At 43.7% G+C, this 144,179-nt stretch overlaps 1 protein-coding gene across 1 annotated transcript; it reads left to right on the top strand.

Annotated features, from left to right (window-relative positions):
- The first annotated feature begins 13,920 nt into the window (after positions 1 to 13,920).
- Positions 13,921 to 111,980, top strand: fat4 (FAT atypical cadherin 4). Its single transcript, XM_076105196.1, has 17 exons — positions 13,921 to 19,757; positions 65,014 to 65,145; positions 70,334 to 70,595; positions 71,300 to 71,650; positions 73,984 to 74,906; positions 76,779 to 76,953; positions 88,137 to 88,317; positions 90,993 to 91,243; positions 91,498 to 95,847; positions 97,356 to 97,460; positions 97,865 to 98,172; positions 101,713 to 101,798; positions 102,714 to 102,893; positions 103,383 to 103,507; positions 104,871 to 105,088; positions 107,838 to 108,099; positions 110,074 to 111,980. The coding sequence occupies exons 1-17, from the start codon at positions 14,655 to 14,657 to the stop codon at positions 111,978 to 111,980; spliced, it is 14,919 nt and encodes a 4,972-aa protein (XP_075961311.1). The 5' UTR covers positions 13,921 to 14,654.
- Positions 111,981 to 144,179: the final 32,199 nt, after the last annotated feature.

Here is a 144,179-nt window from a genome sequence, read left to right on the forward strand (position 1 = left end):
GTCGTTTTTTTCTGTAAATTGACTTCACTGAGCAGCTGCTTGGATTTCATGTTGACATTTTCATGGCCATCATTTTCCATCACGATTTGTAACGGATGAAGATATATTTTTTGGCTCTGGCACAGGAAGATGATGTTCCCGTTATTAATCCAACTCACAAAGCTCTTATTGGTCTTTGATTGATTGATTACTCCGTCTGGGCCAACAGCTGTCAAGGAACACAACACTAGACTTATTTGTCTCACTGAAAAAGTCAGAGATGTGGGCGGTGATTCATAAGACTGGAAACAACCAAATCTTGGAGAAGGAACTGCTGAGTCTTTGCTTATGTCCATTTGAGCTTCTAGTGTATTGCCGAGTACACAAACCATAATATAATTGACCAAGGTCTGCAAACAAATGTTTTTGAACCATCAAATTAAAAACACTCAGATAATTGAATAAAATCCTTTATCACGGCTACAAAAACAAATATCACAAATTTGCAAGAGGATTTACAATCTGCACAGCAAACGACACCCTCTCTTCTTACGACCCTTTGTTGGGATACGATCCAACATCTGGAATGAGGCACCGACAACCAGTAGCCTAAATGATTGGTTCAGACAGCCTGCTACACATTTATCAAAGGTGGGAACACACATCCATGAGCATGCCATGTGACCTGACAACACCACATTCATCAATGGGATTGGATTGCCACAGTATGATAATTGTTATGATGTTGAGGAATCCAGCTGCTATTAATAAACACCATGAACAATTCAGGTTATTTAAAGAGTAAATAAACGCCAGAGTTTTTGCTGAAGTGCCTCTACGCAGGAAGTTTAAAAAGAGCATCTAGAAGGTGAAGAAAATATCGACGGGGCTTAATATTAGCATTACAATCACAACACTGCTCACGCTTTTTCTTTCTTTTCTGGGGACTTGAAATTAGGACATTAGCACATTACTAAATCTGCTGAATCAGTGTTAATAATTGATTATCTACGGATAGCGATGTGCTTCTCTACTTGTGACAAGTGTGTGGAAAAAGCAGCAGGTTCAATTTGACTCATTTGGCAGCTGGCTGGTTTGCTAGCTAGCTTGCTAATTCCACCATGACCTCATGCTACAGTTAAGAACCACATGAACAGCTGGACTTGATCTATGTTACTTTAATATTCAGAAAAAAAAGAATACCTTGGCACTGAGCAAAAAGAGTAGCAGAGTAATGTTTGTGAAATATTCTTAAAATAATGCTATATTTTATAGCATACTTCTAAAAACACAAATACATAAAAGTCTAGAAACCTAAATTTCAAGAGAAAAATATCAAAGCAGGAGTAATAAACCTACCGATATTGCAGAATGTGCATGTCCATGGCTCTGAGACAGCCTCAGTCACAGATCATTTGCTGGGTTGACAACACAAACCCGAGTCCATCATAACAAGTGTGATAAACGGCCTGAGCTTGTGTACATATACAACCCAACATGCACATCGTGACACAGCAGGCATCAGGGCAGATATGATAAACATTGCATTTCCCTCAGAAGAGGTCAAAACTGCAATCTCAACAGCAACAGAGTGGAACCACAGTGCATTATCCAGTCTGATGAAAAGCTGAGATACCGTTTGAGCTTATGGGTACTTTGTATTCCACTTCCTTGCACACACTGTACAGTCATTTGTGCCGAAGGGGAGCGCATGTAAGACCCGAAATATGATCATGGAAAGGTTGTCAAAAGGACAATATCAGAACCAGGATCCATTTTTCACTCTGATGAAAATTAGGATACACTTCCATACTTTGAAGTGTATCCAAATTTTAAGGAAATGCAGGACAGGAATTCATGCTCAAGAAACACAACAGCTTAACATGGTTATTACCGCTTTATCAAACTGCTGACAGAAGAAGCATGGGGACAAATCTGCTGCTTTTTGTGTTGTCACAAAAGAGAGATGAAATATGAGATAAACGCTGAGCCCAAAACGACCCCTCAACCCTGATCACAAAGATACTGTATGAGCAATGCATGTGATGGAGGAGATATCATCGGTTTTGTGTTTGCACAGTGAAACCTAATACTGCTTTATAGAAAGGACGTTTATCCCCAGGAATGCAGGAGCGATAAAAGTGGATTTATGGCCATGTTATGTGTGTATATGCTGGGGGGGCACTGTAAGGCACACGTTGATGAAACTTAATTTACTTTCATTGTTAAAACATGTAACACAAGCACTGCCTTTCACACGTTGTTCAACATGTGTAGATTAGTGGACCGAATTATTCATAATCATCACGAGGGTGTTACAGTTAGTCTTGGGGATGAATTCCTCTGTTGGAAGAATAAAGAAGGGCCTTTTTTAATTCTTCAATAACTTTTTTAAATAGTAAAATGCAACAGTTGCGATGTCACGAATGGAAAATTATGTTTAAAGCAACAACAAGGATTTAGTGTTGATTTTGGCTATCCCTGTGGACAACAGTGGTAGTGTTTCCGAGCACCGGAGTCCCTTTAGAAAACCTCTAATATTACTGCAGCAGGGTCTGACAGTCTGCTCCGCTCAGTCCTGGTTCTGGTTCTCCCGTGCCTCCCTTCCCTCCAGCCGGCCCAGCAATACAGCCTGGGTCTCCAGCATCGCGGTGTTGGTGTTGACTCCCAGCGGGGACCAGAGGAGCGGCGAGACGAAGCTCTGCTCCTGGCCGGAGGAGGAGCATATGTGCTGCTGGGCGCGAAGCTCTCCACCTCCCGCCGGAGCAGGTCGAAGACGGCAGCAAAGCCGGATCTGTCCATGACTCGGTCACTGCTGGAGATTGAGCAAAAGGAGTTTTTGGTGAACCTGCGTGCCCCAAATCATCTTGTCAGCTTTTGCGGAGAATCTGACCCAATGCAAAACAAGCATTCAAAATAAATGATGGTGTTGTTTGCTTATGTCGGTCATATCGAGGCATCAGTATTCAGTTTAGACTGTTTCATGACCAATTAAAATGTCCTTTTAGTAACTTTAATCGAAGTCATTCGGAAACCAAATGCCTTTTGGCAAAAGTAAACAACCTTTGGCGAAAAAATAGACATACAGTGGATTCCCCCCACATCCCCCGATATTTCCACTTGTTGTTCTGCATTCTGAGTTGTATGAAGACGTCTGTTAGAGTGGTTGAGTTAAGATTGGACAAGATTGTTCAGCTGCATAAAAACGTCTGTGGCCTGGTTTGAGCAGAGATAGTTCTTGGCAGATGTAGAGATTAACTTTGCAAGCATCAGAGTTTCATGTACAGCGTGTCTGGGGGTTTGTCACTATGCCGACAAAACACAAACTAAAACAGCAGAAGCGAGCGCGACGGCAGAGAGAGGGGGAAGCTCACAAAGCAGGCTTTTTATTACCCAGAAACCCCACTGTCTCCCAGGGAGCACATATTTAATTACAGACATGACAAGGAAGACATGAGGGAGTTCAAATGCAACGAATCTGTCATCCCCCCCCCCCCCAAATCGCACTCTCACCACACAGCATGCTGTACAGATTAGCTCGGGGTCGGAAATTACAGAACATCTCCCAACCTCAGTGGAACTCTCTGCAGGAGCTTGCCAGCTCTCAGGACCGGCTTCCTGCAGCCTAATGAAGCTCTCGTTTCCCTTTCGAGCTGGCTAAATAGACCTTTCTGTCCGAGGGTTGTTTCTAGCTTATCATACAGGAGACGGATGTTTATTATGCTTCATACCGAGCACGGTAAATGTGATGTTATATATAGATTTTATACCTGATTCAACTATTTTTCTAGCTGTAGCTCAAGGCCTGAGTGTGACTGTACCTTTTTATTCAAACTTGAAGTATATCCCAAGGCCATTCATAGTCAGCAGTGCATTTGACACCGGTGTAACTCAAGATATGCTTACGATGTTGAACTTTGCTTAATGGGGTGCCTCAGGGATCCATCTGCACCTCAGCCCCCCCACACCGCGACACCATTCATGATATGCGATCGCTGAATCGAGGGACACAAATCAAGGGATCCCCCTCTCCCCTGTGGGAGGCACAGTGCACACTCGCCCACTGTCAGCACATTTTAACAGAGCTTTTCTTTGTCACGTTTTTTCACGGATGAGCGTTACACTTTCAGAGCTATTATTTTCCGCCTTAACAAACATGAAATCTATCCCCTGGTAATAATAGAAGTGCGGGGAGACATTCAAAGAGGTGGCTCAATGTACAGAAAAAGGATTTACGCACCTCTCCTCAGACAGCTTCGAGCTTTTATCTGTGCATGATACGCAGCTCTCACGTGGCCACAGAGGACGACATGCTCGACCGTGCAGAGCTGCATGCTTCACGTATGAGTGAATAAAGACAAGTTGATCTCTGCTGCGTGTAGCGTTCGTGTCACGATGTACAGCATGCTGTGGTGAAGAGGTGCTCAGATCTTAGCTGCACTAATCAATATTTCCATACCAACAATGGATCAAATAACTATGTGTAATGTGATAGCGGTCGCTTGTAGTGACAAATCCACAGAGAATTATCAACCAACTCTGCAGCTCGCTTCAGCATCGTAGCGTTTTAGCGTTTTGCTACTACGTCTGCCATATAAAAGCTGATAATGTGTCAATGTTGTGTTTACACATAGACTGAATATAAGAAGTGGACATAGTCACCGTGACATCACCCATTGGGTTTTGGACTGCTGTTTTGAAGCCTTGAGTTCAGCCATTTGGCCTTCGCCATCTTGCATTACAGCCGTCGCCGACTTGGCTTTTTGCAACCAGTGATGGAAGTGACCATATTTGGACTGCTGAGTAGAGACGTAGAGACGCCGTATAGCTCGGTAAACATTGTAAACATGAGTTTATGGTCTCAATCTCTAGTTTCAAGTCTTCTTCACCACAGCATGATGTTCATTCAGTAAATGATGGTCCATTTAGAGTAAGATAGACAGTAAAGCAGAGTATGCTTTAGGGCGGGGCTACCTTGTGATTGACAGGTTGCTACCACGGCGTTTCACAGTGGGTTTCCACTTCATGAAAGTTAATTGTAACACTTTTGTCGCCTGAAAATGTCTCACTCATCATTCGGTGTCACTTAGCTCCACCCTCTCATCTCACTTCTGGTTGCCAGAAAAACAAGATGGCAACAGCCAAATGGCCGAACTCGAGGCTTCAAAACATCAGTCCACAAACCGAAGCGTGACGTCACTGCGACTACGTCCACTTTAACAATGTGCAGTCTTTGGTGAACAGTTTTGTTTCTGCTGCCCACAACTGGCAAAGTAATACAGTAAACTCCCACAATGTAAAAGCTCCACCAAGCAATATTATTATTCAAACAAACGCTCAAAAGTGTTTTATGAAATATGTCACTTGTTTATGTTTTTTTGAATTTTATGCTCATTAATTGAAATTTCATGGTTGTTTCATCAGGCAGCTGTTTAGAGTGAAATAAAATCTGTAAAAATATATTATAGCGTAATGTCAGTGTTATGCTGCCCCAAGGGACCATATAAATCAATTAATGCTGCTTTGAGTAAGATTATGTAAAAGCAATATGCAGACATAATGGCTCATGTCGGTTTCATAATGTTATACTGGATAGTTATTAGTGATGCATTCAAGTGTACTCAGCATTTTAATTCTGTATAATTATGTTCAAAGTGTAGCAGGTTTTAATTATCGGATAGAGACTGATAGTTTAATGGGCTTTACAACAACACATCTTATTTCATACGCGTATTATAGTTGTTTATCTTAACGTGCAAAACAATAGCTGTCAATCAATCAATCAATGAAGTGCAGGACAAAAGAGTCAAATATTTCCGTCTGACATGAAATGAAGAATACTACCAGTGTGTATAAGTACATCAGAACTGTATTCAAGCACTGTTCTTCAGTAAATGTAATCTGTTACTTTCCACCGCTGCGTGTGCAACAATTAGGCAGTGTTTCTTGATGCAACAGTAGGAGGAGGTTACTCAGCCGTACCCACACTCTTTCCCATAAGCCTCCACAATGAAACCATTGTCGTCAAGTCTAGTGTAAAAATCTAATTGCAGAACATACTTCTGTGCCTTTTAGTGAAGATTATTTCATCATTAAAGCACATTTGCGTGTGAAAAGCTCAGCCCTGGAGGAAAACGCTGTATTATCTGAAATCAAGACGGCGTTCATTGATTCTTCACTCCACACGAGGCGGTGCAATAGTCCTGAGGATAATTAAAATACCAACTCATCTGAAAGGGCTGTCGGGCCCGGTTCAAGTGAAATACCTGAGCAATTTGAAAGGGTTCCAACTAGTACTTAACCCGAGTCGCCATCTGACAACGAATCCAAAGTGCAGTTCAGATCCACTATTAGCCTGTGTCATTAAACCGACATCATAAACCCCCTTAAGTACACTTTCCTGCAGCTGGAATGTGTTCATGGATTTAGAAAATGGTGCCCCTGCTGATATGGGACATAATACCTTCATTTCAGTTTTTGCCAAGTCACTACCTTTATTTGTGATGAGGGAGCTGTTTGTGAAATGGGGTACACCTTTAACGTCTTAGAAAGGTAAGGACCTCACAGCGTAAGTTTAAGTTTATAAATTCATATCTGCGTTTCTTCACACAGAAGAAGTGACATGAAAGATTCAACAAAGATTCAAGATTGACTCAGTCAACATTGTGCAGAGACTGAAAATTGGAGAAACTGTTGGAGTTCAAATAAAAATGAAGATACTGTTTGCAGTGAACTCAGTTAGCATTAGCTTGCTAACCCAGTTAGCTTGTCTTGTTTAAAGGTACGGTGTGTAGGATTTAGGGGGATGTATTGGCAGAAATGGAATATAATATTATTTCAACCAGATGAGAAAAGTAAATGAAGAAAAGACAACTGTTTATTTTAAACAGATGATGTGTGATGAGTCTGCAGCAGGAAGATAAATCCCCTCTGTGGAGTCCAGACACTGGCAGTGGTGGCTGATGATTTGAGGATTTAACAGCAGCATGAACGTACCGAAGGCAAAAAGAAACAGCAACAAGATGATTTAGGCGAACACTGTGTGTTAATGTCCTGTTGGATAGAAGAGACCTGCTGATGAGAACAGCTGATATCACTTGCGCAAGTGCATCATTAATTCTGTTTTATTTACTGGATAATCACTTGAAGATAAGAATTAGCAGTTTATATCTACATTTATATATATATATATTCACATTTTTCTTTTTTCTTGTCGACCACCATGGTTCTACTACTCACTATTTTTACGATGTCCTGTTGTGTGACGAGGTATCTGCCAGCCAATCAGAGATCTTCACATAGTTGATGCTACAGTAATGCTCTTAATATTTTAAAGAAAGCCTTTAAGTGTCGACTTTCTATTCCAGACACAAACGGGCCGCTCATTCTCAGATTTCAGTCTAAATTCGTGTTTCTATAGTCGAGACGAGTGAAGCATACGTACGACTCTCAAACTCCCAATGTTGCGTGACGAGGAAATCTCCACCCAATAAAAAAGGGGGGCTGCTGATTTCACATTTCTCTTGTGTAAATCCTCTGCAGCTCAGGGTGTTTGAAGAGACTCAGGCAAACTCTGAAACCTCGGGACTGTGTTTTGAAAGAGCATCCCCCCCAAAAAAGGGGGGGGGGGGGGGTGTTCTGTGAGAGTGTGAAATTGGATAAAGGGGTCTAATGAACGGCTCCACACTCCCCTCTCTGCAACTTGTCACTGTCCTCCTCACTCCTCAGTGTACAGTTTCATATTAGTTTCAAAGGACTCAAAGAGCACCGTCTTATTCATGTTATTATCTTGAATGAGGATCAACTGCATGAGCAAAGCAACTTGCTACTGCATGATCCCCGTCTGCATCTATGCAGGTCACGTTGTTATTGAAATGACTTCAGTTACTTCTGACTTTCCTCTGTGTGACCTGCGTCAGAGGATGAGTAATATGAAAGCAGCTTCGTCTACTGTTTTCATCTGACATCAGAAAGATATTTAGATTCATTTTTTCATTAAATCAGGCAGATATTAGCCATTTAAAACCTAATTTATATGCTATTTTTTTCAGCGGTTTGTGTTGGTGTAAACCTTCAAATCAACATCTTATTAGGTTTCATAACGTCTTCAGTTTTAATTATGTATTTTTCTGGAACATTCCCGTTTAAATATTTGGCTATATGCCACTGTCCAATTATGCCCAGTTAGTCAAAGGCACAGCAGTGACCGCTTCATCATCACAAAATGTTGTGAAAATAAACAAAACGCGTAATTTGCTAATTAACTGGGCTAATTATTTTCATGACACATGCCATAACATTGTTGACTCACTGAAAAAATAAATAATAACCAGATAATGATATCTCTGTGCCTGTGGCGTAACATCTTGGCATCACTATTTTGGAGGACTTTGTGAGATGAAGAGGCAGAGAGCCGGTCATTCCCCTCTGGACTCCCAGACAAATATTTTGTTTTTTTTTCCAGATTGTCATCAGCATGGTTCTGCTGTAAACAGGCCAGTGTCCTGAGGAATAAACAGTTTTAGGGGGAAAAATGAATTAAAAGAAATAAACATTCTGCTTTGCTCTGCTACTGTGGAGAGTTGATCAACGATGAGTGTTTTAATGATACAACAGTGACTCCTGTGGGTCAGCTGGAGTACTGCATGTAGAGTAACAATGTTTCACCGCATGTATCATTGTTTTTATTTTATCTGCAAATTCGGATTTTTCCATGTCCAGTGTGATGGATGTGCCGTGTGTCACTAGAGGGCTGTCTTCACACTCCTCTACTGAAGGGGGTAAGTTCCTGTTTACCTTAAATATGAGTTTGCGACGTGTACGTACAAGCATAATTTTGTGACATCCAGGCTGGATTGGAAGACGAGAATGGAGATGTTACAGTGAAGTGGATGTCCAGCAGTTGATCTCTATTTGATTAAAAATATCAGATTATTCATAGATTCTGGCTTTTATTAAATGAGGAAGTGAGAGTGAATGTAATTCAAAGATTTTTCTTAACTAAACATGTTAGACACAAATTATTATTTAAATAGTGTATTAAAACAGGGATTTTCAATGAATCCAGGAAATCAAAGGAATAAAGTGTCTGATGTAAAGTGAGTCATTGTTACCTTTACTGAGTCTATTTATAATCATTTTAAGTGTCTTTGTATTCATGTTGTTTTGCTCCTTTCCACAGTCATTGTGAGTCTCTTTGTGTCTCTTTGCAGCTGAATTTCATCTCTCTGTAAATGTTTTGGTCTCTTTGCAGTGTTTTTGTTTTTCTTTGCAGTGTTTTTTATGTATATTTGTGGTCATTTTGAATCTCTTCCTGGTTGGTAAGTCTCTCCGAGTGGCATTTTGTATGTTAAGGCGAGAGGGGCCCCTGACACTTTGGGCTCCTTGGCCTGTGCCCGGTAGGCCTGTTCAGTAATCCATCCATAGCCGCGTCCTAGCAGTGGGTGCCACTAGTATTACGAGGGTTAGAAATGTCTTGTTGTTTACCAATGCTAGAAACACAGTTAGGCAGTTGTGTCCTGGAATAGTTCCTACAACTATTTATTTTTTAGAATAGTTATTAGTGAGGTAGGCCACTAAGTCCTGGCTAATTATCCGCATTTTCAGTTCATCCCAAGGTGTTAGACAGGGTTGAAGTCAGGAGGTTTTACCACACCAAACTGGGAAAACCAGACAATATAACATGTATTTATTTGCCTCAACTGTCACAAAGTGCTGAAAGCTGCGTTAGATCATACGGTACTGGCAGCTTCATCGGTGAGTTAGCTGTGGCTCTGAAGTGCCGGGATCCATCTCATGTCATCACCCCACCCTGTTCCCTTCTGACTCACTCCAGTGAGAAAGTAAACTCAAATACCTCCCGTGCGTTTTATCAAAATATTTGTATTCTGTAAATCTACATTTCAACATGGCTGCAATGTTTGGCCCTCCACCCCGAAATGAATGACTGTTTGGTTTGTTTGGCAAATGCCGGCGCAGGCGATATGTCATGCAACGCCCGTGTAACGTACCCAACGATGGAGTTCGCTGATTGATATTTATTTCCTCTGTGCCGAGATTTTCTCAGCGTGAGCAGACGAGGGAGATGGAAACTGGGAGACGGTCGGGCGCGCTAGGAAACAGCAGGCCCTCACATTAGACTCGGCTACAAGGGGTCGCTGGGAAAACTGCAGCAGAAAAGTAGGACGACAATTTAAAAATCCAGAAGCATGTTAAACAAATACAGACATGCAATAGATCCACTGTCAGCGTTAAGGCTTGGCTTTTCACACACTCGTTATGAGAAAGGAGTGTTGTTTTGCTGGCTCTCACTTGCCCGAGCCATACAATAACCTTTTTGTAGCTCGCTTTTTAAAAGCCTATTCAGCTAAACTCCTGTTGCCTGAGACTGAAACCAACGACCTGCTTGTAAAAAAAAAAGAAAAGTACCAATTTACCCTCCTCGACAGTGTTTCTCCACGACTCCTGGGGGACGAGACGGGACTGACCCTGAGAGCTGCTCTCAAGAGTTTCAGAATGAACAGACGACGGTTAGCGTCTCGTTATCGGCCCTCGTTTTTAATTTGACTCAAGTTCAAGTTCAACCCTGATTGTGCTTCTATGCGTCACTTCATTCAGGTCAGATCTCATTTCCTCCCACTTCACAAAAGACGAGTACGGTGCACGAATGGCTGCTTTGGATTACTGCAGCCCTTCATCTTCTCATTGACTCCTGCATTTGATCTTTATGGCCGAGCTTTGACTTTACAATATGTTGATGGGTTTTATGAGAGTAGGCACTGTATCGAGCGCTGAGGAAACAGCCTTTGATGGTCTGAACTAAACTTATTTCACATTTCTATCTGACATCTGTCTGCCTGGCCCGCGTTTGGTTATCAACAGAGCCAAAGATCATTTAAACTCACTTTCATTTTAACATCCTCATAAACTTGTTTTGCATGCAGCTCTCTGCATGGCCTCGGGGAAAGTCATTTTCCAGACAAAAAATGACTCACAACAAAACCACTCAGATGGTGCATGAGTGATTTACAAGACAGTGTCCTGGTGTTTCATGCAGCACTGACTCTAAACTGAAAGCACCCCTATTTAAAAGTAAACATTCAACCATTTTATCAGTTGGAATCACAAGATTTTGCCTGTACTACATGTATTTGGGAGTGACAGGACGAGATTCATGAGTGGGCAGCTGCTGCTCAGGTATTTGAGGAAGTCGACCATTTATTGGTGAATTTATAGTTCGATCCCTGCTCGTCCTGTCCTGTACACATGTTGAACTGTTCTTGAGCAAGACACTGCTCAAGACACTCTAAAATTGCTCCTCATGTGTTAATGCAGAAAAGAGATTTCATCTCAATAAGAATAAATCAATCGGAAATGTAAAACATTTACTTTGAAGCTGGGAAGATATGAGATAGGAGATATTGTGTTGACATGTCAGCCAGATGTTGGCATAAAGGGAAAATCATATAAATGAAATATGAGTAGAACGGACAGTCAAAACTACATAGCAGGATGGTCAGAGCGGCGGCCATTTTTATTTGTGACTCACCAAAGTAAACGGACTCACTGAGGTGAGGTTTTGAGGACACGACTGACCCACTGATTCACTGACAGACTGACTTTGTCAGTGAATTCTGTGAGAGAAAATAAGGCTTAGCTATTACAGCAGGGTAAAAAAAATGTATATACAGACTTTGATTTTCGTTTTGCTGCTGTATTTGCATGTGTTTTTAATGTCGGTGCAGCCCATCGGATCAACATCTCCATGTAAAAATGAATGCTCGGTTCGGCAACAACACAACTTGATATTTCTATCAAAAGCATCCTGAGAGCTCCTGGCTTAGCCGGTGTAATCAGGTTAGCGGAACGTCTCCTGGCGGGGAAGTAATCTACTTTGATGCTCTGTCTGCAACCAAAACATTGAATGTGTGTCATGCTACCGACCAGTCCAGCCCACTCTGTAATTCAATTACACCAGTTGACTCATGTGCTACTTAACGTCCAGGCAGCGGACGGCCTGATTACGGAAGCCACAAATTGTCAAATACCAAACCCTGAGTAAACATTTACGTCCCTCTAAACTACGAGGGTTGTAATTATCCTCCGTAATGTTATTTCACAGGACAGATGAAGTGGAGCGCAGGAGTTCTCTTCCCAGATCCTCTACGTAGGATTCAAACAGCTCCTCCCACTGCAATTAGACTTTTCAATGAACTCATTTCAACTGGGCCTGTTTGTTGAAATATGTTTCTGGAAATGATTAATGCCTTGAATTCCACATGATGTCTTTACCCACATTGTAATTAGTGAAGGTAGTGCAATTAATGACCACGTGCAAGCACTTCATTCGGACGTCTTTTGTGGTAAAGTGATTTAAGATAGTACTACAGTAGTATTATTAGTATCTGCCTTATTTCTACTAACTGTCTTTACTCCATAGAACTGCGATGTGAACACTGCTGGAAAAGTCATGCAGACTGAATATGAAGCCATATTGCTAAAATGGCAATATTCTAACTGAATGAAATAATATGCAGATGTGAAAATGATCTGCTCATCTAGCAGAAATGGGAAATATTTATGCAACTTAATTTGAGGTAAGTTTCAAGGTTTGCATGACTAGACTCATTTTAGGAAGTTACAGTGTTCGTCACTTTAGAGAGCTTTGTAGAGCTAGAATAGCAGACGTACACAACAGAAAACTAAATCTGAGAATAGCATTTAGAATTGTCCAAATACAGGGTTTTTTTACCAATACATACAATTTTATATATATATATTAACCCTGTATCTATTTTCTTTGAAATAACAGTGTTGTGTATTTAAATTTCACTTTACACTTTCATATATATATATATATATATATTTACATTTAATCTGTGGTTTTCATAGAACAGTAAAAAACAGATACGATGTTTTATTCAACAGCATTTCATGTTGATTCACCAAGTTGAGGATTTGATGCTCCTACAGAGGAAACAGCGATACTCCCCTGAACATAAAGGGAGATCCGGTTGTATCAGTATTTTCTAATTTGCAGGGCGAGGATCTGTTCTACTTAGTGTCAGTTGTAGTTTAGGAACTTTAGAAACAACTACATTCATGTGCCGATACGTTTGTAGTAAAATAATGATCGGATCAGATTGTTGCTACGGCTCAGCTCACCTTTCATCACATGCAGGACGAACTAATACTTTTGCATGAGTATAATTTTACATCCAAAAACTTCTACCAGAAAGATCTACTCTTAATCGTTACATGGCTAGTATTTTCTAATAACTTTGTGTTTCCATACGTTTTAACATGTTGTTCAAACGTGACTAAAGACAAAAAAACCTGCTGAACACAACACCAAAGTTATCAAATGTTTAAATGTTTGCCTCCTGCTCTTCAGAAAGTTTTACTGAAATCTATTTTGGCTGGAAGTACCATCATTTGGCCGGTAGATGGAGCTACTTACCCATAAAATGAAGCTTCCTGCACCTTCGATTATATGCAAATATCTCAATGGCAATTATGAGTTCTGGAAATTACACTTAACATTGAGCTTTATTAGACACCTACCTTAATTGAGAAATATATATACATATTTTAATAACATTTGTCTCCAAAATAACTGAAGAGACCACATTCCATAAATCCATAAATTTCAGTGTACAATCTACAATGCAAATAATTTAAATTACCCAACACAATTAGACCATTATATTGAAATACTGGGTTGCTGTTACAGAAAATTGTAATAAACATAATTATGTTTATTGAATCATATGATCATATTTCAATGGTTTCATTATAGTACTACTAATGACACTCCAAACATGACTTTTTGCTCCTCACATTTGATTTTAAAGCAACTATACACATTTAATGTCTTTAGATCACCTCCTATTATTCCAAGTATTTAAAAATATATGTTAATTGCGAGCATGGTTTCTGTCATAGGATGTGTGTTTCTGTTTTCGTATCCTGAGCCCATTAATCGTTTGAACACACATTAAGTTAATCTGTTAGTGGAGTAATTAAGAGCGCTCTGGGCATCGTTACCTGTCTCTTTTGATTGACATCCTCTCTAGCACAATATAGAGAAGGGGGGGGGCAGTGTGAGGGCGGGCAGGAGCACCGGCATCCAATGGGATCAGTGATGGGAGGGAGTTTGTGGAACTCCAGCTTTGTCCTAACTTACAGGGACTCCTGCGCACAATATGACTGAAGCACCGTTATTCCACGGGACGGTGCGCATAGGCTCAGCCGCCTGCTCGCTCTCAACGTCGCTCACTCGCGCGCTAACTTTGGATAAACTTTTTTTTATTTTTATTTTGTTCACGCATCTTCCAGGAGTGAGGACGTTTTGTTTTATCTTTCAAAGGATTGCCAGTTTCCTGCCTGTTTTTTTGCTTTTTGCGGAGTTGAATTGAAACTTTCCAGATCTGCAGGACTCATTCTCTCCATTCAAGGAGGATTTTGTTGCATCGAAACGCTGCGCAGGATACAGAATAACACTTGTGGAGTACTTTGGGACAGTATATCTGTGGAAAGGGTCGCTGCTGGGTTTTACCATTGAGTTGTTTTTTTTATTCCCTGCACATCTGCTGGAATACAATGCTTTAGTGAGTGAAGTGGATGCATCATAGGCATGGACTCTGTCTGAGAAAGGGGGGACCGGCTGACTGACCATGGCGCTCACAGGTAGGGGCTTGGGCCGGTTTCATTTGATTTTACTGGCGCTGTGGACTCTGTCGCGGTACTCAGCATCCAGCCAAGTCCGTCAAGAGTTCCAGGTCCTGGAGGAGCAGCCCGTCGGCTCCTACGTGGGCACGATAGAGACCAAGCCCAGCTTCGCGTACCGCTTCAGCGAGAGCCACAAACTTTTTGCAATTAACGGCACCACCGGAGTCATTTACACCTCCTCGGTGATTGACAGGGAGCTCTTGCAGAGTGATGTCATCAACGTCGTGGTGCTGTCCAGCCAGCCCACGTACCCCACCGAGGTCCGGATAGTGGTTTTGGATATTAACGATAACTCTCCGGTGTTTCCAGACACGTCGATTGTCGTTTCCTTCAAGGAGGACGCCAGCAGCGGCCGGCAAGTGATTCTGGACACCGCCACGGACTCTGACATTGGAAGTAACGGAGTTGATCACACCACGTACAGAATAGTGAAAGGCAACGAGCAGAGGAAATTCCGCCTGGATATTACAGTCAATCCTAGTGGAGAGGGGGCATTCTTGCACCTCGTCTCGACTGGAGGCTTGGACAGGGAAGTCACTCCCTTCTACCAGCTCCTGGTGGAAGTGGAGGACAAAGGAGACCCGAAAAAGTTTGGTTACCTGCAAGTGAACGTCACTATTCAAGACATAAATGACAACCCCCCTATTTTTGATCAAGACCAATATCAAAACAGTGTTTGTGAGGACGCAGCAGTGGGCTCTAGTATTCTGCAGATTACAGCATCAGATCAGGATGAGGGAGCCAATGCTGAGATCAGGTATTTTTTAGATGAGGGAACACCTTTCCAAATTGACCCCAAAGCCGGTACTATTATTATAAAAGAGGGTTTGAATTATGAGAGTAAGAAAGAGTACTCCCTGACTATTCATGCAGTAGACAACGGGGTGCCCTCCCTGTCAGGCAGAACAGAAGCCACGGTCAAACTTTTAGATGTGAATGATAACGACCCGGTAGTGAAGTTCAGGTATTTCCCCACGACCTCTAAATTTGCCTCCGTCGATGAAAACGCACAGATTGGCACAGTCGTGGCTTTGCTGACTGTTTCAGATTCGGACTCCCCCACAGCTAACGGCAACATATCAGTTTCAATCTTAGGGGGCAACGAGCAGAGGCACTTTGAAGTGCACACGTCCCCCGTGCCCAATTTAAGTCTGATTAAAGTGGCTAGTGTGTTGGACAGAGAGAGAATTTCCTCATACAACCTGACTGTGTCGGTGTCGGACAACGGCACGCCTGTTGCGAGGTCCTCCTTCGCCAGTCTGGTTATTTTTGTGAATGATATCAACGATCACCCACCCATATTCCAGCAGACACTGTACAGGGTAGATATCAGTGAAGACATACCAAAAGGCAGCTACATTAAAGGGGTTTCTGCTACAGACGGTGACTCTGGGCAGAATGCCAACCTGCGCTACTCCCTGGTGTCTGGAAACGCTTTGGGCTGGTTCTCCATCAGTGAAAACAGTGGTCTGGTGACCAGCGCCGCTTCGCTGGATAGGGAGATAGCGTCTGAAATTGTGCTTAACATTAGTGCCAAAGACCAGGGGCTGCAGCCCAAGATGTCTTACACTAAACTAATAGTTAACATCACTGATGTGAACGACCAAGTGCCCACATTTACGCAGAGCACGTATCATGTTTCGCTGGTGGAGCATGCTCCTGCCGGCACTGAGCTGCTGGTGCTGTCGGCCTCAGACGACGACGTCGGGGCCAATGGAACTGTCCGGTTCTCATTTGATGCCGAGACTCCAACCAGTGTCCAGGAGCTGTTTCGCCTGGATGCCTCGTCAGGGCGATTAAGCACGGCCGCGGAGCTAGACAGGGAGAACCAGGCCTCCTACTTACTTCACATCCAGGCAGCAGACGCGGGCAGCCCCCCTTTGCACTCTGTAGGGAAAGTCAACATCACCCTGAGGGATATTAATGACAATAGGCCGGTTTTCTACCCAGTGCAGTATTTTGCCAACGTGAAAGAGAACGAGCCCTCAGGCTCTTATGTAACCACCGTTTCAGCCACAGACCCCGATTTAGGCCGAAATGGCACGCTCAAATATATAATTACAGCTGGGGATGCTTCCAAATTCCGCATTAATAGCAACACAGGGAAAATTACCACGCTTGTGCCCCTAGATAGAGAGGAGAAGACTGCTTACCAGCTGCAGGTGACAGCGGCAGATGGTGGCGGCCTGCGCTCACACACCCAGGCCATAGTGACTGTAACTGTCATTGACACACAGGATAACCCCCCAGTCTTCAGCCAGGAAGTGTACAGTTTTGTCATGTTTGAAAACGTGGGCATCGGGACAGTTATAGGGACCGTGTCAGCCACTACTGTAGATCTGAACACAAACATTTCATATCTGATCACCTCAGGCGACCAGAGGGGGCTTTTTTTGGTGAACAGCGCAGGTCAGATCACAGCATCGAGCCAGATAGACAGAGAGGAGCAGGGCTTCTATCAGCTGAAGGTTGTAGCGAGAGCTGGGGAGATCACAGGAGAGGCCTCGGTTAACATCACGGTGAAGGATTTAAATGACAATGCCCCTCGTTTTTTTCACGCTGTGGAGCATGTGAGTGCAGTGGAAAACTGGAGCACAGGTCACGTTATATTCCAGGCCAAAGCATCTGATCCTGATGAAGGCACAAACGGCGCGGTAGTTTACAATCTCAAACAGAACCCCAAAGGCATGTTTCACATTCATGAGAAGCACGGACTCATCACGCTGACCGGGCCGCTGGAGGTCACCACGAGCTCTTACGAGGTCGAGGTCATCGCATCAGACATGGGGGTCCCCCAGCACACCTCCAGCCTCATCCTCATCGTCAGCGTTTACGACGTCAACGACAACTCGCCAGTGTTTGACCAGCTTTCGTATGAGGTCATCATCCTGGAGTCTGAGCCTGTCAACAGCCGCTTTTTCAAAGTGGAGGCCACCGACAAAGACTCTGGTCTCAATGGGGAGATTATGTATGACATCGCCGGTGGCAACACAGGCGATCTGTTTGGTATTTTTCCAGATGGGCAGCTGTACATCAAAGCAGAGCTGGACCGGGAGATACAAGACAGATATAACTTAGTGGTTGTGGCCAAAGACCGGGCTGTGGAGCCGCTAAGTGCCACCGTCAATGTCAGCGTGATTCTAGATGACGTAAACGACAACCGTCCCCTCTTTAACAGCACCAATTATGTGTTTCATTTTGAGGAAGAGCAGAAGAGGGGGTCGCTGGCTGGCCATGTTTTTGCCGAGGATAAGGACTTTGGCCCAAACAGCGAGGTGAGATACACATTTGAGACTCCGCAGCCCAACTTTGAGCTGAACGCCATCACGGGGGAGTTGACCAGCACGCTGCAGTTTGATCGCGAGACGCTCATGAGACAAAGAGGCGCCGCCGTGTTCAGCTTCGTGGTCGTCTCGTCGGACCAGGGTCTCCCCAAGCCCCTCAGAGACCAGGCCAAAGTACAAGTATACATTCAAGACATCAACGACAACCCTCCTAAATTCACTAAAGACATTTACCAGGCCTCCATCTCAGAGTCGGCTCAAAACCTGACTCAACTGCTGCGGGTCTCCGCCTCCGATGTGGATGAGAACAAAAACGGACTGGTTCATTATCACATCTCCGAGGGCAACGAGGAAGGACAGTTCACTATTGATAGCAGCTCTGGACAAATTACTTTAGTAGGAAAACTGGACTATGAATCTACATCCTCCTATTCATTAAAAATCATAGCTGTTGATGCTGGAGCTGTGCCCCTGTCCTCCTCCTGTATGCTTAGCATCAGCATCCTGGATGAGAATGACAACTCCCCCTCCTTCCCTAAATCCTCACTGTCTGTGGACGTCCTGGAGAACATGAGGATAGGGGAGCTGGTGGCCTCGGTGACCGCCACTGATGCAGATTCTGGTCAGAACGCCGACATAACATACAGCATCACAGCCACAAACAACCACGGCACTTTCAGCATCAGCCCTAACACCGGCAGCATCTTTTTGGTTAAAAATCTGGACTTTGAAACTCAGTCACTTTACAAACTCAACATCACCGCAAAGGACAACGGCAGACCACCCCGCTCCTTATCCGTTCCTGTGGTCATTCATGTCAGGGATTTTAACGACAACCCTCCCATATTTACCCCTGGTGACATTTTCAAATCCATCTCTGAAAATCTTCCCCTCTCAGCTTCAGTCATGACCATTACAGCTCACGACACAGATGCAGACATAAACGGGGAGCTGGAGTACGCCATTGTTCAACAGATTCCCCGGGGAGGCCACTTCAGCATTGATTCAAGCACCGGGCTCATATACACCAGCAAGGAAATCGACAGGGAGTTTTCAAATCTGTTCGAGCTGACAGTCAAAGCCACTGACCAGGCAGTTCCAGTTGAATTCCGCCGCTTTGCACTGAAAAATGTCACAATTTGGATCACAGACTTAAATGATAATGTCCCCACTTTCATGACCCAGAATGCCCTCGTGGCTGAGCCCAACATAGTCATGGGCTCCATCCTGACAACAGTGTTGGCCTTTGACCCCGATGAGGGGGCAAACGGAGAAGTGGAGTACGAGCTTGTGGAAGGAGACTCTGACACTTTCATCATGGACAGATACAGCGGAGATATTCGTCTGGCCTCCCAGCTGGTACAGTCCCGACTCATGTACACGCTCACCGTGTCAGCCACCGACCACGGTGGCAGCCGCAAGACCTCCAGAACTGAGCTCATCATTATCCTCCAAGGGTTGGATGGGCCCGTTTTCTCCCAGCCGAAGTACATCACTATCCTCAAAGAGGGCCAGCCGCCGGGCACCAACGTCATCTCTCTGGATGCCTCAAGCCCGCGGGGCTCAGCCACCAAAGTGGAGTATTACATCGTGGCTGTTCGCAGTGGCGGAAAAGCCGTGGGACGCCTTTTCACCATCGGCCGGCACACTGGAGTGATACAGACGGCTGCAGAGCTGGACCGAGAACAAGGCTCCGACCTCTACCTGGTGGATGTGTACGCCATCGAGACGGACGCCAGCCAGCCCAGAACACAGCGTGCTGAGGTGAGTACAGTGCTGACTTTTCTATTCTCTAAAGGTACTCGAAAGCCACATTGTATTTAGCTATATTGGTCTATTTGATCTGTTTGGCAGGGAGAGGGCATGAACTCACCCACTGGCATTTATAAGAGACATTTGGATGGAATAAGTATAATGAGATCAAGGTTTGGACTGGGGGGAAGAAAAAGGGGAGTGAGGCTGTCCAAGTCACACATAAAACAGAGACACCTATTGCATTTATCTGTGTATTAATTAAATTCCTTTTTTTACGCATGGTTCTGCCTTATATTAAATCACAGTTTTCTTAGACATGAGTAAGAAGGCCTTTGTTGGCAAGATAACTTTATTGTTCCCGTTTCCAAAAACACACTAGCCATACAATTCATCTTGAATGTGCCTCCTCTAATATTTGAGCAGTCTTGGAAAGGGAAATGAGTGTTGCATGTCGTCTGCACAAGCTCCTCTCCTGCTGCTATTGTAAACTGAAATATTCTTATCAGCGGATATGAACCGCACAAATCAAAAAAAAGGACCACATTTTAATTTCCCCACTGTAGACGTAAATCATTCAGGGCTGCTGTTTCAGGTTCAAGGCCCCTTGATGGTTTCCCCAGTTTCTCAAGTTGGAGAGTAATTCATAAGGTCTTCCTGTGCAGGTATGCATCATCAGTGCCAGTATTACTTTGAGCCCTTGAGCCTGAGGCTGTTTTGACACTGGGGTGGTCTTGGGGTCCCTTTTTGTACCACAGGGAACTGCTCCACAGGCAATAAGTGACCATTCAAATTGGGTGACCTCTTAAGACTCTGTGAAAAGACGCCGAGGGCAGAGTCAGTGAAACTTAAGCTGTCCACTGAGTTTGAATTATGCGATGCACCTTTTTTCAGGCTTTCCCTACAGAAAGAGGGAGTTATATTCTCTGAAGTGTAATGCAGGAACCCTAAACCCACATTCGGGTGGCTAAGGCCGCCAGTCAAATGAAAAACAAATGTGAGTCTATATATATGTTTTGTAAATTTTAACCAGGACTTGAAATGCCATATTATTACTTGCTGGTCGCACACACGCTGCATATAAAATAGACTTCCCAGAGCAAAAACAAAAAGGTGTAAGCGTCTTCTTCTCTTGAGAAATGTGTTTTGTGTTACCGCATTTCCAAAATGCCTGATGTGAAATGATTTAAGCGGAATGTCTTTGACAGTCGTTATTGATGCCTTCTCGACCACTGCGAGTGTTGAAACTGAAATATAATACAGCAATCAGTTATTTGGAGACATACTCAACACGTTATTGAAATCAAGGATTACTTGGCAAAATCGTGTTAGCTAAGTTAACTTAAAGTTTTGCACGGGCCAAATGGGAATATCAAATGCTCTCTCACTTTGCCTGCAACGAAGATGACAATCTGCTTCCCTGCAGACTCTACTGTCGGGCTAATGAGAGAATATAGCGCTTCAGTGCTCGCTTTCCCAAACATTAAACTCTAGATTGGTTTCATGCTAGGCTTGAACTTTCTCACCCCGTGGAGAAATGACTTTACCATACCACCTGGCTGAGGAGTCAGTCTCTCCAGTTTGAGAAGCGTGAGATCTAATAACTTGGAGGAATTCAAATGACCTTCCACATTTGGAAATGTGGGCCGGTTTTGTGCTGAAATGCGACAGTCTTTACAGCCGTAGTTTTATTAGCAAAATGCACAGGTCATATTCATACTATTTGTATCTCCTCAGTCAACAGGATCTCAAAGGACCGTGTGGTACAATAGTGTAAACCTTCAGACTTAGACTAATGTTTTTCCAGTGCAGTGTTTATACACCAGATACCCGGTAGCAACTGGGGGATTATTTCCAACCCTGGGGTTGTGACCCTTTCACATTCTCCATTTCCCATTCTCCCCATTGATTGCATGCATGAGGGAAAGCTGGCATTTTTTCCCTCTCCTATGTACCATGTGTGCTGTTTTGGAAATACTTAAACAAAGAGAATTTGGCTGGACATGTGTTATCGACGGTCGTGATCTTAAACAACTCAGGGCCGTGAAGTGGAAAGAGGTTGTTTCTTTTTCTGACCTTCTTGGCATCTTAGAAAGTTTCATTGTCAGTGATTGTTGATTAGATCTGTCGTTGCATGACCGATGGGACTTTAGTCTCACATCTGGGTCACGTATGATGTGCACTGGGCATTTCTTTTAGTCAGCCAGTTTTTGTGAAATGCTTAACAGAAATTTTAATGATCATATTTAGTTGTTTTACTTCAGCAGCTTCTAAGTGTCTTGGAATGTCATGGAAATGACTTCATCATCCAGAAATCTTTGTGTTTCTTCCTCTTAAAGCTGGTACAATTAACAGTTATGAGAGAAAATCTCTTGGCAGCCGAATCATCCATTGTTGGTGAATCCAGATTCCATTCGGAGTTCAGGAGGATGTTTTTTTAAATTTCACTCCAAGTTTTGATTCATCACATCCTGCAATGTCCTTGTTTGGAGTTGGAAACCTTTCCCCCCATAACTCAAGGATCTATTCCACTTTTGGCCTCAACGTAATCAGTGATGTGACAGCCGGCGTTTCCCATCAGCTGTTGAAGACAAAACACCTGCATATCGCTGATTGGGCTTTTTAAAATGTTTATATGTTTGTTTCCAAGAAGAATGATCTTTGCTGATGTTACTAGAAAGACAAGACACCAGAAGGCACTTAGAGAAGAAGTATGTTCATTGAGTAAATTATTGTCCATTTAGAGTCAGATAGACCATAAAGCAGGGTATGCATTAGGGCGGGGCTACCTTGTGATTGACAGGTTGCTATCACGGCGTTGTCCGGTCTGAGAGTTGTCCACGTTTTCATCTGACATCTTAAACCCTTTTTCAGTGTATTTTCAGTTCGTGAAAGGTAATTTTAACATTTTGGCCGCCTAAAATCCGCGTTCGGTAGAACTTAGCTCCATCCTCTCGTGTCACTTCTGGTTGTAAAACACCAAACTCGAGGCTTCAAAACGGTAGTCCACAAACAATGACTTCGAGGTGGCTATGTCCCCTTCAGTCTATGCTGAAAACGTGGTGGTGTACTCCTTTAAAGAAAGAAATGTAATCATTGGAAAAAAATCACATAGAATAAATACTCTTTCCCTTCATCTGCCACCTCACATTCAACCCCTCCAGCCCCTCCAGACCAGACTGCTACAACTGTTTTCTTAGACTCACTGTGAATCAAAATGAAGTGTTGTTTTTTCGGAGAGGCCCGCAAGTGCCACATCAGTCCTTGCCTCCTCCTCTTAAAGGCATTGTTCTCCCCAGAAAGTAAACACAGTCGGAGTGTTCAACAGGCCTTCCTTTGTTTTGCCATCGCAGATAAAGTGTTGCACTGCCCCGGCCGCGGATCGGGAGGCTTTTGTTATTTTTTTGGTCTGTGCCAGCGTCTTGCCTTGGCAGATTTAGGAGTGTGTATGGATGCCCCTGTCAGCCAGCTTTCCTCCCCTCCCATCACCAGTGAGAGACGTACGGTAGAGCTGCTTGTGAGTATGAAGAAAGAAAAGGGTTTGGGAGGGTTCTGGACATGTCAGACGGTGTTATTGGGAGTTGTGGGAATGAAGGAAAAGGAGGGGCGGAGGGAGACAGTTTTAGGAGGGTCCTGCAAGGGTCAGACACAGCCGGCGTTGCAAGGAATCCTGGGAAGGAAGAAGCAAGGGCCAGGGCTCTTGATCATGTCCCGAGGCAGGTGGGAGCGCTGTATCTGCCTGTCGTGTGCTTTTTGGACATCACAGTCAGGGAACGCATGATGACTGAGGCCGATATAGAAATAAGCGTTGCTATGCATGGCTTCAGCTCTGTTACATACACTCCCCTCTTAGTTAAGTTGTATATCTCTCTGTCTTTGCATCTCTTTTGTGTCTGCCTGCCTGCTTTGTGTCTGTGGGAATCTGTTTGTGTCTCTCTCTCTGTGTTGTGGATCAGTCTGATTCATAAATCTTGTTGGCGACGAACTTCAAAGTCTGCTTTTCTTTCTGCCTCTCTTTCATTCCCTCTTTTGCTCTCCCCGTGTTTGTGTGATGCTGAACCTCATCCAACATGAAGGGAAATGTGATTCGGACATCAGAGGCGGTATCGGAGCTTTAGAGAAGATGGAGGGCAGGGCGAGATAAAACGCCAGCCAGGTCAACGAGGCAGGGAGGAGAAGGTCATGCGCGGCCGGACAATACGATACGGATGCTGGTTTCTGTGTTGTGTGTGTGTGTGTGTGAGAGACAGTATTAATACAAATTGAAATATTGATGAGTACAGTTCCCAGAGAAAGGTCGAACAGTGATACTGATAGCCCTCTAAGTGCAGCATTTACTGTTCTTTGTCGAATCAAACTGAACACAAAAGAAACGCTTTGATTCATACACAAGCTTAGTATTAAAATGTAATGTTCCTCCGAAGGGACATTATACAACAACTGGAAGAGGAACGATGCAGAACAAACGGCCTCCTCGTGTATTGTAATTCATGGTCTAATTGTGATTTTTTTTTTTTTTGTGCGTGTGTCTCAGTAAGTGTGCTCATGTGCTTGAGAAAGGATGGTAACAATCCAGTCCGACCGTGACCAGGGTAATAATTCACCCAGTAATCCGTCTGGACACGCCTTTTGGAAATGGTCATCGAGGAGGTGAGCATCTGCTCGGCCCTCCTGGTAGGTGGTCGATCCGGGTGAACCTGCAGGTGAGCGCAGGTTGTCCCAGAGCGGCCGTCCGTTTTTACGAGACAATCGCCATAAAAGTTGGATAAACATTCGCTCATGCATAGATGCGTGCAAGCAAATGCTGCCAAATACACACACACACACACACACACACACACACTGACTACAAGTTCAAACTTCCTCTCAAGTGCAGGAAGACTGTAAATGGTATTCACAGTCAAAATAATTCAGTTTCATTTAGATTATTATGATTATGTTACTGTCAAATATGATCATTGGGATACTTTGTGACTGCTTTTCTGCAGATTCAAACTGAGCCTTAATGACTTTTTTTTTTGCACAATACCGTTTGTTAGTGTTTGTCTTGTTCCATTTATTTTGTGGAACAGTGTAACTCTCTTTGGAAACGTTACGGCTGCTCTCCAGCTCATTTGCCCACTTCAGATGAACATTAAAGTTGCGCTTCTTTCGGTTTTTTCTGTCGAGCTCTTGTAGCTTTAAGTCTCTAAAGTTTTAACCGTAGTTGTTTCACATTTCACCATGTTTGCTTTTGTTTTTCTCATCAGAAAGCAGCGACTGGCACAGCTCACAGTACACATTTGTCAAACTCTGGGGGCTGAAAGGTCGGGAGCAGGGTCGTATTGTTCCGCCGTGCCATGTTCTTTAAAGTTAAGCCAAGTGTCACGCTAGAAGTGAAAGAGCAAAACTAACTTTTTTTTGGCCACAAGCCACAATGGCTGTTCAGTCAGTTTTGGTATTTCACAAACCAGGCCGAGCTTCAGAAGAGATTAAGATCTTTGTACATGGCTGGTTACCTGCTCAAGTGACTGAGGAGTCACATTCATTGTCCATGACATTGGATCACGGCTCAGGCTGGGTATATACAATGAATGAATTTCGATACTGATACTAAAATGTATATTTCTCATATTTGTTGATATATAAATTATATTTAGTTGGATACCTTCATTTGTGGTGGCTAACCTTTTTTTGGCTTTTGACTATTTATTATAAACGTATCTAGGTTGACTAAATAATACCTGCGGTCGCCTGGGTGAGAGTCCTGTGTTTGTTTGACCCGTCCACCACCTCTCCCACCTGCCCTTATCTTGCTTGATATACTCGTTATTGAACTACGTAACTTTCATTAACGGTCACTCGATATACTGAGTCACATGCTCTGACCGAATCCAAAAACATCCACATTTTGGTTTGCAGAAACGTACAATGGCAACTTTTTTTTTTCTTCTGCCAACTGGGCTGGCAAGTGGCAAAATAAATAAATAACAAAGATTACACTTGATGCAAAGAGAAACTTGGGGGTCCCGGGAATGTTTTTTTTAACTCTTGTATAACTCTTGTATGTTAGTCATCTAGTGACACTAGTCGTGACCTCTCGTGGGGATCACAACCCCCTGATTGGAAGTTCTCTATCAACAAGCAGTGACAAAGACTTTTCTTTCTTTCCCATGTTCAACACACCAGATCTGGAATCAGTAAAAATCCAGATATTGTTAGATCTAGTAAAAGTAAACTAAAGTAAAAGCGCACAAAATTACCTTTTGAGATATAACTCTTATTGTCTCGACTTTGTAGCACTCATTGTATTGTCTTCTGTGGCAAAGTGAATTGTCTTGGTATGGTAACTCCACCCTGCTGCTACTCTAAACAGGTTGAAACAGAAATTATTTACACACTATTTTTAAACTCGGTTTACCGCTAAATTATGTTTATAAAGGGAATGTGCATGTATATTAAAAGAAAAGTCTTTCAGCTCCGCGGTTAACTGTCCGCAGTCTTTCTTTCTTTCATTTTTTTGCCCCCCTTCTGCCTCATGCAAAGTCAATGCAAGACCATGGGTTAGAATAATAAATGAATGCGGCCAGAGCTGTGCATGCTCCGCAGAGTTTTGCATCATCGGGTTTATTTTCACATCAGAGATACATTTCTCTTGTTCTGTGACTTTGATTGTCATGCCTCATTTGGGAGGGGTCATTCCTCCGACTTAAACGCACATGCTCGGACCAAATGTGCGACTGAAATAGTATTAATCTCCGCCGGGAATGCCTTTTCTCCTTTGGTACCGCAGATCAAAATGGCGTGATCAAAATGGAGCCGTTTTACCGTGTTGTACCGGCAGGGAGGGATTTCTTCAAGTGCAATTAGACCGGTCCATCAGAAGCTGTGATCTAAAGTTTCCAAGCTTTATAGTCTCTCAACCGCAGCAAGGTTGATTGGGAGCAGTTGAAGTGGGAATGATCAGGTATAGCTATGATTTGGGTCGTACATTTTCCCCGAGCAAGAGCTACGCAGGGAAATAAATCCTGAGTATGACTACATCCCAGAGATTTCTTCATCACTTTTCTCTGCGCTGCTCTGACTGTGAAGGGACCATAAAATATGCCCAAGTCTGTCCAGCTTTGAGAAGAGAAAAAAAGAAAAGAAAATGTTCCACTACTTTCACTTGTAAAACGAAGGGAGGTAGAGAGAAAGGAGGGAGAGTGGAGGGTTGATTTTGGCACATGCTCTCGGCGGTAATAATGGATCCCAGCTACAGAATGATTTGTTCTTCCACGTGACTTACCGAGCTCTCTAGCATCAACAAACACTCCAACACATCCACATGCAGGAATACACACAGCCCATTTCCATTGTTTTCAGAGCTCGGGCTTCGCCGTGCTGCCTCGTTGACCTGTCTCTCTCCTCTGTCTATCTGCTTTCTGTCTTTTAAAAAAAGAACAAAAGGAACTCCTGCTCTTTTGCACATCTCACTTCCCGCTGGCCGTCCATCAACGGGCACCGTCAAGGTGACATTTAGTGCGGTCGCCTCCTTCGCAGATCCTCCCTCCTACAGGGACATCCAACAAGAAGGGGAGAGAGAGAGGGTGTGCAGTTTCTGCATCGTGTGCAGAGTTCTCATGTGCATGCACGCACACACACACACACACAGAAACGCGCACACACACCTCATCTGGTAAGACGAGCGACCCCGTGACAGGAAGGGGTATCTCCCACAGCCCTGACGGACAATTTAGGAGCTAGATGGGAGATGGAGGGAGGAAAAAGAAGGAGGGAAGGAAAAGGGGGGAGGGCTGGAGCAGGGCTTTAGTGTCAGAGGCAGGAGACAAGCAAAGATAGACTGGCACCAGCGAGCGAGAGCCCGTGTTATTGTTATCTCCCCTCTTATTTTATGAGTTTTCCATCAGGGGATCCACTGCAGCTCCCGCTCTGTGCGCAGCACACGCTCTCACTTTATTAAGAGGTTAACCATATTGTGATTCAGCATTTGTACCGAGCTTATTTTTTCTTTAATTGTTCTAGTTGTGTTGTTGTGATTGTTGCTTTTCAAGCTTTCAAAATCTTTTCCTCGCTTGCTCCGCTGTGAAGGTCCTAACTCAGAAAAATAGAATGAGCCAAGTCACAGTCGGTTCGCAGCTGCTTTCAATTTTGGAATTGAAATATTTCTGCTTTCAAAATGTCCCAGCGTGACTTTTCCGGCACTCGATTTCTGTGCAAGTTGTTGGATTTTTAAAATCATGCGAGAGTGTTGGTCATAATTATGTTCATGCTCTTTGTTTGGCAGCTTGTTGGCCTTTTCTCGGACCGTGACAATCCACTGACCTAATAGAGTTTTCCCCTGATTATATCTGTTTTTTATTTATTCAAAGCGTGATTCTTATAAGCTTGAGCTTCTTATTGTCTTAATGCTTTGTTCCCTTTGTTTTCAAATCCTTTATAGCTTTCTTTTATAAAGAGGTAATTGTGTTGTGTTATTTACCTCTAAATCCCCATCGACCCAGCAGTGTGCAATTAGTTCTGAAGCCTTGCTGTGCAGCCAAACATTGTTTAAACCCACAGAACTTTATTACAAATTCTAGTGGAGATCCCGAAGTTTCCAAAAAATGGCAAAAAAGTGTATAAATGATGTGCTAATCATCTAAAACATCCCCACGTATTATTGCAATAATGCATCTGCAAAAAATGTCTTGGGTTTCGATACTTCACTCTGTGTAAACATCATCTTGCTTCATTGAAGAGCTGGAACAACAGAACGTATGTGATAGTGTCTGAAAGCTACATAAGGAGGGATAAGGGTCAGTTCACCTGAATACAAATAACACATTCTCTCATTCACCTCTATGAATGCAGGTAGTTTGATTGTTATTTGTCCAGATTCTGATACATCTGTCTCTGAGATTTCTCCATCCAAAACTGGCCAAATGATGCCAAAATCTTCATTTTAACATGTTATTAGAGGTAAGTGAGATTACGTGTTTTTTTCTCATTTGGGTGAACTGACCCTTTGAGCTTTTCTTGAACTGACAGGTGCTTCTCATCAGGTGTTTCTGTGCTGCGTTGTTGACTTACAGAACCTCCCCAGCACACAGGCTTCCCTCCTCGTTAAGTTGCGTGTGCACATCGTCCTCCCACGGGTCGTTTTGCAGAAAGGCTGCGGTTGTTTGAGCACGTAGCCGAGTGGAACGTCTCGGGGAAAATAGCTTGTGGTGACCGAGACAATAACTGCAGAGCATGAGCCTCACTTTGGAGGATTATTATCTCATTCAAGGGGATTCTTGGATCAGAGTGCTGGCGCGGCTGCTCTGTATTTCCAAAGCAATAATCTTGTTTTTTTTGTTTCAGTGAAATATCATAGAGCACCCTGGATGCAAGCTTTGGGTTCAAACATCCCCATCTTGCCCGGTGAACTGTGTGGCTTTGCATGGCGGCCGGCGGGGGGTGGCATCGCTGGCAAAAACAAAACACTGTGTTTGCACGAATTTCTAACGACCGATCTGTCAGAAACGGAGAGCGGAAAGAACTCCTGGCTCCGAAACAGCTAGCCGTTTTGGTGAAAGCGACCTTCCTCTCTCCCCTCTCCAGTTGGGCTTGTTTAATTGAAACCAGCCGGTGAGGGTTCTGGGCAGCGATGTGCGGGTCCAGTCAACGTGACTCAGGCTCTCCCAAACAATCGGGGGGGGGGTAGGCTACCTGAGCCGCGCTCCCTCGTCTCTGTTGTCAGACATGTTTTTTATTAAAGCTGGTGATATCTCAAAGAAAGTGTGACCGTTTCTGAGCTCTGAGCTGTGGCTCTGGTCTCCATTACATTCGTTGACAATGTGTTATTTTTACTCTTTTCATGTCTTCTTTCCTTTCTTTTTCTTTTTTGCCCACTCTGTGATTTTCCTATGCAAATGCATGGAGTGGCCTACTTGCAGCAGGCTCTATTGTGTGTGTGTGGATGTCCAAGTGTCTTCTGAAAGTTGACTTTATGGTCTCTTCTTTCAAACACTGGGCTACTCTGACTTTGTATGCGTTGCTTGTGTTTGTGTGTCTGCTTGCTCACGTGCATATGTCATGATAACATGACATGCCTTCAGCCTTAAACAGCACTGTTCTTGCATACCTTTTTGTCTACCAAATCTTGGCGCCCTCTGCTCATTTTCCTGCAGTTATCATGCCTGGTGTCTCTCAGTTGTGTTTGAGGGCATAGTTATTACGTCTTCAGAAAATAACCCTATAGTGATGTCATTGGGGTTATCACGGCTCGGGCTTGGGAGACTTCAACATTTTTAATAGAAAGATGGCAGAAAGAGAGAGAGGCATTAGCAGAGGAGACATCCCAGACGTGTGTGTGTGTGTGTGTGTGTGTGTGTGTGTGTGTGTGTGTGTGTGTGTGTGTGTGTGTGTGTGTGTGTGTGTGTGTGTGTGTGTGTGTGTGTGTGTGTGTGTGTGTGTGTGTGTGAGGGAGAACATAAGCCATGTGTTTCTGAGTGTGTTTGCATCTTCCCCCTCAAAACCGCTGCAGTCATCCAGCGCGCCAGCTGCCTCGTCGCTAATCCCTCCTCTTGCGGATTTGCACATGATCTCGCGGCGGCTCCGTGCCACTTGATGCCGTTATTCGATAATGAGCGAGTGATCCAACGGAAAGCGACACTCTCAGGACCTTCCCAGTGAATCGCGTGACCTTTGACCCGACTTGGCAGAACTTGAGCGGAAGCGCTGCCTCTCGTCTTGGCAGCTGAACAACCCGCTATGTGTGTCTCTTTAGGTGTGTATTGGTGTGAATATACTCTTTTGGGAAGTGCGATGGTGTTTCATCAAGCCGACGAGCGTTTGTGTGTATGTATGTGCGGGCACATGCGTGACCGGGTCCGACGGCGTGGTAGACTGGCAGCCCGAGTGTGAACTCTGCATGCTTCTTTTATTCCTCTTGACGTCTGACAAGGCTGAGGCGCAGTTGGTAATGATGTGGTTATTACTTCCCATCATGCCTCGCTGCAGGCCGGGCCATAAAACAGTGCGGTATGTTCTCTTTGTCCCTCATGCGCGGCCTGTGGAGACCAGCACTTTGCTGCTCTTTTCGTGAAACGTTCTGCCTCTGTTGAGAAACGTACCGACACACTCATGGGGCCTCATTCACAAAACTCTTCTCCATCTTGATGTGTGACTTTGTGATATTTATCCTGTCAGAGATGGGAAATATAGCTCTGATTACCTCTTTCATGTCTTGGGACGGCGGTATTGTTTTTAGCAAAAATTGTCCTCATTGTAGCTTTGATGTAGGAGATCAAGTGTGCGCTTTGTGGGAATTTTTACTCTCTTCATGGGAATCAATCAGTAATAGGGCATGGGCATCGGATTTCGAATCGTCTTTGAAACTCAAGATTTATTCTCGGGCTTTATACGCGAACCCCCTGCTATTGAGTTTGCACGGGCCCTCTGCTCGGACTGTCAGGTTGCCCCAGGCCTGGAGTAATGCCAGCTGTGGTCATATGGAACCAGTTTGATCCGCGGACCGTCAAAATGCCCTGTCTGCCCCCGGTGTTCGACTCCATATGAAGGCTGCGTGGAGTGGACATGGTGCTGTTTGGTATTAACACAAAAAAAATGACGCCAGCCTCTCACAAGAGCTGGGATTGTATATCTACCTCCTCGTTCCCCGCGGGGGGGTTAGATGACTACGGGGGCAAATGTTCGAGCATGAAGTGGATTTGACACTGACGCCAAGTATATATTCAAATTTAAATGTACTGTAGATGGCTGGTGGCGGCGTTCTCATAGTCATAAGATAGAATTTTAATACATGTACATTTTTATTGATATGATTTAAAAGCATTTTAAACCAATCTGTCTGCTGTCTGTCTGCTAGCTAGTAGCTTAATGTCAGTTTAGTAGTATAGCTTATTGCAAAAACGTTTTTCTTCCCCAAATAGGCATCATTTGGATAAACTGATCACATATCGGGAATCTAAATGATTACTTTCTCTTCTAAAAAAATATAAATAATAACATTTTTTAAGCTTAAAAACATTTTTTGGGATCAGTAAAGGATGTTAAAGCTGGTGACGCGAAGCAAAGTATCAGCTCTTCTATTCTAAATCGGAAGTAAGACGAGGAAGCGCCTCGTTCAGGAAAAAGAATGAAGTTAATTTACTACAAATAAATAATTAGACACAGTAGCTAATCATTTTGTAAACCATTCCAGGCCATTGGTTTCCAATCATACACAAATCTATTCGTAGCCTTGAACCTGAGTTGTGTAATTCAACACAGACAACCTCAAGTCTGCATACATTACCCCACTTGATAGAGATTAATGTGTCTGTTAAAGTTCATAGCGTACAGAAATGGAAGTCAAACAATGGCCACATAGAATGGAAGGAAACACATCCAAACAACTTAAACCTTACAGCAACAATATGAAAACGGTTCGCAAACATATGTACTGTATGTAAAGCATACATATAGTACATGTGTAGTTAAATAGTTAAATTGTGCATACACGCAGTCAAAACTGTGATATTGGTTGTCAGATTTTCTTTTCTTGAGCACATTATTCAGGATCTATGCTTAGAAGAAGAAAAGAATAGCAACACACCGTTTGAAAACCTCTCATCTTCAAAAAAGAAAATGTTTTTCTTTCCCTCATTAAATCTGCTCAGATCATAAAATCAAATTCATATCATTATGACACAAATTAACCCCCCGCATTCATTACCCCATTGTTGGGGTTGTTTATTTTGTTGTTTTTCCGCTGCTCTGCATACATCAATTCGCTCTCGCGTTAATTAGTCCGTGCACTGATATTAACTTGGGAGAACTCCCGGGATGATTCATTTAGGGTGTATATGATTAGGACCAGCCTGGAAGATCAGAGGCTCTTTTTCATCTGTAGCACCGATGCTAATTCATCTACCAACCCCCAAACTCCCCTCCTTCTCTCAAGCCCTCCCTGTCTTGTTGCACTTTTATTCTTTCCCCTCCACGCTGTTGGTGTCGAATGGAAATGAGGTCTACCCATTTCTTTATGGATGGGATGTATAGATCAATGGATGGATGGATGGAGGGGATAGAGACCCCGGTGCGGAGGCTCTCTCTCTCTCTCCAGGTCTCCATTGAGCGGAGATTACATCGTCGGTCGGTGGCTGTAAAATGCAGCTCTCCGCTGGCAGACACCAAACAGGACTCACAGGAGTCTTTTCAAACCTCCCCATTGTTGGCGAGGGATTATTCTTTGGGTTGTTATCCCATTACGCTGTAATGATCGCAATTTTCTGCTTAGGAATTTGTCTTTTTCTTGGGGGAAATGCATGTCAGAAAGTTTTTGAATCAAGCATTTATCATCTGTAATTTGTAAAAGAGTGTTAGGTTACATTTCTACGGCTCGTGACTTTTTAGATGAGTGTCAATCATCGTCTGGATCCAAAAATACTTTCATTTAATTGAGGCACTGATATCCTGTATTTAAATGTAAAAGCATATCTTGCTTTATGTGGGCAAAAAATATGCAACTTCATAATAAAATTACAAAACGAGACAAGACGCAGGTATTAAGGGGTCGTTATAATAACTCTAGTCTGATACCAGAATTCCTCAGCATTCCTTAAGTCAAATTCTTGGAATATTTTGGGTATTCATTTTTCTCCTGACATGAGCAATGCTCCTTTCTTTATCATGGAATGGGACATCAACACGGCTTTTCAACGTAATGCTCTTAACAGGTCATTAAGCTTTTTTTTTTTTTTTTTTTAGTTTTTCTGTAAGTTTGCCCAAACACTAAAACCTTGTGTCTTTCACGTCTGATTAGTGACACTTTAATAAAGTCGTTTAAAGTTCAGCGGACTGAATTTTCCACCTTTTCTAGTGTTTCTATGGTCACGGGGAAACGACCCGCATTCAGGCCTGTACGCAATCTTTTAAATGCAAATCCTTTAAAAGTAACTGTGTAATTCTGTCTATGGGGACTCTCCCGACTTGGCTGCGAGAGAAAGTGTTTTTTATATAAGGCAACCACGGCTGTTTTCCTTTCTGTCTTCTTGATCTGACAGCAATTGACTAAGCCAGTCCTTAAAGCGTGACAAAAGCTTGGCAAAATCTTTACATTTCTTTTCCTCCTTCCTCCCCACCCTCCCTTGGCTAACTTTTCTTGGATGGGCCAAGGTGGACAAAGCCTGTCTTCTCTTCCACTTGATTGGGTCAGAAGGCTGAAGTTAAATGTTTGGTTCAAAATTGTCTTAGCATTCCCAGCATCATGTTTTCTCTTTCTTATTTTTATGGCGCTCGGGGAAGCTCGGAAAACTATGTCGAATCGGCCACAATCAAATCATTTACGGTGAGCTCACAGCGAAGGAATTAATGCATTTTATATGAGGATGCCGAGTCCGGAGCAAAGTCCCCTCAGCAACATGTGAGAAAGCTCTCTCTCTCTCTCTCTCTCGCTCTCTCTCTCTCTTTCTCTCTCCATTACTCTCTTCTTGCTCTCTCTCTCTTTCTCCCTCTGTTTTACTTATTGAAATTATAGCTGTCACCCACTTCACAAGGAGGAGAGCCAGGGGAAGCAGGTCATTGACTTGATTTTCATGGGAAGGCTGATTCGGCCATTCAGGGTCTGATAGGTCCAGTATTGACAGCCCTTTGCATGAGGGGAGGGGAGCATGCCGCCTTCATTGTACCCACGGTTTGCTGAGGAAAAACAAGAGAGCGCCCGGGAGACAAAGACCTCAATGGGAACAGTAGCCCCTGTGTCCCCTTGCCTCTGACTGCTGCTGCTGGGAGGCTTGTGTCTTCCATTCTGGCCTCAAGTGCTACTCCCACCCTCTCTCAAACACCCCGCCACCCCTCGTCTCCCGCTCTTTTTTCATCCTGTCAAGTGGCTGCAGAGGTGTTGCCGTTTCATTCTCTGACCCCCCGACACCCTCCCTCTGAGGCCCATCGCCTCTGAGTGCAGAGGTTGTTTGTCATCTTCATTTGCAGGAGAGTGCTCTTCCCTTGTATCCGTCGTGGGCCATACGGGAAGCCTCGGCGCTGTTCTCAAGTAGCGGTTAGACTCGCCCGATATTGTCCTGTCAATGTCATTTCCTTACCACCAACTGATTCCACTTGTCTCCTCCGATACAGATACCTAAGCTCAGTATGGGGTGGTACCAACTACAATTCCTCAAGCTTTGTGGTACTTGCACGTCTCCATTTAAGCTACTTTATACGTCTACCTGACTATGATCACATAGAAAGTAGTCTGACTCATCGGATGTAGACTGTTGGCTGCCAGTCTGGGCACCATGGCTGCATCCTGTGTTTTGTGATCCATTGCAACCCTATGTAATTGTGTTATTTGAAACACTAGGTGAATAAAATATAGTCCAAATTCTAAATAATAGCTGAAAATATTAGCATATTACCAGCTGATATTTCAAAAAACATTTGTTTAATCAACGTTTTTGTACTGTAAGTCCTGCTTTGAAGTACTTGCTCTTGTTTTTACATGCTCATGAGTGTGTAGTACACCAGTCTAGGTTGAAGGTTATCTGGTCACTCTTATCAAGGCCTCTCTTTGAACTAAGCCCTGTCTCTGTTTCCCTCCTGATAAATACTGTATGTGGGCTTAGTCTGGGCAGACGTCCAGGATATGTGAAGGATGGAATCATTTCTGGTATCGTATTTTCCAACGTGTTCCAAAACATCAACTAATGCATCGCCAAGGATTGCCAAAAATAGTTTAAAACCTGATTTGATGCTGCGCTGTTCGTTGCAAACTCGGTCCAGGCTTTGACCTCAGAGCGTCATCGTGTTGCTGTTTCTGCATACCAAAAAGATACCGAATTTTAATTTGTCATCAGCCTGACATAATCATGGGGTCTGACATTCATCGTCAGGCTCATTTATATTATCCCACAGATTAAAAGAACAAGCTAAACCGAAGGATTTAGAGATGATGTGGGATGAAAAGCGATCCCGCTAGTTTATGCTGTTAGTGTTTTTAACAGAAAAGGGGGGTTGACCCTGTGAGTCTATGGGCAGGCAAAAGAAATACAAATGCAGAGGCTGATCTCTAACCCCTCCTGACTTGGCTTCCAACCTTTCTGAGCACTTCTTGACCTCTAACCTTCGAGCTCTTTGGCTAACCCAGGAAACTACCCCCCCGCCCCTCCCCCAACCTTTGACAGCCAGTCAACACTGCCTTCAGGACCATCTTTCCGACGTTTGGTGAAAGAGCCATAACGAGAACACAATCGAGACTCCAACACTCGGAAATCCTGGTGGTGTTGACAGTAGGAGATCACAGTCCATGAATTTTAGTTTCGGGACATCAAAATGATGATAAGCCAACTGGTAACCATTAGGCTGTTTGAAACTCGGGCCTGTATCCTCAAAGAATTTCGTGAGCACACACATTAACATCTTGGTTCCCTTCAGATTCTTTTTCTTTTTTCTTTCCTTTCTCTTGGTGACCACAGTGGCTTGGCATGGCAGACTTTGTCGAGGGACTCTATCCTCTTTACATCCCACACACCCAATCCCTCCCCCCTCAATCTAATTCTGCCTCCTTTTGAAGTGTGGATTTTCTGGAGAAGTGCTTCTACGCCACCCCACACCCAAATCTGTTCTATTGATGTATCAGGGCCCCTGCTTTCATACGGGGATATGGTCCCTCGATTTCTTTGGTCGTGAGCTCTTTATCGTACTTTACTGTATCAGGGAGTGCTTCTCTCCTGGTATGTGGGGATTGAAAGGAACGGTCATGTGCTGAACTGATTAAGAAGTTGGTGGTGACCCGAGGTTAAACCCTTGGAGAGGAGGGGCGGGGGTAAGAATACAAAAGCAGTCGGAGCGAGCGCAGTGGACTCGTAGAGGTGGTAAAATGGGTCACACAAAGAAAAGGTGGAGAAAAAAACCCCATCTTGTCCCACTTGAGAAGAAGTGAAACTTTGCAGACACTGGGGTCAAAGATTCATCTCACCCACCACTGCCAAGGCCTCCACCCGAAAAGAAGCCCATTAAAACAAACCTTTCAATTGTCATCTTGACTTGTTTTGGTAAAGACACTTTTTCCTTATCATATTCCATTAACTTGAGATTACCTCACTCCCGGCTCTCCCCTCTCTGTCCCCTCACTCCTTCTCATGATTCAAGGCACCACCAGACTGTTTTCGTAGCTGGCTTGTCTCTTCGGAGGACTGGTGCAAACTGAATGGTGACAGCTTTGCCTGCCAGGCGAGTTGTGTGGCGCAGTGTCTGTATTGAGTCTAGCCTTGAGTTTTTTTTTTTTTTTTTTCTTAGCCTCCCCACTTCCCCCCACCCACCCCCTCTGTGTTAGATGAGAATCAGACAGGTTTAGCCGAGGTTTGTGCAAGCGCAGAGGCCGGCCGGCTCTCTGCGCACCGCTGCTGCCGTGCTAATAGTGGCACAGCCTGGCCGAGACGTCACAAGCCCGGGGGCTTTTGTTGCCTTCAAAGGGACGCCTGGTCCGTCTGTTCCACCATTAGTTATCACACTGACTCAGATGAAACAATACAGGGGCAGAATTAGGGGAAAAGTAGTCATGAACTGTGACACATCAGCTCAGCCAAAATGTTCCTTCTTCCTTTTTCCATCCCAATTTACAGCCTATTGACAGGAACGTCCTAGAAAGTCTTATTGCAGGATTTCCGCTCTCCTTTTTCACAATTAATTGAGCGCCGCTGTCCTTCCTGGCAACACCAGTTACATTAAAAAGCGCTGAACCGTTTTGATGGTTAACTTAACCCAGCTGAGCAAAGCCCACTCCAGCAATCAGATGTAACGGCATATTGCTTTTAATTTGGAAAAAGTGTGTTAAGGATTCTTTTCTTTGAGCCTTAGTTGTCATGAGGGGAGGCGGATCGGAAACTTTCTCCCGGGCCAAATTGGCGCTCAATGTGGCCGTTTCTCTGCTCCAGCAGCGTGACAGTAGTCTTATCAAACTTTTTAACGATTTTCGCCACAGAAGTGAAGATGTCTCAATGTTGTCTTTGTAGGAAACTCTGTCACTCAGCGCTCATTGTAAACCGTGCAAAATTGAGCTAAGTGGAATTAATGAGCGAATTTTGCCCTCGAGACCTGAGCCGCCTCTGTCTTTGTTTGTTAAAGTGAGTGTTTTCACTGCGGCAATTTTGCCCTGGCATGGGGCTTGCAGAGATCTCTTGGGTCCAACAGGTAATTCCCAGGCATTTCCTCTTGTTTGGCTAAGGGGAAAAAAGTAGCGTCTACCCATTCTACCCATCCGTGTATGCTAAAGTCATCAGCCGGTTGGAAAAAAAAAAAAAACACTTAAAAAAAATTGAGGTTGATGTGTGCAAGAGCGTCCTTAATGTTCATTACTTCATTCAGAAAAGATGTGTCTCGTCCTGGGAAATGTTTAAAACTCAGACATAGAGACAAGAGGCTTGTCATCTAAATGGTACATTTAATTATTTTTTCAGTCACGATACATTTAGCCCCCGGTAATGGGAATCAAGTTTATTCAAGGAGGAGACGTGTATGTATTAATTGCAAGCATTCCCATTTGGTTTTGTGTACATCTGTAGAATAAACATAACTTTTGATTTTGCTCAGATCTGTTTCAGCTAAAAGATGACCTCTCTTAAAATAAAATAGTGCCATCAATTTTCTCTGTCTTCTCCAGAGACGTATCGGAGTATTTGTTTGTATGACGCTTTTGCGGTTTGGCTTGTTGGAAAGTTCTGGATGTCCGTGACAATTTTGTTTCCAACTAAACATTCCTATCCCATTGCAGATTCGAAGAAAAGACAGGTTGTATATTCTGCATAGAAGAGAATAGTACACACAGTATGTACTTTATACTGATTTTGAGTTTTTTCTTGCATCTTTAAGTGTACTTGATTTTGTCCCCCTTCATTCCATAGGACTGCAAATTAAGAATAGTTTTTGTTTTATCTGCCAATTATTTTCTCAATTAATTAATTAATTGTTTTGTCAAACAAATGTAAGAAAATAGTGGAAAAAAAAACATCACTGTTTCCCAAAATATTTCCAGTTGACCCTCACATAAGACAAATTAGAGGATTAAATACTTTCTTTTCTGATTTAGCTTGATGTCAAAAACGATGTCAGCAATTAATCGATTTTCAAAATAGTTGCTGATCAGTTTCTTGACAATTGATATGTCAATTAATCAACCTATACTTTTAGCTCTAAAAGCACACTATTCAAAAAACACACTTTACTCACTATAGACTCAAAACCTTTGTATAAATAATATGAAGCTTGGACACAGCTAGAGAAAATAATTCCATGTTATAGCAACCGTCATATCTCATGTGGATTCTCATGTGCGCTGTGCATTTTTGTGCATGTGTGTGTGTGTGCGGTTGGTGTGCCGCTTTGTGGGTCTTAGTGGGGATCCTCCCGGGCCCCAGTGGGACGACGATAAAAGCCTTGTGTGACACTGAATCACTGGCCTTTAGAGGATTTCCACGGCCCTGAAAGGCAACTGTGATAATTCAGGGACAATCCTTCCCCGGTGGTCTCCCCATTGGCATCCCTTAATAACTGTATTAGCAATTAAGAGACGAGGCCGAGCCGCTATCGGAGCCTGCGGCCGCCTCTTGCAAAATTGCGCCGTCTCTCCTCATCTTGCGCGCTTGCGGCCGGGCTTAATGGGCTGTGAGAAGACATCATCCATGTACGCTTTTACCCTCATTCATTACGGTCTCACCATCATAGATAACAGACTTAAGATAATGTCACTTGACAATATAACACCATGCGCAGTGTTTATTTTCAGTCGTCGTCCCTCGACGGTTGTGCAAGATAATAAATGAGCGGATCGGAACAACTGAGGCCGACTGAAATTCAGAGGTTGAGGTTACCGACACGGGAATCTAACCCCCGGTTTCAACACCTTCAGGCACGGTGAGTGATGTGGGGCCCAGGCAGGATCTCTTAAAGGATTCTGGGTAACATTCTTTCAAATAGGCATTAACGCGGTTTAGTTTTGAATAATTCCCCAAGAGGATAACTCAGCAGTGATTCCGTAATCGTAGTTACACGCCTCCCCTCGCGGGCATGTTGTCGGACGAAACCCACACGTGCATCTTATTACTGGGCGCTATCATTGCACTCTGGATATTCAGTTCTTATTTAGAGTTTTAAAATGTCGACTTGATTGCATCACGTCTTGTATCTTACAGTTGTGTTTCCTTCATAACCTGCAGACTTTGTCATTTCAGTTATTTTTTAGTTCCAGCTCCCAACGCTTCCCTTGTCAGTACAACTTAAGGTGGCAACATGTAGTTCATATTTCTGAAAACCTTTATGTGTGTATTTAATATTTAGAAAGAACAAAGAACTGTAAGAACATGAATCCATGCACCCATCCACCAACATGAATGTTACTTCTAACGTTTTATCTCTATTCACTTTAAAGACATTTATCAATGTTTTACTAATATATGTTTGGCATCATTTTAAAGGGTTCGTTCTTGTTTTTCATTCAAGCCCCGTTGTGAATCTATCTGTCAAAAAAATAAAAAAGGTCACTTGATCTCTTATAAACATCAGTTGCATACTTTATTCATTATTTACGTGCAAGCTTTTCGATTTTAATTTATAACTTTGGCACTCAGAAACATCTTTGCCCCAATTTTCAGCTTCATCTTTAAGCACTTGAATACAGAATATGGCATGCAGGATTATTGATTTGCATTGTGACACTAGAAGAGAGATCACACACAAGACAGAACGGTTTTCTTTCCTATTCTGTAAATCATTGTGTGTCTCCTCAAAGGCTCCAGACCTTCAGGCTTGGGAAGGCTCAGCCTCATGCATCTCAGTGAAAATATCAACAACCTTAGAGTAACAGAAGTTTCGTTTTGTAATCAATATTGTGTGTTTTTTTCGAAACAGATGAAAGCATTTGGGACATAATCAGCTCCATCGGTGAGGAACTGTCTCAATGAACTCATGCTGGTGGATTTTTGACAGACTGTAAATTTCTTTTGGACAGAGCTTTGGTTGTTTCTTTGCTCTTGGAAGAGAAAACACTGTGAATCATTTAGCCAACAAACATAACAGAAAGCACCACAAATGTTTGGATGATTTGGTTCGCCACCTGGACTCTCACAGCGTCTCACAAACCCTGTGGTCAGCGAGCGTTAATTCGTAGTTATGGATGAGCATACTGATTCCTCCGACGAGCGAACCCCCCCCCCCCCCTTCCCTTATTCTGTCCTAATAGCAAACAGGGGAGATTCATCCTCCAATCCACCGTCCACCCCCGGAGGCCCGTGATTGGGGATGTGTATGGTGGGGAGAAACCAGGGATGACAAATAATGGCTGAACTCTTGAATGGCAAGGTTCTGCTTCCCGTGGCTCTGTTTGCAGCGTGGACCCCGGAGGCCATAGCCCCTCCGCCCGGGGGGTTGTCAGTTACTGATGGCACTGTTGTTGGTTCCAGTGTGAAGGGGGCCGAAGAAGCCCCACCACAATCCTGCTTGTTAAATAGCATGAATTAATGAAGTGGCGGAGCTGGGAACTTCCTACCCCTGAGCGACTTGGGGGGAGAAAAAAAAGAGGGCCACTTCCTTAGCATTTCTATGGGCCCCCAACTTCTTTTCATCCTGTCGGCTCCCTCTAAACCCCCCCCCCCCCCTACACCCTCAAAAACGTCTCTTTTTTTAAGTCCTTTAATCCTCTGGATTTATTCCGGGTTGGGAACAGCAACTGATAAGCGGCCCCAATAAGCAAAAAATACGATGGCTTTTGCAGAGTCGTAAATGTAAATGCAAATGTGAACAGTGGTCATGGCTAACGGCACGGAAAGTTAAGATGAAAGGAAGTTGAAGATGTGAATATTTGTGTTTCGGCTTCTTATATTTTGTAGTTTCTGCTCACATTCTGCAGACTACTTTTTTATCTGGTTGCTCATTTTTTACAGTTTTGTCTCCAACTTTGTCTCTTCTCAAACCAACTACACCACAAACCTCGATGCTTTTGAGTCTGACTGAAAACTTGAAATACACTTCTCATAAGACTCTACAACGGATACAAAGCTGCCTCAGCAGCAGGACACAATTCCCATGGTGCATCAGTCTCCAATTTTTATTGCCACCTTGCGTTATTTATGAAACTCCTTCAGATTTAGTTGCTGCTTTATTGGTCTTATTTTACGTGTGATGTCAGTCTTCCACACACCTGATTTACAGATAGGCAAAGACTCAGCAACACTTTAATAGAACTGTAAAGCGCTCCGGAGATGCTGATGGATGGCAGCAGCACGACAGTACCTCTAGTGTTGCACATGAGGGGTCGATTCAAAATCCCCTTTAGTAGCAAACCCAGGACAATATTTATCAACCTTTAAGTGAAACAGCTCAAAGACAAATGCCACCAGAGGGAAATTCAGTCTCTTCTTAGGTATGTGTCTTGCTGTTTCATGAGAATGTCGCTCTCCTAATGGTCCATGAGGCTCATACTTGTTGATTTAATGCACACTTAAAACGCAAAGTTCACACATAGCAAGTTTAGAATTAGTCTGAGAGGAGATACACATGGATCCAAGCATGCTGACACCACTTGTTCTTTAATTTTCGGCCGAGCAAGTCAATTTTATGGAGACAGATTGGCCTTTAGACCGCTTCACCTAGACCTGGCTCATCTCAAAGTCCACCGCAGCGGTCCCTGTAGTGAATCACTCGGACGCAGACCGAGGCCGCTTTGCAGATAACACAGATCCCTTTGAGGTAAGGGCTGGTTGGCCGCCAGTTCCCTAATGGGAGCGTGTTTATACTTTGCGTTTTTATCTGCTGCGAAGGGCCCTCCACCGTACAAAGGCTGGAATTCCTCTCGTAAAAGCTTGATGCTGCAGCGTAAAATCAGGTAAATAAATAAATGAAAGGAACAATCGGTCGAGGTGGGTGGAAAGGTAGCAATACGCCCGTCGCATGCAACAGAAAGGTTCTTCGATGGTATCTCCTCCGGGGACCAGACGTGCATGCAGGGTCTACTTTGGCCGTGGAAGGGGGGAGTGTAAACACGGCCCCAGAGCCCCGGCTGGCTTGCTCATTTTAGGCTCAAAACACTTTAAATACTCTGATCCCGAGCTTTGATAGCGAGGTTTCCATAATGCCTTTCTTTTCCAAAAGAGCAGCATTTACATGGCGACTCCTGCGGCCAGTGTAACTGATGCAGACGCTTCGATGTCTGACTGCACCACTTTCAAGGGCGGCCGTTTAATCCAATTATTATTGGCTGTTTTTTGGGTAATGCACAACTATGGTTCATTCATTGAATGTTATTTCAAGCGTATCAAATCTATTTTCAGCCTCATATAGAGGAAACAACTTCCCGGCAAATAAACCGCCCTTGTATGGAAATAATGTAGTTGTGCCAAAATTTAAATCGGTCACTTTAGACACCAAGTGAATCAGACAGAATAGACATTGTCTGTGACGACAGTGGCGTATGAACACATATAATGTGAAATTTAGCAAACCGGCTACCACACTTGCAATGAGTTTGCCACGAAACTGAGTACACCTCTCAAGGCACCACATCTGATTTGCTCAATTCCCCAACCAGCTTGTTAGCCATGATACCACGGCAGCACCCCAGAAGGAAATAATGAGCAGGTCATAGACTCTTCCCATGGACAAAACACTGGGAAGTGACCAGCTTCCAGCCGGGCGCGGAGCTCCCTCCCAGTCTGGCCCGAGCGACTTGCCCATTATCTCCCTGCAGTATTTCCCTGTGAAGGAACCCCCGCGGTCGCCGTCTGACTCTCATCCCCCTCTGCAACAAAGGCCGGAGTCGCTGCAGGTAGCGATGCTACACTGGGTCCTGGGTTTTTTTCAGTAAAAGGGAGGAGAGGGCCTCAGTGAGCGCTCCTTTGAAAAGTTTATGAAATTAACCAATTAGGACCTGCAGGGTAGTGAGATAGAGACAAGAAAGGGAAAGAAAGAGTCTTCTCTCTCCATTTCTCTCTCCCTCTCTCTCTTTCTTTCACACACACACACACACACATTGCACACTGTCCCAAAGCCCAGCATGGATTAATCACTCTGTCTGGGCGAATGAATGGCCGTTCACATCGCTGAGGCCTGTTATTTACAATTAAGTAGTTAGACAATAAAACTCACGCCGTGGAGTCTGCTCAGTCCTGCTCGGCCTGCTCTCAGCGCACTACTTTTATTTTTTTTTCTTCCTCTTTCTTTTTGTCTTTTCTCAGTTAAAAAAAAAATCGTTGTCACTTTTCTTAATCCTTTACGTCGTTACGTTATCTCGCTCTATTCTGTTTCTTTTCTCCCGCTTTTCTTGACCTTTTACACGCTGTCTTTTCTCTCCTTCTTTCTTTTGCTATTTCTTTATTTGTTCTCCTGCTTTCTCTCTTCTCTCTCTACAGTTCTCCACGTCCCTCCATACCACTTCCAACTTTTTCCTTTGTGATCCTTCACTTATTTTACTCTGTGTCTCTGTCTCTCTTACTCCCTCGTTCTCATTTTAAAAAGTATTTTTTCCTCCCTCTCTCTCTCTCTCTCTCTCTCTCTCTCTCTCTCTCTCATTTTGCTGAGAAGGAGCAGAAGCAGATAATGAGGCGAGGAAAAGGCCCCGGCCCATTAGCTTCCGATGGAGGAGAGCGGCAGACTTGTATGACTCTTTTAATGCTGTTAGGTCAAATCACTCACTGGTAAAGGCATTGAAATACTGACTCACCACAGCACTGTTGGTTCCAGTGTGGATCTGCATAGATTGCATTAAAGGTTGCAGCCTGTTTTGCTTCCGTTGATACACCACCAGCTACTCTGCGGCGCACGCTATAGGTGTTTACTTTGTGAAACCGTTTCTTCACATTGTTAAATGTTTTCTGTAAACACTCTAATACAGAGGTGTGAATGAGGAAGTGTAATGAAACTGAAGGTGCACATTCTGTGTGTCTCCTACTGCGCTGTCTGTGCGACAACAGAGACAAGAAAGAAAAGAGCTTATTGGCATCACATAGAAGAGCGCTGGCGTTGACTTAAGCCACACCCACACTACGACAACTTCCGTCAACACGAGCGTTTCAGCACCGTTTTCAAAATAATTTCCGTCCAACCCCTGAAAACGCATATCACGTGACCATTGAGGTACACTGGGCGTGCGCATGCCGGTGTAAACGAGAAGAAGATTTTACGCACTCTGCAGTCAGTTGTTTAGTGGCAGAAAATACTGCGAAGGAACAACAGCAATGCCGCAAAGATGGACCAGAGGTTCACGTGCTTGGACCGACGACAAGGTGGAACTGTTACCGCTATGTGCCGTTTTGCAGCACGCCATCCATGTGCCGTTCTGCGTCTGTGTACACCAACTGGAGTCTGGAGCGAGAGATTGAGAAACAAATTCAGTAACATGATCAAATCACTCCAAAGTCAGTATTACTGCGTGTAAGTTGACCTTAATTGCTCAGAGACAATGAACTAAGTGCGGACACAAACACAGTTAACTCACATTCGTGCGGCCACACTCACTCGCACACTAAGCCATGCAGACAACGGCGGTCAGAAGGACAGACCGCGACTTGTGTCCGGCAGCGCGGTCAGTCATGTCCCCCCTGAGACTCAGCATTTACTACAAAACAAATAACAGGAAGCCGTGCTGGCTGCGCTGTGAGAATTCCAACAATCGCCACCCTTGTGTTGCGTTCCTTCCCTTCTTCTGCTGACTTAACTTTACGACCTCCTTCAGCCCCGCGTCGCCTTGGTCTGGCCTGAAGTGGTTTGACACGGGGTATTGTTTCCATCGCATTGTGACTCAGGGATTGTTTTGGGTTTTTGTTGCCCTTATTTAGAAGCAAAGAAGGACAAGTGTTGGAGGGGGTCAGTTTACGCATGTGCAAAAGGCAATAAAGTGGAGAGAAAACATATCTGTGCTCTGGGTGGCTGTGGGGTCAGTGGTTTATTCAGCCGTGTTTCAGCCTCAGCTGCTCTTTGTCAGGTTTTTCCTTTTTCTTTTCTGCTCTATTCCAAATTGCAGAAGAGTTTGGAAACTCTTGGTGCCATCTCAGATCTTCCCTACTCGAGTCTTTTTTTCCACGCAGAGCTCTTCCAAGTAATTTGGAGTAGAGTGGTCTGCTAAAAGCTTTTCTTCCTTTGAGGCATCTTGTTCTGAAATGGAGAAAAAAACTGTCACATCTCCTCTGGATCTAAATTGCTCTCGACATCACAGTAAACGGATGACTTAGTGGGTTATTCTGTCCATTATAAACAGTCCTCTGATTGATAATCAAGCCAGCTGTTGTCTCCAAACCTGCCATGGATTTCAAATAATATTTTCTTAAAAAACCAACTGTGGAATTGTAGCGTTAAACTTTTTATCCTCCGCCGTTAATCTTCACACGTATAGAATGTCTTATATGAGCATATCGCGTCCAGCGGTGTGTCGCATTGGTCAGGTTGTAAATCCCACATTCGGGCTGTAAAGTTGATTTACAGACATGACGGCCACAGTCGATTACAGTTTGAGCTAAATCTGGCTCAGCTCTGTTTATCTTCTAAATCTGGACGCTGGAGAACGTTTAATTAGTGTCAATAGTGGTTTAATTATCCCATTCGTTTTCATGTCATAGGTTATGGGCAGCCTGCTGCGCAGCATAAATACACTTGTTACACTTGTGGAATGCGTGGAAAATTACCAAAATGTAGAATTTGACATTGAATAGATCTTAATCATGTCGGGAGAGAACGTTGAGTTTAATACTTTGTGTGTTTAATTTGAACAAAAAGCAGACCTGTACTGACAGTTTTTAACCATAATACAGCAGCATGGCTTTGGAAGTCCTGATGAACCAACTTTGGACAATGTCATCAAGATAAAAATAAAGCCTGGCCGAGAGAAAGGCGGGAGAGGTTTTTTGGAAAACTGATTACAGGCCTTTCAATTTCCAGCCCACACTTGACCAAAGAATCAACATATTTACTGTGTAGCATTTCAGGAATAGATGAGAGAAGAGCGACCAAACAAAAAAAAAAGAGAGAAGAGAGTGTTTGACAGAAAATAGCATCACTTTTTCCGATTGCCAGCTGCAGGGCCAATAACAACATCGAGGGGAGTCGGTTGCAGAGAGGAGTGCACTCCTTTCTGGATGGATTACATTTACAATCTCTGTTGAACTCCGCCCAAGAATAAGAAGAAGAAGAAAAAAAAGATGTCTGTCCCTCTCTTGGAAGCCATGACGTCTCATCTCTTTGTTTCTCCCTAAAGCAGACGTTTAGGGTATTATTGGCCGTAAAGGTTTTTATCATCTGTGCATACACCGTTCCCTGCCCTCGGTTTGACTCATCGAGGATAAATGGCATCTGTGAGCTGCGTTTGTTTTCATACGCGTGTGTGAGTGTAGGTGAGATAATGCAGAATGCTTCAGCCAGGACTTAGATTAGCCTCAGACCATGTTGAGTGATTCACTTCTGGGTTATCTTAATTCTTTAAGATAAGGCAGACAGTTCTCAGACTCCCTCACTGTTTCACCATCGTCACCGACTTGGATCCTACCTGAAGCCTGAATGTGAATTTAATGTCGGCGATGGGAATCTTTTTTATTTTTTACTATACTATATTTATATATTATATTTATATATTATACTATATTTATCCCGTTAAGGGGGAAATTTGTCTCTGCATTTGACCCATCCCTGTATCAGGGAGCAGTGGGCTGCCCATGACAGGCGCCCGGGGAATTTGGTATCGACGCAGATAATCGGGGTGTTGCAAGTGGCCACACACACACACACACAGCGACGTGACCCATTCAGTGACTTGAATCCTCCAATGCGGAGCCTGAACGCACACAAAAGTGCACGGCATTCACAGGGCCAACTTTACGTCCCCATTTGGGGTTTGATTGCCTCGCATGCGCCACAACGGCCCTAAATAGCTCACAGTCAAGGCTCCAGCCAATGATCTCCAAAGACAAATGGCAGCACTGTAATAGCACTTATTTTCTTAACCCTGGCCAAAGTATAATGAACATCTGCAAAAATTACACGTCTTAATAAGATTTTCCAAGAACGGCTCTCCACAGTTTGTTTGACGTCACTTCAGCCTTTCTTTTTTTTTTCTTTTGCCCCAAAATTCACATCGTGCCCTGAAAAACTTTCCCCCGGCTCCCACCCAGTCGTCCCCACTCACAGTGACAGACTCCATTCATTAGTGGGCTGTATTTGTCCGTGCTGTTCAGCCTTCTCTAAACAAAGGAGATGAAGCAAACACCCAGGAGTGTCTAATGGTCTCCCCAGCTGCTGATGCACTAATTGCAGAGGCCTCCGAGCGCTGCGTATCTGTCACTTTAGGCCGTGATGGATCCCTGAGTGCAGTCGCACATGAGAACCGTCGCAGATGAGACGTCACACGCAGAGTCGGGGGTGAGCATATATCACTCCTGTTTTTCTTTTTGTGATGAATAGTTTCCTTTTCCAAACACAGCTGCCTGGTCAAATTTGCGTCCTTTACTTTTCCCCCTCCTCTCTCTCCGCCGCTGCCCCAAGGAAAAATGAAGACATTGTGGATAAATGTTAAGAGTCAAGTCCCACCTGAAATCACTCAATGGTGTATGGAGGAGTGCTGCACGCACGCATTATCCATGTCCACCTCTGGAACACCGTTTCACCGTCCTCAGCTGTGATGTATTATCAAGCAGTGGTCCCATCTGTGTTTTAAAGCCTTGAAGTTATTTTCTGAGAGAGATGTGAAAACATGAAGTGATCTGTCCGCTGAACACGTAACTTTGTTTATAATTTAAGACCTAATTGTATCGTGTTATGCACAAAACATATAAGATAAAAATACTACCTCTCTATATCATTACGTTAATGTGAGTTTACCTCCACATACTTTACACTCTGTGGTCATTACTGCATACCAGAGTGGGCCAACTAGCAACACAATTAAAGTGCAGCACTTTAATGCCATTTGTCATCGCTCAAGAGAATAATGCAAAGCACCTCAAAGCGCCCACGGGCCGTTTATAAACCTGGCAGTGTGCATGCTGTACCCCAATAACTGCACTACAACGGACCACAGCGATTCAGAATGACACAATAAGGCAGCAAACCAACGTTTTTTTATTAATAACATCAACTTGAATTGATCCTTAATCAGTTATCAACCATCCTTTTTTGTCAAACTATTATTTCACAGATCAAGAATGAACTGAAGCGAAGTTTATTTGTATATTTAAATATCAAATGCACACCGTATCACGTGCCCTTATCGAGCAATCATTAATAATGTAGTCGTATCCAGATTTAGGTGTTTATTTATGTATTTGTCAACAGCTAAAACTCCTCCTGTGGGCTTCAATTACAGGTTGCTGACATGGAGACAGATAATCATTGACAATGTATTTAGAGAAAACATTTTTGAATATAAAATATCTCTTTGTAGGAAAAGTTATAATTGTTAACAAATAATGTACTTTAATAAATACTTTAAAATGTCCTTGTAGCTGCGTACAATTACAGTGTATTAGTTAGTGTATAAGCTGTATGCTGTATTAATCCATTCACTTTTTTATACTTTCACACACTTTATCGGTATTCAGTGAACGCTGTGTGAGCCAATGTCCCGCTGTTGCATTGATGTGGTGAACATAAATGACATAATCTTGCAATTTTCTCGGAGAAAAGGATTTGTCACCAGAGCAACGGAGAACTATTTAAGAATGTCTGCCTATCAACGCTGCGTTCATTAATATATGTCATCGGCCCGGTCATTCCCCCTCGGTGGGAGAAGATAAGGAGCGAGACGGTGAAATGCAGACAGAGTTGTGTTTGTGAGAGAAAGCACTGAGTGAGAAAGTGTGTTTGCCTTTAATGCAAAAGATAAGAGAGTGAAACCAATGCCAAACTCATCTGCTAACGCTACCAAACAGCTCTCCGTCTGCTCGGAGATCTAACAGCGCTCTTGTAAGAATTGCAATTCACGGATTAGTCCTGCCACACATTTCCCACACTGATCTCTTCCTGATTTGGATCCTTAGTTTAGCAGAAACAAGCAGTCATTGGAGTGAGATTATGTCAAAATCTTCTCACGGCGTGACAAAACCCCTCCAGCCCGCGTGGTGTTTGTTTCTCGTGAGCATGTTTGGCTTTCTTGTAATGAGCCCGATCCTTAAAGGTGCCCAGCAGGCCGGGGAGCGCTTTTGACAATTCCATTCCCCGTCTGGCTGACCTTAATCTGGATTAGTTGATTTTCTTTCCTTGGATTAACAGTTTGTGGTTCAATTAAACCTCACGCAGCCCAACGAGTTTGAATCGCCGTATTACAGAACGCCGCATGGAGCTTCAGGGGGCGAAACTGAAAAAGCTCTGCTGCCCGGCCAAACCATCTGGCCTGGAGAGATTTTTTTGGCCTACCGAGTCTTAAAGGCTACCGTGCTATGAAAAGGCATTCCTAGACAATGTGGAGACATGCAGAGAGGCGGTAGCTACAGAGTTAGAGAGGCTCTCTCTGAAATACACTTAACTATCAAAACATTCCTCAAAAGTAGATCTTTTTTTTTTTCCTTGACTTAAAGCTTCATGGATTGAAACAAAGAACCATTTTTACACTGGATAAGTATGTAAGACGAAAGCACTCTGCAGTGGAGAGCTAGCACTCTTAGCAAGTTTAGCTCGCTCAATGAAAGTTCAAACAAGCCATCAGCTCACAGCTGTCAAGGTAAAGTGGGTACCTAAACCGTCAATCCAAATTACAAAATACCTTGATGTTCACTTTCTTTTTGACTAGAGTTCCCAGTTAGCTACTTGCACTTGGAGAACTGTGGTTCTTTAGCTTTACACAAACTACAACCAGAGAGTCCACAGTTTGTTTAATTTCTGGATAACTTGAATGAGAAACACCTCCTCAATAAATAACATGTAGGTGCCCTTGAGGAAGCCACTTAGCGTCTCGTAGCCAACAGTAGAGGGCTGTGCATGCACCGAGCAGCTCCCCATGGTGTGAATCTGCGTAACTGTTTGAATGAGAAGCAGACTTCTTGAATGTCTGCTCAGCGAAACCCTTCTTCCCTGGGCCGAAAGATGAGAATCCAACGGTCCACTGACGATCCGAGCTTCGAGTCAGATGGGAATCGCCGTGATGGAAGATAAACCTCTCGCTGTGTGACAGTCTGGTGTGCTATATACTTCACATAATGGAGATATAGAGAAGCATTTATTGTGTTAGAAGCATCTCATTATTTTTCTTAACTCTTGGGCTATTGTTTAAACAGGTAGGAATAGACAGCGGTGGCCCAGAGCTGGATTTACTGGGAATCTGAGCTACATGTCAAATGAAAGAGGAGCTCTGGCGTGCAGTGGAAAAATAGAAACAGGAATTAAGACCCACAGAGGGAGAGACTAGAGGGATGTGCATGTGAGCGGAGGGAATGGAAGGACTTTAGCTTGACTCACAGTGGTTATTATTGGCTGATATTGCAGATAATAGCAGATTTCTTTCTTTATTATCACGCCTTTATTTAGGGATCCTCAAGAATTCAAGTGTCGCCAAGCATAGAAATAGAATGGACAATTAAACTGTTTTCTGTGGTCATTTAACTGGTACAAAAGAAAATGGGGATTTCTGTCTTATGGTGAAAACACAAGTCTTTGGGGCCGAACGCCTGCCGGGAAGAGAGCGGGCGCAGCTGGCTGGCTAGTTTGCTAGTTAGGTTGTCCTTCTCCAGAGCGTTGGGGAGTGAGTGGATGAAGCATTAAGTTATTAATTTTTTACTCATTCACTGCTGCTCTCTGTGCACATCATGGGGGACCATGAGCTCATCAGGAAGAGAGCGCTCACAGCTCTGGAGACACATAGCTTGCTATTTAGCTAGGTAACTTGTGAGACGAAGGGACCCAGTGCTGCCGCTGTAGTAACCAGTGTAGCATTAAAGCATGGTGGAATTAGCATTTACCATCTATGACCCGAACACATCTGTCAATAGCAAAAAGAGTGTCTGGATGAAGCATTCAGTTGTTAGGTTCTACTCATTTACTGTGTCTCTCTGTGCTTTGTAACTTTACTTTATGGTTTTAGTCGTTATTGAAATACCTCACCTCAGTGAATCCGCAAAAACCAGCAGCACAGCTGAGAGAGGAACTCAAATAAGAGAGGGGGTGGGTGGGGGTGGGGGGGAGGGGGTGTAAGAGGAGGGGAGAGTGAGGACAGAAAAGGAGCAGAGGGGAGAGACAAGAGGCCCAATTGACTTTAAGGCCTCACTTGTCTTTCTCTGGTCTCTCAATTGCTGCCCTCATTCCCCTTTTCCACTCTCTCACCCCCCCCCCCCCTCCCCATCCCCTCTTCTCTTTCTCTGTCCCGTCTCGCCAAGTGGCTGGTTTTCGTCCATGCATACCGGGCCGTGGCGGTGAAGGGGGGAGGGGGTGGGGCGTTGGACGGGTGGAGGTGGAGGTGGTGACTGTTCCTGTCGGTGACTAGATCACATGTGACACTGTAAGCCCTTTTTACCCCGGCGCAGCCCTACTTAAATCCTCCTCTCTGCACTGACTGACACCAGCCAGACGTTCTCCAGCTTAGACCTTTAGAAGCGCTTGTTTCCCCTCCCTGCCCCGGATGACGTGCAACCGTCAAACCAATGTCTTGATTTTTTGACACATAACGCGATACTGGCTCGGTTCGTGGTCACATGGAGTTTTTTCTGACAGTTTTGTCGGTAAATATTGTTAAATCTGTGCCCCAAACACTGACAGGAAAATTAAAGCAGATCTAGTATCAGCTCCACGTTTTTGCCCTCTTGCTCGTTTGTTCTCTGTGGGAACATGTGTGTATTTGTGTTATCCGAAGCGGTTCAGTCCAAACACATCTCATGAAGATTTTGGTTCCGAACACATTCTGCCTTTTCCTGGATTTCCTGCATTGTTTAAAATGTTGTGTAAATGTTGAATTAATATGTCACTTGTCAGTGCTCTGTTTGTGTGTTTGCCTGGGTGTGGAGTGAGTTTGGGATACACTGTTTATCTTGTGTTTCATCCCCACATTGTTTGCCACAGATATTGATAATGACTTCTTTTTGTTGTGTTGCTAGACTAAACAATTTCCTCGCTTATGAACACCAACTTTGTCAGACTTTGGTGTTCACCGTTTTAAGAAGCCCCTTGTTTGAGTGATTGCTGGTTTCACTTCCCAACTCAGGACAGCATTGCTCCTTTGTTGTCTGAGTATTTCTTTCTGTCAAATTCCCAAATGCCCACAAGTCTTGTTGTCTGGGCTGCCTGTCCTTTTTTTGGGGAGGTGAAAGTCTGGAGAATTTATTCAAACAACAAGTGATAGAAATGAAGAACAGAAGTTGTCCCCTCTTCTGCTTTTCTTCCCCTGATCCGCAAAATACATGTCAGAGCTGCAGGAAGAGGTCAACTAACAAATGACACCCTTGTGCTAAACTGGGGGTTTTGACCCCAGAGTATCCAAGGGCTCCCACAATGCAACTACTGCGAGGAATTAATCATCACCTTCTGACCCCACACGCTGACCCTCTAAACCCTGGAGAGAACCTAAAGGTGTTATGGATGATAGTAGAGGCCGAGAGAACGGAGGTGGGGAGTGAGAGAAAAAAAAGTCTTCCTCTCACGGGGCGTCTATGGGGCCTTTATGAGTTGACAATTAATAGTCTCTGTAGGTTTCCTGAATGGGGAATTGAGACGAATTGTCTCTTGGCTATTCAGCTGCGTTCAAGCGTGCCGCCAGACAAAAAAGAAAATAAGAAAAGAAAAAAAAAAGCGATGGCTGTGAAGGCGAATTACCCATAAGGCTGTTTTTGAAACATTTCCTTTTTTGTTTTGCAGACACAGGCCCAATGGTAAGACCCCCATGCACTCACACACCACCAAGTGAAGTGACCATTTTGGAAAGCCAGAAAATCTGCCTAAAGCAGAGCCACTTTAAAAATAGTGATCCTTCAACAGCTCTTCTTACTGCGAGCCGTTTAGCCGGGGGACCGGTGAGGGAAAACAGATCACACTGAGGCTGACATTTTTGTTTGTTCGCGTTTGACGGCTGAAGGCAGAGATTGTATTCACTCATTTCGGTAGCCGCAGAACGACATGCTTATGCGTCGGTCGCTGCGGCTTTACAGACAGTGAGGCATTGATGTTAGGGCCGGGCCGTAAATCACGAAGAGAGTGCCTCAAATTATGTGGAACTCTAAAGGAATGGGGAGAACGTTCTGGATTGCATCCGTTAAATGCAAAGGATGAGGCTGGGAATTGCCATGAACAGTGGGAGATAATGAAATGTGCAGGCAACATGGGAAGGTCATTGAATTTGTTTTCCTTAATCCGCTAATGATGTCTTAGAGCCCGAGAGTTCGTCTTTGGCCACGGGATTTCTTCCCATGCTATTTCGTCTTGGAGGCTGAAGTGCATACTAATGGCTTGTTAATTAAGATGGATGGTACTTCTAAAAGGCCCATCTTCATGATAATAAGAGAGAGTTAAACATGTGAAGCCTTGTAAGACCTCCTTGTAGTGGCGAAGTGCATGTGAAGGTATGTGTGACGGGGGGTGGGGGGGTAGGGTTGGTCTTACCATCACACATGTATGAATGAGCATGTCATAGCCCACCGTGTGATTGGTGCACAGTTTAGCATTTTCATCCATTTGTATCTGTGTGTGTGTGAGAAAGAGAAAAGAGGGCCAGAGCTATCTCAGGGCCCTCCAGTCTGTTTCCATGAATGGCCCTCAGCGGGGGGAAACTGTCCCTCATTGTCAAGTCATTTGGCAGAAGTCTTTTTTACGCCACCTCATGTTAAATTCATCAACATTGCTCCATTTTCTTCGTTTGCATTTGCCCTTCAGAATGTCTTCAGATCGGGTTTTCTTGCCAAGCTGGTTCCTGCTGAGGCCTAAATGACCGCGGCAGATGTATGGTGCGCCAAAAAGAGCAAATTCTTTCATGACGATAAAGCAAAATTAAAAAAAAGAAAAGGTGATTTCTTGGCTCAGGGATAACCAAGTTGACTTGTGATGTCAAGCAGTATTTCTAAGAGCGTGACTCGGCTGCATTAATCAATTTGGCCTCTAGGGACAGAAGAGCTCAGCAGCAGGCTGACAGAATGGCTTCTATAAAGTTGTTACGGCTGTCGAATTAGGTACCGAGCCTACTGACACATTATTATTCATGTGAAGTTGTGTTTTTCTTGATGAAAGTGCAGTATTCACTCTCCTCTTAGCTCTGGTTTGGTCTGCTCCATCTCCTGAGAACGATATCCGACTCTTTACCTTGTTAACACGTTAGCTGACTTTGCTTGTCTGCCGTTTGGCACTAGGAAGAAGGCGCTCAGTAGTTTTTATCAGAAGTTTATTTGCAGAAAACAGCTGCAGTAGATGGATGTGTAAACTGTTGCAGCACATAACCCCAAATTGTTGTTTTCACATTTTTGTTTGTCTTTCCAGTTGTAAGGTAAATTAAGCTAACCACTTCCCTGCTCTTGCTCCGTACCTGCTATTTTATCGAACTCTTAGTAAAAACACAAAGAAGCATATTTGTCAAAATGCCAAACTAGTACAGGATAGAGTGCTGCAGGGATGACGTATTTTTGTAGGGCAGTCTGGAATTTAACATCGCATTAGTTCCCTCGACAAAAAGCCAATGGGATTTTTTGGGGATTATTGCAGAAAAAAAGCTCCGTGGCAAATAAAAGTTTATGACACTTACACGTTCAGCAAGATAATCTCCACAAATGAACACGACTTTTCGGATTTTTTAAGCGTGCATGCAATCGCCAGAAGTAAAAAGCTAAAGGTAGATTAATGTTCGACGTGATGCCGTTTTGTTAGTGTCATTTGGCTACTTGTTAGCATCTGCCTTTTTTATGAGACGTAAAATTTTTGAGGTATTTACTGACAAATTGTAGAACAAAACGTTTACATCTCTTCCGCTTATGTTAACCACGGACCTTATTTTAACCAAAAAAACCTGAAAACACATTGACCTGCAGCACTCTACTTCCTATTCTGATGTTTGCAGTTTTTATTCCATTCGAAATATATAACATCATCAAAGTGCAACGAACTGCATCCAAACTTCTCTCCATTGTTCCATGTTTTCTCTTAAGCTACTATTTTACTTGTAGTCTGATCAGCAGGAGCTTTTAGTGGCAGTTGGGCTTCCTTTTGGAGCACAGGTCAGCCACAATATCAACTACTGCATGACCCCCCCCCCCCCCACCCGTTCACACACTCAAACACCATCCCCACCCCCACCCTGTTGCTCCTCCCACCATTAATGTTTGCAGGGGTTTTTCACATAAACATGGGCTGCTCGGGGTTTCACACAACAATCCGAGGCCTGTTTTGGATTAAAGCTGGTTTCTACACCACCCAAACACACAAGCACTTACATTCCTGACTCGCTGTCCTCCGCTCATGCTTGTTTAAATTAAGTAAACAGCAGTTAAGTATCATCTTTTTAGAATTCTCACCTCAGCATTTTTATTCACAAAGAGCGCCGCCAGCCATTGATGTGTTCAGTTCAACTTCAGTTCAATAGATAAATGGAAAACTGAACTTTATGACATTCGTGCAGGGCGTTGACAAAACAATTTTTTGTGTTTTGACTTGATAGAACTAAAGGAGACAAATATAATGGATCGAACCCTGAACCTCAGTCACCAAGTAAACAAGTAGACGAGGAAAGGTCTGGGAACAACATCTCCTTTGAAGCTCTCTGAACTCCCAACCCGATCCATGATGGAAACCAGATCTAAGGAATTGATAATTAAATCAGCCACAAACAACGTTACAGTCGGCTAATTATTTAACCTTCGTTAATTTCTAGGTTACGGAATTATCTTACTGCGATGGGGGAGAGATGTCATCTCCGATGTGACTTGATAATAATTAGGTCAAATCCAGACTGAGATGCTTTGCTAATGCGTCTCTTCATACAGCACCAGCTCCTGGAAATCTCATGCATTTATCACTGGTTGACAGAAACTATGAGATGGTTGCCATAATAGACTTTAAAGCCTCTCGCAGATCTCCCAGAAGTCTTGGAAAGCAACCTTGGCTTTAGATGAAGATTCCTGATATTAGCATTTATCTGTTAAAATCCCCCTGAGCGCTCATGCTGGGCCCTTTGGAACAATCTCCCCATTATTTACATATATTTATGATGGCTTCAGACAAATCACTTTAAAATTTGCATCAAAAGAAGACAATACTTTCTTGGACATCACCAGTGGTTGAAGACTCAAATCTCTTTTTTAAGTACATAGCTGTAGCCCAGTGGAAAAACAGATCCAATAGTGAAATACACTCACTCCCTTTCAATGCGTTAAATTACTGATGTATTATCCTGTTAGCTATATATTTTTTATGTTGTAAGTGGTCCAGGTGGCGCTGAGTCTGACTACTTCATTATACTTCTGGAGAGTTTAAGCCGTAGCAATGTGTTATATCGCAGCTGTCGGATGAAAGACGAAGCTTGTGTCTCCAATTTGGGGGATTTTCCCTCCTTCCGTATCAGTTGAAGGATTACATGCTTCTCTACGGGCTGGAAAAGGTTCTCTTACCTCTTATCCTTTGTAAAGATGCGTCGCCATCAAGGTTTGAAGAGCTGACATTGTTATCTGAAAACTGCAAATGAGCTTATTTCATGTTGAATGTAAAATGTTTTTCAGCAAAGTAAGCCATCAGAAGTAGGAACAGAAGTAAGATATTTTGATCTGAAATGCAGACAAGCAACTGTAAGAAGTGTCCCAAAATGGTAATACGCATTGAATCTGTAGGTTTTCACTACCAGACATTGTTAAAAAATCAGAGAATTGTTGTGTTTTTGATCTATTTTTAGGTTATTAGGGTCTTGGTCGCTCCCCTTTCCATGGTCTGCATGATTTGAATGCCGTAATTGGAGGTAATTGTGGAGAGAGCGCAGTGATAAGGCCGTAGACTCACGCAGAGTCAGTGGCACCAACACCGATAGACGGCTGACTCCAGTTATGGTCTCCTTCCATTCTTTAAGAAGTCCCCAAATAAGACAGATAACTGATAAAAAGAAAATACATTTCCCTTCTTGCATCTTCAAAGCATACTTTTCACAAATAGGCTAATTATTTTAGTTTTTTACCTTTCATCTCACAAGGAGAAAAATGCTTGTTTTGATGTTCTTCTAACCTCTTAATCCAGGGATACAGAACACGATGCATTTAATAGGCTATGGTAATTTCGGTGATGGCTTTGAATTGTGCTCGGGCTTCAAGGAGAGCTAAATCTTGTCTCGCCTCCATTAATACTACTGTGATCTTGCACAAGGTCTAATTAAACTTTCCATCTAACTCTCTCAGGTAGGAATAAGAGGGAAAGAGTTATGGCTGTTTATAGTGAAGAAGAACCCCAGTTTGCACCGCTCATGGCCCCGGATGCTGGCGCCATTAAAATTGGCAATCTATCATGATTTGTTTCCACTCCCGTGTGTGAGGTGATGTCTGCGGGCCCAGAACCTCTATGAAACAATACGCTGGTCCAGATGACCCGTTGGGATTATTCGTTCTGTTGGATTATGTGTCCAACATGAAGTGCTCAGAGGGAACCTCGCTTGGCAAAGGGTTTGCAGGGGGCTTGAAGGGGCCTGCTGTAGACAAACAATCTTTTAACAGTTGGTGAAGTGGTCCACCGAGAGGACAGTGATCCCCTTTATTGAAACCACTTGCTCGACATTGTCTCTCCTCTCTCCCCCCTTGTTGGTAACATACAACCGAGGTGCTTTGTGATCGTTTGCAGGCTCTCCTGTTTTGTTTTGTCTGTCTCTTTCTCTTAATCACTCTTGTTTTTTTTCTTTCCATGGAACTGCAGATGGTTTTTTTTGGGGGAGGACTCCAGGGGTGGGGGGGGGGGGGGGGTTGGGTTATGATCGTATCCTGACTTCTCTCTTGCACAGTGCGCTGAGGTTTGGCCGACGTCCAGCTTTGTCTGCTTTTTTCCCGGGCACATTCCCATCCCCGGCACGCTCAGATTCCTGTCTCCGGAGCGCGCATGCACTCCGCCGAGCCCGATGACTGCGGTCGGAAGATGAATTGCTCTGCAGCCAGTTGTTTGACAGATCGAGCCACTCGCAATTGTACACGTGTTAAAGAAACCGTACAGAAGAGATCTGTTTGACCTCGTCTCAATTATTCAGTTGCGTTTCCTTTTGTTGTGAAAAGACAGAGCCGAGATGGCACTTTTACCAGCGTCCTTGACCCCTCAGAACTCCCCATAAAGAGTCAACGACGTTCTGTCTAAACAGTTGAAACAGCCACAAGTAGAGGTAGGGAAGGAAGTGAAGATGTAGTGAAATAATAATGGTCTTTGTCCGCACATCTCTGGAGATTGCGGGGAATTAATTTTGTTGAATGTGGTGTTTTATCACCCACTTTACATTTCTCTCCTTATACAGCAGAACATTCATCAGATGTGTGTGGATCACGCCACACGGTTTTCAGATTAAGCAATGTAAACACAGACACAAGAGTCTGGGCTTTTTCTAGACGGTCGGTAATCCATCTTCAACGTTTAGAGGAGGACATTTACCAACACAGTGGCTGTTAAATAGAGCAGGAACTTAGTATGATTTTCCAATGTGCAGGGAGTTACTGTAGTTAATTAATACTTTGCCGAAGCAGTTGTGGGAATCATTTGGGACATCCTTACCGACCTGCTTGGGTGCGGCTTTTCGAAAGTTATGCAGGCGGCGGTTGGAAGTAGGTTGGATGTCACCGCTCCGTCTGCATGTGCGAAGGCCCAGCGATGACTCTCCTGCTCCTTTGGAGACACACAGCAGTTGGAGCCTTTTTTCTATTTTTCTGCTTCTGTTGGAATACTCTGCTAACCAGCCCAAGCTGTACCAGCCTGCGACTCGGTCACGGGCCTCACGTTACACAAGGCCCCAGCTGAGCCATCAGACCGACGTAACCTTAGATTACCATTGTGTCATTTTAAACAAACAGTGCATCACACCTCAGATTGGATTATGGATATTTGGTTATTTACTTATTATACGTCGTGGAATCTGTACAATCTTTCTCTTTTATGGCATTGCAAAAATTCCTTTGTGCCATTTAGCTGTTCATACTGCGCCAAAGCCTGACTAATTCCTCCTAACAGCAAATGATTCTGGCTCTGTGATGAAGTGTTATATTTGGAATAGCTTCGTGATCTCAGATTCTTTGCCACATTGGGTGCAACTCCGCCTCACGTGCACATGATGCAAAGTGGAATCGTTCAATCTCGAAGGCCAAGTATAACGAGAGCTGGAAGTCGCCCCAACCCTTGACCCCGAGTCGTCAACAGCATCTAATGAGACATTTAATCATTTTGAAATGATCGTTTCCTGCAGGAGGCGCACCCTGCTCCAGTTTTTATGATCAGATGAGCTCAACATTTACAGGCCAACTGTTGCATCAGTTGCACTCAGTTCACTTTTTTTCTCCTGCTTTTGGACGAAATGTCTGTGCTACTAATATGAATTTCAATCTTTTTACTCAAATGTTCGTGGTGTTCAGTGGAGCACTGGAGCCGGCACTGTATTACTCATCTGTAATGCGAACCATTCCTCTCTTAATTAATCAGACCCTCGACCGGCTATTAGAAATAACTGAGTGGGTAACTGACAAAATATGTGTTCATGGGATTGTGCTCAAATGATAGATCTCTCGCTCTGTGTCTGCAGAGGTCTTGGCAGAACTGAGACGTTTTTTTTAAAATGGGAACATGAAAACTTTTGCTACTTCCTCTTTTTCAGATGTAGGGAGAATAGCAACGGTTGTTTGCGCTCTGGGACGCAGGTGATGCTTTTACCTTCAGCTGTAACCAGAACTTTTTCTCCTCACGTCAGACATTACAGTGTGTTGGTGTGATGGAGAAGTTATTTTTGGTATAGTCCGTTACTCTTGAGGTGAAGTGTCTGTACTTTGATGTCTGCTTCACTTCCACTTTCCCTTTAACAGCATGTGAACGAATGATACAGCGATACTTTTATACTTTTTTTTTAAAGGTCAGTTTACCCAAATTACAAAAACAGTATTTTCTCAGCCACACAGATGCTTTTGGTATTGTGTGCCTATTCTCCTCCATCCTGATACAGTTGAGGTTAATGGAATTGCATTTGCACTCCTCAAAGCATCACAAATTACACTTAACCACAGCATTTCTTTCCAGAATCAATGTTTTGGTTACTCTTTGGTCATAATCCACAGACCTCTCCCTCAACAGTTTTCATACGGACTATTTCTTTGCTTGGAAGTTCCTGTGAGCTCAGTGCAATATTCAAAATAACCAGGTCATTTTTTTACTGGAAAAACAAGTTGCTGTAGAATTTTTCCCATGACAAAAAATGTATTCTCCCTTTTTAAATTGGGGTCACTGCAGAAATTCCAGATATCTCAAAATGTCGGCAGTTGGCACATAAAAAACAAGCTGCGTGGCTCGATACTACTGGAGGTGAGTGGAAAAATACGCCTTTTTGAAAATATGGCTGAACTGAGGTTTTAAATGTGAATTCTACGAGTGGGAAACGAGACTAGATGACATAACATAAACTCAGACAACTAAATTATCCCACCTGTCAGTACTGCGTTCATCATCCAAGCTCTGCTGAATTCTGTGACAAGATTAATTTATCGCCGCTGAGTACGAGCTCTAGTCTCCGACCTCTTGGACAAATACCTTCCATCACTTAAGGTCTCATAATCGACAGCGCTCAGGAACCACTTGACGCGTGAATCATTCATACCTCCCCATAAATAATAAAACTCTGGCAGCCAGTTGGCAGCCCCTGCAACTTGAAACAGTAGTTCGTGAAACACAATCTTTTACCTTGTAAACTAATGTGTTTCACCTGCCTCGGCCGGGGCGTCTGGGTCCGCAGGTAGAGGGAACAAAACCTCTCTTCCCCCTTCTCTCATCCCTCCCCCCCTCATGACCTTGCTTCTTCTTCCTCCGATGAATTTTTCACCAAAGCCCTTTGATATCTTCCCGTCCCGTGGGAGTCTGGGTAATGCAAACGGGATGCGTGAAGCGTAATTATTTCTCAAAACTGCACTTCTACCCTAATTAGTTCACTCCCCTGAAGTGGGCCTTGCATTATTTACACATCAAGGGGGACACACAGGGCGGGAGATAAATATTCATTGTTTGTTGACTTTGCCCCGGTCCCTGGGCTCGGGCGCGAGTTGAGTCGAGAGCCGCTGTCATTGTGGCTCGTTTGTGTGCGACTTTTGCATCGCTGGTGCCCGGGACATAATCTGTCTTGTTCTCCTGTAATTATCTCCACTCATGCAGACACCGAGTCAGAGTCGGTTTAATAAGTGGACAACATCCTCGTCCTGGCACAAGCAGATCGGATGAATTAAGTGTTCGGTGACGGGTTTTAATTGTGACCTTACGCGTGCAGATCTGCCCGGCTGCAGTCGGTGTCATCGTGGCAGTAAACAGCAAGGAGCATATTTTATTCAGCAAGACTCTGACACCATTTCAGCTCCCTCAAGCTTTTTGTTCTGGGTCATCTTTAATGAACTGAGCTTTTTTTTCCTTTTTACAAAAGGAGTCTGTGGCAACTATTACGAAGAGTTTCCTGCAACTGTTCGGCTGCAATCCACATTTGTGGGACATGTGGAGTCTGCTTTTCCTGTCAATAGCCGGGTTTGAATAGGCTGCTGTATCTGCCCCCCCCCCACACCTCGGTGGTCATACGGCCTTCAGGCCTATTGTCTGCTCTATAAATGCCCGCTGGGAAACTCTTGTTGCCTCAAAAAGCTGCACCCATTGTAGACTTTTGACAACTGTTCTTTTTCTATTTCCTATTTCATCTCACTGACACGTAGCTTCATCTGAGTGTGTGTTTCAGAGGGGGAGGGGGGATTGCGAAAAAGAGACGTTGGGGCATCTTGTGACGCCTGGCACAAGAATTACCATAATCACTGTCAACATTAATGGAGATCCTATCACTGGAGAATTTAAACATGGCTTTTCCATATTTATAGAGTCAATAAACAGAGAACGCGTAGCAAAATGTCTGTTATGATTCAAAAAGCGAGCCATGTTTACCGGCTTTGAAATGCATATTTGGGTTAGTGGATGAGGCGGAGGGGATCGCAGTTTTAAGTTGTGGGATATGGGTAGAAATGTAATATCGTCACACTAGACACAGAGCATCTGAAACAGTACATGTCTCACTCTCACTGTCTCCGGGGTTTCCACTTTCCCTCAGACATTTGCACAGCTGAGCTTAACTGCCTCTCCGACCCGCTATAGGTGGCTGGTTCAAGTAGGTTGGTTTGCTTCCAATTGGAACTGTAGCAGTAAATGAGATTGGACATACAAAGCATTGCTCTTACAGTATATTGCTCTTGTAGTACGTAGGGTGGGATTATAGGGATCTGTGCAGGCCAGTCAAGTTCCTACCAACTGGGAAAGTAATTTCCCTAAGGACCTGGCTTTGTTGCATTTGGGGCATTGTCATGTTAAAACCGGAAAGGGCCACAAAGTTGGAAGCACACTATTGTTTAGAATATTTCATGCTGGAGCAATAACATTTCCCTTTATCTAAACTAAGGGGCCTTTCCAAAACCATGAACAAGAAAAGCACAAACAAAGGGATGTGGAAAGGGTTGTCCACATACTTTTGGACTTGTAGTGTATTTACCGCAAACCAGGATGGCGACGAAGGGTTCTCCAAGTGCGGTGAAAGAACCGTTGGGGATCCTTAAGTTGGCTCACAAGATCTTTTTTTGTAAAATGAGGAAAAGTTAAATGCCACTTTGATTTACTTAAAAATCATATCATTGATATAAACAATCGATCTAATCATAGGTTTCACTCTTACCACTGCTGTGTCTGTAATACATTTAGGTTATCAGCACAAGTCTCACTATATGGGACAAAGTTTATCCTCATGGGGGGTCTGCGGTCGACAGTAATGTGTGTTTATTTTGGTTTCTAAGACATGAAAGTGAAAATCCCAGAGCTGCAGTTAGTTTGCTCTACTGTTACACTCACTGTAAGTCTCTCTGGAAATAAGCCTCAAGTCAATTTGTAAATTGTACAATTTCCATGATCTCCAATGACAGTAGGGTATATGAGTTCTACCCACAATACAGTTATCTTGATATGTTAGTTCATGGGAGTTGATGTGGGCTATTGTATCTGGAGCAGTACTAATACTACGGTAGCCTATCAACACACACATGTTCTTGTTTTTTCTTCAGCTTTCTTCTGTAATGAGTAAGTTTAATACATTCATCTTTAATTTAAAATGTTTAGATATGTGATTTATAAATATTTTACCACCTCAAATCACATGAATTTAATAGTGTTTAGGCAGAGATTTAAGTGACTGCTACTCAGCTAAGCTAGGCTAGGCTAGGCTAGTTTTGGTTTGTCTTTATCCTCCATATGATTACATTTAGTTACAGATTGGTTTATATGGTTAAAACAAACGTAATTACTAAGGTGTTGGAGCATCAAATCGATTATTCATTATTTAATTACAGGAAACAAGTTGGTCACCAGCTAGCCTTAACTAGCCGATGTGCGTTCAGATGCTACAATGATAACAATTAGCTTTGCTGCTACTATGCTAAGCTAGGATAGTTACCCTTATGGTAGAACTCGTTTTTCTGGTACGTTTAGTTACTGCTTTGTTTATATGGTTTAATAAACATAATAACTAAGGTGATGGACCATAACAATTGATAATTCAGTGACTAACAGGTATGAAGTGGGTAAAATAGCTTTAGCTAATGCTATCTCACCAGCTAGCCTTAACTAGCCGGTGTGCAATGATTACAAAACATTGCTGCAATTCTGCTAAACTAGGCCAGTTAACTTTAGCTACCTATATTATCTATATATATTTTTTCACCATAATAATTACATTTACAGTAGCTAGTGCTTTAGTATATGTTGTATAACTAACTCAACCAAGGTTTTGGTATTTCAAAGGTATAATTGTTATGCAGTAAAACCAGTGTCAAAAGATTGTGGTCTTAAAGAGCAGACTATTCTACTATTAAATCTAAATAAATAATCTTTAGGAAAAATAATAATTCCGTCTCCTTAGTTTTGACCTTTCAAGTCAATATACCACACTTCATCATTTCAAAGCTTTTCCTCTCCAGCCTCCCTTCTTCCACAGCTTCTTCATCATCTGAAATCCAAGAAGATGGACACTTTTTTCTCTCCCTCTCTCTCTTTGCAGCGATCTTAACAGCTGTAGCAGGCCGAGTGAGGCCGAGTGAGGCCGAGTGAGGCCGAGTGAGGCCGAGTGAGGCCGAGTGAGGCCGAGTGAGGCAGAGCTTTAACGGTGGTGTTTATTTTTCCTCTGCAGGTGGAGATCACGCTGCAGGACGTCAACGACAACCCGCCTGTTTTCCCTAATGATATTCTCGATGTGACCATTGAGGAGAACGTCGGAGATGGCTTCAAGATAATGCAGCTAACAGCCACGGATGCAGACAAGGTAATGGCTCCCCCAGTTTCTATTCTGTCTGACAGTGTTTTTGCACTTTTCTCTGCCCGTTTTCCACTCCACTGCTTTCCGAATAGATATCCTGGGAGTGATTTAAATTGAAAATAAGCTCTCCCTTTTTTTCTCCTACAGTGTAGAAAACCACGATAGATTCAAATGGGATTTTGAGGCCAACGCAGCTGTCAATAATGGAATAAAGTCGACATTTAGTATCTTTAAGTTGGATGGTTTTCATGCCAAAAGGAAAAACTGCAGACATTCAGGACAGAAAAGCCATAGAAACAACATTAAGATCGTGACAGGAACTATGTGCACATTTAGAAGTTGTTCAATGTGGGTAGAGAAGGGAGGAGTTTTAGAGGTTATAGTTATTAGGTGGACAAAAAACAGGGTGTAAAACACATAGAATTAGACCAGGGGTGAAATAATTAATTCATTAATTCATCAACAACTCTTTCCATTATTCGTCGCAGCAAAAAAAAGGAAAAGAAAAGAAATTGTGAAAAGAAATGTCAGGCAACATACAGACGAAACATTAAATTGATTAATCGAAAAACAACAACATTACATTACATTACATTAGCAAATTAGTATACAGTACAATTAACTGGCACAGTGACACAGGGTGGCCAAGACAGATTGTGCTCCTTTCACCCTCACACAGCAACACAAACACATAGAACGCCACTTTGAATCAATCTGTCTTCATACATTTTTCTCCTCTAGACACACACACACACACAGAATTGTCTCTGTCCGTCTCATGTTGACGTTATCTGAGACGCGTCGAGGCCAACGGTGTCACAGAGCCTGGAGGAGAACGGCCAGCGATTGATTTTTTTTGGGCCTGCCGCTCTGATAGTCCCTCCGCGGCCACCATAGTTCACGTTACATCACTCTCAATTAGTTAGAGGCTCCATCTCTTGCTGCTTTAGGCAGGATGTTGACATCAAATCCTGCTGTGAGCGAGACGCGGGGCTCTGCCGCCATCTCCAAGGTCTGCGGTCCCTCACCCAGAGCCAAAGGACACAACGGAAAAAGTCGGGTCATAGAGGGGAGAGAGATTAGAAAAGAGAGAATCAAATTTAATGTTAACTTATGAGGCCACACGTCTTTTATTGCACAGCTGTCGCCTCGCCCCCAATTCTCTTCACTCCGAATGTGAGAAAAGTCGTCGTAGAAAGTCTCACTTCTGGACATTTTCCTTTTTTGTCAGAATACTCTACTGACTGTAAATCTCGGCCCTGGAAGCAGGTCAGTCTTCTCAGTCGGGGGATTTTAAGGACATCATTTGATTATTTTTCTTTTTTTAGCGCCAAAGCATTCACAGCTTTGATCTTGAACGCATATGGTATTGAAATCAAACCGTGCAGTCGTTCACTTTTCCCTCATATCTTAGTGTCAGCCTGAGCCGACACTTTTTTTGAAAATCAAGCATTCATTTTTGCATGCACAGGTATGAATATAAGTCTTCCTCGATCGATTTAAAGAACTCGTAGAGGAGCAACATTTTGCTTCCTGGATTCAAATGCAAAAGGAAAGCATCCAGACACTTAAAGAGAATGTAGAGTAGCCTTTTTTGGTTTTTTTAGGAATTACGGATTCTAGAGATGTTTACTCCAAACTTCAGGTCTGCCATGAATAGGTTGCTAAATAGAAGCCTGTACTTCATTCCAGCTCTCGCTCGGAGCCAGATACGAGGCCAGCCAAGTCTTTGCCCACATCCTTACGCAGGAAACTTAAGTTGCGCTGACACTGAGCGTACGGAACGCTCGTTGAGAAAGCCACATGTGTGAGCCAGCGCAGAGTAGCCAAGAGTGCAAGCTGTTGGCCAGCTGACGGGGCTGAATTCAGACATCGTAATGATCCCTTCCAATTTAACAGTGCTACATGTGGGATTCATGTGTGAGGGTATTAAAATGCTGTTTCTAGGCATCCGGTTTTCACTATAGGTCCATTTCCAGCCCCAAAAGAGATGGAAGAGGTTGAAAGAAAACCAATATAAAAGTTAAAGCTCTTTTGTCTCATGCAGGCGAGGCCTCTCTGAAAAAATGTTTCTCACCTCATTTGACAGAAAAAACTGTGAAGGTTTTATTAGAATACTGACCGTATGTGGAAAATATGGCACAGGTAAAAAAAAAAACTTACTTAATGAAGAAAAGTGCAACAATGGCTGTTTTAGGAGCGGCCTCTGAAAGTAAGTGAGCGGTAATGTGTTCCAGAGGCTCACACGCCCACTCAAAGTATATTTCAAGACACTTTGTTTTGCAGTTGTGAATGCGTCGTGCAGCCGGTTGGTCCACCTCTTCCTTTTTTAAGGCTTTTTATGTTCAAGCTGTCAGTGGCAACACGTTGCTTGTTTTTCAGGAGTCTGTGTTATGATTGGCCTGCACACGCGCTCGCTGCTGTTGCATACAGGAAGCCTCACTATCCCCGCCGGCGCTGTCTGCTTCGCACCACTCACTTCTCATACGAGCTGCTCGCTCCCAAAAACCACTCATCTGCTAAATGAGTCTCCTTCTGCCCCCCCCCCCCCCCCAAACAACCAAAGCTGTAAAGTAGTCAAACTCTTAAGTGGAGGTCAAGAGGGCAACTACTGTGTACGTAAGTGTGTGAGTGTGTGTAGGATCTTAATTACTTATGTTAGTTTAGCAAAGAGAGAGGGAGGAATTAGTGCGTTAACACACAGATATTTGTGTGTGTGTGTGTGTATTAATGCATGCCTGTGTTCATAATTTGTGTGAGTGCGTGTGTGTGTGCGTGTTGGACTGTGGTCTAGATGGATCCCCTGCTCGGCCTCTCCCCACCCTCCTTGCTCTGCCTTTGAACCCTATCAGAAAATTAATTGGCAAAACCGCGGGTGTTGGGTTCCGGCCTGCAGCCCAGGTGGCTGATGGGATTGCCAGATCTGGAGCCACTGATTGATGACAGCAGGGTAGTTAGATGAGCGGGGCCTCGCTCCGTTCCTCCTGGTCCCCCCCTCTCCTTCTTTTTTTTTTTACTGGGCCTGGATCTCTGACCGGGTCTCTGGTAATGCAATGAGAGACAGGGTCAAGGAGACGGAGGTTTTACCCATCGTAAAACCGGCCACGGGAAAGAGATAAGAGCGAGTCATGAACTTGGCCTTACGATATTGACTCCCCTCTAAAGCTTTTGGCGAACGACTGCCGTGTCTAGACCTGTTGGTTTTATGCACAAAGTCTGTTAAACATAGAAGGGAAAGTCATTTAATTTGACTCTGTGACGGACAGAATTTATTCCTTTTCTGGTCCGTTCCAGAAGTTATATGAACCTGCGATACCTGTATCCATAAATTATACTTTTGCCATTTCACACACTGTGGTCCCTTTAAAAAGAACGCCTTGGTGTAAATCTATCTAGGCTCAATCAGAAACTTTATGCAAACGTCCTGGAATAGCACTTGTGTTCCCACGGAAGACTGCTGAGTTCAGGAGGCGGCTCAGCAAATACATGCCTGAGAGCTACAGATTAAGTGAGATGCAAGAGACAACATGACTGCATGCATACAGTTTATGTAAAACGCCGTTCGTTGTGAGAGCACCATTGTCCAGCAAGGCAGTAAATGTGTCGACATGCAGAGACAGAAAGGAGCTTAATGCAACGCCTCTCTGTTTAAGCCCTTCCATTGTCCAGGCAGGATCAGAAAGCACCACACAAACATCAGGCATAGCTGAAAGAGTCCCTTTTAGCTTAGCTCTTAACTGGCTGTAACCGGAACCTTATCCCGCTGAATAGCAGTAGCTTTTTGATGTTGCTTCTTTCTTTTTTTATCAGAAGACACAGAGTGAGACAGTTGTCTGATCTCTGATTGTTCCCCGGCACAAATATAAATGTCAAGCTCTGTCGTCGGGCCCATTCAGTTGTCGTATCGCGTTCGGTCCGCCTCTCCTATTCCAAAGCCTCTCGCTATAGCGATCACATGTGTCACATCGCTTATACTCATCCAAGGTAACAGGGGATGTATTAGTTGCATTTATAGAGGAACACTATAGCCCCCAAAAGTTCAAAGACTGAGAGCGAGACTCACCAGAACGTCGGCATTCAGCTTCTGCTCCTTTTTTCTCTGCGTATGACCTGTCCTCTTCTTTTTAAGCTTCATGAATGAGACATTTTATATTACATGATGTGATTTAAGATGTAAAAGTAGTGTGTTTTTGACATATACTAAGTGTTTAGAGTTGCTGCAGTGTTAAAATATCCTTTATATCAAGTATTTATTGTCTCCCTGACTGCTAAAAACAAGCGAAGAAATCTACCATTTTTGTTTAATCTCAACCTCTGTCCCAAACAAACACAGTTTTTTGGATCCCAATTTTGTAATGTCAGGAAAAAAGTCTATATTTTGAGAGAGTAACTTATTACTTTTATGATACTTGACCTTGTGAGTCTTTTTTAAATGATTTATAATGTGTTGTAATTATTGTTACAAATAATGTTCTAACTTTAATTATAAATATATAAATAGATTATAAAGCATTAAAAGTATAGAGTTTATAATGCATTATAGACATGGGCGCCATAGAACCTGTTGCCAAAATAATCTTACTGCACTTTAACTTTATTTAATGAAAAAAAAACTACTTTTAGTGTTTAATAATTCACATGAATGACTTGATAAGATGAGTGTGTTTCCTTTTTATGTTAGAGTTTGTGTTTCACCTCATTCTCTTGTTAGCATGTTTGTGCAGGACTTCAAGTTATTCATGGAGTTTGTAGTTTGCCTCTTGTTTGTGCAGGTCAGCTGGGTTTGATCCCTTCACATGCGTTTCCTCCGTCTTTATTTGTGATCTGTTGCACGGCCTCTTTGACACCTCAAGCCTCTCCTTCACGGAGTGTCTCTGTGCAGAAGGGTTTCATTCATGCTAGACACGTCGGCTGTTTGATCTGCAGACGTGACACGCTAACATGTGCTGTAAACTCATTTCCTACCCGGTTAGAGTTGCTTTGATACTCGTAATCACGATGCGCTTCCTCTTTGTGGCACGAGTTCAGCAAAGTGCATCTAACTTACTCGCCCCTTTCTTTACTCTGAACACTGATAAAATGTTTTAGAAAATGTAGAGTAGCCAGCAAATATTGAATTAAAGTGGTTTGTCTATTTGAAACAATGAACATGAAAACACAAATGATAATATCACGTTTCCTGCCTTCACCTCAGGGTCCCAATGCTCTCGTGACGTACACCATCATCAGCGGGGCAGACGACAGCTTTCGGATCGACCCCGAGTCCGGTGATCTGATCGCCACCAAGAAGCTGGATCGGGAGCGCCGTTCGAAGTATTCCCTTCTGGTGCGGGCGGACGACGGGAAGCAGTCGTCCGACATGAGGCTGAACATCACCGTCAAAGACGTCAACGACCACACGCCCAAGTTCTCCCGGGCCACGTATTCCTTCGATATCCCCGAAGACATGGCGCCGGGTGAGGTCTTAGTGTCAGTCAGTGAAGCGTCCGATTGCAAACTAAAACCCACTGACAATGCATAGACGTTGTGGATTCAGACAGGCAGCTCTCAGACCGCTCTGTTAAGCTCATCAAGAACTCAAATTATTGGGAGCAGCGTGTTTAGCAATTTATAAGAGTATCTTTTATAAGAAAACTTTTTAGTTTTCAAAGAGCATTTTAATAAGAGCGTTGTAGCTCTCCCAAATCCTCTGTACCTTCCTGAAGGGGCAAATTAAAAGAGTTTAAGAGGTCAAAGGAACAGTAAGTGATATTTGATTTATATGGAAATCTATCAGCGACCGGCAGGATTTACAATAACACTGACAGCTGTCTGGCCCAGCTCCTCTGTTCCTCTCACCGCTACAATCACAGCAGGAATGAGAGAGAAAGTTTGGAAAATGACAGAAGAATGTAATCAAGATATGATTATGTAAATACTAATGAAGACACCTAATCTTTAGCTGTTATAGCATTATTTTCATCCGTACATTATCAGTTTAATACCAGGGATAGGCTTTGGCCAAGTGAGTTAAAAAAGCGAAGCTGGCAGAGTGATCACGGAGTCACTGGTATTAATAAACATCCCTAATACCCTGTAGATATATTAAAGTCATTCCGTTCTATGGGGCAGTAAAGTCTAACTCCTCGCCTCTGTGTTACAACCCGTCTGTCTCTCGCAGGCTCCATCGTGGCGGCGATCTTGGCCAGCGACTCTGACTCGGGGGTGAACGGAGAGGTCACCTACTCGCTGGAGGAGGACGACGAGGACGAGGCGTTCCTGCTGAACCCGGTGACGGGCGTCTTCAACGTGACGCGTCCGCTGGACTATGAGACGCAGCAGTACTACATTCTGACGGCGAAGGCCCGGGACGGCGGGGGGCAGGCCAGCACGGTCAGAGTGTATTTCAACGTCCTGGACGTGAACGACAACCCGCCCGTCTTCAACACCACCGTGTACAGCACGTCGGTCTCTGAGAGTCTGCCGCCTGGATCCAGCATCGTCACTGTCGGGGCCAGTGATGCCGATGATGGTACGACGAATGGGAAATTATGAGGGAGATGGAATTTAAAGAACACAAAACAAATATTTCTGTTATTTGGCAGGATTTTTAACGGCTGAACAATAAGTTTAGAAATTACTTTAGCCATATTTATCAGGCTCTAATAGATCTATCGTCAATAAATAGGAGATGCATTATTCCACTATTGAATCACTCTTGGCTTATTGCCCTGCTTTTATCATTTGTGCATCGATTTTAACATTTTATCGGAAAAGTAGCTGCTTAATCTATTTGCATCTTGAGGCTTTAATATTATTATTATTAATATATTTTTATTAAATCGTAAGGTTAGTTGGCAATTTGACAATCGTTAAACATCACAATTGTCAGAAAATACTTTCCTTCATGATTTTACCAATAAAATCTCAAGAGGCCAAAAATAAATGGGTTTTTTTTAACTATATTTAGAAACATTCGGCAATTTGAATTGCCGAATTCGGATAAATTGAATTAGTGCAAGAATTATATGTCAGAAGAGGAATATTTAAATTGTGGTTAAATGAAGTTAGACTCTGATCAGGTATCCCAGAGATGTCCTTATATTTAAAAGTTCTCTGAGAATGTTTTAATGTGCTCTCCTCCTGAATAAATCAAGTGTGAGTTCGCCAAAGCAGATTAATTTAATGCAGGCCTGTCATTTCGTTATGACAGTTGGTTACACAGAAGCTCTCGAACCTACATTTTATTTTTCATTTTTATTCTGCGCGTCGCGCATGAATGACCCGATGAAACACAGCCACACCGTGTGATTAAGTGGCTTGAGTTATTTCTGCGTTTCAGGTGGCGGGTTTCATGTATGTGAAGTGCCGTGCGGTATTTGAACGGTCACCGCTACTCTCCTCCGCTGTAATTACCGCTTCACCCAGACCTAATGTGGTTATTGTGACCTACATTCCTGGGAAATATGCTGCCTGGTTCTCAACCAGAGTCTGGAATCTTTCTCCACCGTCCACATAATCCGACCGCGTCGTCCTCTGCAGATACATAGCGGCCGCTCTTCACTGTCAAAATGAAAACGCCGCCATTGTTAGCACTTCCTAAGCCCTGACCCCCGACCCCCAGACTTTGTCTCTAGACAGCGCAGCCTAAACCCGGATGGAAGTAGCACTCAAGCTTTTGATAAGGGATTACTTGTGTACTGTAAATACACGCCTGAGTGTGGGAAGGTGCCGATGCTTTCCACATGAATACCCCGTTGTGTTGAATTACAGACGCTCAATTTAAGCTCATTTCAACCCCCAGTTCCAGGGCAGTGCTGCGGATTAGGCCGTGATTTCAAGGATAGATAGTTCATAACATCCATCAACTCGGTCACACCGTCTTTAAATAAATGTTTCAATCGTGAGGGATTTTCCAAAGTGTCACAACCTCCACTGTCAGTTTAGGAAGTGTTTTGTCTTTTGATAGCGATCAGTCGAGCTACAGCACATGAATGCAGCTCCAGCTGCTGCACATGCACAATTTGTGGAAATGGATGGAGATAACGCATATGATTGAGACGCATACAGGATATTTAACAATCACATCTGGAACAATAGACGCTAGTCAAAAATATCAACATTCAACCTCCACCACTGTTTGTTATCTGGCTATTCTTTTAATTCAAGGTCATATTAAATAGTTCCTGGTAGATTTATTTCTTTTTGGCACCGTGAGTGCCACTAGACAGGTTTTTTAGTTAAAAATACACCCAAACTCTCCGCCTGATATGTACAGGAAAAGGAGATATAATAAGAAAGAGCCTCCTACTTAACCACAGAGTCCTCCTGTTTGGCCAACTTTAATTTTGGTTCCAGGTTTTGTCAGTTCTCCACTCGAGGGAAGTCACACATTTAACCGTGGGAGCAAAATACAAACGGAGTCTGTCTCGTTGATGTTAAGTATCTTTTGGCAGGAAGCACTTTAGGCTGACCGCACCGGGGATGCTCTCAGTTTACTGGAGTTGCAAAGACTACTTTTTTAATCAAATCGTTTCAGTAACATTTTTAAGCAGCAATGCCAAATCTTTGCCGTATTTAAGCTTCTCTAATGTGATGATTTTATGCTTTTCTTTGTCATACATGATAGTAAATAAAAAATGTCATGGTTTGGACCTTGGGTTGTGGGATATTCTAGCATTTTTCTGATAATTTATTGACAAAACAATTAAAGGTTTTATTAAGAACATGATTTCGTCCTCAATGAAACAATCATTGTGCTGGTGCTGAAGATGGAGCTGACCAACATGCCGTTATCCAAACCCTTTGAAATAATTCAGGTATCATTATCATTGTCTTCTGATTCCCTCTTTTTATGTCTTCCAGGCCTGAATGCCCAGCTCCTCTACAGAATTGCGTCTGGAGATTCCCAGGGCCACTTTGTCATCAGCAAGGACGGAGTCCTCCAAACCAAGAAGGCCTTGGACAGAGAAATCCAATCCTTCTACAACCTGGTGATCACGGTCAACGACCTGGCTCCTCCTCCCATGGCCCGCTTCACCAGCACCGCCCAGGTGTCCGTCATCCTTCTGGATGTCAACGACTGCCCGCCAACCTTCACCTCTCAGAGGATGACCTACATCCAGGAGAACACGCCAGTGGACACGGTCGTGTTCACTGCCCAGGCCGCAGACCCCGACAGTGGACCCAACAGCTACGTCGAGTACTCCCTCAAAGGACCTTTCGGTAACAAGTTCAGCATCGGTACGATCGACGGAGACGTCAGGTTGGTTGGGGAACTGGACCGCGAGGAGCTTTCCAACTACACCCTCACGGTCGTAGCTACCGATAAAGGCGAACCCCCTCTGTCCTCAACAATGGATGTGACTATGATGGTTCTGGACGTCAACGACAACACGCCGAGCTTCTCGCAGAACATCTACGACATCGAGATCGAGGAGAACACCTTGACCGGGACCGATGTTATCCAGGTGTTCGCCAGCGATGCAGACGAGGGAACCAACGGGCAGATCCGATTTTCCATCTCAGGAGGCAACACCAACTCTGATTTCAGAATAGATTCGGTTACAGGGGTGATTTCGGTGGCCAAGCAGCTGGACCGCGAGGCGCGTTCGTCCTATTCACTGGTGGTCCAAGCCGCCGACCGAGGCAGCAGCCCCAGGGTGGACCGTGCTACGGTCAACATTGTGCTGTTGGACGTGAATGACTGCTCACCTGAGTTTGAGCTCTCTCCTTACACTGTCAATGTTCAGGAGAACTTTGAGGATCTCCCAAAAAACATCCTGCAGGTCAGTATGTTTGTTCTCTCTTTTTGTCAAGACACTCATTAACATTTTAAGCAGTTGGGACGTCATTAACATTCACAGACAGGACTTCCTGAGTGAAAAGAAGGCAGTGTTTTGAATGACAGTTCTAAGCCCTTAAATAAGCAAATGCCTTAACCAGATCTGTAGTAATACTAACTTAATAAGTGCAGGTATGTGCATCATAACGGTGCACTGAACCACTTAGCATGGTGGTCTTATTTTGCAAAATGCCATGACAAATACGTGGCTAAAATGATATAGAAATGATATATGACTGCTATTTGCTTCGCACAATTACGTCTTTATAGGATTCCACCGAAATATGAAACGGGGTTAAATTGCATGAGAGGGCAATTAACGTCCCAACCCAGCCTGATGACTAAATGAGCCATGTATAAAAAATGGAAGCAAAGGACTGATTTCCAGTGACGGCGCAATTCCATTTTTTTCCCACTTTGTGTACCTTGTGAGGAAATGAGGGCACCAGTTATGTGGTGGGGAAGGGGTCCAGACGCGGTGGGCTTCTGCCACACAAGAACACACATCTGTGTGCTAACCTGGCCGTCTGCGGCATGCACGGCAGGGAGGGCTGGAGAGCCCCACAATGCATTTAGGCTCACCAGTGAAATGTGGTAGTCTAATGCTGCAGCACGAGGGTGAAAAGTCAAGACTGAATAATAGCTTCGTACTCAGTGTTGTTTTGTGGATTCCCTGGGACAAAGTGATTAGACAAAGTGAATAAAGTAATGATCTTCCTTCCCTCAACAATTACCTTCATGCACCGTGATGGTGATTAACCCTCAGCTGCTTCAAGGTGGTCATACTGGGTTACTGACAGCTGTACTTGGCTTTATGAACGCATTTATCAAAATAAAACACATCTGGAGGGAAAAAACAAAAAGGAAAACTGCTAGAAAACTGCAAAAATTTGATCTTTTGATTTGGTGAATATGGTGCTTAAGCTATTGTTACTACTCATTCCAAAGATCACTTGTCAACTAACCCACTGAAATGTCAGGTCAACTCGTACAGCCCAGAAGCACAAGTTGATCTCTAGTGATGGAAAGTAACTAAATAGTTACTCAGTAAGACCTGTACTTTTTAACCGGTCATCTTGTGCACCTATTTCATTAATTCATTTCTTTGCATTTTATATGAAAATCCAATCAGCTTTCTATCCTATATAATATAATGACTTCCGTACGTCAATCAATCTGCAACTTTTAGCGACAAGTGAGGTTTGTGTGGAGGGTCCAATCAAATGCAATGGATTTTATCTTTTAACTGTACATCCTTCAAATATTCAAATATTCTGTTTCACTGTGGAATACGTCACAGTACAGAAGTTAAAAACATCATTTTCAGGTTCTTTACTTCAAGCAAAACTATGGAACTTTTGCTGATATTTGCTTTTATCCCATAAATGTAGCAGAAGAAGAATCACACAGTCACAATACAAGCTAACATTAACAAACACACTGTTGAAACGATCGGTCAAACCAGACCACGTAATGCTGTCGTGACAAAACACCTGAGTGTGTTCAGCAAGAGAGTGTTTTGTTGCTAATATATTAAACTTTTAATATGTACGGAGAAGAGTTGTGACTCACAGGTTACATCGTCTTTCTCTTAGTATTTGATCCTATTTTGCACTTAAAACACAGAAGCTAAAGTGTACTTAAGTCTCGTACATTACTTTCCACCACTGCCTCCATGCTATTAAAGCTCCCTCTTAATTGTTTATTCCAGACCTGCAGTTTGCACTTTGGCTGCTGGAAATGAAAAACACATTTTTTCACAACAAGAAGTCCGATACCCAGAATCCCTGAAGAGGCTTGTTTTTGTGTTTTCCAGGTTGTTGCCAGAGACGACGACCAAGGTGCCAACGGGCAGCTAAGCTACATGCTCAGCGGCGGGAACGACGAGGGCGCGTTCAGCCTGTCGTCCAGCGGTCAGCTGAGCGTGTCCCAGACTCTGGACCGAGAGGCTCAGGGAAAATACGTCCTGCTGATCACAGCCACCGACTCAGGTAAGACCACGGCGGAGGTTTTGAGCTGCGAGGGCGGCTGATTCCATCTCAACACGTCTGACTTATCTTTTTAAGTACAAGATGTTTTTATGCTGGCCTTGCAGTGTTACGTTTCAGTTTATAGTGTTGTTTACGTCTGAACTCGCACCACATTCAACTTCTTCAACTTATCATGACTGTCTGGTGAGGACTGAGCTCCGTGTAATGTGTCCTTACATGGTCATGTTGATCTTTTGCAAAGCTAGAAACACATTTTGTAATCAGCCAGCAAAAGCCAGTTGAAAAAGAAAATGTTCATAAACCAACAGCAGTGTCAACAAACATCATTTTGAGTTCACAGTGTGCACAGTGCTCTTTTTCGTGTGGCACAATAAAGTAAACATTCGGGAGTTTTTAGCTTGGGTGTTTTTTGACCTATTCCCCAGAAGTCCTTTCAGCGGGTTCAATTGAACAGCATCCTCTGTTTATTTGGATACGGCGGTAGAGCTTGTTATAGCCAGATAAAAGGTTAACTTGTTATTGCATAGAGGCCAGTTAATGTGCAGTTTAAAGGAGTACATGCGTATCCCCGTCGCAGCCAAATCACATGGTAGCCCAGTTAAGTATATGTTTCCCCCGAGCTGCTCTGGCACGGCCGCCATGGTCTGAGGGTGGTTCTGTTTCATTCCTGGGACTGACCATGTGACCGATCATAACGCGGTGTATTTTTGACTGTGCACAGGATTTGGTGAGAATTGAGACAATGTTGCATGGAGTGTTCTATCTATTACATGGTCAGTGAAATATTTGCATATTTGTTGGGGAGATTATGTCCTTTTTCATTATATGAGTATGTAAATCAAAAACTGTGCAGCAGCATACGATTTTCAGATGTCTTACATTACAAAAAAAGGGTTCTTGTTCCTCGTGCTTCGTCAAGGTTTTCTTGCTTCACGTGCTCTTCAGAGGTTTGTGCCACATGGACAAAGTTGCCCAACAAAGCGAACATACTAATTAGGATTCGATCCCTTTTTTCTGCGCTTCACAAGGAGTCCATATTTAGAACCCTGACAACAATTCCAAAATATTTTGACAGGATGTTTCATTGCGATGTTGGTGAGAGGCAGAAAAAAAAAGAAAAAAGAAGAAGAGGGATTTGGGGTAGAATATCAAAATATCAAAAAACCCATAATCATAGTACAGGCCAAATTACCCAGCAGCATTTTCTCACATTTTTGAGGCCTCGGCTGAGACGGCGGGGGGAAATGGTTCTCCCAGGCGCTATCTGGCAGGAAATGTCGAAGGTGGATGGTGCAGACGTGTCTCCAATTCTGCTGTCTACCGTGACCCATTTGCAACCACAGACATTCATCTTTACAAGTTAACGTTTGCCTTTATCTTCCTGCACTGCTACTAGTGCTACTAGACTCCAAAACACGGTACGACAGAGCGAGAAGAAAAAATGACACTGCCCAAAAATTCAGTCTGTACAAGTATTATTCTGTCAGACGTGGACATACGTTGTCTGTTTGTTAAAAAATATGTTGTATTGTCATATTTGGTATTTGCATGACACAAACTCTTCATCATGAGCAGAGGAGATAACTTATTGTTTTTTAACACAAATGCTAAATGACTTATGATCAGAAATATGTGCTCTAAGTCCCTAGCTGTCGTAGACTTCTTCTGTGAATGAATCATAGACTGACTTCCACGTAATCGGGCGTTGCTGCGTGATTGTGTGCTGCGTGATTGTGTGCTGTGCGATGGTGTCCCGTCTTCCCCGGGTCATTGCGGTGACGGTAAACCGATTAATCGCAGCCTGAGCGGCGCTTCGGGACGCTCTGTGCCTGCTGCGATGACTGAAATCTGTCAAGAAGTGGATGGAAACAAAAGAGCTCACTGGGTGCCGATTCCCATAATGGGTTCTGGCTCGGCAGAGCAGCAGAATTTGGCAAACGTCTGCCATTATTTTAAAATCTGTGCGCAGCAACTCCAAAATGTGGCATCCACACAAGCCGCTTAAAGGTGTTTTACAAGGCGTCTTGTTGAGAGGAAACTTGAAGATCAGACCTGGGACGTGTCTGTTCTCTCACTCTCCTTCTCTCTCTCTCTCTCTCTCTCTCTCTCTCTCTCTCTGTCTCTTGTTTATGGAAAGTTGTTTGCAACATTTCTGAGTCAACAAGTAGTGCAGATAGCTGGAGACTTTGGTGGCTGCGGGGTCCGAGGCTGATCTCAACGCCGGGGACAACATCTGGAATCAGCTGCAGGCGAATCAGATTTGTAAGCCTGTGCTCAGCAACGCACAAGTTATGCCCCCGTGGAAGAATCTGAAACAATATGATTTCCAACAGAGCCACACAGTAACATACTTTCGCCACTTAGTGTTTATGGAATAGCTTTAAGTGATTGAAGAAAACATATTCGTATGTCTCTGGCAGCTGGTCGGGTGTGTTTTGGCAGAACCAACCAGTCTGATAGCATTCTTTCCATTCTCTAAACAATTCACTTCTTTTCAGTGCTCATAAATGTAAGGATCATAAGAAGTGAATACTTCAGTGTGAACTGTTTTCTCAATAAGTGAAATAAAGTTGCCAGAAGCTTTTTTTATATATATATATATCGGTGGCTATGATGGAGCAGCCTTGGAGCAAGAGGGACTTTTAGGGTTCAGGGTTTCTCTATTAATGAGTCATCACCAGGGAAAGCTTCTCGAGTCAATTAGACATTTTGTTATTGTTGTGTTTTTGTTTATTGATATGGATAATCATCTCTTCTATTCTATTCATGGGTTAGTTTGTACTGATGTTGTTTGGGTTTTGAGGATTTTATTATTTCATTTCACATCATGTTTTGTGCGTCTCTTGTTTATCTCTTGTTGGAAATAAGTGGTCTCCTTGTGAAATTGTGTTAAAATTAAAGAGATGAACTAGTTGCTGTGACAGTGTATGTAAGGTTGTATCATCTGTATGTCTGCACAGTCATGCACGTGCATGTTTTCTCTGCTTTGCTTGTGCGTTTAGATATTTAGACATCTGTGTGAGTTTGTGCGTTTGTGTCTTGTGTTTGTTGCCTCGAGTTCGTGTGAGTCTGCATGTGGTGCTGAGAGTGTCCTCGGGACGCATTGACATGCACCGTGTTCGGTCACGTTTATTAAAGGGAAGGCACAGTAAATCCCTCGGCCCAGGCCTATTATGGCGGAATATGGCCGCATAGAACATCCCATGTCTGTCACATCCCTCCAGCACATCGCTCCGTAGTGCCACGCTGTTTGTATTTGGCCTTTTGACTGGTGGGTGAGGGGGAGTTTTTGGGGGGGCTAATCGGCCGCTGAGCAGATAAATAATTTGAATGACCATCCCTACTTTAAAGCAGTGTCTTTTATTCTCCTAAATGGCTCCCATGAATCTGGTGCATAAACCCGCCAGTGTTCTCGAGCTTTTTCCTCTTGACTTAATTAATTGAATAAGGATCCGTCAATCTCGAACAAAAACAACAAAAACAACAAAGAGCAACAAAGAGCGTGTATCTATTCATCTCTGGCATATTAAACAAATAGAAATTTAGAGCAAATGAAGTCCTGTACGCACACCGATAACGCGGAGTCAAAGCGTGGCCGGGGCACTGCTAGATCACTGTCCAACACTTGCCATAATAAATCTTTAATAGGGTCCATTTCTGAAGGCTTCAGCCAGTCTGCAGTCTAGTGGCAACACAGGACTTAGCCAAATAAAATATCAGGTTCCTCAAGTGAACTTTAACAGAGCAGTAACATTCGGGATTAGCTCTTTAAAAAAAACTGTGCTGCAACAATGTGCAGCTTGCAGAGTTTTTTCCTCTCGCCTGTTTTCTCTTTTCCACTCCCTGGTACGCTTTAACAATAGCTCCATCTGAGTGTTTGTGTAAATAGCTTTGGTAAGTAAAGCTGGTGTGGGTTGGAAGACTGGCTTGGCAAAATCCACTTTTTTTAATTATGTTTATTTGCAGTTTTTCTCTGACTCTGGTTAGCACTTCAAGTTCTCTCAAAGCTCGTTGTAGCTGTTCACGACTTGCTTTTCTATTTAAACAACTTACAGTACGTTATACTGTGTGTGAATATTTTTCTCTCCTTAGCACTTTCCCAATGTCATATTTCAGATTTATGTGGCCGCATGAACATTATAGAGTTGTGTTACGAGCGGGTGACACTGCCAGTGTGTGTCCTTGACTCTCACACTGGTTATGATCTGCTGGTGTTGCTCTGTTGACGGAGAAAAGTACAGAATGTTCCACAGATGCACTGCTTAATAGGGATTTCCACAAATTCAACAATACAGCAAATAAAAGCACCATTGTAAAAAAAGAAACACAAAAGGCACATCACTTCATAAAATTTCACCACAGGCCCTAAAATATGAGGAAAAAGCAGCACTTGTAGTCTGTCGATATGCTTCCCTCGCCTGCCTTCAAACCGCCAAACCCCATCCGTGACATATGGGGAAGAAATTATGCAAAAAGCAGTCAGACGCGGCACTCCATAAATAACTGGAAAGCGGTATAGCATTAGATTTAATTTGACGAATGCCTCTGAGAGTGCCGTATTATTAGAAGATATTCTTTCCCCTTTATACCGGCCGCTTTGAGTGTTCTACTCAGATATCCCTTTCACTCTCTTGCTTGTTAAGTGTGAGAAAACCTCTGTTTACTCTGTTATGTTTGGCAAACTGTGCGCTGGGACAGCTTCGCACCCTGCACTCAGCTCCGCCGAGGCCATTCATGGGTGCCGAACGGGGTCGCATTAAAAGAAGCTTTGTTGCAAAGCAACAGGTTCTCAGAGGCAGAAAAATGTCAATTTTGCCTTGATGGAGGCCAATTCTACCCCCCCCCCCCCCCCCCTCTGAGTAATGATGTGTTTTATTTACGCTGTCCCTTAAGAGCACAATCCAGCCGCAGTCCATAAACCGTAATTAACCGTTTAGCCTTAAGCTTTAGGCTACAGATGGGCTGTCTCATAAATCTGCACATTCATCCGTCTTCCCTAAGTCAACCTGTCCTGGACTGGAATGAATCCGGTTGTTTGGACATCCCAGCTCCACCGTTGTTTGTCGAAGTTTGATAAAACATCCGTCAATCATATGCTGTAGGAAGAGATTATCTCTTGTGCCAGCAGAGACACTCAAACCTGCTTCTTAGCACGGCTTAGACTGAGCAACTCAGGGCGACCCGCAGCCTTTCCCAGGAGGTGGGTGCTGCTGTTTCCTTCAAATCAACCCCCCCTGCGAGGCTCTCGCAGCAGTGTGCGCCCCCATAGCAGCTGCAGCGGTCAAAAAACAGATCGCTTAATCGTCACTAACACATGTATTTGTACCCCCTCCGGTTCAGAGAGTATGGCCACGCCACCTTCTTGGAGGTTAATGTGATTTGTCCAGTGGTAATGGACACTAATAAGGTGCTTAGACTCTGCCATATGTTTATGCTAGACAATACTTTCTGGGTTGAGAGGCTTACAGAGAAAACTGTCTGTGGATCTGTAGGATGGAAGAGGAGGCAGCAGATGGTCAGCTGGTCTCGTTTAGTCTCAGGGTCCTGAAAGCTTGTTATTTATCTTTGGGGTTATTCTGGGTTCTCCAAACGTGATCCACGCCGAAACAAACCGCTCAGATTCAGCGATGAAATATTAGCACGCTGGATTGAATGTCGTTCCCGCCGCCAGTTCGACAAGCACTTTTAAGTTCTTTCGGGGTTATTGTGAAAAATCAAACGGAGGGCTCTGTTTGGGTTGTCACTGCCCCATCTCTGTCATTTTCCAGATCTGAAGGGAATGTGCTGCGTTTAATTAAATGGTAATGGTGTTTTTCGAGATTCAATTAAAGCTGGGAGGAATCCTCATGTGGCTCGAGCTTCCCGACGGATTCAGTTGCTTTGTGTGAAAGGAGGCGCGCTGGCGCCAGCGTCCCCCTACTTCATCCCATAGTGTAATGGCTGCTCATAGGATTTAAAGAAAAACAGTTATCTGAATACCATCAGTCTGATGTGCTCCCATGGAGAATACCCTCAGTCTTGGAGACAGTTATCAACCGGATTTAGCTCGGATTTATCCTTTTGTGGTATCCATGCTGCTTCAGAGCTCAGTCACTCCAGTACAGCAATCTAGGGCAAAACCACCTCATGGAACCGCGGTGCCCCGAGGTCCACTATTTTCTTTACTGATTGAGAGAGCATGCTTCTCTGGATCCATACCCCATTTCCTCGTGTGCAATAATAACCAAGATCAATTTGGATCAAATATACACACACGTACTCGTCTGGACTGTGAGCGATGAGTGGCATTTGCTTCCAAAACAACTTTCTTTCTTAGCCAAATTGCGCGCGTAAAAGCACACAGTTTACTTTTCGAGCGATGGTGTTGATAACTCTTCGGCGCGCGTTAAATACAGATGAAGTGAGGCTGTAATCACCAGGAGAGAAGTGTCAGGTTGCGGCAGTTTGCTTTCCTAAGTAACCAAAGATTAACCCCTGAAATAAGATTATGCTCATGGCGCAAACTCCAGACAGCGGTGAGGTAGTGCATCGATTGCCTTATCTGTTTGGCCAACAGGTGATCTACAAATCACAGGTCTCTAAGCATGATGGTCATGCAAACAATAGTACTCTGCTGTCGAACATGCACAAGCAGCGTCACCGGATATGGTTTTGAATCTCAGTCGATCATTTTAATCTTTTGTTGAACGTTGAGCTGCGTGGCTTTGTTTCATGACGAGTCGAATGACGTCACAGGCAGATGAAACAGGTTCCGTTTGTGAAAAAATGGATTTACAAAACTGCTGGACAAAGAAAAAGAACCGAGGGTCGGTCTGGGGACGGGATTGGCCAATGGAAAAAAATACTTTTGTAACCACAGTGCATGGCAGCCACCGGTAGGCAGCTGACGCTGCGCTGCAAGTTTCCACCGGCTCTCTTTCCATGGCAAAATGATGTCATTTGTCATATAGCAGCGAGCCTGATTACGCACTGCCAAATTTAAGCATATCCCCCCCCTCCCCTTACTCTGTTTGAGCCACGGCGTACGCGGTGAAGCCCGCCTCGACTCCAGTCGTCTCAATCATTGAGCCTGACACTCTTCCCTCAGCTTTTCCAGATTCCAGCAAAGACTGTTTGGAGGAGATGCTGGCATTGTCTCAGCACTCTTGCAGAGCATTCCTCTCCTGTTGAGTCACTCCTTCTCCCAAAAACAGAGGAAGGGCATGGAGATTGTTTTCTACATCATAAAAAGTCTTCAGTTTTTCCTACTATTACAGGTACGGTGGAAAAAATGTAAGAATCGGAAACAGACGACATGCTCAGCTGCGATGTGGACCCCGTTATTTAGCAGCAGCCGCCGTCGTATGACTCTTAAGAATGTCTCACCCTCGCCACAACTATTTGAAACAACTGTCATTTACATACATTTGCATACCTGCCAGGATATAGTGTTCCTTGATGACTAAATCTGTCAGCCCACGCGATGTAACAAGATAGATCTGAACTACCACTAGGGGTGGGACAGCTGCCAGGGGTTATGCGATACGAGTGAGCCCCAGGAGGCTAAGAAGGCACGTCCTGAGGCTGCACGGAGGCGCACGATGCTGTGAGAAGTGATACACCAAGAAAAGACGTGAAAAATGCCCCGTTTGAAGCAACGGCTGTCGACGACGACGGCGGGGTCAGCACAGGTTCAGAGTCACGCAGAGGAGCGTCGGGGGGCTTTAGGTGGTGTTTGAGGCTTCACCGAGGGGGGTGGGTGGGTGAGTGTGTCTGTGCTCCATGCTTACTGAGGATTAGCTCGGGCAACAGTGTCCTGTGCCTCGGAGGCCCTGTAGCGCTTGGTGGCAGACGCAATGCAGGTCAAAAAAGGTCACGTGGTGGAGGTTGTTCATTCTCCTCGAGGCAGTAAACAGGTTGTGACATCACATCCTGTGCACAAGTGAAATGCCTGGAAGGAGGGCAGTGTGCTGCACACACACACACACACACACACACTGGGCTAGCCTCGTAGCTTGGCCTGCTTCCGCTCTTGGTGGGGAAACAATGCTTTTGACTGCACAACTGAAGGCAGTTTGAGTTCAGAAAAACACAGCAGCTGGCTCGATGCTCAAAAACCAAATATTTTCTTCATTCCCTCCGTCTCTTGGTGGGAGCTAATGGCGTTTGTACACAAAGCCACTTAGCTCCCAGAGCCACTGGAGTATCAGCCTGCTCAGAACTGCTTTGATCAACAACAGTCTTAGTGAGCCGCTGACTGTCAAACACACTTTGCCCGGCAGCAGCAGCTACGCGCCGGTTAACTTAAAGTGATACAGACACCTTGCTGACTTGGGATCGCATCCCAATCAAGAGGATCAGCGACGAAGGAGGCGGAGCTTCTCTAATCTGTTCCCATGACAACCTCACCGAATGATGACTCATGTCAATCCGATCAGGTTGCGCACTTGAACGCGTGACGCCGCGGGCTCAAGCGCAGGCGGATTAGACAGCTGCAATCAAGTACGAGGCTGACTACGTGATCCCGCTGACTGCATTTGTTCGGGACACTTAGCCACGACGTTTGATCACAGCCCCGTGATGATGCAGTCTGGACCGGATGCTACCAGACTCTCATACCACAATTTACATTTCCCGCTTGGATTGTGTTTCGGCTGCCGCTAATTCTTTTGCATTCGACACCAAATGCTTGTCCCCTGTATACATCGCCGGTGATTTTGGAGTAATTTGTTTATAAGCAGAGTTCTCCTCATCACAAATATTTGTAAAGGTGGAAATACATAATCACCTGGAAATGTAATATTGCCTGTATTTGGTTATAAACAGGATTCTCCAAAAAAGTCTTAGCTGCAGAGCACATGACTCATTTTGGTCATGAGTCACGAAAGATTAGTGTCTTATGGTTTCTGTTCCTCCTTTGGGATGAAACATTTGTTTACTGTTACCTCTGTTTGTGCCATTTATTTTGCTTCTGGAATTCAGCTGTTTATTCTAAAAGACCATGTCAGCCACTTCTGTTCTGACCAGAAAACCTGGATGCATGTCAAGCTTAAGGTCGAATGTCTGTTTATTATCACAAAGCCAGGCAGCGAAGTGATGTTACAGTAAACTATCTCAAATCTCATTTTGTGAGGAATCCCCCTGTCCTCCCGAAAGAAGCCGCGGTGGTCTCCAAACGCCACAATAATGTTCAAATTTGTTGATCCTCTTAAGGGAATTCTGTTTCTCCTCTCTGCCCACGGGGAGGTCACAGTTCAGTGTCAGCAATGTAGCAGCAGCCGCAGAGCTTGTGGGGGAATTTCATTTCTTTCCCGAGGACACTTCTTCAGTTGGTTGGACACTGTTTGTCCTACCCTGCCAACCCGTCTCACTCCCAATGCGTCAAGCACCAAAGCTCAGTGCCCCTCCGCGTCGTATACCGATGCACCGAGGTACACTTTAGCATCTGTATGAGTAGCCCTACGCAAACTAACTCCCATGTAAACCCACCTGAGTCATTACAAGATGGCAAGAGCAACTGACGTAGTTTAAATAGCGAGGGAAGTCTGTGCAGGATGGTTGGGTCACGCAAACACAGGACTTTCACCCAGGCGACCTCTGTTCATGTCCAGTGTGAAACCAACTCTACGTTGAGTTATTTTACCTTAGTTTTGTAACTTCCAGACTTTACTAACAGTTGAAATACCTAATATCTAATCCCAGTGCCTGGACAATAAGTGTCAATGTGTCTAAAAGCAAAAAGGTTCTCAGTGATGCTCATGTTCCTTTTAGTTTGGTGACGTATAGTAATGTGTTGTCTGCCGAGGGAAAGATAATCCATCTCACTTCCAAATGAGAAGAATTGGCACCATATCTGATGAGCGCGTTGCCCTATTTTGATCAAATGTATAAGATAATCCACGCTGTCAGAGCAACAGATCCGTAGTGTCCCTCGAGCTTTCTCTTCTGACCCTCAACACCCTCTTTTTTTCTCAGATTCCTCATGTTTACATTTTTGCACAGCTCCGCATTAGGAGAGAATCTTTGGTGGCCACCGTCCAAGTGTTTTGTATTATCTCTTATTAATCCAGGCCCCTACGGTACGCAAGTTCAAGCATCTGATGTTTTCAACAGCTGAGAACACAGGCACCGGGGACACAAGCTCGGGATTGTGTATGTTTTTATTTGGGTGTGTTATAGTTGACACATTCACATGGATTCCTGAAGAGAGCTGCAGGAGGGAACAACTACAAGTTAGAGGTGGGAACAGAGCCTCGTGCAGCTTTTCTCAGTCCTCAGGTGCTCCCTGTCCTTATAAACAATGTAAATATATGCAAATCATTAAGAGCTCAAAATACCGCCAAGCCTTTAAAGATGTCCCCAAATCCCACATTGTGACTTTCAGTAACTACACTGAACGTGTGTTTATGTTTGGAATATATATCAGGCAGTGCAGCGTGCCTTTTAAGGATGGATTATAAAGGCCAGCTCAAGCAAGGCAGATGTCTGAATCTTTTTTTCTGTATTGCGGCTCATTTTCATCTGCTATTGATTTAAATCCATCCCCCCCAGGGGCCCAGCGAGCCCAGTTTCGTCACCCGCTCAGGGAGAAAAACGGTTAGATTTTTGCTGAAAATAGCACTTCTCCCTCACTCAAATTCCACAGACTAACTCGCTCAGTGGCGAGCACCTTAAAATAGATACCTCGCTGTGGAAATGAAATCTATGAGTGTCCAAGACCCCAGGAAGGACGCCTGAAAGCTTTGGTTTCAGAGACATTGAGCCCTTTTGAAGTGCTCTGCGCTGCGTTGATGTGGCAGTCCGACCGACGGAAACCCAAACCGGTGGCCAGGGAAATTTGCCTGCATTAACGCAGCAGGAATACCGTGGCTGAACCCTCACAGGAGAATGAATTGGTTCAATGTGAGTCTCGCTGCAGATGACAAGTCATGTGCAATAAGTCTCTGTGTGTCTAAAGTCAAAAATGGGAGTCTTAATGTTGCTCACATGTTACTGTTTCCCCCCTTCACCAGCTCGCTGTGGCACGAGAAAGGAGTTCCTAATTCTGTCAGTTAGAAAATGCTCCGTGTTCAGGTCTGTCATGTGGATGGAAAGTGTAATGAGTTGCTTCTGTCCTGGCCGTCGAGGCAGTTTCTCGCTGAAGGAAAAGCTAACCGCTATTGTCACTGAACGTTTTTTGAACCTTATTCTTCTCTCACCTCCAGGTTCTCCGTCTCTAAGCGGAACGGGGACGGTAACGGTCGTGGTGGACGACGTGAACGATAACGTCCCTGTTTTCACCTCCTCCTCCTTCCACACCACCGTCATGGAGAACGCCCCGACGGGGGCGGACGTGCTGCTGGTCAACAGCTCCGATGCAGATGTGGGCGTCAACGGTGTGATAAGGTACCCTCAGGCCTTCTGCTCTTCTCTGATTCCTTATTCTCATTTATTTTTAGAAAACACTTTTTTGTGGTATTCTTTTTGAGAACTAAAAGTCTAAATGTCCTCACTTTGGAGGGTTTTCCTTCTTATTCTTTTGAAAACATTTGACCAAAATATAAGTGTCTTACTAAAATAATAAACTTTATTTTAATATCACATCTCATACAAAATAATGCACCACAAAGTGCTTTACAATAACAGAGGATAGACGTAAAAAAAAACTTATGCTGACGTAATTTGAGACTTTCGAGAATTAAACGTAAACGTAAGTTTAACGTGCACGATTAATATTTCGCTACCGAGGCGTCTGAGGCCAGACACAAACAAGGATTCTCTCAATTTCCCGGCAGACACCAGTTCAATATCTATTTGTCTCTTTCTTTTGACCTTTGGAATTTTTTGTTGTTATGCTTTTATAAGACAGTTGAGACAGAAATGTGTGACGTCATGCAACAAATGTTCCCGGCCGCCAAATTCAAACTTGTGACATTGTGGTTCATGACCCCCTGGTCTCTGCTGCACTGCAAAGCTCTTTCAATCCAATTTATTTCTAAGAATAGGTCAGACTGGTGTAGCTATTCTGGTCATTCAAATGATATTGTCCTGAAATCACCAAAAATAGTCTAAATGTGAGATTTTATGTCTTTTCCTGAACATACAAAACAAAAGTAAATGTTTTTTACTGAAATCTTTAGATTTCATTAAGAAATATAAGAAAAATCATGCACCAGAAATTACCTCATAGTTTGATTATTTTTTTCCAGCGACTTCTGAAGGAAACAGTAGATCATTGCACTGAAGGTTTATTTTAATTTGTACTTTATTTGACAGATTAACGCAGGAATAAAATCTTTTCTTTTTTCTGCATTTCTTTACTATCCAGAGGAGATCTATGTAGTTCCAGTAACTACAGCGCGTAATCAGGTCTGCTTTACTTTGCTTTGATTCCCTGGTGTGCAAATATCCTCAGGACTGGGTTTTGGCATTCCTCACGCCTTCACTGAAACCTTTTACCTCATCACCAGCCTTGTGAAATTCCAGGCCGATGTTGCAATTGTTGACAGGAGTTAAGAAGCAGAGTGCAGAGTTTTAGTCAACACTCAAAGTCATTGTTCGGGCCGTGATTCTCAAGCCGGACCTCGGCTTTATCACACTCGCAGCCCCCTCCATGGGGGAGCATGTAAGAGCTTCTGGCCGGTCTCTCTCATGCCAGACACTGACTCAAGTCCGACCCGTCCTCCCTCCTCCGAAACCCCACTGGGTGCACATTGGGGGGGTACCGCACTGCGCTCCAGTTTCCAAAAACATGATAATGACGATGTTAATTGTCTATGACAGCATGAGTTGTGCACATCGGGGGTTCCAGGCCCTTAACGGAGACCAGAACTGGTTACTTTCAGTTATTAGTTTGATTCTCGCAGCCCATTAAAGACAAGTCCCAAACCTGGACTTGTCTCTGGACTGTGTTCGTATCTTTGGACAGTTTATGTTGTTGATGGTGTCCAAATAAGCTTTGCATCCTCTCTGCTCTCACGCGGTGTTCTGTAATTTGTCGACCCATCTCTGGAGGGCGATGCTTTTTCAAGGAGCCTTTTCAAAATATGCACTGGTGTGTACATGTATGTGTCAGTTTACATTACGTCTGGGTCCTGCTGGTGAAACATGATATTAGTTTGGAAGCCAAAGACTGTGGCCCTTCAGTCCTCAGAGTTGCATGTTATGTGGTCTTTCATTCGTATTGTTTGTCATGTATTTTTTATTTGAGTTCTCCAGCCTGAACCACAGTGGCTCTCTGTGAGCAGTGGAGCAGAAAACAGCGGCTGCATCCGATACAATGTGAAGCTGGATGCTTAAATCAGTTAACCAACCGAACTGATGTCAAGCCAGTACAATGTGGTGGCCATTATTGGGTATATTTTTCTATTAAATGTGCTTTTGTGAAGCTGGAAACAGTGCCCTCTATAGACCACATCATGACAGTACTGAACAAGAGCCTTCAGCCTTCAAGTGCAGCAAACAATATGTTCAAACTGTTTTAGGAAAATGGCTTATGGAACACCTGACGGTCAGTGTTTGTATTAGAAACACTTGTAACAATACAATTTACTCACTGTAACTAAAGATGTGCACATGATGCAGAAACTGAAGTAGCTCCATAGCCACTGAAAATAAGTAATTATGAGAATTGTAAGAACTGAAAGAGTGATTGTGTGATTTCATACTTTTTACTGTCCTTTCACTACGTAATAATGTATTTGGAACACAAAAAAACACATAAATATATGTAGGTGTAGTTTGTATTTTATCTGTTATCTTTTTCAACAATGAGCAGATTATAGTTAGAGCAGGTTTTGCAAGGTTTTCACTAATACAAATTGAAGATTGATTTTGCATTAGACCTGAATGTTGGAAATTAGTGTATTTGCATTTTTCCGGACAGGTAGAGACAAGTAAAAGCAATTGAAAGAAAATGACTGTATCTAATCACCGTATTTTGCCGGGATATTCATTAGAAATTGCTTTACTGACAGAATCGATTACTGTGATCACAAATAATCCAAACTCAATTTGTTATCTTGCCTCATCAAATTCCCAAAGCTTTCACTGAAACTTGTACTACTTTTTCTTTCCCACAGCTACAGTCTGACCGGAGGACACGGCCAGTTCTCCATCAATCCGGCTACAGGACAGATTATCACCAGCTCCCTGCTGGATCGAGAAGACAGGAACAATTACCAGCTGCTGGTTGTGGCAACAGATGGAGGACAGCCCCAGGGCTTGTCCAGCTCCGCCACCGTGTCCGTGACGGTGGCCGACATCAACGACAACCCTCCTCGATTCCACCACCACCCCTACGTCACCCACATACCCGCCTCCACTGCAGCAGGTCAGTACATGCCTTTGAAGACACCTGATCTCACTGTTGCTGTGCTCATAGGCCAGGTTCAGTTCATTTGTCATCAGAAAGGAGCCTTCTGCTTTTGTTCAAACATGGCATCCAGTTTTAAAGATATATATCTTACATTATTTTGAAATAAGGCTTTATTTTTACAAGAAAGTACATATTGTATGCAGATTTGTGCATTGTCAGCATCTTTAAAATAAAGACAAATTATCATAAAAACTCATTTGTGTCTTTAGGGTCCCTGGTCTTTGCTGTTACTGTCACCGACGAGGACTCAGGCTCCAACGCCCAGCTGCACTACTCCCTGGTAGGGCGCAACTCCGAGAGGTTCAAGATCGACCCCGTCAGAGGTGCCATAACCGCCAATGAGAAGCTAACCGGAAGCTCAGAAGTTACCCTTACGGTTCGCGTAAAAGACGGCGGAGCTAACCCCAAAACCGACACGACCACCGTGACTGTCCGCTTCGTCACTGGAGGAAACTTCCCTGTCATCAAACTGAAGGAGCGTGCATTCACGTTCCCAGAGAGCCAGCCGACCAACCACGTTGTCACAACGGTGACAGGGTCCTCTATGAGGGGTGGGCCGTTGTCATATTACATCGCCAGCGGCAACTTGGATAACGCCTTTCATATTGACCAGCTATCGGGCGAGTTATCTGTCAGACATCCCTTAGATTATGAGCACGTTCAGAAATATGTTCTCTGGATTGAGGCCAGAGATCAGGGCTTTCCACCTTATTCCTCTTATGAGAAAGTGGAACTAACAGTGCTGGACGTGAATGACAATCACCCAGTGTTCGATAAGGATCCTTTCCACGCTGAAATACTGGAGAATCTTTCGCCTCAGCGGGTGCTGATGGTCTCTGCTCTCGATCTGGACAGCGGGCCTAATGGACAGCTTGAATACGCCATCATTGATGGCAACAAGGAGAACAGTTTCAGCATGAATAGAGCGACTGGTGAAATACGAACCACCAGGCCACTGGACCGGGAGAAGGTGGCTCAGTACACTTTGAAAGTCAAAGCCACCGACCGTGGGTTGCCACCCAAAAACACAGTGGTCAAAGTGCTAATCAACGTACTGGATGTGAACGACAACGCCCCAAGGTTTTCAAAAATCTTCAGCGCTACAGTTGCTGAAAATGCCCCAGTGGGTTACACTGTCACCAGGGTCACCACCACAGACGAGGACGCTGGTTCAAACGCCATTAGCCGATATTCAATTACAGACACCAGCCTTCCATTCAACATCAATCCAAACACAGGAGACATAACAATAAGCAGGCCACTCAATAGAGAAGACACAGGTCATTATATTGTCAAAGTGTCTGCCCATGACTCTGGCTGGACAGTAAGCACAGATGTCACTATATTTATTACGGATATTAACGACAATGCCCCCAGATTTAGTCGCCCCTCATACTATCTGGACTACCCTGAGCTCACGGAGGTGGGCTCCCTGGTCACACAGGTGTCTGCCACAGATCCTGACGAGAGTTTCAACGGCAAAATCTTCTATTTCATTCGGTCCCAGTCAGAGTTTTTCCGAATCAACGCCAGCTCTGGAGAGATATTTGTGAAGCAGCAGTTGAAATATCAGAACTCGACGGGTGCTAGTAGCATTAATATAAACCGCCAAAGTTTCATTGTCACAGCCTCAGACCGGGCAGTCAAGGCTCTGATGAGTGAGACGACCGTGATTGTAAACATTGTAGACAGCAACGATAATCCGCCCGAGTTTGATTCGCCTAGCTACTTTACTCCCGTCACTAAAAGTGTCAAGGTTGGCACCAGGCTGATTAGAATTGTAGCTCACGACAAAAAAGACTTTGGCCTTAATTCTGAGGTGGAGTACTTGATAACAGGAGGAAACAGCTCTAGTAAATTCAAGCTCGATAAAACAAGTGGCTGGATTACTGTTGCCTCCTCCCTCACATCTGATATGAATAAATATTTCCTCATTGACATCACAGCCAATGACAGAGGAAATCCTCCTTTGTCGTCGCGAACGTCAGTTCGAGTTGCAGTCACGGAGGAAAACCACCACACACCTGAGTTCTCACAAAGCCAAATCTCAGCTATCGTACCTGAGAGCCTTGTTGTGGGAACGGCAATAAGGACTCTGTCTGCTAGAGACAAAGACAAAGAAATGAATGGCCTTATCACATACAATATTACTTCAGGCAACGACAAGGGTCTGTTTTCGCTTAATAGTAAGACGGGCGTGTTGTCCTTAGCTCACCCTCTGGACTTCGAAGAGAAGCAACAACATGATCTTAGAGTTTCAGCCACTGATGGTGGTTGGATTGCAAAAACAAGCTATGTCTCCGTCACAGTACATGTGACCGATATGAACGACAACCCTCCTGTGTTTGATCCCGACGAGTACTTCCCCATTGTGCAGGAGAATGTTCCCAGTGGCACCACTGTGGTCAAAATGAACGGCACGGACCGCGATTCGGGAGCCAACGCAGTCATGGCTTATGTGATACAGTCATCAGACAGTGACCTCTTTGTTATTGACCCGAACACGGGCACCATCACCACCCAGGGCTTCTTGGATTACGAGGCTAAGCAGGTCTACCATTTAACAGTAAAGGCCTTCAATGTCCCAGACGAGGAGCGCTGCAGCTTCGCCAATGTCAACATTCAGCTTAAGGGAGCCAATGAATACGTACCCCGCTTTGTCTCAAAACAGTACTACTTTGAAATATCTGAAGCTGCTCCAAAAGGCACAGTGGTCGGGGAAGTGTTCGCCAGTGATCGAGACCAAGGAGATGATGGAGTGGTTTACTACCTCATTTTTGGGAAGAGTAGAAAGAAGGGCTTTGGCATCAACAGGAAAACAGGCCAGATTTATGTCACAGGTACTCTAGACCGTGAGAAAGAGGAAAAGATTTCACTGAAGGTGTTGGCAAAGAACGCCGGAAGCATCCGGGGGGCAGATATTGACGAGGTGTTTGTGAACATCACAATTCTTGATGCCAACGATCCTCCTGTTTTTACCCAAGAACTGTATGACGTGCAGGTTAGTGAAGGTCTATCGCCTGGTGGTCTTGTTACCTTTGTGAGTGCTGAGGACTCAGACTCTGTCCCGAGCTGGAGCCGATTTTCATACTCTATTGCTCCTGAGTTTGATAAAAATGTTTTCACCATCAACCCAAAAACTGGCCAAGTGTCCGTGGCTGCAGAGCTTGACAGAGAAACAACTCCTGTGTATAATCTTACAGTTCTTGCTGTGGATACTGGCACACCTGCTGCAACTGGAAGCACCACCCTGATTGTGAATCTGGAAGATATCAATGATAACGGTCCAACTTTGACAACCGCCTATGCCGAGGTAATGGAGAATCAGAGAGCTGGCATTGCCGTTACAACACTAACAGCGTCTGACACGGATCTACCGCCAAACCAAGGCCCTTTCCTATTCAGCCTTCTCGGTTCTGGCTCTGCAAACAGCTACTTCAGCCTTAGTCCAGCTGGAGTGTTAACAACCAGTCGGGAGATTGACAGGGAACAGATTAGCGACTTCTACCTCTCTGTTGTGATCAAGGACTCTGGTGTGCCTCAAATGTCCTCCACAGGAACAATTCACGTCAAAATCAACGATCAGAACGACAATCCCTCAGAGCCGAGGTCCATGGAAATCTTTGTCCACTACTTTGGGAACATGTTTCCTGGAGGTTCTTTGGGAGATGTCAAACCCCAAGACCCTGACATTCAGGATAGATTCCACTGCTCCCTTATTCCCCCATCCTCCGGCCTGTTTAATATCCCAACTGGAACATGCAGCCTCAACTCTAAAGCCCGCTCAACAGATGGAACTTTTGAACTAACCATCCGCAGCAGTGATGGCGTCCACGGTTCAGTCAGCAATACAGCTCGAGTCCTCTTCATGGGTTTCACGAATGCCACAGTGGACAACAGCATACTAATTCGACTCCACTCTCAAGGAGTCAAAAGTTTCCTTACCAACCACTACCTCAGCTTCCTACGCATTGCCAACTCTCAGCTAGCAGGACTAGGCACCGGGGTGCTGCTTTATGGAGCATTTGAACTCAACAATCAGACTTTCCTAATGGCAGCTGTGAAACGAGGCCACGGACAATATGTCAACCCCAGTGGTGTGGCTACATTCTTCCAGAGTATCAAAGACATTTTATATAGGCAGAGCGGGGTGCAAATAGATGCGGTGGACCATGATCCATGCACGCGCAACCCGTGCCAGAATGGAGGCAGCTGCAAGAGGCGTCTCAGTGTCGGGCCCGATATGAAGACAGAAGAAAGTGTCCCAGTGATCCTTGTTTCCAACTACCCCCTGCAGCCCTACGCCTGCAGCTGTAGGCCAGGATACACAGGAGCCCTGTGCGAGACAGACATCAACGAGTGCCAGCCATCGCCCTGCCACAATGGCGGCACCTGCCACAATCTGGTGGGGGGTTTCTCCTGCACCTGCCCTGAAGGTTTCACCGGGATGGCCTGTGAGAGGGATGTCAACGAATGCCTTTCCAATCCCTGCAAGAACGGGGCGCTTTGCCAGAACTTCCCCGGCGGCTTCAACTGCCTCTGCAAATCCGGCTTTGCAGGTACTACACACGCAGGAGTAATTTTATGTCCGACCACACAGTCACCCGTGTTAGACTTGGGGACATGTGGGGACACACACTCACACAATAATGTACTCAAGCACATATGGCTTTGGGTCCAAGGAAAATATTTTCTTCTGAATGTTTCCGAGAGGTGTTGTAGCCATAGCATACAAGCATGGCTGCCAAAGACAGTTTGTTTTTTGGATTACTAGTTGGGGGGTATCAGCTGTGATGCATATCACCCTGCCATGTTTGCTTTAATAAAAAGGATGATTTCGAAGCTGACCCCTGTCGGGACATGAGTGTAGACTCCATACACAGCTCACCAGTATCGCGTTTCATTGTGTGCCTTCATGTGCATGCAGCTATGACCACACACAGATACAGTTCTAATACAACTGTACACACAAGGACTTTTTAATCAAGGTTTTCTCATTTGGCTCTGTTTTCAGTTGTATGACAAATGAGCGGCTTTATGAAAGATCCAATCAGGTCGTTTCATTTGGAAATGTAATGAATACACTGCGTTATTACCCTCGATAAAATGGGAGTGGATTTTAAGTGAAATTACTTAGAACAGTCATTTCCATCCTGCATGTTGTCCAGCCTCTGACTTCAGCATCTGAAAGACATTTTCAAAGTGGGCCGTGGCAGGCGATTTGCCTCAAGTCAAGTCATTACTGTCGCTTTTTATTATGACGATAGAAAATTACCACAAATCTTTTAGATTTCATCAAGATAAATGACCCTCGTGAAGAAATACACCTATTGACTTACAGTAGTTTGCATGCCCTCACAGTGAACTCTAAAGTTCCTGTTTTCCCCGCCTGGTCTTTGGCAGCAGAATCAATCTCCATTAAGCAACTTGTCTCAGGATTTACAACCTAAAATATATTTGCAGAAGTTCATTGTCAGTTTTGTTTTGTTTTGTGCCATGCCTGGATCATTTATTGTGTTCTTTTTTATTATCAGTGTCACATTCCTTATCATGATGTTAACATGTTTGTCTTTCTGCAAAAAAAAAAAACAGCCTTGTCCAAACGTTGTTTGATCTTGCAGCGAGTTTGAAAATCTAATTATTCTTAGTGAGAAAAATTCTGCCAATTGAATGAGATCATTTCTTTTTTTCCTATGGAAGTTTCAAGATGTTTTGGATCAAATGATGTCATCTTGGACAAGTGATTTCTATTCCATAATAGCATCACTTGTGTCAAGAAACATTTTAGAATAAGAGAAACTGCACTTAAAACAGATGAAAATACATCTTCATGTTATAAATTTGATGGTTGTTTCAGCAAAAACTATTTTTTTAAACACGCTACAACTTCAAATGATTTGTTGGAGCCCAGATATTTTTCTTTATTTGCAGTGTATTTCTCAGCTGTGAGGTGATGTGAGGCCTGCATGACTTGGACTGTGGGGGAAGTGAACTGTGTTCCCCTCGGGGGTTTTCTGTGTTGTCTGCCACCTCATCCATTTTAATTTGTGTTGTTGTGTGAACCCAGGCAAAACGTGTGATTCCATCATCAATCACTGTGAGTGTAACCCTTGTTTTAATGGCGGCTCCTGTCAGAATCGGGTGGATGGATATTACTGTCATTGTCCGTTTGGTAAGTAATAGTAGGAAACTTTTCAGGGTATGAGCGAGCCTCTGTAAAGTGGAAAACAAGATGTTTCAGTCATGCAGTCTCCCAAAAGAAAGTTATGACATTATTAATCCATGATTTAAATGTGGACATTTAAATGTGGACATTTCATTTTGTCTCTCCATTTGTCATGATTTGTATTGCTGCTATCATCAAAAGGCCTCCAATTTGGGCAAAACGATCTTTTTGTGGAGCCAAGATTATGACCTGACAGCATTTAAATCTGCTTTGTTATTACTAAATACGGAACTTATTATGTCGCTCGATAAAGATTCTGTTTTATCTGTAGATATTTTTATCACAGCAGCACCGTGAATCATTCATTGGCTTCCTCTCTGATTCCTCTTTTGGTTTGTTTCTGTCCTCAGGGGTTTTCGGCAAACACTGTGAACTTAACAGCTATGGCTTTGAGGAGCTCTCCTACATGGAGTTTCCGTCTCTGGATCCCAACAATAACTACATCTATATCAAGTTTGCTACCCTGAAGAGCAACGCGTTGCTCATGTACAACCACGACAACCAGACCGGAGACAAGGCGGAGTTCCTGGCTCTGGAGGTCTTCGAGGGACGGATGCGCTTCTCCTTCAACTTGGGAAGTGGAACTTATAAACTGATGACCATGATAAAAGTTTCAGATGGGCATTTCCACACAGTCATCGCCAGGAGAGCTGGGATGGTAAGCACGGCTATTTAAATCATAGAAATGATATCACATGTTAAATGTCTTTCATCATGCATTCTTGAAAAATGTAGTGGCTTAATAGTTCTTATGGGTTTAGCAGCAAAAACATTCATGGTATGGACTTACAACGTGTGCTGCACTATCAATAGTGTTTATGTCTTGGGCTTTTATAGCTGGAACCTGCATCCAAATGTGGCATTATATTCTTTTTTGCACCATCAGATGATAATTAAACCCCTGAAACCACGGGTAGCTCAGCTTATGGTTTTCACGGTTTGTAATTATACTTTATTGCTCATTGTGATTTACAATACGAGGATCCAAAATGGCTCTGAATGTTGAAACTCTGTCTCCTGTGCTCTGAATGAGAGGCTTCTCTCTGCCAGCAATGCAGTGGCAAGGAAAGAGTTGGAAAAAAATCCGACCAGGCCCTGTCAATGCTTCTATAATGTAGCTCTCCTGCTGGACTTCAAATCTGTCATTTCCCACCGTGCGCCGAGAGTTTCATAGGAAGCTGGTAAAATCGTTAAATTGTCAGTTTTAAGATGGTGCAGAGTGACGGGATGGAAAGGAATACAGCACACGTCGAGACCTGTGATTCTGTCCGCATCTTGTGGCGAGCGAGTATTATGCAGAGGCGGTCGTGTAACGGCTCTCGAAGAATGAGACAGAAATATAAAGTGAACCCGAACACTATGTTTGCAGAAGGTGCTGTGGGTCATTTCGGTGGTCAGGCTCAAGGTCTGTTTCCTTCTGCCTCCTGGATTCTGAGCCGATGTCAAAAGCAGACAGAAACCACGTACACGGTCGCGCACTGCTTCATCTCGAAGGTTCCAAATAATCAGAGGGAGCAGAGAGTTCACAGATTCTGTTACAGTCGTAATTATACGTCATCGTCCAAAACCGTTTAATCGTCAAATTTGTTTGACAGTATGTCTCGGCACAGTGAGTTTCACAACAGGAGCTCATGTTAGGGTCAGAACAAAATAGCAGTTTGCCAATGTATCTAATAAGAAATGTGTTGAGTGTGTAGGCTGATATGCATGACATTATCACAGGTTTCAGTTGTGCTGTTTGAACCTGCTTTCATTGATTTATTCTTTGTTGGTCATGCACTCGGGAGGAGTGCAACAAGCTGTAAGCACAACATTGATTGGGGGGAAATATCTGTGAGCCCTAAAAACCCAAATAATGAGCTGAAGGACGTAAGAAAAGGGGACCCCTTTCACATGATACATACTCATTTAATCCATTGTTGATATATATATCAGTGCGGCCAGCTCTTTTTAAATGAAAGTAGATAGCATTAGTTTCAAAAGTTGCTAAAAGTCACCAGTTTAGCGGTAGTGTCGGTTGACTGAAAGCACAAGGAGAGGAAGAATGTGAGAGCAGTGCAGTTGTTGTCTTTTAATGGGTACATTCAGTGTTTTCTCACTGTTCTTCACATCCGGTGGTCAATAGTTCCCCATGAAAACTGTCAAAGCTACATCTGTGGATTATCCTGAGTGGCTGAGATGTCATTTTTGCAATGCTTTGATCATAACTAATACGCCTTTGATTAGCTGAATTATTTGTCCTAGAAACAAGCAGAAAACCTTGATTCAGTGTCCGCACCACAACAAAGAGCAACGCTCCCTTCATTATATTAGTCACGGGGAAAACAATGATCTCCAGAGGCGCTTCCTTCACATTTCCTTCGATGATAGCCAAGCACAAAAAAAAAATCTTTTTGTGTTACATTCGGTTTTAATTTCCATGGGGGGTTTCTTGAGATGCATATATTCTCCACCACAGTGCGAGGCCCTGGACAGTGAGAGCAGTGTGTTCAAGTCGTGGCTGTAGCGCCTTTGATCACAGGGAAAGACGTTAATGAAACATTCATGTGGTCCTGAATCTCTTTATGGCGCTTCAGAGAGTCACGAATGTGTTCGAGACAAGCGAGTCCTGTTGTTCCTCGCCTCGTTGTGTGTTTTACGTCTATGTTAGTGTCCATGTGTCGGACTCAAGCGTGCTGTGAGCGAGAGTGTGTGTGCGAGTGTGTGCGCGCCTGATGGGGTCGTGCTCTCCTGGGTGATTTGTGTAGGAGATCCAGGCCTAGTGTGGTCCGTGTTTACTTAAGATCCAGGAGAGGTGGAGCGTGATTGCCCCGGTTTTTCAACACTTTCACACACTTTTCCGGACATTTTGCTCACCAGCCCATTTCATTTCTTCCTGGTAGGGTCATTTCCTCTCAGAGCACCGCGAGAGAGAGAGAGAGAGAGAGAGCAAGAGAATAACCCACATCTGGACAAAAGCTTTAGTACCATTAACGGGAAATAGGAAATGTTTCACTGTAATGTATGGCTTTTTTTTCATGCCACTCGCCCGTCAACCGGCGTGATGAATTGATGAAAAATAATTGGCCTACATGCCATTTGGTGGACAAAGCTTACATTAACAACAGGGCCGAAATACTCTGGGAGAAATAACTGTAGCGGTTGAAGTGACCCACAATGGGTTAAACCAGAACCCTGGAGCGAAAGTTATGCTGCAGTGCATAAGAAGATATTTAGTCTGGCACACTTGCATGGGTTCCAGTGATAAAGATGTGAACACAATCAAATTATATTTAGGCAAAAAATCATGTTGCAAATAAGATCCCTTTGAATATTTTGATATCAAATCCTCCTTCGCTTTCATAAAACCTCAAACCGGTTCTCCCCTAGGTTCACACTGTTACGTCAGCGCTGTTGCCGTTGTTTGCATCGTTAGCGCGGTCAGCACTGTTAGCTGCTAGCCGCCGGCTGAGCCGTCGCCATGTTGAGAGCCCTGTGGAGGCAACATCTCTGAATTATATATAGAGAACTTTTTAAAGGAATAGGTCAACATTTTGGGAAATACCACTCTCTTGTCTCTATGCAAAATGTGAAGCTAGCACCAGCAGCTAACTTAGCTTAGCACAAAGACTGGAAACAGGGGGAAACAGCTAGCAGGGCGGTGTCCGACGCTAACAAATTCCACGTACCAGCAGTTATCTATGTTTTTCTTGTTCTTTGCTTTGATTAATGAACATGCATGTATGTGTTCTACATTATTCCTTAAAATGGGGTTTCACCGACTGTATAATTGTTTTGATCCATTTTTGTCTATTTAACTACCTCACCTAGATTGCCATAGAGTAGCCCTGCTAGGCTAGTTAGTAGTGAATGAGCAACTCCACCATGAGTCTACTTTTCCAAAGAGCTTATTCGGCTCCACCCACAGACTTTGACTTTAACTAAAACTCAAGTTAGCTGAGCGACATCTGGAAGAGAACAGTTTGTATTGAACCAGCACAAGTGACACGCTCACTCACACATGGCACTGATTATAAAGAAAGTAAACAGACCGACTACAACCTTCAACTACGTCAACCACAGACTACCAGAAATTGTTGTTTAAAGATGTTGTGTCAAAAGGTCAATAATTGACTGAGGCAGTGTGACTTCACAGTTGTTGTCTTTAAGACAATCACACGTAACATGCGTGTGTGTGTGTGTTTCTGTAATATTTTAGGCTGCATCCCTGACTGTGGACCTGTGTGGTGATGACCAGGAACCAGGCTACTGCGCCGTGAGCAATGTGGCAGTGCACACTGACTGGTAAGACAAATCACACACCGAAAGTACACAGATGTTCTGTCTCTATGATCCAACTGTATACATTAAAATAGGGTTGACGGTTTCAGGTCCAAGGCTTGAAAATCTCAACGCATGATGACATTTTCCGTGTTTGGCTAAAAAGTGGAAAGTATTACAGAACCAATAGTTTTTCTGCACCTTGTGGGAACATATGAGCAGATTTTGAACTCCTTGTCACTGGTTGCATTTCTTTCTTGTTTTAATTTAATATTGGGCTTCAGTCTGACAATAGGTTTTTTTTTCGTCAGATATGTTCATCCACACCGTGTGTTTGTTGAGTTTGGCTCTGTCAAAGAGGTTAATTCTGCTCCCAAAGCTGAGCTAAGACTGCAGAATACAACACAGCTCTATTTTATTACTTCTTTACTGTGAAAGTATCTGGATGAAAGCGAATCACAAAACAAGTAAAAATGCAATCCTCGTACATTTCTGTGCACTGATGATACAAAAAGTTACTCAAGATCAAAATGAAGCCATCTGTTGTAAATATGCAATATATCATGTAAACGTTCATCGAATAACTGGGTCACCATTGCCTTTACACACCGCTCTGAGCCAGGCCTTGTGGGGTGAACATTTGACACTGTACATGTGTGTGTGTGTGTGTGTGTGTGTGTGTGTCTGTGTGTGTGTCTGTGTGTGTGTGTGTGAGAGCAGAAGGTTTATTTTGTGAGGGTCTCAGGACCCTGTTGTTGTGAAACTCGATGACCCGCAGTGTCTTTCTGTATAAGTGTGTGTGTGCGTGTGCATGCATACTTGAATGCATTTATAAGCTTTTTCTGATTTCTGTTCATATGCACTTTTGTGTCTGCGTGCATTTAAGTCTTTGTGTGCTTGTGTTCATGTGTGTGTGTGTGTGTGTGTGTGTGTGTGCAGGATCCTGGACGTGCAGCCCAACAGGCTCTCGGTTGGAGGCGTCAGGTCAATAGAACCCGTCCTTCATCGGCGCGGTCAGGTCGCCACCCACGACTTTGTCGGCTGCATCATGGAGTTCGCCGTCAACGGCCGCCCGCTGGAGCCCAGTCAGGCGCTGGCATCGCGTGGCATCCTTGACAGGTCCGCATACCCAAACCCCCCCCGCACCCACCCACCCTTTTACTCCCGCTTTCACCCTCTCTCCATCATCTCCCTCTTCTTTCCATCTGTCCGTCTTCTCTAACCTCCTCGACTCTCGCTGTGGGACATCTGTTCACACTCCCAAACCCTCTCGAGAGTTTTTAAAAAGATGTGTTTTTTTTGTTTTTTTTTATACAAATGGCAGATTTTTTGACGGGGGAAACCAATTGCAGAATTCCGGAGATTTCTTTTTCTTTTCTGTCCTGCTGGTGAATAGTGAGGCGAGAACAGATCTTTTAATATGCTAATCCTCTTGGGGTTCTTTATGAGTTTTTTTTGTATCGCAGTACGGGAGAGAGAAATCACGGCTCATCTGCCCCCCTTTTTTATTCCTTCTTTTTTTCGGCGGACCCCCCCCCCCCCCCCCCCTCCCCCGGCTGTTGCGGCTGACTTGTCAAACTGACGTTGTGTTTGTCGTCGTGTCTGCAGATGTCCGAGACTGGAAGGAGCCTGCACCGCCAGCCCCTGCAGACACGGGGGCACCTGCTTGGACCACTGGTCTTGGCAGCAGTGCCAGTGCGTGGATGGCTTCACCGGAAAATTCTGTGAGAAATGTAAGTATATGCCTTTTGAAGTTTTATTGCTGAGGCTGCACTCATTAAGGAATATTGTATCATGATTATTTATGATTCTTCCTTCCTCGAACGATGAGTCATTGAACTGCACTGCGTAGCTTAACGAGCCACATAAATGCGTTTTAATTTAAAGCATTTGTGTGTTTAATGATATTAATACTCAAAATCAGAGAACTTAAACAGACTGAGAGGCACTGAAGCAAACAGAAACCGCCAGAAACATGTAGCTACTGTGTAAGTAAGCAATGTTACCTATAATCAATACCACATTTATTTTGAAAAGTTCATATTGTTACTGGTAACAAACACAGTTTGTAGCTCGAGAGGTCTGCACTTGGTTTCTCTATGTTTGCCGTCGGGATTGATCTTGTGGGAAATGTGCTGGTTTGCTTTATGGCACAAAACAGGATCACAGCACTTTTCCTCTTATAAAAATGGAGCGTGCTCTCATGTGTTTCTTCTTCAGCAAGAGAAAAATAAACATGGTGCCAGGGAGTTCAGGGAGTGACGAGTAGGAACATCCTCTTCACAGAAGGAAGAAATGAGGTTTATGAGAAGATTTTGAGACATAATACCGGTGGTGTGACTTAGACGCTGCCATTCATCCTGGTCTTGTGGTTACAGTGAATTGAATCAATTTGACCCATCAGTCAGTGTCGTAGCGAAGTGACTTGGTGCGTTCTGCACAAACACAAAACATAGTTTTAATGGAAAGTATTATAAGCCACAAACGTTTAAATTCCACCGACTGTTTGACGGCGTTACCGACACAACTGTCTGTTTAAATCTAATTTAGAAGGGAAATGTCAAAAAACGTATTTATATTTTGTTTTCATTATATTTTTAATAGCAACATATTTTGTACTTGTTCGGGTTAATCTAATTGTATGTGAACTGAAAGTGAAACTGAAATTCTGGATCGACACATAACAACAGTGCATTGCCTCTACATTATAGAATTGTAGCTTTAGAATATTGGCAACGTTTAGGGTTTTTATAGCTAATAAGCATTTAATAAATCCACACCATTACATCAATGTTTGGGGATTACATTTACATATCAGGTGCTTAGATGAAGCTCTGAAGAGAGTATACTTTTGGTGTCAGTGTCTTGCTCAAAGGCACACAGGCTTGACACACATCTTTCACTTATGACAAGGTATTTGAAACCACGAGTGAGAATGTAAGGAGCAATTAGCGGTTATGGCAGCGGGATTAGGAAAATCATTTGGGCCTGAGTGTCCGCCAGCTCCGGAGTGGAAATATCAGTTTTTTACAGCCGCCTGTGAAACTTGCGTGAAGTCGGACAGGATTGAGGATGTTCTCTGTCTTACTCCCACAGACATGACAGAAGACACTGCCCTGTCCCTGGACGGTACCGGCCGTCTGGACTACTCCCTGAAGCAGGGCCCTAAACGCGACGTCCTCCTGAGGCGGTCACTGCAGGGCGGGACCTCTGACCCCGCCGGTCCCAGCAGCCTGGAAGTCAAGTTCAGGACACGCAGCAAGACCGGCACGCTGCTGCATGTGCAGGAGAGCAGCAACTACACCACTGTTAAGGTGAGAGAGAGGAAGTGTACCCTGACATGTGGCAGTATGAACATTACACAGACTGCACTGCACTATAATGGCTCATATGGTAAATTCGTCATAATGTATGTTCCAATTCTCCCAAATACTTTCTAATCTTTACAGAAATACAGCTTTCTCTCTCTCTCATGCACTGTTTAGTAATTCAGACCTCTAAATAATGAAGCGCAGCACCTCAGGCCGTGGTTTCACAATAAGAGCCGTTCATGGAAGTGGTCATGGGAGGAAGTCTGGAGTTTGCATTATCAGCACACCACAGCAAATTATTATAGCCAACAGGAGCAGATCAAAGAATAGGAAGGCTTCCAACTAAAACAAATTAAAATACACTTCATCAAACTTTAAATAAAGTTCAGTCGAGGTAAGTGAAGGACCTGCCCACTTCTACTTACTGTGTTTCTGCTGTTTGTCCTCTTCAGTACTATAGTGTTTTTAATGTTGTGTGAAGCCAAAGACAATCTTTTTTAAGGCACTTAGTGTTATTTTTTAAAGTTACTGAGCTAAAGTTTAATACATTGTATCACGTCAATGCCACACAACCTCCACCAATAACATCAAAATATACAGTACAACCATAATATTTCAATACAACAGTACGTTTTAAAGTAAACGTAAAATAACTTGTACAAGCCACACGAGTTTGCTAATGTTAGCTAGCTATGCTAATGTCTTTAGCTAGCTATGCTAGTGTCTAACATTAACGTTAGTACAACAACAACAAGAAAAAAATGCTAAAAGATTTATGCAATAATTTCAGCTAAAGTTGATGCTAGCTAACGTTAGCAAAATCATCAGTTCTTTGCTGTTTAATGTTTAGCTACCTAACTTATTTGAAATATTAAGGTTGTATTGTTTACCTTGGTGTTATTCTTTGAGGTCGTGTGGATTATTCAAACTAATAAACACTGATAAAAATGTCAGACGTCACTTTCTTATTCAACTTTTCAAATCTCCCTTAAACCTCTGTGGTCCAATGGAGAATCAGTTCAATGTATATAATGTGCAGTCAACTTTGCATCCAAATCTAATTCAATTTAAATGTCCCCACGTACACATACGTACACATACCCCTCCCATCACAAATTAAAAGCACGTTGTAGCAGAAGATTCAGCTTAGTTTGGCGTTGCTACTCAGCTAATTGGCCCGCTAATTTTGCAGAGCAGCCATCGCTAGCGTGAGCATCAGCCACGAGCCGTACTCACAGACTCGAGAGGCTCATTAGCGAAGTCATAATTAGTTCATGATTGTGATTCGTTTCCAGTCGGTGCCAACACACAAATCAGCTCATCCACTCGTTTGAGATGACAGAGCTGAGGTTCTGCAGTATGGCTGCCAGATGATTTGTTGTATCACAAAAAGCATTTGTGTGTGTGTGTGTGTGTGTGTGTGTGTGTGTGCGTGTGCGTGTGTGTGTGCAAACGTTACAGTAAGCTGACACCTAAAGGTCCCCTGAATGTTTGTATATGAGCGTGAACGTGATGGTGTACACACATACATGTTCTCAGCTCTGCTAACTTTGATTCTGAACTTTAGGTAAACTCAGCCACCTTCCTCTTTTTCTCCCCTCATCTTGTCCCCCCCACCCCTGACTGATCCCGAGCAGCTGCCCAAAGAGGCCTGAGCGCTCATTCGTCCTCTTCAATTTTCCTTTTTTTTTTAGACCCCCTCTGCCCTCACCACCACCGACCCCTTCCCACTTCAGTATCAGACTTCCTCTCTTGTACGATTTTTGTTTTCCGGCTCCGAGCAGCTTGTGGTGCTCATCGAATCCCCATCACAGCTTCTTAAACAGTCCGGAGAAGTATTATAAGTACCATGACGCCTAAAAGAGCAAAACAGCAGGGGAATACCCACAGTATATGTACACATGTTGAGTCTGAACTATATATACTGATGTATTCAAAAAAGAACCTTGTTTAAAGATGTTTAATAGATAAACTTCATGATTGGTTTTCCAGCTTTCGAGCAGTTTTCTTTGGCTTGAGGGACTTTCCGCTTTTCCCATTTTAAATCAATTCTTCCGGAAGCTACTTATCATTGCTGATTTTTTGGGGTCTTTGAAAAAGGGAGGAAAGCGGGATTACTTTTCCATCGAAGCGAGGAGTACGCGTACTGTATGAGATTACCATACACGGTAAAAAGCCACAAATTTGTTGTCCATGCCAAAGTGGGCTTGATTCATTTCTTTTAAAGACGTGCGCTGTCCTCTCGTTTCTGGAGGACCAGTGGGCGTTTGAACGAGAGTGTTCTGTCTCTGAATTTGTTCCTAGCAAGCTTCTGGTCATCATCTGGTTGAATAACATTAGCCATGCACAAGTCGGGAGAACATGATGGACTGCGGCGCGTCCCACAGGAGGAAGATTTACGAGCGGCGAGCTGCATTTTTGTTTTCGATCTCTGACCTCGACATCAGATCCTGAAAGCAGCGCAGTGTGGCGGTATAGTTTTTGTGGAGGCTGAGAGAAGACTTCCTCTCGTGGTTCATGATTGATGCTGACATGATAAACCGGTGCATTAATCTGAAAAAGCTGCCTTATTTTGCTCTACTTTGTGCGGCTCTACTCAGAGAACATTAGAATTACAACAGCATGCAGATTCAGGGATCGGGCAGTTTATCGAGTATCTTATCCAGTCGGTCTACTCATCTCTTATCTATGATGTGCTGTTTAATGTGGATGCTAACATACAGACATATCTCTACTCTGTTCCTTGTCTCAGCTGAGGAATGGCAACATCCACTACATCTCAGATGCGGGCGTCGGGGGGAAGGTGGAGCGGACCGTGGGGGACGCGGTGCTGTCGGACGGCCTGTGGCACACGCTCCGGCTGGTCAAGAACGGCTCGGCCACGGTGCTCCTGGTAGACGGCAGCCACACGAGGGTCATCCAGCATGCCACCCAGGACTTTGGAGGTCTCAACGTCGTGACCTTTTCCCTGGGAGGGATGCCACCAGGACCTGCTCAGCAGAAAACTGCAGCAGGTGAGGCTCGACGGTGTAATTGTTCTGTGTTGGGATAATAAGTCATCAGATCAAGGCGTTTCTGTCCATAATTGAGTGCCGACAACCTTATTATATTGTAAGAAATGTCATCGACGAAACTGAGGTGTCACTGAGCAAGCCACTGCTCCTGACACAAAGATGTGATGACAGAGATTTTCCCAGGACATCAGGCCGTTTTCTCAAAATATTTTTTTTCTCAAACTCTGATCCAGAAATCTGCACTTCAGCAGCTCTTACATACACCAAACTCTACAGTTTCATTCCTCTCTATATTCTGAAGGTTTTTACGGAGGGGTTTGTTCATATATCATTCATAGCCTGATTTATACAACATTTTATTCCTAAAAACATGCTGAATGGATTTTCTTATTGCTGTTGACATATTTTCTGATTTATGGAGCGATACAAAGAGAAATAAAAAAGATATCAAGGAAAAAGATATCCAGATATCCTGTTCTGGAAATGTATGCAAATTAGCATTTATTTATTAAGATTATGCCTCATTTACATCTTTAATGATGTCATGGTGATATCTATTAGTGTGACCCTGTTCACCGCAGTCTAAAGGAGCTGCTGGCTGCTCGCCCTGCTGGTAGAGCTTTATCAGATAGTGTCCCGTGATGATCTAAATACTGTCTCAGAGGCTTCTCTACACTTTCAAGATACATACACTATATTTACGTGTATGTGTGTGACTGTACATATTTACGTGCTGCGTCAAGCACAAATGCTGAAGCTTTCAAAAATTGACGTTTGACCAAGAAAGTCGCCCACTCTTTACCTACTGTAAATAACTAATGCAGCAGCACAAACCACTTAGATACTATAAGTGTGTGCACATGCACATCCTGTTCTTGTGTGTGACAGAGCGCTCCTTATGAATCCAGTACGAACCCCCTTCTTTTCCCCAAAATTAATTAATAGTCCGCTGCTCAAACTGCTGACCCTATTTGGTGGCCGTCCAACAAAACTCTGGCCGCTGCTTAGATTTACCTGCTATGAATTTTACATTACTTAAATAAATGTTTCTTTATCAGAGTATCATTTATGCACAGAATAACTAATATTAATTTAATTTGACTTTGTCTTGGAACCGCCTTTGAGGACTTTTGGTGTTTTTCGTCCTATTTCCACAGACTCTCATCTTCGTTTAGACTTAAATCACAGATCAGATGTCTTTGAGCATGAGCTGTTTGGGAAAGGTGAAAGAGGGGGTTTCCAGAGGGAGGTAATGCAACGCAGTAAATTTTAGAAATTTAAGGGGAGGGAAAACTAACCTAATACTATGCACTAATATGGTAAAAAATGAGCAAATTGAATTATTTGTGGACCTTTTTTACACAAGGACCGGGGCATAAATAAAACAAGGATATTCAGATTCGTGGCAGGCTGCCTGTGAACCGACCTTTACCTCGATGTGCGTCTGTTGTGCACTCGCTTTTCAAGGTATAATGAAGAAAGCACAAATGGATTTAATCTGCACTGGGACGAATTCAATAAAAATCTATTTACATCGGTGAGGCAGTGCTGTTGGGCTACACACGAAGGAAAACACAGAATTAGACACAGACACATTCATTCAACCCAGATGTATGTCTTTAAGCTACAATGGCTCTGACGATGGATTCCCTGTTTGAAAAATATTGAATCAAATCAAATTGGCCAGTGATTGATTTTTTTTCTTTATTAATTATCTGAGGAGTTCACTTCTTGTTTTTGTTTTTGTCCTAATCTTGAACCAATTTCCCGTCTAAACAGAATATCTTTAGCTCTGATTATAGCTCCAAGTTCCTGTTATTTACAAGGAAGCAATCCAGCGTCGGCAGACATTTTGAAAATCAGTCTGGTGGCAATCGGAAATGATTCCCCTCCAGGCCGCTGTTATGTGCTTGTTAGCTGCTGATGGCTGCTTCTTGTTATCTGAACCAGTTTTTCTCTGCTGTTCATTTGCAGGGTTCGACGGCTGCTTGGCCTATGTGAAGTACAACGGGGAGAACCTGCCGTATACTGGAGAACACGGCCTCGTCACCTTAACGAAGACCAGTTCGTCCGTCAAGATCGGCTGCAGGGGTCCCAACCTGTGTGAGAGCAGCCCGTGCTGGGACGGCTTGATGTGCGTCAACCAGTGGTACACGTACCAGTGTGTCCCGCCGGGCGACTGCAGCTCGAATCCCTGCCAGAACCACGGCAGCTGTGTGCCGGATCCCCGCTCAGGTTTCACCTGCGTCTGCTCTGAGTTCTACACGGGCAAGAGTTGCGAGACCTTGGTGGCCTGTCTGGGCGTCCAGTGTCCTCAGGGTAATGTCTGCAAGTCGGCCAACAACGGCGGGTTTGTCTGCAGCCCAAGCCCCACGGCGGAATCGATGGTCCTCCCCATCTGGGCGGTGCCCGCCATCGTTGGCAGCTGCGCCACTCTCCTCGCCTTGGTGGTGCTCAGCTTGATCCTGTGCAACCACTGCAAGGGCCGCAACAAGACCAAAGTGCCAAAGGAACCCAAGGAGAAGAAACCCAAGGAGAAGAAGAAGAAGAAGAAAAAGGGCAGCGAGAACGTAGCGTTCGATGACCCGGATAACATCCCGCCGTACGGAGATGACATGACGGTACGGAAACAACCAGAAGGGAACCCCAAACCGGACATCATTGAGAGGGAGAACCCTTATCTGATCTATGATGAAACAGACATCCCTCACAACAACGAGACCGTCCCCAGTGCTCCCTGCGCCCCCTGCAACGGCCCAGAGGCAGATATTGAACACTACGACATAGACAATGCCAGCAGCATCGCTCCCTCAGATGCAGACATCATCCAACACTACAAGCAGTTCCGCAGCCACACGCCCAAGTTCTCCATCCAGAGACACAGCCCGCTGGGCTTCGCCAGACAGTCCCCGTTACCCCTCGGAGCGACGAGCTACACCTACCAGCCTCAGTACACCCAAGCACTGAGGTCCACCCCGCTCAGCCACTCCCACTCAGCATGCCCGACCCCGAACCCTCTCTCCAGACACTCCCCAGCACCGTTCACCAAGCCGTCCTCCTTTTACCGAAATACTCCAACCAGAGAGCTCAACCTGGCTCGCCGCGAGGGCAGCCCGCTGGACCTGCACAACGACATGTGCCAGCCACCACCCATGTTCAACTACGCCACCCGGCTGGGGAGGCGCAGCAAGAGTCCGCAGACCATGGCCGGCCACGGCCACGCATCCAGGCCGGGCAGTCGGCTCAAGCAGCCGATCGAGCAGATCCCCCTGGAGACGGGGCCTCCTGTGGGGCTGTCCATCGAGGAAGTGGAGCGGCTGAACACGCCGCGCCCACGCAACCCCAGCATCTGCAGCGCTGACCACGGGCGCTCCAGCTCGGAGGAGGACTGCCGCAGACCGCTGTCAAGGGTCCGCAACCCCGCTGATGGCATCCCGGCCCCAGAGTCCTCTTCAGAGAGTGACTCGCACGACTCTTTCACCTGCTCGGAGATGGAGTACGACCGGGACAAGCCGGTGTCTTACAGCTCCAGAGTTCCCAAGCTCTCGCAGGTCAACGAGTCAGACGCCGACGACGAGGACTACGGCGGGAGGCTCAAGCAGAGGCGGTACTCGAGTCGGAGGGCGGAAGGAGGGCCTGGCATTCCCCAGATGCACCCTACTGAGCAGCACTACACCCTGCCCCACAAAATGGGCCAGCAGCCTGGGGGCTTCAACTGGGACAATCTGTTGAACTGGGGTCCCGGCTTCGGACATTATGTAGATGTGTTCAAGGACTTAGCCTTGCTCCCCGAGAACGCGGCAGCAAATGACATTGAAATGAACAGTGGGGATGGCTCGGTGACCATTCTAAACGAAGGAGAAGCCGAGCAATATGTATGAGACTATTTATTACAACGTTGTGGAAAATGGTGATGTTCTCCATTTGAACAAAACAAAAAAAAGGAAGACTGTATATTTCAAGAGAACATTGGACTACATGTTTTTGTTTTTATTCGAAATTAAAAGACGACTTTTAATGCAGTAAGGCAGACAAATGGCACCTGTAACGTGACAGACTTTGTCATTAGCCACCTTGGAATAGTTTACCAGTCTTTTCTAGGTCCAAAGTCAACTGCACAATCGTGCATTCATCTCTCCGAGGCCTCATTACAACGTATCCATTGACACTGAGCGGCTCAAAAAAAAAGAGAAAAAAGATAAATCCATGTCTGAATTTAATTTAGTGACTGCAAAGCTCCATTCCTGTTATCTTGATCAAACATTTCTGTTTTCTATTACCAGCACTGCCTCTCCTTTCCTCACAAAACTTCTGTCGCATTCACAGCTGAGAGATAAGACGGTAGACAGCATTAACACTCACGTGAAGAGAATTCCAACGGGGCCGCCGAGCAAAAAAGGAAACTCCCGGTCTCCGTCTTTTTAGGGGTCAATTTTTTATTTACTTAAAAGGAAGCATGTGTGTTTGATCTGACTGCACCTGCAGGTGACGGGACGCGGCCCCTCGGCGTGGAAGTTAGCGCGCCGCTTAGCTCGCACGGTACGGTCCGACCCCACCGCCGATGTCGTGACCCTTTTCTCCATGTCTTTGCCCTTGTGGTGTTTTTTTTTCACAGAAGACTGGCTAAACACTCCAAGAGTGAGAATTAATCATGTCCCCTGCCTTACAGACATTTGAGGATTTCAGTACGGGGGGGGGGGGGGGGGGGGGGGGGGGTGGACTTTTCCTCTTCTGTTTTTCAGTTCAGGAGGAGAGGAGGTTTGGGGGGGGTTTAGTGTAATGTGCGTTTTCTGACCAGCCAAGCGTTTAATGATGTATGGATCCTATAAACATGTCCCCAACTAAAACACTATGAACTTGTGTACATTTTTTTTTTAATTCATGAGAAGTCATGGAGTCATTTGTTGTTGGTGTCTTTGTCCATTATTTTGACATGTATGGTTTCTACATTTTTGTACTGTTTAATAACTTAAATTACTTAAGCTGTGTTTTTATGGATATTTTCATATGCTGAAATGTATGTTCTTACTTTCGGGGAAAGTAAGATTGAAGACTTATTTTTTACATTTGTTACGTATGTAACATCAGTATTTTCCACTTTTGATAAAACTATAACATGCTGTATGCTTTGTACCTGTAAAAAGCCAATAACAGAATAAAAAAAAGTATTTATTTAAAAAGCTGCTGCTTTAGGAACTTCTTTCTTTCCTGCAGATGTAAGCAACTGATTTAGATGCATGTGAGCGTTGGCAGTTTTTTTTCAAATGGTCACCTGCGAGCTGAAATCATTGGGGTGGTGAGGTATTTTCATGTTCAAGGCTCACTCTGTGCAGTCTTTAAATGTTACTGGGTCTGAACAAAACATTTAAAAAGGCATTTCAGGACCCGAATGAAACTGAGCCACTTTGCTAGCGGCCAAGCAAAACATCAAGCGGACTCCGCGACGCAAGGCCCAATATTGCTTTCAACAATTATTTACATCTGGCTTATTGAGCAGAACTGCTTTTTTTTTTGCAACATGCTTATCTTCTCTGTCATCGAGGGGGAGAGAGGCCACGAGAGAAAAAGCAGGGAGCCGTGAACTCAGCGCAGAGTGACAGCCTCAGATCTGGGTAAATTACAACGGGCCCTCGGTCCTGCAGAGCGCTCTGTTGACAAAAGGCTGTACCACGCTGATGCCGAGATAATAATAACACTAACAATGATAACGAGAGTGTGGGTGGGTGGTGGGGCGAGTAAATAGGAGATGGATTCAAATAAACCCTCACAGCATCTCCCCCCCCTCCACACCTCCTCCCTATAGGTGAGCAGGAGCAGCTTGTATACACAGAGGGCACATTGTTCTACAGTATGGTGGGATGTAAAACATTCACGAGGACTGACATGAATCTGTCTTCCATGACTTTCTTTTGCAGGCAGGGTGGTGTTTCTTTTTTTCCCTCCACAAGTGCTGTTTTTGGATATTATCCAGATGGCTGCTGGACTTTGCAGAATGGCAGAGGAGCTTATGATGTGTTTAAGGATTAATTGCAGTATTTATCCTGAGTGAGAACATTGCACGTTACATTACAGGACATGGACCCCTCAGAAAAAATACAGCGTGTGTTATCCCTGTCGACTCAAATGGTGCTATTTCATCGAGCGGCGAGCTATTTGTGCGAGTAATGACTCAAGAAACATGCTCAACCACACGTCTCGCAGCAAAGTAATCGTGTGTGCTTCAAAGAAATTCGAGAAGATCAGATTTGAACAAATTGTGGTACCAACAAGTCGGACATAATGTGTTCTGGAGATCCCCAAACTGAGCGTATTCATCTTGAATGAAGGCGCGAAAGGGCCGCGGTTGGATTTTCCCATGGAGCTCCCACAGAGTATTGACTTTTTTGTGTTTTTTTTTCTCCCTCTGAGTGCACAAATGTCATCAAAACATAATTCCCATTAAGATGATTTCCATGTTGACTCAAGAGTTTCCCCAGTATTTATAAAAGGATGTGGCACTGAGCTGCGAGTGACTTCCTTAAAACAGAGAGAACAAAATCTTCCCGAAAGCTTGTTTATAAAGATTGATTATTCTGAGCTTCAGTGTCCTCAAACAGCTGCAGCTCCTCCCCGAGTCTCACTTTAACGACTCATAATTAAAAGCGCATTCGCTGCTGGAACAAAGAACATGTTTCACTCTTGCTCTCATTTGTTGACGTGAAGAGACTTTTGGTTTGTGAATGTGCAAGTTTTTTTTTTTTAAATGTCAATGAGAGTGAACTTCATCAACCTTTTAACAAATCACTGTAAGATCCAGATATTCAAAACAAAAAACTCATCTGTCACCGCTTCATCAATGGTTGCAGGTCGAGAGCTAATTATTAGCACGCTCATTAGTGAAAGATTTTAAATGATCTATTAATCTGTCAATTGTTTTACCATATTTTCAAGTGACATGAAAAGAAAACAAAAAAGGAGCAAATCATCACATGGAACCCGGAAGTGAGCATCGCACAGCCGATGTGATTGATGTGGCAAACACCAGTTTTATGATCTTTGAAATGTGAATGCAATCGCCGGAAGTAAAAACCCAACGTGAGGCTATAAAAGACCCACACCACGGTCACATGACTTCACGTCTCCACCGCTAAGCTAAAGGAGGACTGGTGTTCTGGTGAGGACGTTTAGTCGTCTCATTAAGACTCTTTGTTAGCAACCGACTTTTTTAAGACATGTAAAAGCTTAAAAAATCCTTAGCGGAGTACTTACTGACTTTTGTTGAAGTCCCTTAAGCTTTAGCGAACCACAGACTTTATTTCAGACATCTAACAAAAATAAAACATTGACTTTGAGATAAAGGAACCGGAATTGCTAAAATGCTGACTTATTCCTGGGTTTTAGGACTCATTCCTGCAGGACTCTTATCGAGCTTGTTGACTGCCACTGTTGACTGCTTGTAGCGCCCATTTTAAATAAAGTCCAAACACAGAGTCCATGTCGTGGTGTTTGTACATGAACACAGATGACGTGCTTGGAAGAATCCAGTGACGTTACATGCTAGGTTTCTCCACTAAACACATGGACCTCTTGCTGATGTTTTCTGCTGACTCACTAACAGCACATGGATATTAGAGAGTCAATGTTTAGGTTGCGTTCTCAATCTTTACTGGTTAAAGTCCTTGCAAAGCTTGGCAAGCGGTTGTTGCACTCCACCGTACTTCTGTTGCCAGACATAGTGAACACACTTACGTACGTCATCATTGTTTACAAACTTAATTAAAAGCTCGCCTATTTACTCTTTAGAAAAATCCAGAAGGTAGTCTTGTATCTTCCTAATACGACAGTCAACGAGGACCTTAGAAGCTTTAATTAAGGTCACAATCAGTGTCCCTATACATGTGCCTTGCTGTACTCCCGCCAATCATTTAAACTAAATGCTCAATGTCACTTTTCCAGGTGTCAGGGGTCACAGTGTTCACACCTCTTGCCCTCCCCTGAACAATATCCACCCACATCCTCAGCTGCCACCAGACCGCTCAGTGTGTCTCCCCTCATTAGCGGAGTCTTCAGATGGCTCTGCAGCTTGATGGACAAATCACCCCGGTGAAACAACATCAACACGCTCCACAAATTATCACCCGATCCCAGCGCTCGCTCTCTACGCTTCTTCCAACATCTGCATCAAAGCTGCGAGGCTCGTCTTCACTAAGTGCTCCTCAATGCTGTGTGTACTGCAGCCAGCCGATGCCTTTCAACACACATGAAAGCTTCAGCGAGTCGGAACCATTGGGAAAATGAAAGAGAAAGATGGATGTGTGTGTGTGTGTGTGGAAGACGATGGCAGTCCTATCTTTGGGAAAAGCGCCTTTCCTTCGTCTTTGAATGTGAAACTCTGTGGGTTTTCTTTTTTCCTCCAGCATCACGGGACTTGGATTCAGCATTGCTCTGGTTCGCCACCATCTTGAGAACATTTACAGAAGTGTACGATGGATGCTAAACAGGCAAACCCGCCATCATGAGACCCCTGGCTCGAGTGTCGCCCTGATGTCAGGGAGTCGCTCTGTCAGGCTTCGCAGAGGCAGCACATCTGTTCCTGATCCCATGTGTGACATTCTGCTGCCTCAGCCATTTCAGAGTTTTGTTTTGTTTTCTAATTTGGGGGGTGGGGGGGGGGGGGGGGTGCTGACTTTAGTGCTGGTTAACTCACTGTGTGTTTGGCAACCAGCACAGCTGGTGAGAGAGGATTCTCCCTCAGTTGGTCCCACTGGTTTCTTTTGCTTTGACAAAGCAGATATTAGGACAATGACTTGTTGAATTCTACCCTGTAGGCGGGTTGTACGAGCCGGGATCAACTTTAGGTTAATTTTGCAGCGACAAATCTTTAAAGCTGCGCTAACAATATGTTTTATATCAACAACAGATCAAATGAAAACGGAAATGTGAAAGGGGTCGCTAATAGCGGCTCTGCACTTCCTCATCAGATGGAGCGTTTTAGCATCTTTTCTCTCATTGTTTGGGTTTATGGCCCGAAACTTTACTGACCACCTTGACTGAGCCAAAAAAGCTCTAACAGGACGTAGTCACCGTGACGTGGGATTACAATTACATCTGGTTTAGTATTTTTCAAACTAAACCAGGTAAATGAAGCCCTCTTTGTTTAACACGTCCTCTCAAATCTTCATCAGATTCCTCTTAATCTGACTGTAATCCCTCTCTCTCTCTCCTTTTAAACCCTGCTATTCCTCACCTGGCCACTGGTTGTCCTCAGTGTGTTGTATTTCCTCCATTAAAACACCTGAACTCTCACCTGTCGACACAGCTGCTCCACATTTGTCATCAGCCTCTGTCTATATAAACACTCCTCCACCAGCAGCTCGCTGCCTCGCTGCTTGTTTCTGGTTTTACAGCCTTGTTTTTTTGCTCTCAGTACGATCGCGTGCCTGTTTTTTTGTTTTATTTTAAACCAAGTGAAACATTGTTTTTGCTGTGTGAGTCTCTATTTCATTTGAGTCATTACTGTGGAAGTTTCCTGAATCATCTCTGTTATCCAATGTGTGGAAAGACACAGAACTCCTGAATCAAAATGCCCAGACTTTCTCTCACTTTTAGACTTTAATATATTTTAATAGATGTCCAAATTCACATTTTTGGCATGTGTCTTTTTTTAATCTGTTCCTTGTCTGTTCAGAAATGTGCTATAGAAATAGGATTACAAGGTATTGGGGTTTGAAGTCCTGTTGAAGAACATTTTATCCCGTCTTTGCTCAACTCCCTCGCAGACTTGACGAGAAGACGGTGAGCGCTTGAGACGCATCGCAGCAAATATCCACGCGGTGCTCAGTGAACAAGTCCGTGCATTTGCACTCGGCTCGTATCGAGGTTTTTAACTGTGGCTGGTCTTTAATCACACTGGGGTTCAGTTTGGACCAGAACTCCATCCAACCGAGGGTTCTGGTACGTATCATTCGTGATCCGTGGCTTACAACACAAAAACATTGCATAAATGATGGTCAACAAGCAAATCACACAGGCGGGGCCAAAACCCCAAGACCAGAATACAACACACACACACCCACACACACACACACACACACACGTCTCCATGTGGCCAAATACTCCTGGTGTGGGTGGACTGGCTATCTAAATGTTTACCTTCCTCCAGCCACTGCTTCGCTGCAACAGCCACGTTAAAGGCCTCAGCTGCAGTTTTATGAAGGAAATAAAAGGGTGCATTTCTGCAACGTATATAAAACTGAATTTTAAAAAACTAACAGCGTAGAAGTTATTTATAAAGCTTTAAGCTACAAGGTTGAATAACTGCGATTACAGCAATCATGATTAGTCGAGATTGGTCTTTGATTGAGGAAGTGGATTATTTAATTGCACTTCTGCAATTTGCATCAACATCGTGACTATTTTTAACTGCAGTGGTAGCCACGGAAATTAAATAAAATGCTTCAATATTGCAATAAACCCCTTAACAGTTTGCAAACAATGACGACACGTGTATGTGTGTGTGCACAGTTTGGTAACAGAAGTACGATGGAGTGCAGCAACAGCTTGTCAAGCCATACCGGGACAATAACCACCAAAGATCACAAATGCAACCTCACATTGCCTTTCCAGATCGGTGTGCTATTAGTGAGTGAGCAGAACACATTAGCAAGTGGCTCAATAATTAGTGACCCAATCTGTATTAAGTGTCTAAGGTGTAACGTTACTAGATGCTCCCAGCTGCGTTATCGGTGTTTTAGTACAGAACGTTGTGACATAAACTCAGTTTGGACATTATTGAGTTTTAAAACGGGCGGTAAAAACCGTCCAGTGGTAGTCGACACGTTTAACTTGCTGCCATAGACGACGCCGGTGTTTCATTTCAACATGTGACCGTGTTAGCTGGTGACTCTTAGCTGAATGTGTCGTGGTTGCGCGTAGTGACGGCAGCTGTTGAAAACACAAACAGAACCTGAAGGTGTCCTCCCAAAAGCCTTCAATCAATTTTAATACGCTTAAGGCTGAAAGTCACCAATTAACGTGGTCACTTATTAAACTGAATAAATTAAACTTTATCTGAATTGTAGAGCTCAAGTCCACTGTTGGATTATTGAGTTCATCTGACAACCGAACACGCAACAACCAGACATTTTGATGCTGTTAACATTTTTTTAACTCGTTGTCTAAAGCTTGCTAACTTCTCTGGATGGCCGGGGAGAAACGCCACTTCAGAACAAGCGCACACACATTTTTGATAACGTTGGCTGTAAAAGAGTTTATTCCGTAATTTTTAATGACATCAAATAACCTCAGCGCCTTATTATCCTCCGTGGTCAACTGTACTTTTCTACAATAAAGGAAAGCTGTGTATTTCTACCTGGGATACGCCACATTTCCTGTGGATTTCCGTGGCTTATGGTGGACTCGTGAGTGTGCGTGTGTGTGTGTGTGTGCCACATTTTTGGTCAGGACAGTAGCATGTCTTTTTTTGTGCTGACTTGGGGAGAAGATGACTGTAGAGCTGAAAACAATGCTGGTTCATGCTGCCAAGATGTTACTTCAGCATAACAAACATCTGCGATGAACTGAGGGACGTTGTTGCTGCTGAAGCCAAACCACAATCAGAAAACCATCAGCAGACGAAGGAAATCAAATTTGTTTCTTTTTGCACTGTAATGTAGTACAGGGATTAGACAAGTCTAAAAGTTAGAAAAAACTCAAACTGTCACAGTCGAGCACAATTTAATGTATAAGGTTAAACACTGCGGAAACATTTTGAGCCCATTATGACAGCCATTTAAACATTTTTAACCCTAACCCTCTGGTCTCCAATATGCCTCACAAACACACATGTGGTGTAATATTTGATGGAACGCCAGCAGGGAATGTGCTCTAAGAAGAGTCATGGTTTGGCATCGCTTGTATTGTTAGCAGTAGTGTGCAAGTCACTGAGCTAGCTGGTGTTAGCCCCCTGATAGCTTTGGTCTGTAGCATACATGCTAACCAGTTAGCTAGCTAGTAGTGAGTCAAGAGCAGCTGATGAGCTCCGCAGCAACATGTATGTACATTAATAAAATAATAAATGTCAACAACTAGCAGCTACATTCTCATATTATTACGCCATCTTGGATTACAGCCGTCGCCATGTTGTTTTTTTTGCAACCAATGAACAGAAGTTAACATATTAGGACTGAGGAGGAGTCACATAGAGAGGCCTTATACAAAAAGTCTCCCTGAAGAGACCGTACAGAGCGTCACGTCGTGTAATCGTTGAGCACACTTTGTCTTTGTCTCCAGTTATTCTACACAGCGATCCACACTAATGCAACGCTGATGTCTTCTCTCAGCGACAGCATATCATGACACACAGAAACAGCTGCTCTGTATGTAATCACCACATATTTCTCTGCAGCCTGCCTGTTGTGATGTTTATGAAACCCTGGTGTTCCTGCTGCTGCGAGAGTGTGAATGTGTGTGAAGCACGTATGTAAACTCTCACACACACACAGGTGTGTATGAGCATACAGCTCACATACTGTACACAACAGCAGCTGTGACTGCTGCCTTTGACCCGTCTGTTGCATCTCATAACTCTGTATATAAGTGTATAACCAGGTGTATAACTCTGGATGGTTATTAGCTATGCAAGGAAATGGCAAAGGCTAAATGTCACAATGCACCAGCGTGGAAAATAGGTTCCCTAAATATAAAATGTGGCTTTGCTTTGCTGGGTGGATCGAGCGTTGGCAGCATTGTGATGGAGCCACAGCAGTGTTTTACCAAAGTTTCTTTCTGGGGGTCCACTTTAAAAAAAAATGATCAATAGGTGTGAGAGAAAATTTGTGCGTAAATGAAAGTTTGTGACCTTTTTACTCCCATTTCCACATCACTTTTTACTATCTTAGTATGTAAACCAGACATTTTAATAGATATTTGTTTGATAAATCCCAACTTTGTTTTATGCATGTTATTTAAAACATATACACATGTTAAATACTATAAAGGAGAAGAAATACATGTATTTCGGCGGAGTTAACAACCTATCTTCTTTTCTTTTCCTCATCAATAAAACAAACAGAATGTACGTCAGCCTTTTCATATTAGATTCAATGTTATAAGTACAATTATCAGAACAGTTCGAATAGTCAAGCTCCCCTAGTGTGGCTCAAAGATGTCCTGTAAAGATGTAATGTAAATCATTTTTTAATTTAACCTTTATGGAAGAAATTCTGCAATTATAAAATCTGCTGCGACGCACCTGTGTGTCCCGAACCAGCGTTTGAAAATGACTACCACAGAACTATACAGATTGAATGTATGTCAAAAAAACAACATCAAAAAAACACAGCAACATCTGAAAGGACGGCTCATTAAAACCATTAGCACAACATGGGGCTTCTCGTTGGCACATGACGGCCATTTAGCTGCAATCCCACGACCGATCCCCGTTTTTTTTGCAAACACCTGGTGGAATTCTTGTAGTTTGAATAGTCGTCTTTCATCCTCCTGACAGCCTCGCGTCTGTATGTGCAGCGGGAAACAAAAGTCACACACAAAGTAACGACACTTTTTAGGCATGGAGGAATGCGTGCACGCTTTGGCAGCTAATGGGAGCACATTAATTTTCACAAGAAAAAGAAAGAAAAACCGCTCATTGCCTCATTGTCCCTCCTTTGCTCATTGGCTACTTCAGTCGCCCCGGTTCCCTTTGGATTTTCCCATGCCCTGCTATCTTTTCTTAAGTCTTAATCTTTTCATTCTGTCAGGCTCGCTCTCGGCAGCCTCCGCGCCGTTTCCAAAGGTCCGGCCTTCATGCTTATTGTCTCTCAATGGCTCGGTTACCTCCCACCTACATAATGCACCTTGTTTCCTCCGCTCAGTGCGGGCTGCACCACTTTGGCTCATTTACATTCAGGAGGGAGACGGACTGTAAAAGCAATGCCTCGGGCTGCGGCCATGCAAAGCAACTACCAAACAAAAAAAAGAAGAAGAAAAAAATGATTTGCTTCCCTGTTTGCTTCCCCTGTCTGTGGGTGGGCTGATTTGTACATTTTGAAGGACGAGCTGCGTGTGATTGCTGTTTGTGTTCGACAAAAACGTCACTCCTCAGCTACAAGTTCCCCCCACGCCTACGTTTATCACAGAGTTCATCATGTTGTGGCAGGGCTACCGAATCATGTGCGTTATTTTTGAATTAGCTATACTTTTAGTTTCGAATGCTTCCGCCGCGTCAGCCAACAGTTTGATGAATATGGTTCTCGGACGCGGTGAAAAGGCAAAGGGAGGTAAAGGTTATGAAAATCGTAGTGACGTCATGAGCGCCGAGCCCCCTCCCCGCGGGTTAAATGGGACTGCCGTGGTGAAAAGGGGCACACAAATTGTGCTAATTGTGTCCACGTAGACCCCAAATTGGCTGTTTTTCTTTGGCTGGAGAGATCTCAGAGACTCAGGACCAAATACGACAGCCATGCACCATTAACATCTATTCAAGGGCTCACGCTTTGATCTTCCCTGAGAGAGGGAGCGATGGTGGGGGGCGCAGGGGGGAGAAAAATAAGCAGAAAAAACATCATCAACAATTCAAATGCACCCAATTATTGGACCATAAATAAAAGCCTAATTAGCATGAATTGCTTCCACATTGTGGGGGGGGGGGGGGGGTTCCATTTCTTCTTCGCATTTTGTGGATTTTTCTTTAGTGTGTGTGTGCGTGTGTGTGTGTGTGTGTGTACGGGCTTCTCCATTAGAGTGCTAGACTCATGATGGAGATGCTTAATTTCGGAGTGAAATTGCTGCGCTAATTAAAACTGCTGGATAAATATTTTCCTTTTGCACAGAATCCACATCTGTTTTTGATTGGAGACAAAAAAAATGTATGTGTTATCTCAGAAACGATGCTGATATCGTCACAGAAACATTTTGATCCATATCATAAAAACTGTCAACGCAGCGTCTGACATTTCAAACTGAAGCCTTGAGTTCACCTCTCATGTCACAGCCATCAACGTCAGCATTTATTCAGCCACCAACATTTGTTTTTGACTTGGTGGTCTGCCAATTAAATGGGAACTCAATTGATTTTTGCTTTTTCTAAATATTAAGACCAGAGGCGGGGAAGGCGCTGAGACGCCGCGGACAGAATTAGCTTCACACGCCGGCCCAGAGAGGCTTTTGTTTTCCAGGCGTCCTCCGTGATGGTGCTCATAAAGGGCAGCCTGTCTGCTCTGTCTGGTTTGGGTTATGAAGTCACTGTTGAATACAGAAACAAGGCGGCGAGGATCAGGTTGGATCATGGTTCTTTCCCAGCGTCTTCTGAAACATTGTTTTTGATCAGACCAACCAGGATGTCCAGAAATGGAAACAAAATCTCACCACCGCTTTCCACCATTAACCCCTCGATGGACATCCAGACAGAATCTGGATGTCTGGGAACTAAACCCGCACTGATTGATTATAGTCTCTTCTCTCCGACCAGCTCACCGTGATTATGATGAGGTTTAAAGATGGCGTTCCCACGCAACATGAAAACGTCCCGTCCTCGCCGCCCCGAGGTTAAAAGCCTCAACACCCAGTGATACTCCGCTGTCTTCTCCCACACACTTTCAACACGTCGGGCCAGAAGTTCGGCCTGCCATTTGACTTTAGGACATCTTTTGTTCTCTTGTGGTTTTAAGTTCAGTTTTTTATTGCACGCTCCGTTTCATGTAGTTCTAATTTATAATTGCCAGTTCGAGGCGCAGGAGGTTACAATAATAAACCGTAACTTCTGTCAAAGTTTGAATGTTTTCCTTGGTCACTGTTGATGTCATTCGGCCATTAAAATGCCAAAATGAAATAAAAATAACTTAATTGTAATTTCCCTCCAAGTTGTGGAGGGAAATTACACACTGATTTCCAAAAAGTGTCCCTATAGATTAGAGTAAGGAGTTATTTTGGGTGGTGCAGGATGTCTTCAGGATATTTTACTGGCAGAAGTGAACAATAAAAAGAAAAAATACAATTAAATTATACATTCTTTTTGAACTTTTCTCACATTTTTTTGGATGCTCCCCTAACGTTTAGCAAAGATGACACAAGAAGACCCTTTTTCTTTTTAAGTTGGGGCCTGAATGAGGCTAACTTGTAATATAGGATATATATATATATATATATATATATATATATATATATATATATATATATATATATATAAATACACATATACTCTACTAATACGTATATATACTTATAGACGTTTTTCTTTTTGTGTAAAGGAGAGAGAGAAGGAGTAGGGAAACAAAGAAGAGGGAAAGAATAGAGTAAAATAAAAGCTAATGATTGTTTAAAACAGTGTCTTTGTCTGCTTCCCATGGCTGAAGGGAGTTTGCTTGGAGGTCAATGTCTGCGTCGAAGACACTGAGTCCAGACCGCCTCTCGACGTTGATCAATCAAAGAAAACCAAACATCGCTCCCCCCTTTTCATCAGCCACCATGAAATCATGGGTAAAAAAAAGGGGGGGAAAACGATTCTCCGCTCTCGGCAGATGCTGAAGTTCAGCCCTGCTTTTCAAAAAAGCTCCTATCACGGCTGACCCGCCGCTGAACCTCTCCGCTCGGTCTCGTAGTCGCTGCCAATGTAAGCAGATGCCTCTTCGGGGTTCGCTTTCGCTCCCTTATTTATGCATGGGATGATAATGCTCTCCTGCATGTGATACGTCAAGCTAGGGGAAGAGTCAATAGCTGATGGAATCCATGCTGAACAAGCACTCCTCTTTCCCTTTTAGTGTACCACCCAGGTTTTTCCGCTGATGCGCTCACCTCTGCTGAGCATCCCCTCCGAGCCCACACAGTTTGCCACAACAAGCTTTAGCTCAATTACTGCAGGTCCTGCTGGATTGAGCCCTTTCTATCTCCAGCTGGGGAAGCTCACTCCTCTAAACTCCTCGAGCGGGGAGGCTTTTGGAAAGATCTATAAAACGACATCTAGAATTAAAAAACCTCCCTCCCTGCCTCGTCCCTCCACGGCTCCATAATACACGGTTTTACAGTTTGAAAAGAAGGTATCAGTCTCTTGTAAATCCTGCAACTGGATACTTTTTTATCAGCAAAAAAGGTTCAGCAAACCATGAATCAAAAGTTGTACTTCCGGAGAAATGTTATAATAAAAGGATACATCCAAAGTTTGAGAGTCATCACAGTCATTCGGATGAGTTGTAAACAAAATCCGGGTACGGTTCAGCGTGATGCAGCGCTGTAATCAGAGTTTAACGTGTGCTACTCTGAGATGTCTTCTTATAAACCTGCTGTCTAACTTCCTCACGTCAGGCTCTGTTGGCAGGTAAAGGTGCTGCCAACTTGATCTCATGGGAAGGCCGATGAATCATAGACTGTATATAAGAAGTGGACTTAGTCGTCGTGATGTCACCCATTGTTTTGTGGACTGCCGTTATGAAGCCCCGTGTTTGGCAATTTCGCCGTTACCATTTTCGAATACGGCCGTTGCCATGTTGGGTTTTTATGCAACCAATGAACATATTTGGAATGTGGAGGAGTGACGAATAGAGGCTATATACAGCTCTGGTAGCGGCAGTGACCTGTCAATCACAGTAAGCCCCGCCCTAAAGCATCCCCTGCTTTATGGTCTGTTTGACTCTTAATGGACCATAATTTACTAAATGAACATCATGCTGTATTGAAGAAGACTTGAAACTAGAGATTGAGACCATAAACTCATGTTTACAATGTTTACTGAGGTAATAAATCAAGAGAGAAGTAGAGTCATTTTCTCATAGACTTCTATACAACCAGAGGAGTCGCCCCCTGGTGGACAGTAGACAGAATGCAAGTTTTAAGACAGTTTTTTTTGTAGGTAATCCAACACGTCATCATGACACATGAACCCAGAGGGACTTCTCTGCTTTTGTGTTTTAATGCTTCATCTTAAATCCTTAATGTTTCTGTATAAATATGATTTATCAGGCTGAATACACATGTGCCGTCCTTTGTTTACCTGGTTCTTTTTTTTCGTCTCCGGCTTTAGCTGCTAACCCAGTGATTAACGTCACATTGCTATGAATTGTGGGTAATTGCCTTGGGCAAAGTCTGCACAAATGCAAAGTCACGGAAAGTCTTTATAAAGGGCTCGAAATGTCTGCGAGAGAGAGACCTCAAACATTTGACAGTGGGACAGCTGTACTGTGCAAAAAGGGGAATTACCACAAGTGAACACATATTACTTCAAGTATGGACACATAATTGACACAATACAAAACAAGGCTCCCACAAAATGAATAATGAGGATAATAAATTATATTTCTGAAGTTACAAAATTGAAGTTGCAAAATTATAGACATCGTCATCAGATTAAGACCAAATTGGAAGAAAAAAAATGTTGAAACATCAGCTATGTATTCTGCAAAATCTGATTTCAGCTGAAAGAAACATATAAGAATGATTGTACACATGAGAATGACAGAAGGTGAGACGAGCCTGTCAGTGAGGATCAGTGGTGGATCAGTTCCTCCATCTGAGTTTCCTAAAGCTGTTGGTTCTCAGACTGCAGCTCTTTGAACTTTACCTCCAGTTCCTTCGTCTCGTCCAGCTTGTTTGTGACGTTTGTCTCCATCAGCTTTTCTTTCTCGACCCAGCCCTGTTGTTTCTCGGCCAGGTCTTTAGTGAATTTCTCTTCCAGAGCGTTGTATTTGGCCTTCCAGGCATCATCGCTCTTTTGGCTCTGCACTGCTGCCTGGGACATCTGGTTGTTTAGGTCAGAGACTTGTCTTTCTGCCTCATACCTTGCTTCCATGCTGTCATATTCCTGTTCGCTCAGGTGCTGGGCGGCTTCTAACTTCTCCTCCTGGAGTTGGAGACTGTTTTTGAGATGGGAGATTTGAGCCTCATGCTCTTTGATGGTCTCAGCTCTTTTTTGTGCTCTACAAGCTCCTGCAGGTGGTTCATTTTCAATGTACCTGCGTCCACCCTGCTGCAGAGGATCGCCTTTTCAGTGATTGACACTTTGTTGAATTCTGTCAGAATTCAAGAAAGCATTTTGCAGAGGATTGAAGAATCCTGTGATGTCAGAATGTTATCTCATGAGAGGTAGTGTCGGAGACGGGACTCACTCCAGGTGAATGCAACAAGGACTACAAATCATAATAGCAACCATTAAAAGACTACAAACCCCATAGTCAGCAGGGCAGTGAGAAAAATGGTTGCTGCCAAGCTGTACCAATTAAGCGTATTGCTCCAGTGAGGGAAAGGGAAGCGATGGGATGTATATATGTATATATATATATATGAATTTTTAGATATTATATATATATATATATATATATATATATTGAATCAGTAGTACAAATGTGTGTGGTTGTTATGTAAAAATAAAAAAGCACCTGCTTCTTTTTTTGTAGAATTAATATAGTTTTTAATTTGTCGTTTCAATTTTACATTCATATTTAACGGAGCCTTGCTTGTAGGTGGAGCTCTGGTTTGTTTAGTTCAAATGTGCTGCAGATGATCACCTCGACCATGTTCAAAAACTTCCTCAGTGGTTGGAAAAATGTTCAGTTAGCTTACAGGTCTAACTTCTGAGAGTCCCGACAGAGGCAGCCGCGCTAAAACGACGGTAATAAATCAAAACACGAGGAGTTTTGAGAGTTGAAAATTGCATATTGGCGTGAATACTACAAATGTACTGTACATGTGTGCAAAGCTGAAGGTAATTTCCAGCTCAAGTTCCTGCGATGAGCAGTTATTAACATCTAACAACACATGTGTTCGGTGATTGATTTTACGTGCCCAGTTATGCAGCCATAACGGTATAATTATATCCTACTGTACAAAATGTATGTCGAATGGGCTCATAAGTGCTCTGAGAGTAGAAAGTCAGAGGCAGCATCTGAGAGTTCAGCTGGTCAGCTAAGAAGGCTTTGCCTGAATATTTCCAGGCGCTTAAATTCAGTGGTGAGAGTCTTGTGAAGAGCCTCCAAACTCTGCACCTGGTTCGTATTCCTTCCTTCACAATGTGCTTTCTTTGGACCCTGCATCGTCCTCTTATTTGATTTCAGCTCTTTGAGATATGAAATACACGCTGATACTTAAAGACCGTCTTCGGGGGATGGCGAGGTGAGCTGGAGAGACGGCCCTTCTGAGCCATTTGGTTTATAGATCTATTGAGATTTGGCAGCAGGGTGTGGACTGTCAAAAGAGTTCTGAATGAGACAGAAAGCCATGAAGTCTATACATATAACAACAATTATGGGATCTATTAATGCTTCTTTTTCTTCTTCTTTTTTACCCAGCACTTGAGCAAGTCGATCGTCTGTCTATTCTGCTCAGGTATTCTTACGAGATAGTTCAAAGGACTCACATGGTTCTTGTCTTTGCCCGGACAATGTCAGCAAACGCAGTATCTGATCAGATGGATACCTCAGATACAGAAACCCACACGGGCCTGGATTTCCATCTGTCTCACAGTCAGGATGGTCTACATTTAGTTTTTTTTACGACTTAGCAAACGGAGGTGGCTCCGAGGTTATTAGATAGCAGTAAATTCCTGAGCTTCGTGCCGTTATCTTGAGTAAGGGCGCATATTATGCATCGTGATAGGTTTACTGGTCCTCCAAAAGTCCTCTCTGGCCATAAGTATGGAAAGCTACTTCTGCTGGCAAAAACAAAATGATTCATCAGAGACATGAAGATATTTAAGTAATCAAAGTTGGAGACAGTAGATGCCGGTGTCAGCATTACTGCGTCAAGTTCTGCAGAACAAGGAGCTGAATGAACCGTTTTTCAAGTCCATAAGCTCCATTGATCCGAAAAGGATTTCGCTTAGCATTCATGACCTTTATTCACCAAGACGTCTGACTCCATCCACTTCCAACCCTGGACCCTGTTTCAACGTTTTCCATCAGAGCAACCTCTGGGGAAACTTTACTCTCTATAAACAGCAGGCCAAAAGAGTGGATTTCACTCAACAAAAGTCCCATTAAAGTCCTCAGGGGCCTGCTGTCTTGTGGAAGGTGAAGTTAGGGACACACAATAGCAGCCATGTGTAGAAACACAGGACAATCTGTTCATCCACAGCAGCCATCCCTGGTGTCTCTGCAGCAGAGCAAAATGTTTTATAACGTATGAAACACGAGCCAAAGTTAAACAGTTTGATTATTATAGAATATTTGACACATTTAGATAAACATTTGAGCCGTGTAGTAGGTCTATCATCCATCCACATCAGACATAAACACTTAAATAAACCTGTCTAACTGGACTGATGTCAGGTGACTGACTTTGCATCATCCGCACTACCTGTTTTTAAAGTCCGAACTCTTTCCTTGCCACCCTCAGCACCAAATGCGTGCTCATGGAGGAATGTTGAGTGTGTTAATTAAAGAGGAGAGGTGTAAATGTGCTCTGTACACTGTCATGGTAAGGGATCATTTCTGTTGTTAGTTGACACTATCAATGAATACAATTGACTTGACTTACTGCACAGACGTTCACACACACACTGTGGGTAGAAACAACTAAATCTATACATTTGGCAATGTACTGTATATTGTGCGACACCCTATTTTTCTTAACAACCCAGAGGGAAGACAATGCATTTGTATAGCATATAAAGTGCTTTACAGGTTAATAATAAAAACACAGTTAAGATAAAAGATTTACAATGATAAAGAATGAAAGTGCAAACAAGAGATATAATGTTTAGCCTATAGTGTGTTTTTTATTTATTTAGTTCATTACTGTTGTTTGTGTTACTTTCATTAAAAAAAGTTTCAAAGTTTGTTCTTTCCTAAAAGTGATGGATAAACAATTGCTCCACCCGCACATGACCGACTGGACTATCTGCGATATAAATCCAACGCACCTTTCCAGAAAGGCGGAGTGTTTAATCCTTCAGTGTCCTGGATCACCTGTTGGATCACCTGTTGGATCACCTGTTGGATCACCTGTTGGATCACCTGTTGGATCACCTGTTGGATCACCTGTTGGATCACCTGTTGGATCACCTGTTGGATCACCTGTTGGATCACCTGTTGGATCACCTGTTGGATCACCTGTTGGATCACCTGTTGGATCACCTGTTGGCCTCACACACCCACAAAGACGGAGGAGTTTCCGGTGGCCTTGTTGGCAGCTCAACACTTTCTCTGTTAAAAGGCTTCTGCTCCACTTCAACAAGGTAAACGGGATGTGCTAACAGGTGGTGTTCAGGTGGTGTTTGTGTGCTTGGCTCCACTAACGAGGCTGCTGATGATTAATGAGCCTCTATTAAACGTACTTAAAGGCTTGTTTGCTGCTCTTTTCCCTGCTGCTCTGCTACGGTCCTCTTCTTATGTGCAATATTAGCATTGATTTTAAATGTGTGCTGTGTTGTGTCTTGATGTGGGTGAGCTCGTTGCCTCGTGCTTGCTGGCTGGTAGCTGCTTTAAGATGCTGTCATGATGTTGAGATGTAATGGTGGTTAAATGAGTGTTTTGACTGTAGACTGTTGTTGTTTTTGGTGCATTCAAACTAACGAAATACAAACAGTGTAGTGGATTTGGGAAGGTTAACATTTGCCTATTTACATATTTCTTTGGCTTTTTGGGCAATTGAACATAGCTAAAGACACGTTTGTTAACTATTTTCTCCACCTAACATTCAGTAAAGCATTACAGGAATATGTTTCACTTTGCTTTACTCTTGTAATTGCATGTCGAATGCAATTATTTTGACTGATATTGCAATCTGATTTGAGATATTAGAGGAAATGTTCATGCTTTATTACTTTCATTTTAATGAAAACATTTTAATTTTTTTGTGGGAATCTGTTGAATCTGATGTGTAGAACTGCGTATCTCTGAAGCACGACAATATTTAATTTAAAATGGTGTTTTGACACCCATTCCACCTTTTTACCAAATATAGCGTCTCCTGCGATCTGCTTTGGGATTAATTGTGCAGCCCTGTTGTCAGTTCACTGTAACTCAATGTGCTGATGGTCGTCTGCTGTGTATCACTGCTAAACATCATTTTATAAAAGATATCGCCTCCACTCCGTGACTTTTTCTAAGTTGAATACTCTTTCGATGATCTCGCTGTTGTTGCAGGTGTTCTGTTGAGGACCGGCCACACAGCGGCTCGACTCTCACGTTATAATCCTGGACTGTATTTGCTCTTTGTGGTCTGTAATGCCTACCAGGGGAACGGTCAGGTTGTGGTTGGTGCTGCCGTCCCACACACACTCTAGTATATTTTACATAATAGCTGGCGTCCGTCTTTGTATGTACTGGGGTTTTGGGGGAGAGGAGTTTATTCTAATGTTTCCCAACCTCTGCTGCTCTGAGCTTGATATGTCTGATATGCTAAATATTAGCTATATAAATATCTATTCACATACTGGCTGGAATACCTGAAAGGCTCTTGTGCTTTGCTTTGTTTGACTTCTTGAACAGGACATTTGGGGATTTTCTAGTCAGTCTAACATTGACTTGAACTGGAATGTTTTTGTGTGCGTTCGTTGAGGTGGTTTTTGATGGTTTTGAATTTAAGAGACACAAACTTGCTGGCCATACTTAGCATTCCAGCATTTTGTGGCTTTTTCATACCGTAGTAAATCTGTTTTTGCTCATTAGTGTCCCCAAATGTCACAGAGGCTGTAAAGATGGCCTTACATGTATTTTCCTATAATGCATTTAAAAACAATACCTACTTCTGCACTGTAATGTCTCTGACCTGCAGTTAGACACCTTTAGCTACAGTATTTGCTCAAAGGCTGTTTGAGATATATGCTTTGGCAACTTCAGGGGCCCAGCCCATTTCTTTTATTATTATTTTTTGTGTGTGTTGGGGCTGCAACTGATTCTTTTCCTTATTGATTAATCTCAGTTCTCCACTTAATAGTTTGGTCCATAATATTCCATGAAATAGTGACACATGTCCATCACAATCTCCTAAAGCCAAAGGAGACGTGCAATTATAATATCACGTTTTGTCCAAACAGCTCAAACCCACATATATACAATTCACCCCTTAATACAAAGACACAAAGTAAATCCTCACAACTGGGAAGCTTGAACCAGAGAATGAAATTAATAATCAATTATTGAAAGAGTTGCAGATCACTTTGTTGAGCAACAACAACAAACTCTCATCGTGGTCACCTCAGCCGCTGTGGCTCATCACTCTGCGGTCTGCGTCAGCTGTTTGAGAAGGTAATTAGATCATCTCCAAATAACACATTCGCGCTAAGAGGCCCGACCTTCCACTCAGCGACGTTAAAAGACATGTACGGTTTGAGGTCGACCACGACTGTGATCCGCAGAGATCTGGTCAAGTAATTGAGGATACTTTGGCTCCCCCCCCCGAGATGATTTACAGCGCCCTGATGTCTTTCCCAACTCCAGGACCTCTGCGGGACAAAAGGCGTCTGTGCTGCCATTCGCTCGGACGGATGAGACGAGAATGAGGCTGAAACCGGAGTGAAGCCTGGAGTCTGAATCTGTAATCCTGCACACTCCACGCAGCTCAGCTCGTTGATGAGGTGCAGCAATGAAACGCTTCCACCACAGTGTGTCCAACAGCGCTGCCTGTTTGTGATGTCAGTTGGGAAAACTTTTGGGAATCCAGAACCTTTCCTCTGGGTTGATTTCTGAGTGGTTCAACATCAGTTTTTATCAACTTGAGAAAATACTGTGTTAGCTGTGCACAAGAAAGCAGCCTCCCCTCTAATCTGGTTAGTGGTTGTGTGTGTGTGTGTGTGTGTGAGAGATTTTTCAGGCTGGATAAGAGAGGCAGGACATTAGAGAGCAGCCAACATGGCCTGGGTTTTCCTGGCACACAATAGCAGGAAGTGCTGCCACACTATAAATGGAAGCTGAAATAGTGGCAAAACTCAGTCAGCAAGCTCTTTCTGCCACCAGCCAATAGCATTTATGTGCTCGCTCTGCTCTTTGTCCAACATCCAAACTGTGATAATGAAACTAAATAGAAAAGAGTACCAGGAAAGTGTATGTACAGGCCAGGCCGAGTAATTCAACCCATGGCTTTTGAAAGAAGATACAGTTGATGGTTTCAGGTTGAAACTGCCAGATCTTATGATCTGTGCGCAAATTCTCCATGATTTCTGCCATAAACCTTTAAATAAAGTTATGGGGATCCATTGTTTCCTCCAGAATTTTATTCTTGGGAAGATGGAAAAGTCATTAAAAAGCTGAAAACCAAAGTAATGAAGTTGTTTTTGGTGGGATAACCACTTCTCAAGGCTTTACAAACTGGCAACAAAAAAAACGATTGAAATGAAATCTCAAAAAGTAAAATCTCATCTGTACTGCCATCGTATTGGTGGTTGCCGTGTATTCGAGAGTACTTTTGCTAATATTGGCAGTCTAATCCTGAGTAATTTAAACCCTGTCAAAGTATGTTAAAGTCCCATTTTCTCTTGAGTTTCTGTTGCATCAATAACCAATTCACTCAGCCGGTCCAGAGTAGAGGTGACAAATGGAAGCTACTCTACTTAGCTGTTGGCTGTGACAAGTAGCCAAAGTGGTGGAAACCTGTGGTGTCGATCAGATCCGCCCTCTCTGAAGAATTTCATTTTGAATCAAGAGAATTGACTCTATTCAGGTTTGATCATAAACTTTCTCTATTTTATGAAAAGTTAAAACATTTTCATGCGTTTTCCTACGAATGTCCAGCAAACATTTTTGCTCGTAACATGAATACAGTGTTTTCAAAATAAACTTCTGTCTTCACAAGAAACAACTTGGTTAGGTTTAGGCAACAAGACGACCTGGTTAGGTTGTGGAAAAGATTGTTCTTTGGTTTTGAAATTACTACGGAAGTGGTCGTACTTAAGTAAAAAAGGTTACGTGACAAATAAATCAACGTAGACGGCGGTTTCCGAGGAGGAAACACTGGTGATTGTTGTCTTTATACTTCCTGGTTTGTGATTACGTGAATGTCATACGATTTTGATTTTGTGTGATATCTACAAATGAGTGCATTCATTTTCCGTATGTATAGCTACGAACGCTGTTCGAGAACAGTCACAGAAACGGCCCAAATCTTTTGGGAAAATAAATTGAAGTAAAGCGAGCTAGTTCAGGCAGCTGGGTTCTGCTGCTATATTTAATTTATTGACATTATTATATATTGAACCATAAAAAAAGCAGCACATTTGAGTCGATGGGAAGTCACTGTCGTCACTCCACATTCCTTTAGTGTGCTGCTTCTTTGTGGGGAACGACGAGGTTAGAGGCCCAGAAGCCAAACATCAGTGCTGTACATATTCTTCATTCACATCATAAACACAATCATATTTTCCTTGTCAGTTGGCTGTACTGAAGCTGGACACACTTGTAAACTGTCATTGCATGTTTTTATTTTTTATTTGGGAGTTTTGAGAAGCATTAAGTTTCCATCCAAATGTCTCCGCATAGAGCGGACGACAGCGACCAATCTGCTGGCTGAGTGAGTTCAGCATAATGCTGAACCTCTGCCTCAACCGTGGTTTGACACATTATGGTTTATTACAGGACCCAACAATAAAAAATAAAAAAACAGAGTTGTGCGTTCTCTCTCAAACAGCTGAAGCGTGTCCTCAATATCTTCTAGTTGGACTGCAGGAAAAAAGAGAATTTCCCCCCAAGATCTCAACTGTACAACTAGATTCACACGCAGCAAAGGAATCAGATGAAACAGTTGAGGTAAAAGCTTGAAATAACACCAACAGACTGGTGAATGTGCTGCATAATTTCATCCAGATCTGCAGATAAGTTCAGTCTCAACAAAACTTTAATGATCTGGGAGAACTGGGTCACTGCAGCAGCAGAAGATTTATACTACAAGTAAGAAAACCCAAAATACAACACGGTAGAGATCAAAGACCGTGCAGATACAATGTCACTGTAGTGCTGCTGATAACAGAGGGAACTACCATGTTAGTCCTTTACTTTGCTGAGGCTCCTTCTTATGCATGTCAGCGTCTCTGTTTTACAGTTTAAAGTCGCATCACTTTTGGAACACCCATTACATCCCTCACCCTTGGAGAAGCCCTCCCCGTCTGATGCTGTGTGGCTCTTTCCCTGGAGTCCGTGAAAAACTTCACAACCTCCCCTGAAATGTCAAGGGTAACCTTAGTGAGAAGAGAAGAGCAGGCAGGAGGAGAGGGAGGGATGGGGAACCTAGCAAAAACATTTTGACTCCTCAGATCTGTTCAAATATGTTTAGTCATCAGTTTGGGGGGGAGCAGATGGGAGGGCTCGTGTGCCACGGAACTGTGATTATCCCCAGATTTGAGTCAGATATGTGGCTGAAATGTGGTTTGCAAGTTAGATAACCCTACTTGATGTAAATGTAAAATGAAAAAAAAATCATATTGTAGCCGCAGAGTTTCTGAGAAGCTGAAAGTGCCTAGTTTTTTTTTCCTGGCTCCAAATGAGGCGGCGGGGGGTGGTACCATCCTGACCACGTGTACGGTCCTGGACCGCATGAGGTCAAGGTGCTACATCGTCGCCGCATTGATAAAGGGAATAAAAGAGGTAGTGGCTATAATGTGAAACCCTGGACACTAAATGTCCATCTGCAATTCCCAGTAACATTTGTTCCTAACATGTACTGAAGTAGCATATCACATGAGGTTAAGCTGTTTGAGAATAAAGATAAATATGTAAACTTTTGATTCTATTGGCAAAATATTAGTTACTCAAAGGTATGTCAGTGACAGACTTTTTGCGTTTATCGGCAGCAGTCCATCCAAAAACAGACGTCTCTTTTCTCCCTTTTTGGCAGTATTGGTGCCGCCTTTTTTCGGTTCACTGCACTGATGCCTATACTGAGCATTCAAATCGACGTAATGGCGGAAATCCACCGAGTGCAACGCTTGTTAGAAAACAGTGTTTTCCATGAAGACCTCCGTCAGAGTTTTGCCGCCTCGTAATTCTCCTATGCAGGAAAAAAAAAAAAAACCCTGGTGTGTGGGCAGAGATAGCTGGAGATACAAAGCAAATCTAACAATCCGATGTTTGGACAGCAATCTGTAAAACTCCATCATCTGGATTAACCTCCTGCCCTGTGTTAACCCGACAGCAGAGATACCATAGTATTTACAGCACAACCTCTCTCTCTCACTCACTCACTCACTCACACACACACACACACATTCCTCAATGATGGCTCCGCCTCCGTCTTTGTCACGATAAATCAGTTACTTCCTTGATTTCACAGATTTTAAAATTGACTTCTCTCCCTCGTGAAGTTAAGTACCACGTTTGTGATACCAAATTACCGTAGCATGCCAGAAGACTCTCACTGTGTTGCTGTGAAAGTGCTGCTTTTTGCATTCCTCCCCTGCAGAAGCATTCTGTCAAATTACTGCGTGACAACCAAGTAATTGTGCATTAAGACTAAATCCTTAAGTCTGTTTTTCTCTCTTCAGGTGGGGGGGGGGGGGGGGAAGTGTTACTCGACCCGATCTCCAGGGAACCTGTACAGAATCATGCATAAAAACAGCTTCACCTGCTGTGCAGAAGTATATTAAGATGTTGGCATGGCAGATAAGGTCAAGAGTAAATGGAAAGACACAAGCTAGCATTCTTCTGCTCCCAGTATCCTTTACATGAGGATGGATGTTCAAGCATTCATTCATAATGTTTGGAATGTGCACTGCTGCTTTTTCAGGAACATCCAATTGAAGTTTTTAGTGGGTTTTTTTTCTTCTGAATTTAAAGTTTTATAAAATGACCCCGAGGCATTCAAGTCCTCTTAAAACAACGTGAACATGTATGACTTAAAAAATAAAATGCGTATGTTTTGGCCATAACTCAAGAGGCGTGTTGCTACTGACAGGGGAGTTGTGGTTCCTTCGTTAAACTGAAAGCTCTGGCCAGTTTGTGGCTGCAGCAGGTCTCACCATGTGGCTTAGTGCTGAGCCGAGGGCGGGTCTGGGTTAGTGGGTCAGCTTCATGGCAGCTTGCTTTCACGTGCTGTCCACACATGACTAGGCTAATTGTGACCCTGAGAGAGCAGAGCAGAGCGATAACGTTACTTAAATAATTGGAAGTATTCGATTCTTCTGTCCAACATAATGGAACTAGATGGCACTCGGCTTGTGGTGCTCAAAGCGCCAATAAAATAAAAACTCAGCAGCAATATCTATTACCGGAAATCATGTTGCGGTTACTCAAGATAATCCACACACTTTGTTGTGAGCTGTAACATGTTGGAACTATTTTTACTCAATTACACCAAAGAATGAAACTCATCACAAAGTTGCAGTCGAATGCTTGGTCAGATTTGGCTTCTTTACTTATTCCTTAAAGTTACTGTGAGGAACATTTAATTGCTTTTAACCGTCTCAATTTAATCCTGATGCCTCTATATGACCTACATCAGTAAACGAGACAATCAGGGAGAAGATTTAATGCAGTTATTCTTAATACCACCGGTTTGGATTCCACGTAAAATCAGTTGAAATCGTGCAGGTTCACCAGAAACTCCTTCAGCTCAGACTCCAGCGAGGCCTCCAGCAGAGACTGGTCCACCATGGACAGACCCAGATCCTCCAGCAGAGACTGGTCCACCGTGGACAGACCCAGATCCTCCAGCAGAGACCGGTCCACCGTGGACAGACCCAGATCCTCCAGCAGAGACCGGTCCACCGTGGACAGACCCAGATCACTGCAGTCGGAGCTCTGGCGGGAAGTGGAGAGCTTAGAGCCCAGCAACAACAGCTCCTCCTCCAGATAAGAGGATAGCTTCTCCTCGCTGATCCTCCGGTCACCGCTGGGAGCCAACACCGAGAACGGGAGGCACGGGAGAACTGGTCCCAAAACAGGACTGAGAGGTTCAGACTGTCGGACCCTGCAGTTAAATAAAAGGTTTTCTAGAGGGAGTCTGGTGCTTGTAAACATTACCACTTTCGTCCACAGGGGCCGCCAAAATCAACACACAAATTCAATATCCTTTTAGCAACTTAAAGATTGTATTTGATTCATATATATTCATCTAACCCATGTGTTGTTGGGGCTGATCGTGTTCTGTTTTACGGGCATATTTTCATGGATTGGAGTCCTATTCCCACTTCATGAATTCAAGTCCTGTATTCACTCTCAGGATGAGTTTGCTTTACATAAACAAAGGAAGTTCTGCTGCAAATTATGTTGTTTAATTTAGCAAATAACTGCCTGTTTTTGATTCATGAAACACGTTTGACCCAAATTTTCCAAAGCTATAAAGACCCGAAATGTCCAAATGTCTTAAAAAAAAAAAAAATCTGATTTTCATACAGGGGAACAAAATGGAAGATCATGCGAAGTTTTGATTTCAGTTCACCATCTGACCTCCCCCCCCCCCCCCCCCCCCCCCCAGCATCTGGAATCAACACATCTTGATGCTATTCAAAGGAGCTGATTGGACATCAACACAAAGCGTGACATTGGGATTGGTAATGTTGCTAATACAGTCGGAGGAATCTTGGACAGGGTGTGGAATGATAATCATTACGCCTGCTGTGACTCACGCGGTGTAAACATTAGCTTAGCCGGTGGATATTTCTGGCCGTGTGCACCTGTTTGCATGTCACAGGCTAATCCATAACTCCTTGAGTGCTGCGCTATGTAAGGACCACATTTCAGCCTTAAACGGGTCCATATGTACAAACATTTTGGTTGACTTCGTACTCACCATGCAAAATTAGCCCCGTACCGCTCCGGCTGTAATAAGCCGTGGATCTAATTTGAGCCATGAATTTGCCTCGCAACAGCTTGCACAGAGGATGGACATCTAACTAAGGACTTAATAAGTTAATTACTGCGACACCACATGCTGCTGGGTTTGCGGAGAGACATCTCCAGTGTTTCACAGGCTTTATAAACCCTGTGTTTAATCAGCTGGTAAGGCGCTCAGGACATCAAAAGCTACCACAGTTACTCCACCATGTGTGAGCACTCCAGTCTCATTTTGATGTGTCGCACATTACTTAACCTGAGCGTGTGCTTGTGTAAAAGTTGATTGGGCCCACTGCGTTTCATTATGGCCAACGTCTTTGTACCATTGTTTCATTTTGTGCCAGACGTTTCTGTCATAGAACCAAAATGAAGAAAGTGTAACACTCGACTGTCGAAATCTGTTTTAAATCCTCACTGTTTTCATAAAGACTCAAATCAGACGAGTGGAAAGCGTTTGACACATCTACAGACAAAGGCGTTAATCTGAATATCCCGTCGTGTAATAACCAGTGAGATGGTGCATTAACACCTTCTATTCAGGCTCTGTCAAATTAGCCCCATATCTCCATTTCTATATAAAGATTAGAGCTGAAACGATACATAGTCCATAAATTGGAACAGTTGAACTATTTTGGTAATCAATTAATCATTTTAATCAAGCAAAAAAGCCAAATATTTGCCGGTTGCAGCTTTTCCAATGGGAGGATTTGCTGCTTTTATCTGTTTATCACTGTAAACTGAATATCTGAGGGTTTTAGACAAAACATGACGTGGACATTTTTTACACATAATAAAATGTATCAATTAATTATTCAACTAGTAGTTTTATTGGTAAAGAAATAAAAAAGATAAATAAAATGTTTACAAATTTCACAAAATCAGCTCATCATCCGAGACTGTGTGAGCGCCTTACTCAGCGTCATAGCGTGTGTTTACATGTTAATTATAGAGAGAATACACGGGCACTTATTTTCACAGATGACTGAGCTCGTCATGGCGACGCTTTTCACTCCTTTCAGCCTCTTCAGCGCGATGAAAGGCGACACAAAGCGGCGTCCCCTCTCAATAACTTTGAACTCTCCTCAAAAACAAGTTTGAAATGCCGGTTCTCACACACGACGGGCCCAGAGGTGGAATTTGTGAATCGAGCTATAGATTGAGAGCCCAAAACACACCCAGGAAGAAAGCGCTAATTAGCTCAGATGTCCGGGCAAATACACACCCAGCTGCACCCCAGGAGATTGGGAAATACGATGTTGTTGTTGTTGTTGAATATTCTCAAAGGCAGGATGTTAAGTTTCACATTCAATTTAGTGCAAGATCGAGCTTACCTCGGATACATTCATTTCCTTAAACTTGGTCATTAAAGAACGCATTACCTCATAGACATGAAACAACAGATGAACAGTTTACAGTTACGTGCTCATAATGCGTTTTGTGGCACGTAAGGGAATCCCTGGGCCTTGGCGGCGCAGATGAAGCCATGCGGAAGCTTCTGTTCCGGGACCGAAATCTGAGACAGCGACCACTCCGAAGTTGATTTTGATTGCACTGATCAAAAGAAGCACCGTGTCTCGATATTTTTTTACCCGAGGCAAAGAACACAGGACTTCAAAGACCTCCATACTAATCCCATTTGGATTATTTAATTAAGGACTCCGGGAAACTGGAGACAAAACAAGCCCATGGTTGTCACATTGCTGAGTGACCTGTGGGGAGAGATACAGGTGCACTTCCGTCATGCAAAACAAACTTAACTTTTTACTGTGCATTAAATGCTCCTGCACAGTTATAGATTTTGGCAACGACTCACTCTTCCCATTTGTTTTGAATCATTGCACAGGTTGCTCTTTGTTCGTTTAATCGTCATTCCCGGGAACATTCCCCAGCTTGGTTTAGATTGGTTCACGATGGCAGAAAGAAATGATGGAAAAGCAGGGAAGATATGATCGTAACCGAGCTGCAGACACTTTTTATGTTGGATGTGGAAGTGATCTCAAGCCGGGCTATTATTAGATCTGGCCCGGAGGGGAAACTGCTCCCTAGTTTAAGGGTGAAGTTTTCACCCAAACGTCGAATCACTCGGCAGGATTAGAGGAAGTTAAGGACAAAGTGTACAGAGTGGCTGTTTGTTTATTGACGATGATGACGACATAGATTATGTCAACTCTTAAACTCAACCATGCATATCAGTCTTTTACCGAAAAACACATTTCTTTATTGAAGTTGACCTTTTTTGATGACTCGCAGTGCTTAGAAGCTTCTTTTTAATGCAACCCAGCTTCTCTCTCGTGGAGGCGTCGTGCTGGGCGTCTACGAGGACAACAACTTGTTCTGCTGATTGATCCAAATAAAAGTCTAAATGATCCCCCCCCCAAAGGTAATATTACAGTATATAATTATCTACTCATCGTTATAGCAGCAGAAAAGCAAAGTTGATGCAGGACTAGCAAACGTAATGGTGTGTTGTAGACCTCTAAATCGCCACCAACATCTCCGATTCCAAATGGATCTGATGTTGAGCCCTTTGACGGTTATTCCCACCAGTTGGTTTGAGTTTGGAAACTGGTCACCTAGCTATATTCAAAAAGAGTGACAGAAAAACAAGCATGGATGATTGTGACGCAGTTGAACAAGGTGTTAGTTTCAGAAATACACAACTTAATTTGGCATATTTTCTTTGATGCTCCTAGTCCCCAGCTTTGTTGCCACTGAACAAAATAAATCTGGTGACATGAACATGATGTCAGACCGGATGAATGTGGTGAAATAATATAAGTTTAGTCTGATTATCAGGTTACTGCTGGTGGCCAATTAGCAGTTAAATGGATTTTATCTGAGCGGCAAAAATAATCTGTTCAGCCCGAATTCTTAAATGTTCTTATCCCGTCCCTGAACCCATCGTTCAGACAGTAAGAGTTTTGAACGGTGCAGGGAATCTCTTGACTTTTTGACTCAAAGTAAACTCAAAACCGCTTGGTTCCAACAAACTTCTGTGCTTGTTTTTTTAAAGAAAGTGGATTGCAATTTTAGGATCTTTTTTTGGAACTCTACACGTTCAGATCTCAATCACTAAAATTGTTTTGGGAGACGACTGAGGCCAAACTGTGGCGTTTGAATTGCTCTGAGCTTGGCAGTTGTTGAAACCTACCATGGACATACTGATGAGATAAATGGTCTATTTCAACTTGCTTTCCTTTTGAAGTGCCTTGCTCAAGGACCCCTATCTGGTTGGTGGTTCCTATGGTGGGGTCAGATGAAGCTCATACTGTTTCCTGGCCTCTTAGTCCTTAACCTTTAGGCCACCATCAAGCTTATTATAAATGTCAGCTTTATCAGAGAGGGACCTTCGTTGAACTCTTTGTTTTGGATTAAAAGCACATTCCATCGTGAGTGTGGATGCTTGTGGGCACCATGTAGTTAGAAGAGAAACACTTAATGGAGTCTGTTGTTTGTTATCGTGGGTTTGGGAGAAGACCAACTCTGTGTGTGTGTGTGTGTGTGTGTGTGTGTGTGTGTGTGTGTGTGTGTGTGTGTGTGTGTGTGTGTGTGTGTGTGTGTGTGTGTGTGTGTGTGTGTGTGACGAAACAAAAGTACAGGCAATGTGAATGTTAAGAGTCTGAAAAGCTCAGGAGGTTTGGGCCGACAGGGGACATGAAGTTCAAAATAATGCTTCCTCAGATACCCTGCTATTAGGCTCTATTACTGAAAACAATTTTGTAAATATGTTGAGGCATCAGTACAACCAGGAGTCCAACTCTCTCCAATCACCACTATTTCCTAGTTAATCCAAAAAAGGACAGAGGTGGATTGTAGGCGGAGCCGAGGTTGATGCAGCTAGCGACCTGGGACGCCACCCACCTGTCACTCAAAGAAGCCCCGCTCTTAATTATGCATAACTTTAAGCCTTTCAATTCAAACTAGTGAGTTATATGTACAGTTGTCATGAACAACTCTATTGCACTTTGCTCAAACATGTTTTTGCAGCTGGACATCTGTTAGTGACAGACTAACATTTATCCATTGAGGGATTAAACATCATATTCTTACTGTGGTGACCCATATGAACTCATTTTTAACTTATGGATTTATTGTTAGGATTTCCTCAGCGAATACACGACACCCGGTCACTCTTCTCCATGAATACAGTGAAATTGAGTTTTTGGAGTAAAAACCTGCTGTAACATTGCACCCTCTTTAGTTAATATTTTATGATCCACATGAATGGTCTCTTAGGGGAAATATATATGTATACAGTATGTGACTGTAAACATTTACATGGTCAATTCAAGATTAAACTCCATTAAAACCCAACTGAATATACGTTCGTAGTGTAAATAGACTTGAATGAAATACATTCTTGACAGCTCTCCAGTTCACTTGCCAGTTTTCTTCACTCCCCACATTCAATGAAACTCTCTTTAATGCAGTCGGAGTGTTGGTTCATATCCTAAAGCACAGCTAAGTTTAACAATAAGCTGAATAGCTTTGATGTCTCGAAGAGCTTCAAAAGATGAGAAGTTCTCCTTCTTAATCATTAATCATGCCCTTGAAGCCTGGAAGTTTCTCAACTGAAATGCTAAAAAAAGATTTTTTTCATAATAAGGATGATCATGTAAATTCATCTAGGCCAGGCCCCCCAGCGGGATTTCCCAAAAAAAAAAATAAAACCGGTACAACTGGACACAGATTGTAGTTCAGCATCAACAAACGGCTTGCTTTGTGAAAACTCAGCGAGGTAATCGAATCCCATCACGATAAACAAACCGGTCGGATATTAAAGATCGCATTAACACTGCAACCGTGGCCAACATGCTTTATCTCAAACATCGGCATTCAATATCTGGTCAGAAATATCTACTGTCTAAATAAAGTGCTTACTCATGACACGTACTTCATACTTCCAAGACCAACTCTGACATCCAATCGCCTCCTTTTGTTTAGCCTGAAATCCTGGTTAACTAAATAGATTGAATGGATGTCAGATGTTTGCCATGGTGGGTATTTAAAAACTATGTAAACTAAGTAATAAAGTGGGAATTCACTAAGTGCTGTGAGACCATCCTCTTCCAAGTTTTTGCTTAACTTTTTCTACATCTCAGCGAGACTATGCCACTTTCCAAAAGTTTGGTTACTGTTGAATAAATGTAAAACAGACACGAAAGAACGTCCAACCCAGAAAGCAGCATTTCTAAAGTTGTTTTAATGTGCTTTATTAGCATACGTCATTATATTCCCACATTGTTAATGGGAGAATCTGGGCTCCTCCAGGAGTTCATTTAACATTTCTTAATTTTTGTCGGATAAATTTTACGACTCATCCAGAGCTGTGATCTGATAAAAACTTTTGATTGCTTTTCTCTCCCTTGGTTGCTTTTGAAGTCCGTGAAAATGAGGAATCAATTACGGAGCTCA

The sequence above is a fragment of the Anarhichas minor genome, unplaced genomic scaffold (genome assembly GCF_050575085.1).
Source record: "Anarhichas minor isolate MPS153535 unplaced genomic scaffold, ASM5057508v1 ptg000031l, whole genome shotgun sequence".
In the NCBI taxonomy this organism is placed as follows: Eukaryota; Metazoa; Chordata; class Actinopteri; order Perciformes; family Anarhichadidae; genus Anarhichas; species Anarhichas minor.

Excerpts from the sequence above, each read along its gene's own strand:
- fat4 (XM_076105196.1), top strand. The coding sequence starts at position 14,655 with ATGGCGCTCACAGGTAGGGGCTTGGGCCGGTTTCATTTGATTTTACTG. Across the intron at positions 76,954-88,136 it reads GATCACAGCCACCGACTCAG|GTTCTCCGTCTCTAAGCGGA; the intron begins GTAAGACCACGG and ends TCTCACCTCCAG. Across the intron at positions 98,173-101,712 it reads TCGCCAGGAGAGCTGGGATG|GCTGCATCCCTGACTGTGGA; the intron begins GTAAGCACGGCT and ends GTAATATTTTAG.